Here is a 115,072-nt window from a genome sequence, read left to right as displayed (position 1 = left end):
ACAGGCGTGCACCACCATGCCCGGCTAATTTTTGTATTTTTAGTAGAGACAGAGTTTCGCCCTGATGGCCAGGCTGGTCTCATGATGGTCACTCCTGGCCTCAAGTGATCTGCTGGCCTCAGCCTCCCAACCTGGGATTACAGGCCTGGCAACCGCACCCAGCCTCCATTTGTATATTTCAAAACATCCTTTGAAACAATAGGCAATAGTAAGTAAACTGTTTTCCTGGGTTCTGTGAGCCACTACCGCCAATTATTGAACCCGAGGAGGAAGTCAAAGGAACCTCCAATTTTTAGCCAAGTTGGACAGAAGTTGTGGGCAATCTGGAGACCTCTACTTGTGATTGGCATCTGAAGTGGGGGGCAGTGTTATGAGACTGAGCCCTTAACCTATGGGATCTAACACTGTTTCCAGGTAAGTAGTGTCAGAATTGAATTAAATTGAGTTGAATTCTCTGACACCAGCTGGTGTCAGAGAACTGGCTGGTGTGGGGAAAACCCCACACATTTTGGTCACAGAAGTGTTCTGTAAAAGTGTGAGTACAGACACGAAAAACTGTTTTCATTTTCCCTTACATGTAGTGTCAGAAATAGAGTTTTGAGAGTATAGTAGAAGAAAACAGTTTGTTTTCTCGTATTATATAAGAGGATGTCTGTTTCTGGCGAAACGTTGTGAACTCTGTCAGCCAGAAGTTTCTATCAACTAGCACTTCCTCTCACGCTGCAGATTGTACTGTAATTATAATTGATACTTGTAAAAACAATCCTCAGGCAATGAAAACATTAAAGAAAGATTAAATTATGCTGCATATAGTCTAGTGTAGTATTAATTACATTTTACCCTACAGTTCTCCAATCCCGTGAAAATCGGTAAACTTGCACGGTATATATGGAAATTTTATTACCCGGGTGGTTCCGTCCTCTTTTCTTGCTGTTTGGGTTGTCCCCTTCCCATTCCTATCAGCAACTGTCCTTTCCAACATTTCAAATAGAAACTGGAGGCAGTTGGACAAGAACTCACTTGACTTCCTGCATTCCTCTTGACAAATTTACCTGCATCTGCTCCCATCCTTATCTCTTTCGCTCTAGGAAGAGATGTCTCTCCTGCTGCCAGCAGCTTATCTCTGCTCTCTGCTCTTGTCTCCCTTTCTTCAAGGACCCAGAACTATCATTGATCTCCTCTCTCACCTGTATTATCAAAACTCCACCCTGATTCTTTCCCCTTTAGAGTACAAACAGGCTCAGATGGCTCCCATCTTAAAGAGAGGCTTTCAATTGGACAGTCCCCTCTAGGTGTCATTTTCATTTTCTTTTTCTTTTTTTTTTGGAGACAGTCCCATCCTGCCCTCTAGGCTGGAGTGCAGTGGTGTGATCATGGCTCACTGCAGCCTCGAATTCCTGGGCTAAAGAGATCCTCTCACCTCAGCCTCCTGAATAGCTGGGGCTGGGATTACAGGTATGAGCTACCTCACCCAGTCTCTCTGTCACTTAATACTGCCTTCCCTTCACAACTAAATCTCAAAAGAACAGCCTACACTCATTGTCTCTACTTTTTCACTTCCCAATCACTGCTTAGTCCCATTATCTTCTATTCCCATCATTCCAGGAAACTGCCTTTATCTAGGTTTCATTTTTTCTCCCCCCACCTTTTTTTTTGAGATGGAGTCTTGCTCTGTCACCCAGGCTGGAGTGCAGTGGCATGATCTCAGCTCACTGCAACCTCCACTTCCCAGGTTCAAGTGATCCTCCTGCCTCAGCCTCCCGAGTAGCTGGGACTACAGGCATGTGCCACCACGCCTGGCTTTTTTGTGTTTTTAGTAGAGATGGGGTTTCACCATGTTGGCCAGACTTGTCTTGAACTCCTGACCTTAAGTGATCTCCCTGCCTTGGCCTCCCAAAGTGCTGGGAATACAGGTGTGAGCCACCACGCCTGGCCTAACTAGGTTTTAAATTGCTTAATTCACAACATGCTTTAGAGTTCTTATTTCACTTTTCTGACCTGCAAAATTTGACAATTTCTTCCTCCTTGAAACACCTCCCTTGATTTCTAGGATACCATCCTTGGCTAGTTTTCTATATGCCTCTTGAATTGCTTCTTCTTCATTTTCTCCCTAGGCCTTTGCTACTTAGTATTTCATCATCAGCCTCTTCTCAACCTTTCCCTCTCAACATTTTATTATAAAAAATTCAAGTTAGAGAACAGTTGGAAGACTTACGTAGTGAACATCCATATACTTGCCCCTTTGTCACTTTATCACTCTCATTGTCACTCCTACCCCATGTATCTAGTTTGGAACATTTCTGGGTTCATACCAGAAATGGATATTTCTACCTGGACTCTGGTCCAGCACTAGAGGCCTCTCAAACTCAACATAGTGAAATTGAAGTCATCATTCTAGAGTCACCCTTTATTTTTCCCTTTCCCTTATCAGTCTGTCACTAAATCCTGTCAATTCCATTTCTTTAACACCTCTTCCCTCTGTCCAAGTTCAAGCCCTGATCATTTCTTGTCTCAACTGCTCTTCCTGCAGCCAGGCCTGCTCATCTCTAATTCACTCACCAGCAGCTGCCAGTGTTGTTTGTAGGTGCAAATGTGATCATTTCAATTCCTTGTTTCATCTTTCAGAAATTTCAGGTTAAGCTCCTAACCTTTAGCACAGCCCTTCGTGATCCCTAATGAGCTTCATCTTTCACCATCCTTTCTCTTGGACTTTAGGAACCAGCTATAGAAAGCTACTTAAAATTCTTGGAAAAATCTTCTGTGTTGATATCATGCTAACTCTTCTCACTGGTGTGTTTTCCCTTACTTTTTCACCTAATTTTTGTCCTTCTAACTTCCAACAACTTTTCCAAGCTGCCCTTCAAAATACAGTTTAGACACCACCTTCTCTGGGAAGACTTCTCTGGGAAGACTCTGGGAAGAAATTTTCGTTCCTACCATTCTATCACCCCTAAGTGTGGGTGAGATGTCCCTCATAGGGCACCTTCCCATAGCACTTTGTGCTTATTAGTTAATTGATTCATTTAATACATATTTGAAGGGTTACAATGTGCTCGACACTGTATTAGGTGATGGGACTACAACAGTAAATAAAATAGGGCTGCTGCTCCCAAAGAATTTACACGCTAGTTGGGGAGTTAGACCAGCAAAAGAAATAACTGTAATAAAGTGTGGCTAGCTCATGAAAAAAGTATCCACAAGGCACTCTGGGAACACTTAGAAGAGGCATAAGTAAGTCCAGGCTTGAAGAGCAAGGGATGGCTCCTTGGAGGACGTCATCTAAGATATGAAGGAAGAATAGGAGGAAGCTAGGGGATGGGAATGGGTAAAGGAGGGAGTGGCTGGAAAAGACAAAGAGAGAGGGAGTGTGGCTCAGACTGCTGGTTAGCGAAAGCATGATTCATTCAGGGTAAGGTGTGTCCCCAGTGTTTGGTCCAGTACCTGACACAGTATAAGCATTCAACAAACACTTATTGAATGAAAGAATGAGTCAATGAACAAGAAAATGAGGCTGAAGAAGGGGCGAGATTAGAAGGACCTCATATGAAAAGGAGTTTGGATTTTATTTTGAGGACACTCTACTGGTACTCCACGAAAGAAAGACTTTAAGCAAGAGGTTGACATAATCAGATGTGTACTTTGTAAAGATTACTCTGGGTAAGATGAATTGAAAGAGAGTGAGAGGCAAGTCTAAGAGCAGGAGATCAGTTAGGAGGCTGGTGTGGTAATCGATGTCAGAGGTGACAGTGACCTGAAAGCAGGTCATGTGGTTGGGATGGAGATCAATGGACTGGTCTGAGAGATTAAGGAGACAGAGCTCAAAGGATTGATCATCAGAATGATGATGGTGAGAAAGGCATTGAGGATGTTTCTGACTTGGACAAGTTTCTGACTTGGACAATTGTTAGCAGCACTCATTGGGATAGGAAACAAAGGCAGAGGTTTCTGGAGCTAGGGGTGGGCTGTGAGGGAGATGAAAAGTACAGTTTTAGGCTGGGTGTGGTAGTTCATGCCTGTAATCCCAGCTACTCGGGAGGCTGAGGTAGGAGGATCACCTGAGCCCAAGAGGTCAAGGCTGTAGTAAACCATGATGGCACCACTGCATTCCAGCCTGAGTGACAAGCGAGACCCTGTCTCAGAAAAAAAAATCAAGAGAAGTCCAGTTTTGAACATTTTGGGTGAGTTTGAGGCACATAGTAGTCTGGGACCTGTTTGCCCACAGATGCTTTTTCTTGCTCTTTCCTTCCTCTGTCATGCATGACTGGGAGCTGATTGGCTGGCTAGAACTCCTAGGCTCCCATGTCAGTGGGCTTCTGGTGGTTTGGGCAATGGGAGGCACTGGTCAGGGATTACAGGACAAAAGCAGGGGAAAAGTGAGATATTACTCTTCTTCTCTTTCCACCTCAGACAGGGTCTACATTTATGGATGCATCTTCTCTGCAGCCCCAGCTCCCTCCCGACAGGCTTGCTCCAGCCTTCTCCAGCAATACCTAGCCTTGTGCTCTAGTGACACAGAGGCTTTCCTTTGTCCGTCCAGTCTAGGGGTGATAGTGGCTTCCTGCTGATGCCAGATTCAGGGATCCCTCAGAGTTTTCTGTTTGGCTTCTCAGTGCTCTGTCTTCCCTGTGCAGCATTACACTTTCTCTTTTAAATATTCAGGGTGATTTCTGATTTTCTGAGGAACATGCAAGTGGAGGTATCCAGAAGGCTCCTGAGTATGTGAGACAAAGTTATAGGCTGAGCGTTATCAACACATAGATAGCTGGAGTTTCTACCATGGCACTTTCTTCCCTGGAGGACAACTGCCTCCTTACCCGACTGTGTCCAGTACCAGTCTGAGAAATCTTTAAGTGCAGAAACAGTGTTTTATTTCTTTTTTCTTTTTTTTGAGATGGAGTCCTGCTGTGTTGCCCAGGCTAGAGTGCAGTAGTGTGATCTTGGCTCACCACAACCTCCGCCTCCCGGGTTCAAGCGATTCTCCTGCCTCAGTCTCCCGAGTAACTGGGACTACAGGCGCGTGCCACCATGCCCGGCTAATTTTTGTATTTTCAGTAGAGACGGAGTTTCACTATGTTGGCCAGGCTGTTCTTGACCTCCTGACCTCATGATCCGCCCTCCTTGGCCTCCCAAAATGCTGGGATTACAGGCGTGAGCCACCGTGCCCAACCACAGTGTTTTATTTCTGTCCATTTGTCTAGAGTCCAGTCAGCTCCTGGCACAGAGTAGGTGCTTGATAGTGTTTATTCACTGAAGAAATCAATGTATAAACCCTAAGCATTATTTTTAGGTGACATTAATTGGTGGATGCATTTTTACAATAAAACTGAACTCAATCAACCAGGGGAGTGCCCAATCTGAATTAAAACAAAATCCGAATTACTGGATATTTGCTAACATATGTAGTTTTACTACCTTCAGGATTGTTGTAATACAAATAAATGGACAGCAATAAGTTGCCTTCGTTATTAATTCACTTATTGAGTAGATAAGAGTAATTAGAAATTATTGCAGTTGTGAATATAACTGTGTATATAAAGGGCACTGCTAAATAAACTGAAGATAGCAGGTTTATTTAAATGGGTTAAACATTCCTCTGACTCTCCTGTCTTGGATACACAATGAATTTCCCTAGAAATGATCTGCAGAGGTAACCTGTGGTGAGGGTCTATATTATTAAATCTGAGCTATGGCTAAATAAATCAGGTGGTACACATAGGGCATTAAGAAGTGTAGATGTTGGCCTTGGCCCAGAGGAGAATCATCAGGTCTGTTCCTGAGAGTTACGGATCATGTACTTTGCTTCTGTCAGCAAGGTGAGGGGCCATGCTGGTTTCTAGGGGATCTGTGTATGTTAGATGGTGCTGACTCTATGGGTGGGAGGGAAGAAATGAAGCTAATGATAGCTTCAGCTTGTCTTTTGTCTTCTGGTGGTTGAGAACCCATGAGAAACATTTCCTCCTGTTCCCTACATCAAAAATGGAAATGGCATTGGGAAGGTGGAGAGAGTGAGTCCTTGATACCTTTATTTGAATAGCAGTGACAAATGTTGTGTTTTAGAAACATTTTAACTTTGCAAAGAACAAACAAACAAACAAACATGGATTTGTCACAAAACTAAACAATACAGATAAGAAAAAAGGAAAACAACAAAATGAAATAACTGCAAATTCCACTATGTAGAGGCAATCTCCTTTGACAATTTGGAATAAATCCTTCTAAAACCATTCCCATGCAAATTTGTATACTTAAAAGTATCTTCATATTAGATATATTGCTCTGTAACTCACATTTTTCATGCAAAAAATATGTCATGAGGCTGGGCACAGTGGCTCACACCTGTAATCCCAGCACTTTGGGAGGCAAGGTGGGCGGATCACGAGGTCAAGAGATCGAGACCTTCTTGGCCAACCTGGTGAAACTCCGTTTCTACTAAAAATACAAAAATTAGCTGGGCATGGTGGTGCGCACCTATAGTCCCAGCTACTCAGGATGTTGAGGCAGGAGAATCATTTGAACCCAGAGGGCGGATGTTGCAGTGATCTGAGATCGCGCCACTGCACTCCAGCCTGGTGACAGAGCGAGACTCCGTCTCAAAAAAAAAAAAAAAACAAAAAAGAAAAGTCATGAACAACCTTCCATGTCAATAAATGGTTGCACTGTTAATAGTTGTATGGTATTCCATTTAATAAACCCACCACAATTTATTTAATCAATCTCCCACTGAGAAACATTTGGATCAGCTCAAATTTTTCACTATTGGCATATATCTGATGACCTGATTTTTAAGGTGACTCTTCAAACACTTTGTAAAAGGTATTTTGGGGCAGACTGTGGGAAGAGTAGAGTAGGGATATGAGGGAGCCCAAGGGAGGGAAATGTTTTATGAATTGATATTGTTCTTGGTACATCAATTAACAGGAGTGAGGTGGGGAAGGGATAGTGTGTAGTGGGAGAAAGTCGGAGAGGGTGAAATGACAGGCATGGAGAGAGAAAGAGGAACCCAGAAAGACAAACAGAGGGAGATAGAGAGAATGTGACAAGAACAGATATAAAGAGATTCAGATAATCCTCAAGGATGCTCAAAATAATAAAAAATATTTTGTGATGATTGCCAAAAAGGCCAATAGCATTTATAGCATTAAAGTGATGATACGTCATTGAAAGAAAGAAAAGGGGATTTCTACTGGGAGACAAATTGCCCAAAACCTGAGGGGGAGTTTGGTCATCAGGATAGATAGGGAGTAACCTTTTAAAAACTCTGAAACAAAGAGCGAATAATTTAAACAAATCTCGGCCAAGCAAGGCAGTTCATGCTTGTAATTCTAACGCATTGAAAGTTTGAGGCGGGAGGATTGCTTGAAGCCAGGAGTTCAAGACCAGCCTGGGCAACATAGTAAGACTCCTCTCTAAAAAGCAAAAATAAAAAAATTAACTGGATATGGTGGTGGGCACCAAGAATAAAAAAATTAACTGGATATAGTGGTGGGTGCCTATATTCCCAGCTACTCAGGAGGCTGAGGCACGAGGATCACTGGAGTCCAGAAGTTTGAGGTTGTAGTGAGCCATGATCGTACCACTGCACTCCAGCCTGGGTGACAGGCTGACGGAGTAGGATGCTGTCTCAGAAAAAAAAAAAAAAGAAAAAGAAAATAAAAAATAAAGAAATCTCATTCTACTTTACTTACCACACACATATGTTCATATCATGTGTTAAACATTGTCTTTTAAAAAATAGCTTAGGGCCAGATGTGTTGCCTCAGGCCTGTAATCCCAGTACTTTGGGAGGCCAAGGTGGAAGACTTGCTTGAAGTCGAGAGTTGGAGACCAGCCTGGGCAACATACTGAGACTCTGTCTCTATTTCAAAACAAGCAAACAGCTTAGAAAATCATTTTCTTTAACTCTTACCTCTGATACTTTTAATTATGTGTTTTCTTATGGTGATTGGCTGGGGTTAAAATATTCTGTAGCATTGCTTTGCATCATAGCTCCAGAGAAAATGAAAGGGGAAGGAGTTAGCTTCCCTTTTCCCCGCTATTCTGCCTGCTTCCTATTTTAGAAAAATTAAAATAAGGTGTGAGCAGCCACTTTCTCTTGAACATATTCTTCCATATATACTGGGGTAGGATGAGGTATATATTTGTGGGGGCTGGAGGATGGCCTCTGTTACAAAATTTCCTATGGACATTCCTTATCTACACTAGTGGGGAACAATGAAAATTACTTGTACAATGAACATCACTTATACAGGACGCATATTAAGGTACATTCTAATTTTTAAAAATATCAACTCATGTAATAAAGAGGAGGCCAACCCTGTCTTCTCTCATGGGCAAGCTGTGTGGCACAAATGAAATTACTAATGTGAAAGTGTTCAGTCAACTCTAAAGGTCCTTACAAGTTTGTGGTTTATTTTTTTTTTTTTCAGACGGAGTTTCGCTCTTGTTGCCCAGGCTGGAGTGCAATGGCATGATCTCGGCTCACCGCAACTTCCACCTCCTGGGTTCAAGCGATTCTCCTGCCTTATCCTCTCGTGTAGCTGGGATTACAGATGCCCGCCACCACGCCCAGCTAATTTTGCATTTTTAATGGAGACGGGGTTTCTCCATGTTGGTCAGGCTGGTTTTGAACTGCTGACCTCAGGTGATCTGCTCACCTCAGCCTCCTAAAGTACTGGAATTACAGGCATGAGCCACCATGCCTGGCCACGTTTGAGGTCTTTTTAATGATTAGAAATTTCTTATACTCTGGCATCTGTAGAATCCATTCAAAGCCAGAAATTTCTGCTTCTTTCCCACACCTGGTGGGAGAAATGGGGGAACAGGCCCACAAATCACCTTGGCTTTTGCGGTCTCCCAGTATGCTCTTTTGCATAGACAGAAAAATGAGGGAAATGCTTTTACCTTCATCAAACCTATTGGAAATGGTTAAGTTTCCCTTCTTTTGACTAAAACAAAACTAAAAACCACAAGAAACCTACTCAAGATTGGCTCATATGAATCACATCCTGTGTGGAACCCTGTCCGGTGTCAATGACACTTAGACACAGAGCAAAGAAGGGAGAGGGTGGGTCACTGTTTCTAAATGCAACTAAGGACACTTTCATTAAAGCACTAAGGCTGCATGCTCAACAGGTTTAGCATGACTCAGCAAGGTGGGTCACTGAACACCATCCACCCAGGGGCAAATGAGCTTGTCCAATCGCATGACCTACAAGATCAGGGGATAGTAAACCAGACCTATGGTTTGCTGAACAGCCTGCACAAGTCAGTCCCGTTACATACAGAGGAGGAGGTCACCGCCAGGGCAGTGGAGACCACCGTGGATCCTCTTCTCAACACTGCTCTACCATGTTACCTTGTGTCTAGTTGTGTGTCTGCCAACCACTTCTACGGCGGATGCTGAGGCAAACCTCCTCAAAGGTTCTGATTTGGATCTTCCATTTGGAGAAGACTTTGATTCTGTTCATATTCGTGGCTTTTCTTTCTTGCATTAGGGACTGATGCATTGCACACACAAATTAGCCCAATGTATTTTAAGTGAGAAAAAGTTCCAACCCTCACCACCAATTACACCCTATCTTGTCATTTTTTTTGGTTCTAGTACCTACGTGTAATTTAGTACTTTCCGAGCATTCCATTCTTTCTGAAAGCATAAGCACTAATACGCGTAATTTGCTTGCCTTGTCATTCTGAAATCTTTTAATGCATACAGTTCAGACATCCTGTTTGTTTAATATGAGCAATGCCAACTTTATTTACTGTAATAAATGTACTTCTTTATTCTTCTGGTAAAAAAGGGAAATTCATTGAAAAAGACACATTTAAGCTATTCCAGTGTGTAATACAGAGGCTGCTGCTGAAATATAATACAATGTCAGGGAATTCCACAATCTTGTTTGCTTTTTGGTTTCATTTTCATATTTTTCTTAAATATGGCATTGCTGCAGTACAAAGTAGAAAAACATATTTTAGTGTCTGATTCACAGTCTCTTTACTAACTTTGGAACTTTAAAAGTTGGCCAACTCTGATAGTGAGAGCGTTCAAGAAAATTGATATACGTGGTGAAATGTACTTTTGTGGCCTAGCTTTGTGTTTCAGAGCTGTTATACAGTCAGATTTTTTTAAACGAATATCTGCAACTGTTCCAGCAATTCTGGTATATGAAAATGTTGCTGGTTTGCGTAGGAACTTCATAACCTGCATGATATTACTCATGGGTATTTGTGGGTTTTGCTTTAGATGTGGAAAGGATGCCTCTTCACAAAAATATTTTTTCTTTTGCTTCTCAGAGGTTTTGTGTTCAGCTCAAAAATCCCTAGTATCTGTTTCCTTAGGTTCACGGCCTCCTTTAAACTTTACATTTGTATTTCTATTTTGTTTTTCCAGTCAACTTCATGGACGTTTTGGAATGTCCTTTGTGCAAATTCACTCCCCAATGTTGCAGAGAGATTTTGCTTCCCTTTACCCTCTTCCAGTTGATTTTCTTTTCTTTTCTTTTCTTTTCTTTCTTTCTTTTTTTTTTTTTTGAGACAGAGTCTCACTGTCATCGAGGCTGGAGTGCAGTGGCACGATCTCAACTCAGTGCAACCTCCGCCTCCCGGGTTCAAGCGATTCTCCTGCCTCAGCCTCCCGAGTAGCTGGGATTACAGGCATGTGCCACCACCATGCCCGGCTTATTTTTGGATTTTTAGTAGAGATGGGGTTTTACCATGTTGGCCAGGCTGGTGTCGAATGTCTGACCTTGAGTGATCCGCCTGCCTTGGCCTCTCAAAGTACTAGGATTACAGGCATGAGCCACTGTGCCTGGCCGTTGATTTTCTTTAAACAGTCTAACAACTTTTCCTGTGACATGTTTAGGCCTCTGAGGGTAATCCTTGTGGTAGATGGTACAGTGTCTGAAATTCTACATATGCACTGACTTCTGATCTCTTTGAAAATGTGATCTGTAAGAAGGCCACACAGGCTTTCAAATGCAAGATGGTTTCAGATTCAACATGTTTTCCTTTGAGGTTGTTACTAGGAAATAATTTGAGCAACAAGTGTAGTCGTCACCATATCCTGATATGCCAGCAGGAAGATAAATTACTGCCTGAAAGTTACAACATTTCACCTCCACCCATGGCAGTTTTTATTATATTACCCATTTGTCCTCTCAGTAAATGATGTCTGTAAAAATAGTTGAAATAGTTGAAAGGAATTTAATTTAAAATATACTCACATGTAATCACCTAAGTACAAAGACACACAGCATTCAAAAATAAGTAAACTCAGCCTTTTCTCCCTTGAAGTGTATCAAATACTAAAGCTTTTCATAGCATCTTGATCCTAAAAAGAACCACAGAAAGCCATTTAATCCATTCTCAGACATCTGGACAGACTAGCCAGCATTATGCTAGTCTTCAACAAATGTGAACAAGGCTTCTTGTTACAGTTTTGCTTTATTTGTGGCACAGTTTTTTTTCTCTCTCAGGTGAATATACTCGGTTCAGAATATTGGGTCAACGACAGGTCCCACTTAAAGGAGTAGTAAAAAGAAAGATTTGTCAGGATACGTGGCGGCTCACACCTGTAATCCCAGCACTTTGGGAGGGTAAGGCAGGAAGATCACCTGAGCCTAGGAGTTCAAGACCAGCCTGGGCAACATAATGAGACCTTGTTTCTAAAAATAAAAAAAAAATAAAAAAAAAATAGCTAGTTGTGGCGGCATGTGCCTGTAGTCCGGGTTACTCACAAGGCTGAGGTGGGAGGATCGCTTGAGCCCAGGATATTGAGTCTGCAATGAGCCATGATTGTGCCACCACTGCACTCCATCCTGGGTGACAGATCAAGATCTTGTCTCCAAAAAAAAAAAAAAGAAGATCTGCCAGGATAAACTTAATGGGAACAATTAATTACAATATTTTAATTTGGAAATTGTTCTTAGATCACACAATATGCAAGCAGACAATAACATGTAAGTTATTATGAAATGATATAAGCATGGTCCTATAAATACTTTCTAATGGTTTCATAAACCGGCTGTTGTTCCTTCTCCACCCTTCCAGAAGAAATGCTCAGAGCTGGAGATTTCACAATTCTCTTCTAACAACTATGCATTGATCCCATTTGTGATAACCTGACATTATATTCATATCACAATGATCCAGATAGTTGTGCATATTTTAGGAATGGAAAAGACAAGTTATTTATTATATAGTAAATTTTTTCCTTCTTTGGTCTAACAAGTTGGGCAGGTCTATGGCTACATCTCAACTGTTGTGTGCTTCTTAGTTCATATATTTTATTTTTGTCTGCCTGAATCATTTCACGGCTTTTCAATGTCCAAATGTAATTAAGCACTTTCCTATAATTATGCTTTTTCTAACAAATGTATTTGTTTGTGCTTGCAGTTTTCTATAATTTAATTGCTTGGTAATTCAGAAAATCTTTTACATTTTTAATGCAAATATCCTATTTCTGTAGGGCCAAATTTATTAACTTTGGTAATATTTGTTGTTGATGCTATTTTGTGAAAACACTGCATTTTGGTTTTGTTTTGTTTTGAGACAGAGTCTTGCTCTGTTCCCAAGCTGGAGTGCAGTGGTGTGATCTCGGCTTACTGCAACCTCTACCTCCTAGGTTCAAGTGATTCTCCTGCCTCAGCCTCCCGAGTAGATGGGATTACAGGTGTGCACCACCACGCCCAGCTAATTTTTGTATTTTTAGTGGAGATGGGGTTTTGCCATGTTGGCCAGTCTGGTCTTGAACATCTGGCCTCAAGTGATTCACCTGCCTCAGCCTCGCAAAGTGCTGAGATTACAGCTTCGTGAGCCACCGTGCCAGGCCAAAACACTGCATTTTTATCCTAAAGGGTATCTAATGTATTCTTCTCATTTTAGAGTCAAAAAAAACTGAGCCTAGAGAAACTAAGTGAGCTCTTCAAGGTTAATAGGTACTGGAGTAGTTGACAGAGTTGAGACTAGACCTGGTTCCTCCAGGGCTTTTTCTTTTCTTTCTGCGGGAGAAGAATTTTTCATCACTTTATGTGTTTTGTCTCAGGGCTTACCAAAATCTTGCCAGTAATTTGAATGAGTAACCAACTTCTCTTCTGATTGTTAAGATTATATCAACAGTTTTCTTTTTTTTTTGTGGTTCCATTTTATTTTATTTATTTTATTTATTTTTTATTATACTTTAAGTTCTAGGGTACATGTGCACAACATGCAGGTTTGTTACACATGTATTACATGTGCCATGTTGGTGTGCTGCACCCATTAACTCATCATTTACATTAGGTATATCTCCTAATGCTATCCCACCCCCCTCCCCCCACCCCACGACAGGCCTCGGTGTGTGATGTTCCCCTTCCTGTGTCCATGAGTTCTCATTGTTCAATTCCCACCTATGAGTGAGAACATGCAGTGTTTGGTTTTTTGTCCTTGCGATAGTTTGCTGAGAATGATGGTTTCCAGCTTCATCCATGTCCCTACAAAGGACATGAAGCCATCCTTTTTTATGGCTGCATAGTATTCCATGGTGTATATGTGCCATATTTTCTTAATCTAGTCTATCATTGATGGACATTTGGGTTGGTTCCAAGTCTTTGCTATTGTGAATAGTGCTGCAATAAACATATGTGTCCATGTGTCTTTATAGCAGCATGATTTATAATCCTTTGGGTATATACCCAGTAATGGGATTGCTGGGTCAAATGGTATTTCTAGTTCTAGATCCTTGAGGAATCGCCACACTGTCTTCCACAATGGTTGAACCAGTTTACAGTCCCACCAACAGTGTAAAAGTGTTCCTATTTCTCCACATCCTCTCCAGCACCTGTTGTTTCCTGACTTTTTAATGATGGCCATTCTAACTGGTGTGATACGGTATCTCATTGTGGTTTGGATTTGCATTTTTCTGATGGCCAGTGATGATGAGCATTTTTTCGTGTGTCTTTTGGCTGCATAAATGTCTTCTTTTGAGAAGTGTCTGTTCATATCCTTCACCCACTTTTTGATGGGGTTGCTTGTTTTTTCTTGTAAATTTGTTTGAGTTCTTTGTAGATTCTGGATATTAGCCCTTTGTCAGATGAGTAGATTGCAAAAATTTTCTCTCATTCTGTAGGTTGCCTGTTCACCCTGATGGTAGTTTCTTTTGCTGTATATCAACGGTTTTCTAATGATTGCAAACTTAGTACAAGGGAGGCTTTCTCCCATTTGAAAGTTGGGGCAGTATTTTCCAGACTCACTCTTCTAGAAGCCACTGAAAAGAAGCAAAATATTTACATTTAGATGGATATCGTGTTGGGCCATCCAACTTGCTAGTAATCAGTCTGCACTTGTACTTGCAATAGCTGTGTTCAGATTTGATTTTCTTTTTTCTGAGAACATCAATAATACAAAGCAACTTCCATCCATCTCCTGGCTTAAATCTCATTAGAACTTTGGGAGGCCAAGATGGGAGGATTGCTTGAGTTCAGGAGTTTGAGACCAGCCTGGGTAACATAGTGAGACTTTGTCTCTACAAAAAATAAAAGATTAGCTGGTGGTGGCACTTACCTGTAGGCCCAGCTACTCAGGAGGCTGAGGGAGGAGGCTGAGGTGGGAGGCTGAGGCAGGAGGATCGCTTGAGCCCAGGAATTTGAGGCTGCAGTGAGCCATGATCGTGCCACTGCACTCCAGCGTAGGCAACAGTGAGACACTGTCTCAAAAAAAAAAAAAAATCCACAAAAATCTCATTAGAAAGAATTGCAGAAAAAAGAAATCCAAATAACTCATATTGAAGAATTCGAATTGCATCTGCAAAGCAGGTATTATAGAACACACTCTCATAAGCCATCAGTGCCAAAACTAATGTTTTTGTTTGTGAAAGAAGTTCATTTAAGAAAGACCTCCATTCAATTAGTATCATATCAAAAATAAACTGGCAGGCAAATTAAGAAACAACTGAGGGCCGGGCGTGGTGGCTCAGGCCTGTAGTCCCAGCACTTTGGGAGGCTGAGGCGGGTGGATCACCTGAGGTCAGAAGTTCAAGACCAGCCTGGCCAATGTGGTGAAACCCTGCCTCTGCTAAAAATACAAAAAATTAGCCAGGTGTGGTGGTGGTCACCTGTAATCCCAGCTACTCGGCAGGCTGAGGCAGGAGAATAGCTTGAACCCAGGAGGCGGAGGTTGCAGTGAGCTGAAGTCACACCATTGCACTCCAGCCTGGGCAACAGAGCAATACTGTGTCTAAAAAAAAAAACAAAAACAAAAACAAAAAAAGAGAAACAACTAGGGGAATAACCAGTAAAACTACCTAGATGATATCAATGGGAAATCATTGCCAGAATCTATGTGGTTAACAGGCAGGATATAGCTCTCTGACCAATCCTTGTACTAACCATGATACCTGTTATTTCTTCTAAACAGAATCTGAATTAAAGCTCTCAAAAAGCAGCCATTTTACTTGAGGGTGGGAGTATCACTGACTAGTGATCCAGATTATAGCTAGATTAACTAGGTTGTGATCATCTTAGAAAGCAGGAGTAAGTCCCTAACAGGTTTGGATTCATCTTTAGGGTGTTCAGGTATAGGTGGGATGGATTAGAACTGTGTTTCCCAAACTGCAGTCACTTGCCAATTACTTTTATGATTTTTGCCACTTCTGATCATGTACCACTTTTTGACATTTCTTATGTCATATTTTTCTTTAAGATGATTTAATTTGAAACTTAAATACATTTGTTTTAAAAAAAGACGTTATCACTCCTGTAAACAGGAAACCAGCATCACTTGCTATAAACAGAGAATAATTGTGTGCTGGGTGCGGTGGCTCATGTCTGTAATACCAGCACTTTGGGAAGCCAAGGTGGGAGGATTGCTTGAGCCCAGAAGTATGAGACCAGCCTGGGCAACATAGCAAGACCCCATCTCTACAAAAAATAAAAAATTAGTGCTGTATGCCTACAGTCCCAGCTACTTGAGGGGCTACGGGGGCAGGAGCCCACCTCCTGAGTCCAGGAGTTAGAGGCTGCAGTGAGCTGTGATGGTGCCACTGCACTCAGCCTGGGCAACAGAGTGAGACCCTATATCAAAAAAGAAAAGATAGTAATTGGGAAAATAAAGAAAATAAACACCAATGTTATTATATTTTAGTTAAATACCATCATCTCAGAAGGCTGTGATCCCAAAGTCTGCTATCTTTTTGTTGAAGAACAGAGTAGTGAACACCAGAAGTGTTAAGTATGTGCTAACATCAAACTAAGACTTTTCTCCTGAGGCAATCAAAAGAACTGAAGAAAACTGGAAAAGGAAAAACCTGTCTCCCTCCATGTCCTCTCCTGTTGTTCTCCACTGCCTCATCCCGGGCTAGCTCCTGGGGCCTCCATGCTGTTCTGTTCTACCAATTCACTGAGTTCACTCCTGTCTCATTACCTTCACACTTGTGGTTCCCTCCTACCGGATAGGTAAGTTTTCCTCCAGATCCTTACAGAGTTCCATTGCTCACTGGCCTCTACTCAAAGCTTGTTTTTACTTTTCTTTTCTTTTTTTTTTTTTTTGAGACGGAGTCTGGCTCTGTTGACCAGGCTGGAGTGCAGTGGTGCAATCTCAGCTTACTGCAACCTCTGCCTCCTGGGTTCAAGCGATTCTCCTGCCTCAGCCTCTCGTGTAGCTGGGATTACAGGTGCCTGCCACCATACCCGGCTAATTTTTGTATTTTTAGTAGAGACGGGGTTTCACCATGTTGATCAGGCTGGTCTCGAACTCCTGACCTCAGGTGATCTGCCTGCCTCAGCTTCCCAAAGTGCTGGGATTACAGGCGTGAGCCACTGAGCCCGGCCAAATGCTACTTTTTCTGATAGGTGTTCCTTGACTGACCACAGTCAGTAAAATAGCTCCTCCATTCATTCATTCATTCATTCATTTATTCATTCTGAGTCAACTTCCATTGCAGTCCATCTGTTTGGCTTCCTTCCTTGTCTTACCCTGTTTTTTTCTGAATGGCAGGATGCTCTTTATTATACAGCCAACCAAAAAATATAATTTATTCTTCTCTTGTTAGTTAAATAATATTGTTTGGTTTATAGGTGGGGTTAATTTTTATTTAAAAAACATGTATGTGTAAAAATTACAGAAGAATATACAAAACACTTTAACCATATAATCTTCGGGTAGTAGGAGTTGTGGTGATTTTTATTTCCTTTGTTATACTTCTCTGTATTGACTGATTTTATTCCCAGTAAATTCAGTTTAAGATGACAAAATCTCTGGTTTTTGTAGTCATAAACTTGTATTAGTCATAAACATGTGCTAGCTCCATGTGAAAAAATTAGTGCTGTTCAACATAAATTCGCAGGATATGCTCGAGGGCCAGTAGGAATAAGGGTAAAGAAACAAGCGTTAAGGCAAGTAAATTAGATGATGAGAGAAAACCTAGTCTACAAAGTTACCATTTAAATCTTTAACTCCAGGCAGCTCTTTCATAAATGGTTTTCTTTGGTCATACAAGGTGACCACGGGTCATATAAGGTAATGTTAAAATCACAAGTCAGGGTTTCTGTCTGACTGCTGATGGGTCAGATATCTTCCCCTCCCATGAAAGAAAAATCATTCTATAGTGTTAATAATCTTGTCATGTCTGTAGAAATGAGCACTTCCTCTTCCACCACCAAGCTCTCCACCCCAAATTCTGCTTGAGACATCATACTGCAGGCTAATGATCTAAGCAAAATTAAGATTGGTTAAATTAATAATTCCATTGTTCCTAATTAAGAGTTTATTTTGCACTTAAGATATTGAACCATAGCCCTATGTATATTTTTAATGCAAGCAAATATTAGTGAAGCAAATTTGTCATTTTCATTTGTGTATTTTGGACAAAGATTTGTTTATACTCAGTGAAATGATAATTTTTCTGGTAATTTCTCCTTTTCCCAGCAAAGAATGCTTAATCTCGTTTCTGAAAATGATACGATTTGGGCAGCAAATCCTACATTGAGAATTCTTCCCAGATCTCAAGTTATATAACTGAACAGATGGTATTCGCATGGCTTTGACAGGTCAGGCTGCAATCACAGGACATCCTGAGGAAGCAGCTCGGAAGCCTTCCCGAGGAGAGTGGGAAGATCCCGTGAGCAAGCAGGCACGTGTGGCTGTGGGATTGGGTGAAGAACTGCGCTCTGACTCAGCTTCCCATCTACACGGCCCAGGAGCAAATTCCTCAGGATCCTGAAAGAGGTACAAATAATCCTGCAGAAACTAGTGGTACATTTGATCGAAGCAGAAAAATAAACAAGTCTTTCTTGTGGGAGAAAACAAGGTCTCTCAGGGAATGTGATACAGGAAGAGTGATTTGGTTTGTGGTCATGGTTGAAATGCCACAGGTAGATGGACAGTGAATTGGATGTGTTCTAATTGTACCTTGGGCTTGCAGCATGATGGGGCAAAAATGGGAAAAATATCCCTGTCTTCACAGAGTTTGCAGCTTATTGGGAGAGAAAAAAATCACCCAGTCAATAAATACATGAACAAACACACATGACAGTGATAAGGGTCAAGGAGAAAAAAAATGCTGAGAAGGGTGATACAGAGATGTGTGTATAAAATTTGAGATAGAAATCCTCTTTTAAAAAAGATGTCATTTGAGTAAAGAAAGACCTGAAGGAAATGAGAGAGAAAACCATGTATATAGCAGGGAAAGAGAACTCCAGTGAGTGGAAACAGCCAATGCAAATGCCCTGAGCCAAGGAAATGACTGGAGTGTCCAGGGACCCATAAAAATCCCCGTGCGGCTAACGCAGAGCACACCGGGGAAGCAGTGTGCAAGATGAGGTTTGAAAGCCAATGTGAGGTCAGATCATACAGAGTCTTGAAGTTCACAGCCTGGAATTGCCTTTTCTTCTGAGTGAGATGGAAAACAGGAGGGTCTGGAGCAGACAAATGACATAATTTGGATTATTGTTTACTGGGATCGCTCTTTGTAGGAAATAGCTTGTGGGGCAGCAAGGGCACAGGCAAGGGGCAGGGCAGTGAGGGGCAGGGAAGAAGTGTCTAGAAGACTATTGAGATAATTCAGGCAAGAGAGGAAGGTGGATTGGACCAGGATGGTGGCAGTCTAAGCAGCAAGAAGTGGGTAAATTCTGGATATATTTTGAAGGTAGAATCAATAGGTCTGGTTAATGGATTAGATGCATTGTATGAAAAAAAAAAAGAGGAGTTTAGGGTTATTCCAAGGTTTGGGGGCTACACAACTGGAAGGACGGAGTAGATCTGAGAAGCTTAATAAGAAGGAGGAGAATGTGGGAAGGGCAGGTTTGGAGGATATCAGGACATCTGTTTGGAATATATTATGTTTGAGATGTTGAGTGGGCAATTGAATGCACAAGTCTGATGTGCCAAGGAGAGATTTGGGCTGAAAATATAAATGAGAGAGTCATCAGTACAGACAGGGCATTTAAAGCCATGAGGCTTCATGAGTTCACCTAGTGATGGATACTGCGTACAGAAACCAAGATAATATGCAGAGAGTGATATTCTGTATGGAATGCTGCTGTTAAGTACAATGAGGCAAGCTGACAATTGGGTTTAGCCATATGCAAATCATCATTGATCTTTATAAGAGCAGCTTTTTAGAATCTAGGGCAAAAGGTTTGCTGGACTGGGTTCAAGAGAGAATGCAGACATTGGACACAGCGAGCAAAGACACTCCATTCAAAAACATTTGCTTTACAGGGAAGAGGAGAGATAGTGGTAGTTGGATGGGAAGACGGGATCAAGAGAGGATTTTAAAATTTTTTTTAATTGAAGTACTATATATGGTAAAGATGCTTACTGCTTGTGTATTGCTCTATAATTTTCACAACCAAACACACCCAAGTAACTAGTACTCATTTCAAGAAAAATAATATTGCTAGTCCCCAAGAAGTCTCCTGCCTGCTCCCTCTCATCACTGTCCCCACCCAAGGGCAACAACTATCTTGAACTGACTTCTAAAACCCAATTCATTTTCCTACTTTTGTACTTTGCATAAATGAAATCATACAGTTCATGCTCTTCTGCGTCTGGCTTTTTTGCCTGTATGTTACATTTGTAATATTCGTCTATATTGTTGCCTGTAATTATGGTTTGATCATTCTTATTGCTATATAATAATCTAGTATACCAAGATTTATTGATCCCTTCTACTGTTGCTGGGCAAATGGGTATTTTCCAGTTTTACAAATAGTGCTGCTATGAGCATTCTAGTACATGTCGTTTGGTGAGCATATGTACACATTTTACTGGGTATATTTCTGTGAGTGGAATTGCTGGAGCATAGAGAATGCATATATTCAGGTTTAGTTTTCCAAAATGGCTATATTGATTTATGCTCCCACTAGCACTGTAAGAGAGACTTTATCAGTAATAGAGGTGATATTATAATATCTTCATCTGTTACTCCTTTGTCTTATATCTTAATTTTTTGAGAACTAAGGGGATGAAGAGGGGTAGTGATTACTGGGCCCGCTCAAAATCTTAAGGAAGAGACTGCTGCTCATAGGGTTGGTGTGAGGAGTGACCAACTGTAAAATACCTGGCATCATCCTGGCCCAGGATATGTATCCAGCATATGTTAGTTGTCGCTCTAATTTTGTAGTCACCCTCTCAGCCTTGTCTCCAGGCAGAGGTCAAGGTAAAGCAGTGATAACTGCAGTTTCCTTCTCCTCTAAATCACACTCATCCATCCAATTTGCTTTATAGCATTGGGAAAGGGTGAGCGCTCAGGATGCTTCACTGACCACATTGCAGGACCAAGAATAAATAACACAGAAGCTCACATACCCCTCTTCATAACTTTCTCTGCATCCTCCTGTTAGACCAGGCATTTCATCAGGTTCTTGGAGGGGTTAAAGAAGAGTCGTGTGCTCGATTTCATTGTAAATCATCTAATAAACCATCTATAGAAAAAGCATACGCTAGAGATGGTTTATTCCACCACTGAACTCTAATAGCGGCAATCCTAAGGCGGGCTGGTTAAATTATAGCTGGACGTAATTCCTTGCCGTTTGCTGCTATCTGGCGATGTTCATTGTTTATTTAACGAATAAATTTAATATACTTCTGCATTTAAAAAGTTTCTTTCCTTATAGCTATGTCCATCCAAAAGGAGCATATGTGACTAAAATCATCATGATATCCAAGGAGATGAATTGATTTTTACAGGATTGTGTCTGATTATATCTTTTATTCCCACATCAAAAAATAATTAATGGAGTTGGTGAAAACCAGTATCTTTCAGTGATGTAATCTAGGTAAAACCAAAATCTTCTCTATAGTATATTTATATATACTAAAAAGGACATATATACTTTATTTTTTAGAGCAGTTTGGACTTGCAAAAAATTATAAAGATAGTAAAAAGAGTTCCTATGTACACCATATCCAGTTTCTCCTATTATTAACAACTTATATTTGTATAGTACATTTGTTATCATTAGTGAATCAACACCTGTATATTATTAACAAGTCTATACTTTATTCAGATTTCCTTGGTATTTATCTAATGTCCTTCTATTTCCTTGGTATTTATCTGATGTCCTCTTTTTTGAGACAGTTTTGCTTTTATTTAATGTCCTTCTATTTCCTTGGTGTTTATCTAATGTCCTTTTTTTTTTTTTGAGACAGAGTTTTGCTCTTGTCACCCAGGCTGGGGTACAATGGTGTGATCTCGGCTCCCTGCAACCTCTGCCTCCCAGATTCAAGCGATTCTCCTGCCTCAGCCTCGTGAGTAGCTGGGATTACAGGTGCCCGCCACCATGCCCAGCCAATTTTTTCATTTTTAGTAGAGACAGGGTTTCACCATGTTGGCCAGGCTGGTCTTGAACTTCTGACCTCAGGTGCCTTGGCCTCCCAAGTGGCATGAGCCACTGCGCCTGGACCCTCATGTCCTTCTTCTATTTCAGAATCTCATCCAGGATACCATATTACATTAGTTGTTGTGTCTCCTCAGGCTCCTCTTGGCTGTGATGATTTTTCAGATTTACCTAGTTTTTGAGGAATACTCATCAAATATTTTGTAGACTGCTCCTTAATTGGCATTTATCTGATTTTTTTTTTTGCATGATTAGACTGGATTATGGGTTTTTGGGTAGAAATTCACAAAGATAAAGAGCCTTTTTGTTGCATTGTATCAAGGGTACATTCTATCAACATGACTTCTTACTGTTGATATTGATCTCGATTGCTTGGCTCAGGTAATTTGTCATGTTCTTCACTGTAAAGTTAAACCATGTCTATGCGGCACCCTTTGGAAGGAAGTCACTACATATAGCCCGCATCAAAGGAGTAGGGGGTTATGTTCTACGTCTTTGAGTGTAGAATATCTACAGAAATTATTTGGAATTCTTCTGCATGGGAGATTTGTCTTTTTTTCACGATTTATTTATTCAATTATTCATTTATAATAGTATGAACTCACAGTTATTTTATACTTTTGGTTATAGTCGAATACTGCATTATTTTGTGGTTCACATTGTTCCAGGTTTGGCCATGAGGAGCTCTTGTTGAAGTTGGCTCCTGTATCCCTTTGAGATCCTCTTATCATTGTGTGTGTGTGTGTGGGTGTGTGTGTGTGTGTGTGTGTCTGTGTGTGTTAGGTACTTACTTTCTGGCACTACAAGATGCTCCAGGGCCAACTTGTATATATGCTAACCCAATCTTAGAATCAGCAATTTCTCCAAGGAGCTCTAGTTTCTTTTACTGGAGAACAGTATTTTTTTTTTTTTTGAGACGGAGTTGTTCTCTGTCCCCCAGGCTGGAGTGCAGTGGCGCGATCTCGGCTCACTGCAAGCTCTCCCTCCTGGGTTCACGCCATTCTCCTGCCTCAGCCTCCCGAGTAGCTGGGACTACAGGCACCCGCCACCACGCCAGGCTAATTTTTTGTATTTTTTAGTAGAGACAGGGTTTCATCGTGTTAGCCAGGATGGTCTCGATCTCCTGACCTCGTGATCCGCCTGCCTTGGCTTCCCAAAGTGCTGGGATTACAGGCTTGAGCCACCGCGCCCGGCCGAGAACAGTATTAAAACCAAAATCTGGGCACTAGAAGTTCTCCTTGCTACTGGGGTGTCATTGCTTTCTAGGCTCTCTTAGCTGACACAAGGAAATATGTATACTAAGCTCTGTACATAAATACAAATATCTATAAATATTTCTATATGTAACCATAGGTATCTATGTTAAGCTAAACATGAGTGAATTCAAACTGATAGCCCCAACTCTAATTCATTACCACATGGACCAGTCTAGCCTATTCCCATTGCTTATCTGTGAACTCCATGAGAAATCTGGCTCCCACCATCCACCATGCATTTACTTAATTGCTAATTTTGGTATAAATGTAGAGCAGTATTAGAATTGTTAACTTGAAACCTTATGGGAAACAACTGTATTAAGTACAGTTTTATGTACATTTTCTTTTGCCTTTAGTCTTACAGACTCCTCCCATTTCCAAAATCACTTAGGTCAGCATCGTTTCCTCCCACCTCCTTCAGTGAAGTTGCTTTATAGATTTTTATTACAGTTAGATTGTTTTGTCACTGCAGTCCATTCTAGGACCCTTGACCTTCTAAATGATCTTTAAAATGTGCATACACTAATGTTTACCCTTTGTTCTATAAAGTTCCATGGATTTTGATATATGCATTGTCATGTATCCATAATTACAGTATTATGGGGACAGTTTTACCACTCTAAGAAATTCCTCCTGCTTAACCTATTTAATCCTTCCTCCCCTCTCCCTGAGCCCCCCGGAAATCAATGCATTTTTTTACTGTCTCCATAGTTTTGCCTTTTCCAGAATGTCATATAATTGTAAACATACAATATGTAGCCTTTCAGATTGGGTTGTTTCAGTTGGAACTATGCATTTAAGATTCATTCATGTCTTTTTGTGATTCGACAGTTCATTTATTTTTATCATCAAATAATATTCCAGCAACTGACTGTACCACAGTTTATTTATCCATTCACCTATTGAAGGACATCTTAGTTGCTCCCAGTTTTTGGTCATTATGAATATAGCTGCTATAAATATCTGTTTGCAGGCTTTTATGTGGATATAAATCTCAAATCAGTTGGGTAAACACCTAAAAGTTCAAATGCTGAATCGTATGCTAAGACTGTGTTTAGCTTCTCTGCCCTACTTAGCTAGCATGTGCCACTCCTCAAAATCAGGTGGTGACTACCCCTATGATCATCAACAGCCAACACCATCAGTTATTTCACTATTTCTTCCACCCTCATTCCAATTTGCAGTACATAAATACGTCTATTGAGTGACCCTCCTGTGTAAGAATAATCATTCTTTATACTTTTCAAAGTTCTTTCACATGCATTATCACAATATCTCTAAAATAGCAGTACAGGAGCCAACCTGTTCCAGGCAGAATCCTGGCTCTGATCGTAACCTACGGCCTGACACAGGGAAAGTATCTAAATCTTTTCACCTGTAAAAGGGGATACTGCAGCACCTATCTAAATGTACCTGTTGGTGCTGTGAAGACTTAATGAGTGTTTAGGGCAGCGCCACTTCTTGGACCACGTCAAACTGCTGTTTGGCCGAAGGCTCGGCCAAGATTAGAATGCGAATCTTTTGATTCTTATTCCTATGCTTCTTCCCCTAGAGATGACATTATTCCCCCAACCTCTTTTCCCTGCAACCTCGGCCAATATGGGAGCCTCAGCGACATCAAAGCAATTGACCTAACAACCAATTTAGGAAAAGGCTCTGGTAATTTTTGTGCACATGCATGGTAGGGGAGGGATCTGTTTATAGTCAAGTAGGATGATCCAATAACCATTGACAGAAATGGTCTTTCCTTATCTTTAATGAATAAAAAGAACAACAGACTTCATTTTAATATCTAGGCTCTTAGATCAATCAATGGGCTAAGTACTGAAATAGTTTAAAAATCCATGAATTGAACTGCATGAACATGAATCTGTGCATAATGAATCTGTTCAAAAACAAGTTTGGGCAGTTCACACCTGGTATGTAGTGTTTTCAGAGTAAGGTTTTAAGGTTTAAGAGGTTTTAAAACTCTGTATCCCAGCCAGAGAATGCTTATCTGCTTTATGCTAGTTTTTACCTGCAGAATTTTTGTCTCTGTGACATCATATATTTATTTGCTGCTATATTTTAGAATGCATTGCACAACAGTGGGAACTGATCTAAGAAGGTTAATCATATTCTGGCAGTTGCTGAGCAGGCTGGCAATTAATGAGAAAGTTTGAAGAAGAATGTTATTTCAGAATACACCACAGCCTATTCTATATGGTCAAGTTGACTTTTTATGATCATTTGGTTGCTTATATAAACAGTGAAGTGCAAAAATCGTCAAGGACTGACAAGCAAAGATTAATATTGTGTTTACAAAATAAGCAAACACAAAATATCCACAATGCTTTCACACACACACACATATGCACACACATATACACATACATGCGTGCACAAACACATCTTTGTTGCAACCTGTTCGTCTTGGGCTAGAGGTATGTGTGGGACGTGACTAGAACTATCAGTGAGGATCACCAGGATTTCAAATAACTTGCAATGATTGATATCAGTTATAAAAACACTGAATTATCCAACTGATCATGACTAGAGTATAGTTTGGAAACCATTTATAAATAAAATTACATTCTAGTCACAACAATTTAATAATATAAATATATAGAGAAATTTAAATATACAAACATTTCAAGTAAATGCTAATTGTGACCTAATGCCTTTAGTAGAGAAAAATAATAAGAAAATTCATCTAGTGTTCTGTTTATAACTCTAATGTGAACGATAGCTCTCTATTAGTTGAGTCAAATGTTTGTATCTTGATTATGGGCATCAGAATCTTTACTGACCTACACTCCTATTGAGAGGTGACAGTGTGCTGGCAGTCCTCACAGGCCTCGCTCGCTCTCGGCACCTCCTCTGCCTGGGCTCCCACTTTGGTGGCACTTGAGGAGCCCTTCAGCCCACCGCTGCACTGTGGGAGCCCCTTTCTGGGTTGGCCAAGAAGGGAGCCGGCTCCCTCAGCTTGCAGGGAGGTGTGGAGGGAGAGGCGCGAGCGGGAACCGGGGCTGCGCACGGCGCTTGCGGGCCAGCTGGAGTTCCGGATGGGCGTGGGCTTGGCGGGCCCCTCACTCAGAGCAGCCGGCAGGCCCTGCCGGCCCCAGGCAATGAGGGGCTTAGCACCCAGGCCAGCGGCTGCGGAGGGTGTACTGGGTCCCCCAGCAGTGCCAGCCCACTGGCGCTGTGCTCGATTTCTCACCGTGCCTTAGCTGCCTTCCCACAGGGCAGGGCTCGGGACCTGCAGCCCGCCATGCCTGAGCCTCCCACCCCCTCCATGGGCTCCTGTGCCGCCCGAGCCTCCCCGTCGAGCGCCACCCCCGCCCCAAGGCACCCAGTCCCATTGACCACCCAAGGGCTGAGGAGTGTGAGCGCACGGCGTGGGACTGGCAGGCAGCTCCACCTGTAGCTCCGGTGCAGGATCCACTGGGCGAAGCCAGCGGGGTTCCTGAGTCTGGTGGAGATGTGGAGAACCTTTATGTCTAGCTCAGGGATTGTAAATACACCAATCGGCACTCTGTATCTAGGTCAAGGTTTGCGGACACACCAATCAGCACCCTGTGTCTAGCTCAGGGTTTGTGAGTGCACCAATCGACACTCTGTATCTAGCTGCTCTGGTGGGGCCTTGGAGAACCTTTGTGTCGATACTCTGTATCTAACTGATCTGATGGGGACGTGGAGAACTTTTATGTCTAGCTCAGGGATGGTAAATGAACCAATCAGCGCTCTGTCAGAACAGACCACTGGGCTCTACCAATCAGCAGGACGTGGGTGGGGCCAGATAAGAGAATAAAAGCAGGCTGCCTGAGCCAGCAGCGGCAACCTGCTCGGGTCCCCTTCCACACTGTGGAAGCTTTGTTCTTTTGCTCTTTGCAATAAATCTTGCTACTGCTGACTCTTTGGGTCCACACTGCTTTTATGAGCTGTAACACTCACCGCGAAGGTCTGCAGCTTCACTCCTGAAGCCAGCAAGACCACGAACCCACCAGAAGGAAGAAACTCCGAACACAACCGAACATCAGAAGGAACAAACTCCAGACGCGCCACCTTAAGAGCTGTAACACTCACCGCGAGGGTCCGCGGCTTCATTCTTGAAGTCAGTGAGACCGAGAACCCACCAATTCCGGACACACTATCAAGAAAAAAAAGGAAGAAGTGTGATATTTATTTGTCCATTGGTTCACTTCGTTCATTCATTCTGCAAATATTCAGCATTTACCATGTACGTGGCATTGAACTTGGCCCGAAGAACAGACAACATAATGGTGTTTGGAGAATTGAAATAGTTATACTGCAAGTAATCTAACTGATTAAATGTTCTTATTTAAAGTTGAAGGCTGAGGCAAATTAAAACAGCCAAACAATTTCGGCTAGTTTTACCTATGCACTCTCGTTATGTCCATACCCACGTTCCACTAAACTTCTCTTGTCATTCTTCCCTGTTTTCTAACCACTATTATAACTCCAACAGATATATTTTCATTTGCGTTTATATACAATTAAGTTGGTCAATGATCCTAGTCCATTCACTTCAACTACATAAGTACAATGTAAGTGAAATAAATGTGTTATTTAAAAATGAGGTCTGATCAGTACCATAAGACAGGGCAAAAAGGAAAATAAAGAAAATGAGGTCTGAGGTTAAAATATTTCATTTAAAAACATCAAAACTGAACCCAGAAATGATCACAATAGAAGCAGACAGACATTCCTCAGAACTTCTTTCTACTGTCTATTTCCTGAAATGGCTTTTCTCTATTTTATTTCATTTTGTATCACAGATGACTATTTGGTTTAGTACGTCTAATTCCTCCGCAATTAGATTTGCAGAACATATTATTTCATTTTAATAAAAAAGTTTCCGAATCACAGCCAAATTGCTGTAGGACAAGCAGATTTTGTTTTCTTACAATTTCATTAGTAAAAAAAGCGAGGATACCAATATTGAAATGTCACAAATATGGAATTTTAAGTCAAACATCTGTGTTCCCTTAAAGGAGAATATCTTTTCTGAAGCTTGGGAGCCTCCATTAGTGAACAAATTAGTTAAACAGACATTTGCAATGAAAAAAAAATCCCATCAGTTTTGTGGAATTATTTTTGTTTTATTATGGGTTTATTTCATTATTAAAAGTAGAAAACATGCATAAAATAATAGAAGAATAAAAAATAAAACAATTACTTGAGGCTGTACTAGGCAAAAGATTCTGATGTGCTTCACTGAACACACGATGTAACCTGAGCCCCTGTCCCTGGCTTGACAAGAGCATCTGTTTCTCACAGATGCCTGAAAAACACCCTGCTCCTCTAGATGCTGGGGCGCATTTCTGAGCATTGCATTACCTTCAGCAAAGAGTGCAAACACGTATTCTATTTGTAAGGGATGGAAGAATGTAGATGGTTGTGTTGTGCATACCGTCTACATCCTTCTATGTATATATGCTCTTGTACCCAAAAGAAAAGTTACACTTAATTGATGGTCCATGGCTGTACAAACAACAAGAAATACCACATCTAGAACTGCAAAAAAACAAGTGGAAGAACCAGTATCTCTTATTTAGATATACTGTAGTAGTAAAAGAGCACATACCCAGTACAAAGGAAGGGGCATCTGCTTTTCTTAGTTCTGGGGATTGCTATGTTTAATAATTTTAGAGAAACACTGTAGATGGAAGGCACGTGCATGTCTCTTTTTTCCTCCTATTGCATACAGAGCCCTGGTACATAGCACTCAGTGGATACTCATAAATATTTGTCGAGTGAATGAAAAAAGAACAACTAGAACTGTGATGCATTTCTAAAACAGGACTAAAACAGGCCAAGTGCTTAAAGTAAATGAAGATACTTAGCCAGAGAGGAGGAGACTCAGGGAGCACAATAGTTCTCTTTGTATTTGAAATAAATTTTCACATAGAGGAAGAGCTAGACTCAATCTGAGTGACCTAGGGAACAAAATAAGCAACTGTATAAACAGGAACATGAAATTAGAGCTGCCCCAAATGGAAGAGTAACCACTGGAATAACTCTTGTTAACCATTCTAATTCTTACCTAGTTTCTACATCTTCCTGTCACCAAAGTTGCTCATTCATTCACCCATTCATTCAAAAACACATATTTACATGGGTGAACACTTATCGCCAAATTCATCAAATTGTATACATTAAATATGTACAGCTTTTTGTGTGACAATCATGTCTCAATAAAGTAGTTTTAAAAATAGCCACCACCACCAAAAATCCCCCACAAAAATACATATTGAGAACCTTCATGCTTACAGGTACTCTATCAGGTTCTGGGGAAATAACTGTGAACCCAACAAACATGGCCTCTTTTCTCATTCAGTTTATAAGCTGGTGAAGGAAACAGACAAGGCAGTCAGACAAATCCTTTACAAATGATCATGCAACTTTGGTTTCAGTAAAGTCAGTTGCTTAAATCAAAGTTGCATGATCATTTGTAAAGGATACCAAAAAGGGAAATCCTGAATCATGTGTAAGGGCTAGACAGGATGATCTCACTAGTCTTTCCAACTTTTGAGATTCCTAGGATACTGTGCTTTCTCCCTGCATTCTCATCTCAGTAAGTTGTCCCATGATGACACCCAGAAGTGATTATGTTCACTCTCATCCTCCTCATCTCTACTTTCAAGTCACTACTGACTCCTGATCATTCTAATTGTAGTTCCCATGCTCATCATAAGGTTGTCCTCATGGCTGGCTGACACCTCCTGAGTCCACATCTCTGGTCTAGTAGTGTGCAAATGATCAAGTGCAGCACTCCATGAGATCCTAATGCGGTTTGTTTGCTGACCATAGGTTGAGAAATAAGATTCTTCTGTGTGATGGGTTGAATGGCGGTCCCCACAAAGATATATCCATGCCCAAATCCCTGGAAACTGTGAATGCTACCTTACTTGGAAAAAGTCTTTGCAGATTTAATTAAGGATCTTGAGGTAAGATCTTCCTGGATTCCCTAGTGGGCCTTAACTCCAGTCCCAAGTGTCCTTGTAAGAGAGAGAAGAGGATACAACAAACACACAGAGGAGAAGGTAATATGAAGATGGAGTCAGAGAATGAATGGATGTGGCCACGAGCCAAGGAAGCCAAGGACTGGCAACGGCCACCAGAGGCTTGAAAAGGCAAGGAAGGATTCTCCCCTGAAGCCTCCAGGAGGAGTGTGATGATATCTTGATTTCAGACTTCTGGTCTGTATAATGATGAGAAAATAATTTTTCTTTTGTTTTAAGCCTCTTAGTTTGTGGCAATTTGTTTAGAGGCCCTAAAATACTAACCCATCATGCCTCCCACCATCCAATACAAACAGTTCATCACAGTGCTATCAGGGGGATCTTGCTAAATGTGAATCTGACCAACATATACTCCTGCTTTAAACCTCTTGTCTCTCTGCAACCCGTAGGCAGCACTCTCTTTCCTTGCCATGATGCCATGAAAGACTGTTCACTTGTATGACACACTTCCCTCGGGGGACACAGGTGATGATCAACTCATAGCATGATGGAGTCAATGCCTCTGTCCCTCCCACTCAAGAATTCATATGAGAATGGAACTGATGAAACTTTTACAGGGATAGATACTCTAATTTAATTTAAACAAAATAAAAACAGAAAGGAAACCATCTTCAGTCTGCTCCTGCTGTTAGGTTACTTGGAACACACCTCCACGGATCGTGCTCCGCTGACTGCTGCCTGCCTTCCTCTCCAGCTGCCTCCCGGAGCATGTTTTGCTTCAGCAGTGCTGACTCGCATTCAGTGCCTAGGACACATGGCAGTCATTTGTGTGTCTTTGCCTTTGCACATCCTGTTCCCTTTGCTTGGAATGCCCTTCCCACAAGTAGCCACTTCACAAACTCCTATTCATCTCATAAAGCCAGATTCGTATTCCATTTACTCTAGGAAACCTTTTTGCCCACTTACATTTTGATCATTCCCTTTCCTATGCAATGATCTTACTATTTATAAAATATAAAGTTTTATTTTATTACACCATATTGTAATTCTTTGTTTATGTATCCATTTCTTTGAAAGCCAGGCCATATTAAACTCATTTTATTCAGCCTTAAAGAAAAGAAAAAAGAAGATCCTGCCATTTGCCACAACATGGATGGGTGTGGAGGACATGCTGAGTGAAATATGCCAGACACGGAAAGAAAAATATTGCATGATCTCACGTATATGTGGATTATTTTTAAAAAGAGGTCTTATATACAGAAACAGTGAGTAAAATAGTGGTTACTATGGGCAAGGGGAGGGGAGGAAATGCAGTGATATAGGTCAAAGGATACAAAGCAGCAGATATAAACAAGTCTAGAAATCTAATGTATAACATGAGGACTATAGTTAATAAAACTTGCATTAGGGGTCAGGTGTGGGGCTCACCCAGCACTTTGAGAGGCCGAGGTGGGCGGATACTTGAGGCCAGGAAATTGAGACCAGCCTGGCCAACATGGTGAAACCCAGTCTCCACTAAAAATACAAAAATTAGCTGGGCCATAATCCCACCTACTTGAGAGGCTGAGGCACAAGAATCATTTGAACCCAGGAGGTGAGGTTGCAGTGAGCTGAGATCGCACTATTGCACTCCAGCCTGGGCGATGGAGTGAGACTCTGTCTCAACAAACAAACAAACAAAAAGCTTGTATCAGGGATTTTTGTTAAATAAGTGTATTTTGGCTGCTCTTGTCACACACACACAAAAGTAACTCTGTGAGATGATAGATATGTTAATCTGCTGTATCACAGTAACAACTTTCCTGTCTGTGTGTACCATAACATCATGTTATAAACCTCAAATGCACACAAGAAAATTTATTTTTAAAAAGATGAATCAACTCATCTTGGTATTCTGAGTGCTTAGCATATAGAAGAAACCCACCACCATTCTACTGAATGGTATTGATCCAGAATTTATGCTCTGGAATTGGTGAGCATGTTTGAGGATTGTGATACTTTTTTTTGCAATAAAAATAACATGAATATTAATATTAAATGAAAATTTTCATGATTTTAGGAGAGAGGCTTGTGAGAGGTTTGTAGAGAAGGTGAAAAAAATCATTAATTCCTTAGGGAACTCAATTATTAGGCAGCCACACTGGGTTTCATAGAATTGATTTGAGAACTGGAAACATAATGATCTCCTTCATCCAGTTCTGGTGATAAAATTGAAAGGGGATATTTTTATTCTCCACAAGGAGAAACACAAGTAGTTTTGAGAACAAGACAGCATTTCGTCTTCACTTTCACCTGCAGATGTGTCCTGGACCCTGGTCCTTCTAAGTTGCCACCTGCCAATGCCTCTTCACACAGCTTTCTCAGCCCTGCCAGGATAGTCCCTTTTCTTCAGCAACAAAGAAGGGCATTGTGGCTCAGGGTTCCTTTGGGAATGGATGTTTGGAATAAAAATAATGCCACAATACCATTTCCACAAGTGCTCTACATGGCTTTAAAGAAAGTCTCTTGGTAAAAGTGTTTCCATCCCTGTCCTGAAGCTGGGATTCTGCCTGAGCTATTTTCGGCCTTGTTTCCAGTTGCCACTGGCCAGTGGCAGGATTTCACACTCGGCTGCCACATCTCATTACTACCCATTGCGCCCTTTTTCAGGAAAGCTTCTCCTCCCAGGCTGACACACGTGGGAGGCAGGCAGGCGAGATGCTGCCCCTCCTTGCTCCTGCTGGATGCTATGGCCGTCTGGTGTATTTGCCTTTGGCGAGGCAGGGCCTGCGCCTCATCTTCCTGAAAGACAGTCCCTTCTCTCCCTAGGCTGTGAGCACAGGAGATTTAACCACTTTCTTTGGAAGTTGCAGTCAGAAATGTATCCAGATAAATCCAAATGTGGGAGACTTCTCTACCCTGCTCTCTGCCCTGGGAAGCTGAGCTGCAGGACAACATGGAGAGGTTTCCTTGCACACTAGCTTCTGGAGGGACTCAGCCAATGAGGAGCCCCAGGAGGACACTGAAGGGAGGGGACTGAGGTCAGGTTATATTCCCCTGACTTCCTCCCTGTGATGCTGCCTCGTGAGGCTGCGGTCCTTGACTTCAGTCACTGCGCCTGTCAAGGCAGTATATATATCTCTGCACAAGACCCTTTCCTTCTGAGTTCCAGTGACCACAGTTGAGCCTTGAACAATGCAGGGGTTACAAGCGCTGAGCCCCATGCTGTCAAAAATCCATGTATAACTTTTGACTCCCCCAGAACTTAACCAGGAATAGTCCACTGTTGACCAGAAGCCTTACCAATAACATAAACAGTCGATTAACACATATTTTGTACGGATTACATATCGCAAGTAAGCCAGAGAAAAGAAAATGTTAAGAAAATCATAAGGAAGGGAAAAAACATTTATAGTACTGAACTGTATTCATTGATATGTAAGTTTATGTTGCCTGTTTTCAAGATGGACATCTGTCTGGAATGGTGAGGAACTGCAGCTGCAGACCTTGATGTATGGTGCATATCGAGCAATTAAACTTTTTTTTCTTGTTGTTTTTTTTTTGAGACGGAGTCTCGCTCTGTTGCCCCGGCTGGAGTGCAATGGCGCGATCTCAGCTCACTGCAAGCGATCTCGGCTCACTGCAAGCTCCACCTCCCGGGTTCACGCCATTTTCCTGCCTCAGCCTCCCAAGTATCTGGGACTACAGGCACCCGCCACCACACCCGGCTAATTTTTTGTATTTTTAGTAGAGACGGGGTTTCACCGTGTTAGCCAAGATGGTCTCGAGCTCCTGACCTCGTGATCTGCCTGCCTCAGCCTCCCAAAGTCCTGGGATTACAGGCATGAGCTACTGCGCGCGGCCTAAACTTTTTCTTGCAATGTAATGACTTTTCTCTGCCTCTTGGGAGAACTTCCAGCAACACTAGTGGCACTTCATATGGGTCCCATGGTGTTATTCAAGGTTTACAGTATTGCACTAAACAGGATGAAAGGTACAGGAGAACCGCAAGATCACTTTTTACAACAATAAGAAATTTAGTAGAGAGATAAACTGCTTACTTGGAGACAATTAGCAACACATGCGTTTTAAGTGGATCCCTGCAACAGTTGAGCTCACCACAACGGCAACAGGAAATGGCTATAAAATGATGACAATAGTACAGTATGTACTACAGTTAATTTAATGCAGTTAGCAGTTACGATTAATGCTGCATTTTTATGTTTCTTTACATTTCTCAACTGGGAATGGAGCCACGTGTGGTCTGTAAATGTGTACGTTTTGATAAATTTTAACTTTTTATTATAGACTTGTGTATATTTTATGGTAGTAAATGATGAAATAGGCTAGTATCTGTAGTATCTATGTATATTTTTTGTATTGATGACATACCTCACTTTTTCTTTATTTTTTCCCTATTTCTAGTCTAAGTGGTTTGTGTGTTTTTCAAATTGTTACAAATCTCCGAAATAGTTGCATATAAATGGAACCACTCAGTTCAAACATCTTGTTCAAGGGTCAACTGTATTACTTCCCTTTATCCTTTCAGGCCAAGGTGTGGTAACGTCTCTGCAGTTACTAACTTGGGTTATTGCACTGTTCCCTGTGGCTCTATTGTATGTCACCCACATCTTTATAAACAGTACCATTGTAAATCTTATCCAAAGTTGAGTGTGCCAACTATTTCCTGTTGGAGCTTTTACTTTTAGATTCTAGACTGGAGAGACACTAAAAGTTTAACAGGGATCTTATAGATTTTGATAGATTATTTGGTTTCAAGGAACCAACTCAGACTTTCATTGAAAAGAGGGTCGACTGAAAGGACACAGTGGATTAAAAACACAAATGAAGTCCAATAGGAATACATCAACCTCCTTGAGAACTAGAAAGACTATTTTTTGATTTCAGGCCTTGCAGTTTCTTGTCTGTATCAACTGTTCCATTTCCTCTACAGAGCATGTTCCCCTGTTTCTCTTAATTCTTCCTTCATATCTACACCTTATAACTGCAGCTGGTGTGTGATTTCGGCTTGCCAAGATACAGACTTCCTTCTTCACCTCTGACCTGGTAGTTGCCCTTACTAATTAAGTAGCTGTTATTGGAGCATAAAGCAAATTAATAAGCAAACTAACAAGATTGTAGCTATCAATGAGGAGATAAAAACCAACTCAAATTCTTTTTGGAAGAGGCAGAGTACAAATGAGTGTTTGTAAATGTGGTGCATTGCTTAAGAGATGTACCTACCTATTTCTATAGAATAAAAAATCATGATGTATGTCTATTTATGTTCCCATATTTCTCAGAAGTGAGAATCAAGTCTTCCAGAGAGTTGAAGAGAACACTGTTGTTCTCAAACATGATACTTGGGGACAACCTGGGATGAGAGCCCCGAGTTTTTTGTACACAGCAGTTTAGTGGCTCTGCCTCCCTCAAGCTGGTCTGAGTATCTCTGGATAACCTACAAATAGGGATAAAGAATCCACAGCAGCTTCAGTGGTGAGCTCAGCCACTCACGATGGTTGAGTTTATTAGACTTCAAGAGATGCTTTGAGTAGGCTATGAGAGGATATCTGACCCTTCCTTCTGGTATGCCCAAGCTCTAAATAGAACCTACTGACCAGGACTTTCTTGTCTCAGAGAAGTCTGGTCCATAAGAGTGAACTGGTGAAAAGAGTAGAAGGCTAAACCTGGATTTATGTCAGCCAAAATGATATTTGTTGTTAAAAAGATCATTTACTTTAAAATATTTGTTTCATATGAGGAAACAGAGACCCAGGAAATTTAAGTGGCCTACTCCTGGTCACACAGAGAGTTGATGTATGCGGTAACAACTGCTCTTCTTTAATTGATTGCCTATAATACTGAAAGTATTTTCAAATCTAGGGTGACCAGGATAGAGGAATAGTTCAGTGTTCATAGAAAAGCCTTGGGAGAGTGACTTCCACAGTAGGTTGATAAGAGGTGAGGGTAACCATATAACTTATTGTTCAAACTGAGACCACTGTCAGAGTGAAAAGGAGTGTTGTTAATAATGAGGCTAGAACATCAGGCATAGTGTGGAAATGTCTCCCTAAATAACAGGCCATTGCCAAGAAGTGGTAAAGAGGAACCTCTAGGCTAATCTAAGAACTCAGGGAGGCCGGGGAAATAGGTGTCCATGTGACTAGGTCCTTGTCAGTGATATTTGCCAAGGTTCTGAGCCGCTGCCTACTGAAATATATAGAAGATGGACTCCTCTAAAACATGGAGCCTTAGGCTGAGGTTCTTCATATAATGCGAGGTTTACTGTTCCTTTTGACGGGAAAGGGGAACCATTTATCTCTCAAATTATAGACCACTGGTCTGTTGGACAGCTCTGACTTCTCAAATTACAGGATCAAGTTTTTCAGTCTAGTACCTTGTATGAGGAACAAAGAAGTTGTGGTGTGAATTCCATACTTGCTCTGTTCTCTTTTATTTCATAAAAAAATAGGTAAGAGAAATGAAAGTCCTCCTAGAGTGCATATCAATGTCCTCATCTATCTTACTCCATAAGCAAAGGACCAAACTGTATAATCTGTTTCCAGATCACTGGCCATTAATGCTTCTTCTGTGTTTGTTATGGCACCACTGTCAAAGTTTTGTGTTAATTAAAACTCCAGCCCTAAATTGTAGGAAATAGGGTTGTGTTTAAGTTCTATCTCTCTTCTTTCCAACATATATTTAAATAACTTGTCCCCGTTATGCAAAAAATAGGATCCATGCCTTCCAGTAGAGCAAAAAGGAAGGCAAGTTTTTACTGAGAATTTGTTTTTTTTTTTTTTTTAACAGAAGCAAATGAACCTAGTGACTAATAATTTCCAGGAAGAGCATTATGGATAAAGCATAGCAAAACTAAAACCTCTCAATTGATAGTTACTCTTCCTTAATAAATTGAAACATGAAACAACTCCATCAAGTAGATAATTTACTCATTCACTTGTTATTTCCTTCTATCAATGACCCTTAATTTCCTTGCATCTAGCCCTGAACTTGATATTAGGGGTTAGGTTAATTTATGATGTTCATTTTGGGTTTCTACTTCTTCTCCTTCCTCTTCTTCTCCTTCTCCTTCTTCTTCTTTCTTCTTTCTTCTTCTTCCTTCTTCTTTCTTCTTCTTCCTCTGTCATCCAAGCTGGAGTGCAGTGGTATGAGCTCAGCTCACTGCATCCTCCTCCTCCTGGGCTTAAGCCATCCTCCTACCTCAGCCTCCTGTGTAGCTAGGAGTACAGGCACATGGCACCATGCCCAGCTAACTTTTTCATTTTTTGTAGAGATGGGCTTTCACCATGTTGCCCAGGCTGGTCACGAACTTCTGGGCTCCAGTGATCCTCCTGCCTCGGCCTCCCAAATTGCTGGAATTACAGGCATGAGCCACCATGCTTGGCCTAGAGTTTTCTTCTAATCCATCCTTCCTAATCTAAAAAATAATAGTATTGTGGAAAATTAGATATTTTCTGGAAGACTTAGTGAAGTTCTTTCATAATCAAGACAGTCAATTGTTAACACCTGTTCTTAATATTTCTTCATGTTGAAACCATGTTTTCCATGTTGGCATAGAACTCTACATTGTCAACCAGGTACTGATCTACATGTATGGATAGACTCAAAAGTTGTCTTTTGGAAAACTTTACCCTAACTACTAGGCACCCTCTAATTTATGCCAGCATTGAAGGGTAATGACTTGTTCTCTGGCCAACTCTGAAGAATAATTCTTCTTCCTTCATTCCCACTTTCTCAAGTGCCTGGCTAGATTTCCTTTCAGTCAAAAATGGTGTCTTTCTAATTTTCAGTGTCAGAAAATGCCCTTTGATATTTTCCAAGGCTTTCCTTTAGACATCTGATATGTGAAAGCCACAAACCAAGGGATGTTACCTGGTTATTCTTCTGGGTTCCCTAAGTTTTCTCCCTGTGTTGAGTTGGAGCAGCTTCTTAGCCACAGTGTCAACATATACCTATATGCCCTTTGAGAAACTCTCAGAATTATATAAGCTGGAAGGCATTCCAGGTCTGCATTTTTAATCACCTTATTTAATAATGCATGCTGTATACAGATGAAATTTAATGTTTAAATACAAAATCACATTTACATACAATGTGATATCCTCTATGTAATAAAAGGAGTCATATTTCTGTCATTTGCTTTTCTACTTAAGAAAAAGGCTTTACTCCCTCCTAATCCTCCCAAGTCTGACGTGAAGTCAGGCTGTTTCATATTTGACACCACTCGGAAAATATCAGGAAGGTGGAAATCATGGTGAAGCCATGGATTTAGCATTTTTGGTCTGTGATTTTTGGTAAGTAATTTGTAGTATGTATGAGTCATTCTCTCAAATCCTTCTGAGTTTGGGGGAATGGGGCTATGGTTGGGCCACTGTTTGGGACTTAACCCCTAGAAAATTCAAGTAGAGGATTCTATAAATCTGTCATCTGCTATTAACTCTGCTGTAAATAGAGGATCAGGTACAGTTTAAGAAAATAACGTAATCAAGGTATGGAGTTTCTTGGAGATAACACTTTTCTATTTCCTTTTATGAGAAAACATAAGGGTTGTACTAAGAAATTAAATTAATATATTTTGAACCTTATTAATAGTAAATTATCCCATTTAGTACATGTTCATTACTTAAAAATTAAATATAGACCCTTTAAATAATTCAATATTTGAGTTGTGAGGGATCATAGATATACAGGAAAGGAGAAGGACCATTTTGGCAGAGAGCCCATACTGCAAATAATTTGATATTAATACTAATTAGATGGTTGAATTCTGTCAATGATTTACTTTACTTTGTAAATTAAAGCAGTATTAAGATTATGCACATACTAACGTCCCCTTGATTTGCATTCAGATGTGCTTTCTTGAATGGGGAAGAAAGAAGAGACACAACTGTGGAATTTTAGTGGCAATTTGTTAAACTTTTGAGCATACATGTATCTGTTTTGCTGAAACCACAGAACTGGACCATGAACAAATAAATTTCTTATACAATTTCACATAATGTCACCAATAAAATACTAGGTTTTAATTTTATACTTTCAGGCTTCATATAGGATCAACATAGGAAAAGTTACCTAGACTACCTTCATAATTTTACAGAATTGCAGTTGAAGACATTGTTTTCCATTTTCTAAGGATCCTGTAGTAATTCATCCTTGAAACCAGATTGAAAATTTTTCATTTTAGAAAAATTTAGAAAAATTATAGTTTAGAAAAACTAAAAAATTAGAAAAATTGTATTTGCTTGCTCTAATCAGGCAAGAAGTCTAATATAACTTAATATATAGCCCAATATGTTTCTATTTTTGTCAAAGCCACTAAAAAAACTCAAATTAGATTCATTGCCTCGCTGTACCAATTAATTTAGTTCAAGTACTTGGTGATTTTTCCTTTTCTTTTTTTTTTTTTTTTTTTTTGAGATGGAGTCTCATTCTGTGGCCCAGACTGGAGTGCGGTAGCACAGCCTCGGCTCACTGCAACCTCCACCTCCTGGGTTTAAGCGATTCTCCCACCTCAGCCTCCCTAGTAGCTGGGACTACAGGCACACGCCACCATACCTGGCCAATTTTTGTATTTTTAGTAGAGATGGGGTTTCACCACGTTGGTGAGGCTGGTCTTAAACTCCTGACCTCAAGTGATCCACCTGTTTTGGCCTCCCAAAGTGCTGGGATTACAGGCATGAGCCGCCGTGCCTGGCCTATTTTTCTTATTATAAAAAAATTAATCATTTATTTGTAAATGGCATATAACCATATTAAAATAAAAAAGGTATAAACATGAAATAGATTAAAGTAGGCATTTATATGCATAAATTCTGTGTGGTTGCTTTTTAAACATTCTCATTATCCAGAGTCATCTGTTTTTGTTTTGTTTTTGACAACACAGGCATTATTTATAAGGCTGAAATATAATTTCATTGATTTTGTAAATAGGGATGATTATAAATAGCAAGTTTGTGAGACGTATACATATACTTTTTTGGCACAAGTATTAGAGGTGATCATAAAATTAATTTTTAATCCTTTGCCAAATTGGCCAATGGTCAGGAATAAATATTGGCTGCTTTGTTAATGTGTTTATTTTCAGGTCTTTAACAGTGTGATCTGCCTGGCCATTGGTCTCAAAAATAATTATGGATATAGGTTTTGTTCCACACTTTAGAGTTCACCTTGGTAAATGAATACATTCTTTCCTTACCATGTCTTGTGGGGAAAATGAATATATTTACATGAAGCAAGTAGCATATTGCCTGGGGAGAGATGAGCCTTGGCTGAAAAGATGGAATTAGATTTATGTGACAGCAGCTGTTCTGCAATATGTGTAGCAATATCAACCAATTTTGATTCTTGAAATAAGTATGCTCATATTTCCTCCTAACTTCCAACCAAAGTTATGCTTAGGTAGGAACTATGTATGGTTCATAAGGATATTCACTTCATCAATATTAAATGTAATAATTACAACTAAAATATATATGCTACTTTATGGTTTGTAATATAAATGGATAGGCAGGCAGCCAAAAATGTCAATTTCTGCATCCGTTAGGATTATATTTGGCTATGTAGACAAGAATAAGAAAAGAAAACACACACACATACATACGCACACATACACACAGTGCAAATATAAAAACAAAACTCCCCTGGCTGAAACAGGTGGAAAAGCAGTTCTCTCTTATCTAAAAGAAGATCTGAGACAGGCTGTCTCTGGTCCATGTGGTGGCTCCACAACATCTTGCTGCTCTGTCATCCTTAGTATTATCAATTTATGAGTCCACAGTAGCTACCTGCACTCCAGCCTTCATGTCTATATTCCAGCTAAGAGAAAGGAGGAGCAAGAGAAGGGCCCACCTCCCACCGTTTTAAGGAAACCCCCTAGAAGTACCACCTAACAGTTCCACTTGTACATAATTGGTCAGAATTGAGTCATGTAATCACATCTAACTGCAAGGGAGTTCTGAGAGCTGTAGTCATTTAGCTGGGCACATTGCTACCTCAAATAAATGAGGGGTTCTGTTACTAAGGAGGAGAGAAAGAATGGACGTTGTGCCAGACACTGTTTTGTTCACTGGATGAAGAGTACCATGTAATGGTTAAGGGCATGGGTTTGGAGTCAGACTGCCTGGTTCCCAGTTCTGGCTCCTCACGTATTGGTTTTGTTACCTTGAACAAGTCATCTCGTTTGGTGCCTCAGTTTGTAAAATGAAGATGACAATGGAACCTACCTCACAGGGTTATTGATTCTAAAAACATAAATCCCTCAACACAGTGCCCAACACACAGAGAATTATCAGTGATCTCTACTAATGTGCTTTTTATGTATATTTTCCCATTGAATCCTCATAACAATTCTATGAAGTGCTCATTCTTACCCCCATTTTACAGATGAAGAGTCTGAAAGTCATAGAGGTTAAATATTTTTTCTATGGGAATTCAGTCAGTAAATGGCAGTGAATAGATTGAGCCCAAGTCCTTTGACTGAAAATCCTTACTGTTTTCCCACACAGACGGCTTCATTATTAGATGTCTGTTATATGATATCTTAGCCTGAGCTTCCCAGAAAGCAGAACCCAAGGCAAAATGTAGGCACCTCTAGGTATCAAATGCAATGGATTCCCTAATCCCCAAGACTGTCTTATGAAAAGTCATATAAACTACTGCATCTCAGGACAATCAGTGTTAGGCGAGGAAGAGAAAAACTGCATTCACCAGCTCCTGTCCCCCACAGATGAAAATTTTGCCCCATGTGTGGGGGAGCGAGTGGGCCTCACAGCATCACATTTCAGCAGCAAGAAAAAAGCTCCAGGGTGAATGGTGAGGTGCATGTTTTATGGACACAAGGCAGGGCATTGTCAAGTTGTTTCTGTGTAAAACTGATTGAAGTGCATACAGAGTTGGTTCCATCAAAATAGCTGAAGTAGAAATAGTGTCCATGGGCCCTGAAAAGAGGTGAGGCCAAGAGGATATTAAGAGTGCATAAGAAAAGCTTAACAAATATGGCAACTGATACTCCTTTCATAAATCTTTTATTGCCCTTAGCTTGCAGCAAGGTCAAACAGGATATTGCTTAGAGTAATTATCTAGTTTATGTTTGCCCTTTTGGGTTTAATAGTGATTAAGTATAAACAACTGTAAAAGCACTGTTGACTAAGGCACCATGTAGCTGAAGTTGCCGGGTGAAACAGTGAGCACTCAGTTAAATTTGAACCTCGGAAAAACAATGTATAAGTAAGTCTCAAATATTTCATGGGCATCATGTTAAGTTTGACTTTGGGGTAAACCACCGATAATTCTTTTAGTACAAATATGTCCCAAATATTGCATAGGACACATTTATATTTAAAAAGATGTTCATTATTTATCTGAAATTCAAATTAAACTGGATGTCCTTTATTTTTTTCCCTCAATCTGGCAACCCTAATGTTAGCTCATGTGGTCATTTAGTATTCTGGCTAAGCACCCAGAATTGGCTCTACATGAAAGTAAGCAGACACACACTAAATGTGATTGAAGTGAGTAACAGACATTTTCTACTTAAAAAATATTCCCCAGTGGGTTTGCAGTTATAGGAACTGACATTTTATCACTTGAATCATTTATTTGTATTATGACATTTTATCTTCAGAGGTTTTAATTGAAATGCAAATAAAGTAACTCAGAAAGGCTCCTCACATCTTACCTACTACCAAGTTAGAATGGCTTAGTTACTAACCTGTAGCTGTGCTGTCTGGAGCACGTGGACTTGCGTGCTATGCTAGGGGATGAGGGGCTGGAGAATCATGCCTAGGTTTTACACTGCTTTACATTTCATTAGCTACAAGCCAGGTGGCCCCACAGAGGGAGGCAAAGCAGTACAGTCTTCCTGTGTCCGGGAGAGGAGAACTGGATATTTGTGAACACAATATAATGTCTCTTCATAGAGCCCTAAAGGATTAGGGAAAACCTTGAATTGTTAGATTTTGATTAGAGAAAATACTAGTGATAATAATAATAAGCTTTTATATCATATGGCTCCATATTTTGTAATATTTTATTTGAGCATTGAAAAATCCTAGAAGTTATGCAAATATAAGTAGTCTAACTTTACAGATTAAAAATTTGAGATTAAAATATTAGGGGACTTGCTTGAGGTCATAAAGCTGCCAAGAAACAGAATAGAGACTGAACATATATTTAGTGACTTGAGATTTTCTGCATGTTTTACATCAATGGGGCTCAAATTTATTCAAATGACAGGGCCTCTAAGTGTTGCGGTGTCCCTTGTGAAATATCTAATTAATTCATTAGGCTATAATATATGTATACTATATCAGAATCATGAGCACATATGTTCATGTCAAAAACTCTCTGCTAAAATAAATACGAGCCATTTATAAGTTTTTCCATGAATATAAATATAGGAACAACCTCATGAGACAGACACTAGTATTACCTTCATTTTGCAGACAAGAAAATGGCATAAAGAAGTTAAGTCACTGGCCCAATGTCACAGCAAGAAGTAAAGATTAGCCTCCAACCCAGACTGTCTGACTCCAGAACCCATGTTCTTTAAGCATTATGCCATCATTTTGCCAATGCAGAGGAATAAAACTATAAGAGGGATTCAAGATGAAAAGATTTTAAATGGAGCAAAGATTACACATTAATTCATGTGTGTGTTTGTGCAGGACTCCATTTTATTGGTGCTCATGGAGCTTCAGCAGGTTTTAGAGTTCAGACCGTCCTAGAACATCATCCATTCATTTCTTCATTCATTCAGTAAGCATCTCCTATCAGTAGGCATATTTTTGTGAAATCCTTAGGGATAGAGAGAAGACTAAGATCCAGTTCTTGCCTTGAGAAGAGAGATAGGCAGATAAATAATCACAGTACAGTGTGATCAGAGCTACCCCAGGAAATGCAACAGTGCCACTAGCACACAGAGGGGTGGCAGACACCTCACCAAATTTGGGGTCAGTGAAGAATAACTGAGGGAAGGTGACACCTAGCCAGGAGTTTGAGAGATAAACAGAAATTAGTTCTGTGAGACAGGGGTCACTGGTGGAGAAAAAGGACATTCTAAGCTTGCAGGATGGCATCTATAAGAACAAAGCACGACAATACAAAATGGTCCATCAGAGAGTGCCATTTCACTCAGCCATGTTTAAACCATCATATTAACCTGTAAAACCACTGTCTGCTACCAAACATCCCTGATTCTTACATCCATCCCCAGACCCCTCCCTCCCCTGCCCCCTGCTATCTAACCCCATAACCAAACATCTCCCATCACTGACCCTAACCCCTGGAGTCTGTATCAGAGGTGGGGTAAGTTTATGTGTGTGTGAATTAGGTAAGGTTAACATTATTCAATTTTAGTGGTAAAACATCTTAATCCTCCAGTGGTGCCCAATGTTTAGAGGAAGGCTATTTTGGTCATTTTTGCATTAGGATACGGGAGAAAGGCATCTGATGAGGTCTGAGTGTGGGGAGTGCACTTGGATCTGCAGCAATGGGCTTTTATTGTCAAATATACCCCACAATGTTGTCTAAGGCTCTTCCCAGGCCTTCACAAAGAAGCAGAGCCCTACTGCCCTAATGTGGGATACATATACCAAAAGCCCAGAAGCCAAGTGACACAGATATCATTTTGTTTAGCAAATGATGGGCAGAAATTCGGGGGTTAGGTGAGCTGCATGGGGAAATGATTACAAAAGAGAGTCAATGAGGCCATTTCAAACTTTCTACCCTTTCCTTCAAGAAAAATTTCACTGCAGCTCTGACCCAAGAAAACACATTTAGCCCAAGCATAATCTCCCAAATTAACGCAACCCACTCTCCTTAGAAACCAGTCTATCAAACCACCTACCTGTTATTACCATAGCATGGCTTTTGGAGAGGGAGGGAGTCTCTCATCCTCTTTTTCCTCTCTCCATCCTACTCCAAATGACTCATCGCAATTCTTCTACTAACACATACAGTGTTCCTCCTGCGAAGATTTCTAGGTAATACTGTTTTCTCTGTCTTGTTGCATTTTCTGCCATGTTTGCTCTAGCCCAGTGATGTATCAATGCACTTTATTGATTGGCAGCTGCCCCAAGGGCCCTTTCATCTGGCTTTAACCAGTTCCAAAGCATGTGACTGCCTTCCTCTTAGGCAGTTGAGAACCATTATATTAGAATTACACAGACAGAGAGAGAACCAAAATTCTGCAGATGACCACCCCAAAATATTGTTGTGTTACTATAATTGGGAACTTTTGTGCTCATGGTGGATGAGGTTTGAGCAAACAAAGGTAAAAGTTGTGGGCGATGGAGTAAATAGATTAATGCTTTTCGTCATCTCCCTAAGCATCCTGAGCATGTGTATTTGCCAGCGTCCCAGCAGGAAACAGGTGGCACTCAAAGTGCATGATTAGAGAAAGGTTAATGAAGAGAATATATACAAGTGTAAGGGTAGAGTTGAGGGAAACCAAGAGAGGATAGTGAAACCCTCCTATGCTAGCACCAGCAGAGACTGTTACCACCTCTATGACCTCCAGGCCTAAGAGGCAAGAGGATGGAGAGGTTACAGCAACCGGGAGAAGTTCACCCAGCAGGAGCTGTGGCATTTGGTTGAGGAATGCAGCCACTGTCAAATCTGACCTGGCAAGGAAGAAGCAACCTCTCTCTCTTCCTTTCTTCTAATCTTTTGCTGGTGCTGCTCACAGCTCAATCCCAATCGGAAATCCAGGAGATGGGCAGCCTAACTGATGCAGTCCATAAAGGTCAACCTCTTGGGGCACAGAACAGGGTACAGACTAGATCTGAATTAAGCAAATGCAGAAGAGTGAGTGCAACATCTACCTCAGTCAATGATCACCACGTTTTTAAAATGGCTGGATCTGCTCACATTATGTTAAACACAGTGTGTACGCTGAGCCTAACAATGATGGCTAGCAACTTATAACTGGATATCGGGGGCACAGCATGACTAAAACTCTCTCTCATGTCTATACATATTGCAGATGCATTCCATAAAATTTCTGAATTCATCTCTTAAGAAAAACTATGCTTTTTACACAAGTTCCTTAAAAGAATCATAATTACATGAAAAACATTACAGTATGCTCACTAAAGGCTATAATTAATTTTGAACAACTTATAGACTTTAAAATGCCTTGTTGAAATGCCAAAATTTCTGACATTTTCTGAAAGAAAATTTGCCCAACAGGCAAGACGGTGGATTTTATTGTGGACTAATAGCTGTCCATGCAGCGTGATTCACCACAGCATCTGGAAAGTGCCTCCTCACTGGGCCCTGAGGTGGGACATCAAATAATTAGAAATTCCTTTTTATGGCTTAGTGGTTTTGTTTTATTTTTGTAAAATGTAAATGCCCTGAGGATTAAAACATCATTCATTCATTCACTTAATTCTTTCTTCTTGAAACCTTTACTGCTTCTATCTGTTAGACTTGGAGTAAAAACATGAATGAGACAGTCTTTGTCCTCAAGGTGATCAGAGTCTAATGGAGATTGGACAATGTAGTCAAGGATTCCAGAACTGGTTAACACATGCTATGGTAGAGGTATGCACAAGATCCTATGGGGGGACTATCTAACTCTTCCACAATGGATGGAGAAAGGGAAGGAGGGTGATGAGAATAAAGAAACGCTCTTCACAGCTGACATAATGCCTAAACCAAAGATAAATGGGAGTGCACCAGGTAGATTAACTAGAGACAGTGTAGAAAGGAGACTGCAGGAAAAATTGACCCTTCCTCATTTGGCCCCAGAGTATATGAAGCTAGAAGAAGACTCTAAAGTGGAATGAGGAAGGGACTTGAATGTCATTCTAAGGAATCAATGACAGGTTAGGTAGTGGAGAGTTCCTCTAATATTTGACCTACAGAAAAATCATCCTGAGGCAATGCAAGGGATTGGATGAAGGAGGCAAAACTGGAAAGTGAGTCAGTTAAGAAGGCCTTGCAATGGTTTTAGCAGAAGATGAGAAAGTGTAAACTAATGAGTGAGAGGAGAGAGGATGGAGAGATTCCAAAAAATATTTAGTAGGAAATGAGCATGACTATTTAATCAATTCACTATGATAAAGACTAGGAGAGGGTGTGAATAATTAAAGAAGAAAGATTATTATGATGCCTGTGTTTTTGTCTTGGGTGACTGGGTAGAAAAGTTAGCATCGGATAAGATGAGGCATACAGGCAGAGGGGCATGTTCACAAAGGAAAATGTTGAGTTTTATCTCACATATCTTGAGAAAAAGCATGGGAGAGAAGTCAGAGAGATGTGAATATGAGTGGTAACTAAAGCAGTGGGCCAGGAAGAGCCCTCTCAGAAACTACGGGGAGCAAGCAGAGAAGAGGTTGGAAGGCTAGTCTTTTAGGAAGCACCCCTATTTGAGGGTCATATTAAGGAAGAGTACATAGAGCACATAGAGATGAGAGTCAGAGATTTCAGTGAAGCAGTGGTGTACAATATCACATGCTACACAGACAGATCATACTAATCAGGATACATTTGGCTGCAAGTAACAGAATAGAAGTGGCTGCAGTCATTATGAATGACTTATCAAGTAGTCTGAGGTAGGTGGTCTCTTTCTGGGCTCTGTGACCCAGCAATGTCATGGAGGATCCAGACTTTTTCCATTCTTCTTCTCTGCCCACCTTCAGGGTGTAAAAAATTTCACCTTCAGGGTCATAGGCTGGACATTACAAGCAGAAAGTTTGCATGTGAGAACTTGCCAAACAGAAATCAAGGGGAGAAGAGAAAATAAGTCTTTCTCCTTGTGTGCCTCATTCTTTTTCAAGGAAGAAAATATTTTCCAGGGGATGGCATCAGATTTCCCCTTATGTCTCATTGACCAAGGGTCCTTGCCCTTCCTAGATCGATGACTGACAAAATGAAGGGGGTTGCCATGACTGCCTGAGCTCAATCATGACTCATCCCTGAGGGCTGGGCAACTAAAATGGAGTCCTGTTAGCAATGTCTCTCTCCTACAGGAGCCCAGTTAGTATAGGACTGGGGAGTGTCCACTGGATTTGGCAATTAGGAGCTTATGGGTGGCCTCAGTGAGAGAAGTTTTAATGGGGGCTGAGTTAGGAAGTGGCACTGAAACCAGATTATAGTAGGTTGAAGACTGCATAGTAGCAGGCTGTAGGCTGTTCCTCGACTAAATGGGAGTATGTTTATTAACCCTTTGCTGAAAACAGATTTTTATGAAAGGAGAGATGGCAAAAGTTATCTAAGGGTTCAGGGAAAGAAAAACCAAGAAAGAAGAAGTTGGAAGATAGAAGACAAACTGCTCCCTTTGGCAAGGAGAAGGATTTTCTCCAAAATTTTCCAAATTTGAACTTCTTTTCATTGCTAGTCTCAGCCACAGAATGTAATTTTTAGAAGTCTGAGTCAGCAACAAGAAAGAGAGGCTGTTCTGAACTCTGAATAGAGCCTTACTATTCTACAGCTGTATACAACTAGGGGAGAAATGTGATTAAAAGGTTTCTACAAAGAACCTAAATTAAATTAGCTCAGAAGAGATTCAATTTTGAACTCCTTCCAGGATTTTTGATGGAGAGATTATGGATTTCATTTTTAAAATAAGGATAAGGTGGAAAGTAGGGTGATACATCTAATTGAATAAGAGAATAGATTTTCTATTAAAGGCATGCACTGTATATTTTTCTTTGGAACTTAAGGATAGTCTGTGGGCTGGGTGCAGTGGCTCATGCCTGTAATCCCACACTTTGGGAAGCCAAGGTGGGATTACAGATGAGCAGATCGCTTCACTTCGAGACCTGTCTGGGCAACATGGTAAAACCCATCTCTACCAAAAAAAAAAAAAAAAAAAAAATTTAGCTGGGCTTGGTGGTGCACACCTATAGTCCCATCTACTCACACTCACAAGGTTGAGGTGGGAGGATCACTTGAACCCACGAGGCAGAGGTTCCAGTGAGCTGAGATCATGTCACTGCACTCTAGCCTGGGCGATTTGGTAAGGCCCTGTCTCAAAAAAAAAAAAAGAACAGTTTACGTGTGCCTCTATGAGCCTCAAAATGCATCTTTTCCTCTGTCTGCCCATCACTGAGTAGAGTGGTAGACAGCCTCCTCTTCGTATCAGTAAACTCAAGAACAGACATTATCAGTAAGCTTTTTTTTTTAGTTGATGAGTTGTCTCTTATGCAGCTGTGGTCATCGGAGTCTTAACTTTTGAGGTTAAGAAAATGTAAAGCAGTTGGAGAAAGGTTGTGTCTTGTACATAAATTTACTGATCAGAGTACACAGAGGACAACTGATTATCTCTTTTCCTGGTTGTATGGCACTATCTTTAAACACGCATTTTAGAGAAAGAGTCTTAAGTACAGGGAAGTTAAATACAGGGTAATCCAGTCTGTATCTGGCTGGCGCCTTTTTGAATTGCTTTAACCAATTTGGAACAAAATTCACTCTGGGTTTTACCAACTTAGAAGCACAGAGTATCAGAGATGAAGGATTTAAGCAGTCCTCTGATTAATATGAGAAAACAGGAGTGGTCTGGTAATCTCTGTCAGATGCAGCCCCAAACCAGAATCTGCAGCCTTTGCTCTACTCTACCTGGTGGCTTCACTTTTACAATATCATATTTAATTAAGAGAAAATCCTAGGAAAATCCTAAAATCTAAATCATTGCCAAGCTCTTTTTAATTTTCAGGCATAAAAAGACCTGTAGCTCTTGTTCTAGGCAGTGACCAGCAGCAAGCTCAGAAATGCTTTGTATGTGTGGAATTGATAAAGGAACCTAAACTGCGATTTGCCTATTTATCCAATCCCTTGAATTTCTTTTTTTTTTTTTTAACGGAAAGTTAAAGTGTTTCATCTAGTTCCTATACTTATACTTTCTTTTCTTTTCTTGTTTTTTTTTTTTTTTTTTTTTTTTTGAAAGGAGTTTTGCTGTTGTTGCCCAGGCTGGAGTGCAATGGTGCAATCTTGGCTTAATGCAACCACCGCCTCCTGGGTTCAAGTGATTCTCTTGCCTCAGCCTCCTAAGTAGCTGGGACTACAGGCTCCCACCACCATGCCCAGCTAATTTTTTTGTATTTTTAGTAGAGACGGGGTTTCAGCATGTTGCCCAGGCTGGTCTCAAACTCCTGACCTCAAGTGATCCGCCTGCCTTGGTCTCCAAAAGCCCTGGGATTACTGGCGTGAGCCACTGCACCCGGCCCTACACTTATACTTTCTTTTGATAACAGGACAAAAACTTGTCAGGGTCCTTAGCTGTAAGCAACAGATATCAAACTCTGGCTAATTTAGGCAGGAAATGGAATTTAATGAAAGGATACTGGATAGTTCCTACACTCTCTGGAAGGGATAGGAATCAGGTTTAGAGGATACGCAGCCACACAGTGCTGAAATCATGCCATGGAACTAGTTCTATGAGCACCCACTGCTGCTGCTGCTGCTGCTGCATGATGGCCATTGCAGATGGCATTCCCAGCATGGCCAGTGTTGGCCCCTGGGCGTGGCTGCTCTCCCTATTGACTCGGAAAATTGGACGTCGCTACTCCATTACCAGAAAGGATTTGGTTTAGTCCCCTCTTGGATCTCTAGTTTCCAATTTAAAGTCTGGGGCAAGGGCATCTGATTGGCAGAACCTTGGTCATATGCTAGCAGCAAAGGAGGCAGGAAAAGTGAGTTTCTGGCATATTCAATTTCCCACAGTGGGAGGTTCAACTCTTCCTTATAATGTGAGTGGTTCAGATGCTACACAGCCAGTACAAAAGACAAATGTGGATAATATCCTATCCAATATACTGTGTACTACAGTAGTTTCATCTTATTATTCTTACTATTATTTATTGTTTTGAGTAGGTAATATACTCATACATCGCAAAGTTCAAAAGATAAGAAAAGACAGTAGAAAAAAAAAACAAAACCCAACTTTCCTCTCTCCTGGCTCTCAGACATCCACATAGACTCCCCTGTATAATAAATTGGTCACTGTCACCAGTATTCACTTTCGCTCCCTGGAGAAGCATTATTTTCCTCCACCCTTTCTAGGCAGACTTGATCATGTGATTTGCATAGGCAATGAATTATAAGCATAGGTGATCTCATCACTTCTGGGCAGAAGTTTTAAAAGCCAATTTAGATTTTTGCCTCATTCTCTTTCCTTCTGCCATGTTGGCGGGCAATGTTCCAGATGGTGCCAGACTGAGTTCCAGAGTGCACTACTTGATATTTTGCACACTTTCCATGATGCTTTGTGGCCAGAGGGGCTGCCTTTCATGGACAATGTCAACAAGTTCCCTTGTCCTCTGGCTTCTGTTTGGGTTCAACTAATGAGAGGTACTGGTCAGATATCACAGGGCAGAGGAGAGCGATGTTGAGATATTGATTCTCTTGCTCCCACCCTTTCAGGTCTCCATGGGCTGGTTGCATTCCCATACCAAAGATCTCCATCTCCTGTTAGGTGACATCTACTCTTTTTAGGTTCTGGTCACTGCTGTTGCTGGGCCTGGGTGCTGCGCCATTTTTGTTGACTTCCCTGAACCTTACCCTCACCTTTACAAAGAGTACCTTTACTAAGCTCTCCTTAATTACTTGAGTATGTCATTTGTTTCCTACCAGGATCCTGACTAATACACAGAATGAAGACCAACTATCATGAGAAGACTCTTCCCCCAACCAGCCCCAACCAGCACTGGGCACACATCACGAACACTGAGATTTCAGAGTCATTTGTTACCACCACAAATCCTCACCTCTCCTGACTAACGTGTAACGTTTCTAGTGTCTTATCATACAGTTATATTTTAAATCAAGAATTGGTGTCCCAATCAGCATGAAGCTTTAATAAAAATATACCTGCTCTGGTTCTATTCCTGGAGAGTCTAATTCAGTAAGTCTTAGGTGGAACCCATAGTTTCTATTTTTAATAAGCTCCAAACCATTGGTTTTGAGGATTTCCAATATTTAGAATATTCTTGTATTGGCCTATGTTTTTCAGATATGTTTTATGACTTGCAGGATATGGGGGTATATTAGGGTTCTCCAGAGAAACAGAACCAATAGGGTGACACACACAGATTTTAAAGAATTGGCTCATGTGATTATGGAGTTTGTCCAAAATCTGCAGTTCTAGTTCGAAGGCAGTCTGCTAGCAGAATTTCTTCTTGCCTGGGGGAGGTCAGCCTTTTTCTGTTCAGACCATCAACTGATTAGAAGAGACCCACCCACATTATGGAGGACAGTCAGTTCTGCTCAAAGTCCACTGATGTAAATGTTAGTCTCATCTAAAAACACCCTCACAGAAACATGTTTGATCACATATCTAGGCACCATGACCCAGCCAAGTTGACACATGCAAAAATGAACCATCACAAGGGATTGTGTGGACCATGGGTAGGATTAAATGCAAAGTATTAAAGGGAATGGTAACATTCTTCCATTGACAGAAATGTAAAAAAAAAAAATCATATATATGTCTGTATCTGTCAATGTCAGTCAGATTGACATCAGCTAAAATCTAAGTAAACTTCCTAGGTTCATTAGATATATATAATTTCCTTTATAATCCACATAGAATAATTATAACTGTGTATTAAAATATGGGCTTTGGAATCAGATAGGCCCAGTTTTGAGCCCAGGTTCCACCCCTTACTTGCTGTGTGAATTTAGACAAGCTCCTTGAAACCTTTGCCTTTGGTTTTCCTAACTACAAATGTTTTCTTTGATGTTAAGATTCAATTTTAAAATGTATATGAAGCAGTTAGTACTTATTACATAGCAGATGGTCAATATGTTATTATTAAATATATATCTTCAAAAACACTGTGTGTGCAAAATTGCATTTCAATTCATAATAATATGAAAAGGGACCAACCACTGTGAAATCTTTTAGATATTTTTTTCTTCAAAGAATTGAGAAATGGTGGTAATGTAACTCATCACTTTCAGACTTTTATCTGACATGCATGCACCAGGAGAGGGTTCCTGGAAGCGAGGCAGAACCAGGGGCTTGGCTAAGTGGAAGGGAGAACAGCTCAGATGTCTCAGCACTCATAAACCTTATGTCTGGGAACAGTTTCAGATTCAGAATAGTTGCATGGCTATATTGGCAAAGAACCCTTCTCTTCTTTAACTAATTACAAATGACTCATTTCTAACCTTAATGAGAAAAATGAAAAACGAAGTGTGAGTCCCAGCATTGGCAGGAAAATCTACATACATTGTCTTCCACCCTTCAGCAATCAAACCTGGGATGTATTGTTCATATCTAAGCTTCTCCTTGCAGAGCAGAGAAAAATGCTGCTGTTGAACCAGGGATATATCCTGTCTAACCCGAGAAAGGGGCAGAGAGCTTAGCAGCAATCTTGTAGCTAACCAGAGCTATCCACAGGCCTCCCTGGGTGGCTGTTCTTGACCTTGGCTTCACAATTTTAGTTATTTGCGACATTTCTTCCGGGCAGCTACAAATACTTTGAGATCATTAGTCTGTAATTGCCACAAACTACATCTTTGTTAAATTGATGTAATCCCACACTGCTTAAAAGGTGATGGATCCAGAACGGCAGTGTTGAAACTTTTGGAGTAAAATTCCATAGCTTCCTACAGTGCTCTGCTGCACCCGATAAACGTGCCTCCCATTGTGTGATGCTCTCTTTCTCCACACATCCCATTCTGCTTCATTCTGCTTATATTACCTAAGTCCTGGGTTATGACAACAAAAGTTTCTGGTGAGAACTATTTTAGATCTTTTGAGTGTCTGGTCGTCTTCTAAAAGGATCTACAAAAAGCAAGATTTTTCAGAAAACACTCCCATTTCATGTCGTGCTATCCTTAAAAGTAAATACACGAAACAATGATCACATGAATTTAGTGTAAGAGATGTCAGTTGGTTGTAAAAATTTCACAACCGTATAATATTCTATTGTATTTTCAGAAAGTAACAATATATTTTTGAGAGAACTTCCTTCTAGAAGCCTCAAAACTTCATTTGCTTTTATCGTTCTCTGGGGTCTTTCTTCTGCTCCTTTGTTTTTTCCACTATCCACTCCTTCAGCAAAGATAATATGGTGCAGAAAAAGGAAACATTGGTGGATGAATTATGAGGACAAGGAAATCAGTAGGACTCAGCTGTCATCACTCTCATGGTCTAACATTTGTACTCTGTTAACTATGGCGGACTCCGTGAGACACAATAGACTGGAAGTAGGTCATCTTTAAGTCTCTCAAGCTGTATGACTCTAAGAACTCCATGGAGTATGTAAACAAGGACATTATCCTCTTCAAACGAGGACATGCCAGGATTATATCAAATACTGTTTCATCCAAGGTTTAGGGCTATCCCTTGGTGGAACATAATTTTATCCTTATTTTGGATAACTGGGTATTTATTGACATTTTAAAAACAAAGACTGTTTTAGAATATGTAAAAAATACAACTGGTTAATTTCTTCTAGAGTTATCTTTTCTGCATTGTTTGTTGCAGTAAAAAGCACATAAAATGTACCATCTTAACCATTTTCCATAGTGTTAGGTAAATTCATGTTGTTGTGAACCAAATCTCCAGAACATTTTCTCTTGCAAAACTGAAACTCCATCCTCATCAAATAACAACGCTCCTTTTCCCCTTCCCCCACTCCCTGGCAACCACCATTCTACTTTTTGTTTTAATGGATTTGTCTACTTTTGATACTTCTTATAAGTGGAATTATCCAGTATTTGTCTTTTTCATGACTGGCTTATTTCACTTCACATAATGTCCTCAAGGTTCATCCATGCTGTAGCATGTGACAGGATTTCCTTTCTTTTTAAGGCTGAATAATATTTCATTGTCTGTGTATACTACTTTTTTTTCCATTCATCTGATGATGGACTTTTGGGTTGCTTCCACCTCTTGACTATTGTCATAGCCCCATTTTTAAAATATTGCAATTTAATTTAACTCTTACCTTCTCATTCCCTCTGGTGGATTTAATAAATGCAATATCATCTGTAAGGCACATGTTCCAACAAGGAAGAGAATGTATCATGAGAAGAGAGTTGAAGGCAGAACCCTAGGGAACCCAGTTCCTTTAAGATGCCAGGAAACTAATAAGAAGGAGGATGATAAGGAAGGCTCAGTGGGAAAGAAGAAGCCCCAGAGATGGGAGTGCTTCCAACAGGAAGAAGACAAACGTCAGAAAGTACAAGGAGGCCAAGTAAGGTAAGTACAAAAGGGTGTTCACAATAGCAAGCCTGTTCGGATGGTTTGCAGTTTCAGAAGAGGCTAGAAGGCTGATTAAAGTGAATGAAGGAGTGAGTGGGAGGTGAGAAGGTATAGGACTCTGTCGGAGACCACTCAAGAAGTTTAGATTTGACAAGAGGAAAGAGACTGGGTGGTAACTAGAGAAGGATGTAGTGTTTTTGTTTTGTTATTGTTTCTTAACCTGAGAGAGACTTCAGGATGTTTAAATGCTTGTTTCAGTTTAGCTATTGTTACATAAAAAACTACCCCAGCCAGGTGTGGTGGCTCACGCCTGTAGTCCAAGCACTTTGGGAGGCCGAGGCAGGTGGATCACTTGAGGTCAGGAGTTCAAGACCAGCCTGGCCAACATGGTGAGACCCTGTCTTTACTAAAAATACAAAAATTAGCCGGGCGTGGTGAAATTCTCCTGTAATCCTAGCTACTAGGGAGGCTGAGGCACGAGAATCACTTGAACCTAGGAGGCAGAGGTTGCAGTGAGCCGAGATGCTGCCACTGCACTCCAGCTTGGGTGACAGATTAAGACTCCATCTCAAAAACAAAACAACAAAACAAAAACTATCCCCAAACCGGATGGCTTCAAAGAAAACATTTGATTTTGCCCCACGATTTTGTGGGTCAGGAATTGAAAAAGGGCTTAGCTGGGTGGTTTGGCTTTGATCCATGTGGTGTCAGCAGCAGGGGTTGAGACTGGCGAGTCTGCTTTCCCAATGGCTGCTTCACCCACACATGGGGGGCCTTGGTGCTCCTTGGCATCTCCCTTCCCTCCCAGGCTTCTTACAGAATGGCAGTCTCAGGATAATCACACTCATTCCATGGCAACTCACTTCCAAGAGACCTAGGTAGAAGTGGCAAGGTTTCTTTTGACCTAAACTTGAAAGCCACAGAATATCACTTCTGTGGCTTTCTTTTGGTCATGCAAGTCATTAAGGCCTGCACTGATGGATTCAAAATGAGTGAAGGAATAGATTCTATCGCTTGATGAGGGATGGCATGAAGCCCTAGGGAGGGAGGGACTTGATGGCAGCCATCTTGGAGACAAACAGAGCGAGGGAGATTCAAGTTGCTCAGGTAGCTGAGGTGGCAGGAGTTGATGGGACATTTGAGATTTGAAACCACAGATAGGTAGATTGAAAAATCTGTAGCAAGAGGAGGGAGCTCTTTTTATGATGCTACGACCCTCTATAAATCACATGCTCGAAGGTAACCTGAGAACACTTTACAGGATGCTGCAAAGTCACAGAGCTCTACCTACTTTCTTCATGCACTTGGCACTCTCTAGGAGGAAATTCAGGGAGTTAGGGGACCGTTGCTAAGCCAAAGGGTACTATGGTGTTCACAGATAAATACACTAAAGGGCCTACTACTGTTATATATTGGTCTTCAACTCTCCCATCTCAAGTACAAGCTGAGGGAATCTCTGCAGTCAAAGGTCTCTCTTGTTATCTTTACCCGCCCATCTTTGTAAGTAATCAGTGATTAACACTTCCAATAAAACAATTGTTCTGCCGCTTTGAGAGGAAGTGCAGTGAATAGTCCCTGGACTTAAGCTAACTACTCCAAACTACTCCATCTTCTAGCTCTGTGACCCTGAAGGCCAATTACCTGAGTTGAGCATCAGTTTTCCCATCTGTAAAATAGGCACCAATAACCACGCAATAACCTCAAAGAGTTGTTACAATAATAAAATAATTATTATAAAGTGGCACTTAGTAAGCTCTCAGTAAAGCTAAGGTATTTTTGTTCTTAAAACTGTTATATCTTCAAATGAGCTCCTCAGTTTCATCTTTGGGCAGGAAGCAGTTTAGACCCTTAACATCCATAAGCATTTGCTAGACACGCTGGAAATCATCGTGACTCACTCTCCACAAATGAGGCCCTTTGTGCAGGAGTGGAATTTTACCTTGTGTGCTATCCAAACTTTATCCAAGGGCTAGCTTACAAGGAGAAAGTATCTTGGGCACTTGAATAAGATAATGAAGCTCACTGAATCAGAGGGCTAAGAAAGAGACTTTGAGTATCTTTCTAGTTTGCTCCTACCTATACCATCCACACGTGAGAATCTGCCTTTCTGCAAACAGCCCATGGATCTTACCAATTCCATGTCCAGTTACCTTCTCTCCCAGTCAGTCCTGCCCTCCCTCCACCCAGCCAGGCTCCTGGAGCCCAGGCTGGCCGAAGTCAGAGCCCTGGGCCTCCTTCTTGCCTGGGAGCCGAGTTGGAACAATGGCGTTTATCAGTCTCGTGCTGTATTTTAAAATCACCTATGATAACGGAGCACTTTGACTAGCATTTTTATAAATACCATAAAAAAAAATCTTTCTTGGGCCAGTTTCAAGAATGTGGGGCATTGGGTCAGTGAACAATGATGCAGAACGGACTCGATCTCTTTGTTTGGGCAGCCGGATACCCATGGCTGGTTGTAACCACCTTACTGGTTTCTCAACATTCCCCTTGCTCTTCACAATATTTGGCTTTCTGCAGAGAGGGTCATTTCTACATATGACACTCTGAGCACTCCCATATCCCACCATAATACTCTGGACTCCAGGCTAAATAGAGCCTGACCTTGAAGTTTCACCTGTGGCCTGCTGTCAACTCCTGCCCTTGATGTGAAAGTACAAGTAGATCCTGGATGTCCTCCCTCCAGCCTGTGCAGGAGGTCTCTTCCTTGCCTACATGCTAGGAAGCATTTCCTGACCGATTCTTCATTCTCACACTCTCCACTCCCCACAGTACCTGACCGTCCTTTTTCAGTTAATTCACTCTCATAATAACTGAGTTCCTGTGTACCCTTTACGGATTTTAACAGTGGAGTTCTATGTAGGCTTAGAGTTTTCTGATTTTTTTTTTTCTCGCTGAAAAAAGAAATGAAGGAACCCTGATTCTAGCTCTTAATCCAAAATGATTCTACCCAGGCTATCAGGAAAGGAAAGTGAAATGATGGTGGGGAGTCAGTGGTGAGGTGGGGAGAAGTGTGTAGGTGACTCTGGTAGCGGCGATGAAGTCGTGGGGACTCCACAATCAACACACTGATGACAGGTGTTTGTCTCAGGGCCAAAAGTATCTTAGGGGCGGGGTCCATATCTTTTTTTAAAATTATTATTTTATTATTCTTGTACATACCACATAACCGAGGTAAAAAACTAGAGGTCAAAGTTCCTATTTGATCAGTCATTCTAACAGAAACTGCTTGTATTTGTCTTACTTTGGGTTCCTTCGGGTTCATAGTGTTTTTCAACAGTTTTTTAAAAAAGCATTATTTCCCCTCCTAAGGACCCTTTGTAGATATTTTTTCCTAAATGGACCCCCATGAATTTTTAATCCCTCAGATATACTGTAAATTTATATAATGTATGCATATCAGTGCCTTATACATGAAAAGAGCAATATTGTTTTGTTGCCTATGTAAGTGGTCCCCAATCTTTTTAGCACCAGGGACTGGTTTCATGGAAGACAATTTTTCCGCAGACCATGGGGGGATGGTTTCGGGATGAAACTGTTCTACAACAGATCATCAGGCATCAGTTAGATTCTTATAAGGAGCGTGCAACCTAAATCCCTCTCATGCGCGATTCACAGTAGGTTTCGCCCTCCTATGAGAATCTAATGCTGCTGCGGATCTAACAGGGCGGAGCTCAGGAGGTAATGCTTGCTCGCCTGCCGCTCACCTCCTGCTGTGTGGCCCAGTCCCTAACAGGCCTCGGACTGTACTGCTCCCTGGCCTGGGGGTTGGGAACCCCTGCCCTGTGTAACCAACTTTAGGCCCTTGGCGGCTATATCACCTCTGTGGAGAATATATGGCCCAGAACCAAACCAAGACAAGGCAAATCGTTTATGAAGAAAATGCTGGAAGGAGAGTGGGAAAGTGAGATGGACAGAAAGGAAGCCAAGATAGAGGAATTTGAGCAGGTTGCCACTGCAGGCAGCTGGAGTCCAGTCTCGCTGGGGTTCACTGGGAACCAGGATGAAACACCCACCTCCAGGACATCTTGCCTAAGGGGCCAGGTATATACCCAGAAATTCCCATCAGTCATTGGGCGAGGGTTGCTCCCAGGGGAATAGGCATTCTCCAGCCATTTTATTTTGTCCATGCTTGGGCAGAATGGGCCATAGAGGACAGAGAAAGCCTTCAGGTAGGGTCATGGGGGCTGGCAGCAGCCTGAGCTGTTAACTCAGGGCACAAACAACGATAAGTGCTGGAGATGTGGTGGGGGGCACTGACACTTGCTGCGCTATTTTTAATGTTTCCTTCTATTGCATGGTCCCATGATATGCTGTTTTTACACAGCTATAATCATAATTATTAGAGATAGGATTTTGTACTGTACTTTTTTCACTCGAAGCATTTTTTCAGGTTGATCCAGTTTTCATAATTATAAGTTTTAAAGGCTGCATAATGTCACCTCATATGCATATACCATAATTCCCATAACTATTTCTCCATTGCTAAACGTTTTGTTTATTTCCATTTTTCCTGCTGTTATAAATAAATTGCTAGGGGAAAAAAAACCCCTGGAAGGCACAAATTAAAACACAGCAAATTGTCTTTAAGTGATAGAATTATAGGTATTTTTTTAATTCTGTCTACTTTCCTATAATTGCTTTTAAAACAGGAAAAATAACAGGTTTATGCACTAATTTGGCTAGCCTAAATAGTACCCAGTTGTTCAATCAAACAGTAATCTAGATGTTGCTGTGAAGGTATTTTATAGTTGTGATTAATGCCTACAATCAGTTAACTTTATGTAAAAGAGATTATCCTTGATAATGTGGGTGGGTTTGATCTAATCAGTTGAAAGGCCTTAAGAGCAGAATTGAGGTTTACTTGAAGTAGAAGAAATTCTGCCTTTGACTATAGCCTCAGATCTAACCTGAGCTTCCAGTCTGTCTTTCCTGATGACCTGCTCTATGAATTTTGGGCTTACCTAGCCATCTCCCACAATCACATAAGCCAATTCCTTGCAGTAAATCTTTTTTTAATATATTATCTGGCAGAACACTTAATGATTCAATCAGTTCTCACTGCTCTCCATCAAGATACTGCAAAAAACATCTTAAAGCTTAGAGATGTTTTTTCTTATTTTGCATTTGTTTTCTTTCCAGGATTGAGACTTCTGGAAGTGGCATGAACATATATAATTAACATGTACATTCTTTATTATAAACCCCAAACAGTTGGTATAGGGAACCCAGAGCCAAATTAAAGGGTGAGCCAGATGGGGATGTAATGAGGTATCAATCTAAAATGGGTCTTGAAACATCTCTGAAAATATAAGAAGATACAGAAAACTGAGTTCAACAGGAGCCCTCTCAGAAAGAGTGCTGTTTGTGATTAAAAGGATAATTTAGCAAATTCCTTGGGCTGGGGCAACGAGACTTCCAAAGAGAATACTTAAAAAAAAAAAAAGGTTTCTGACTGGGTATGGTGGCTTACGCCTCTATTCCCAGCACTTTGGGAGGCCAAGACAGGCGGATCACCAGAGGTCAGGAGTTCGAGACCAGTTGACCAACACGGTGAAACCCTGTCTCTACTAAAAATATGAAAATTAGCTGGGCGTGATGGCATACTCCTGTAATCCCAGCTACTTGGGAGGCTGAGGCAGGAGAATTGCTTGAACCTGGGAGGTGGAGGTTGTAGTGAGCCGAGATTGTGCCACTGCACCCCAGCCTGGGCAACAAAGTAAGACTCTTATCTAAAAAAAAAAAAAAAAAAAAAAAAAAAAGAGTTTCTAAACTCTCCTCTAAAAGTGGTGAATCCAATTAACTATAGAAACCTTTTCATCGTTGGAATGTCCCAGTTTGGGACCACAGCTGAACTGCAAGGGACAACCAAGGAGAGGCAAACCTCTACTACAATGGTCAGTTTATCCCCATGAAGCCCTTTGCCTCCCCTCTAAGAAAAACTTTAAAAAATATTTAAACAAATGTCTGTTGAATGAAGCGTCAAAATAGTAATCTAGTTGGGTTGCCCACTTATCTAGGCCATCCCTATGGACCTCAAATTGATATCTGAATTAAATTTATTAACCACATGCAGTGTATGTTTACTGTCTTGAAACAGTAAGGGGCAAATCTTATGACATTTTTAGAGTTTGGAGTAGAGACAGTTTGCATAATGGTGGGAATATGAGATGCCTAAATCCCAGAAGATCCCATAAATGGTGTGGGGTTTCAAGAGCTGTTTTCCAATTATTCAAGGAATGTATTTTGAGTAGCAGGCATTATACTAAGTGCTATGGGTACAGAAGTGAGAGAGACAGTATGGACGGTCCTGATAGAGACTGGGGGAAAGTCAGCAGTAATTGCATAGTGATTACATGTATAATTACCTAATTGTAAGCACAGTAAAGGAAACATATATGCTGCTATGAGGACATACAATAGAATGAATAGACTTAGACATGTCAGAATGGTAGAAGCAGCTTTGCAGAAGCAGGAGGTGTTTTGGTGGGACTGATGATGAAGCTGCCTTTCTTAAGCTGTATGTGAGTCCCTGAATTAGGTTGGGCATGTGTTTGTGAGCATGTGAGTAAGTGTGTGTGTGTGTGTGTGTGTGTGTGTGTGTAGGGGGTGGGAGGGAAGAGCAGATAGGAGATACGCTGAAGAAGTTAGTGCCTGTGGCTATTCATCTTGGTATTTAGAAAGACCATCTAATCATCTCTTAGCAAAATAGCAGAAGGAAGACACAGCAAATACACTAAAAATATGAATAGTTTTCCAGTGCCCCAAATGGTCCTGGGTCCTGAGTAGGTGCTCACTGAAGACTAAGTGAGGGAAAAATTGCCCAGGTGCTGCATTATGTGCCAGGCACTATAATACAGTGCTCTACACAAACTTGACCTTCCCATGATAAAGTCATTATCCCAATAGAAATATGGGGAAGCCCCAGTCTAGAGATTTTGAAAAGCTAGCTCCAAGTTATAGAACCCAACATAAAAGCTAGATGTTTGCTAGAGCTACAGTGGAAATAAGAATGAAATCAGGCTGGGTGCAGTGGCTCACGCCTGTAATCCTGGCACTTTGGGAGGCTCAGGCGGGGTGGATCACTTGAGGCCAGGAGTTCGAGACCAGCACGGATCACTTGAAGCCAGGTGTTTGAGACCAGCCTGGCCAACACAGTGAAACCCTGTCTCTACCAAAAAAATACAAAAATTAGCTGGGCGTGGTGGTGCACCCCTGCAGTCCCAGCTACTTGGGAGGCTGAGGCAGGAGAATGAATCACTTGAACCTGGGAGGTGGAGGCTGCAGTGAGCCGAGATCATACCACTACACCCCAGCCTGGGCAACAGAGTGAGACTCTGTCTCAAAACAAAAACAAAAACAAAACACAGAGATCCTCTGGTTTTTGTCTTGCTGGATCTACTAAGATCTGGCCAGGGTGGTCATGACAGGTTAGTATGAGATATGCTTTGACAAGTTAGAAGATACGCTTGACATTTCCAGTAAGGCTGCTGTGCTATGTGTTTAGTGCTTTTGTTTGCCTGTGGTACACCATTATCTTGGGTTTCAGAATTCATCCTCAAAGTATTCCTCTGAATTAGGAATTCCAGTAAGAGTTACTGGCCGCAAATGACAGACACTGACTCTGGTTAACTTCAGCAGAGAAATTCACTAGAAGGATATCTGGGAGCCCAGATAATCAATGTCAAGCCCAGAGAATCAGGCTTGACAAACAGAAACCAGGGTGGCTTGATTACAAATTTACAGCCAAAATCACAGTACAGGAAGGGTCTGGTTAAACATCGCTGCTGCTGAACACCATACAGCACTCCTGGCACCATTGCCAGTCGCATGAGAATGGATTCCAAGATATCCTTGCACCTTCGAATCACCTACTCCAGATTCAAAATTCCAGGTGGAATTCTGTCAATAGGAGCCCTCTCTGAGAGAATGAATCACTTGAACCTGGGAGGTGGAGGCTGCAGTGAGCCGAGATCGTACCACGACACTCCAGCCTGGGCAACAGAGTGAGACTCTGTCTCAAAACAAAAATGGAAACAAAACAAAGAGATCCATTAAACATTGGATCCTTTAAACATCATGTGGCCTGGTGGGCCACACTTAGGTCACCTGCAGGTGCTCTAGCTGTTCCTGCTTCCGAAGTAGTAGGCACAGCTGGGAGTAGGGTAAGGCATAAAATGGAAAGGGGCACTCACTCTCACGGACTTCTGTTTTTAAACAATGAACAATTTTTAGAAAGAATACATTTCAATTTTAAAGATATTCAAATTCAGTAAATATTTCATATATGAGCTTAAAATTTATACACAACCAACAAAAATGTGACACCATGCAGTTTGCAATCTGTTTCATTGTTTTAAATTTTAGATACAAATTAAAAACTCCTTATGGTCAAATAGGATGGAAATAACTCACACATTTTGTTTCTTCGTCTGGAAGAAGCAACAGTCCAGCTGTTAAAGCCTGGGCCATAGCATTGCTATGTTATTATTGCTTATTTCGAAACTGTTTACGTGCAGGAATGTGTAGCATCCCACAGGCTGGAAATAAAAAATGTGCTGAAGGGAGCTTGGATGAATCCCACCTGTCTCAAACTTACTTTGCAAAGGAATGCCTGTGCCTGGGTCCACCTATGTCAGCGGCGACAGCAACTTCAGCAGTTGTTTAGAGCTTGCAAGGAAGAGTGTTTTATCAGTGACACTGTTTAAAAATTGTCAGCACTTGATGATAATAAGCAGCAGACTGACTTGGAGTTAGTTTTATTATTGTCTTTAAATTCTCACCCCATTACTGCCTGCACTTGCTCTCTCTCATCTCCCTGCCCATTATACACCACTGTGGGTGGACCATTACAGGGGAAGCTGGTGATACACATTGATTCCAGGGACACTGTACTGGAGACACAGCAGAGGGAAGGACACGTGGTATTATCTATCCAAAAGATCGATAAAGATGAAAAAAGACAGCTTACTACTAGGGAAGTCTTAGTGTGGCTCATTGTTATGCCAAAGCCCTGTGTTCAGGATCCAACAGGAAGGTTGTGAGCCCAGGGCCCTGGGGCCCAGTTAATTGTCCCTGGCTCAGCCCTGGCCAGCTGCCTCGGAAATGAACGCCTTTGGCCATACTGGCAAGACAGACAGGAGAGTCATCAGTTCAGATCACATTCATTGCTCTTGTGAGAAAGACAAGAAAAAATACACAGTCTGTCCATGATGTGTCCTCATCTCGTGAAAGACGGGACACTACTGACTAAAATCAGATTCCCATCCGAAAAGCACATCTTCCGCTAATTAGGCACATTAGCTTTGTGCAAGGTCGGGTGTAAAATAACTTTCATTTCACTCATTTCAGAAGACAGGGCAGATGAGGGCAAGAGGATATGCCCCACATAGCAAGAGCTATTGTTCGCTTTTTCAGGAAGCCATGGCCTGAACAAGGCACTGGGGTTTTCACAGCTGGACTCACCCCAAAAAGACGATTTTATAAATAGTGTTTTTGTTTTTTACCTTTTCAACTTCATTAGAAAATACAAGGTTTACCTAACCCTAACCCCCAGACGAATAGACGTAACGAATTCCCAGACGTATAGACTTGGCAGTGACTGCTTCACCCCTGAACGGTTGCTTTGCACTAAGTGCTTCTGACACTAATGTTCACGCTTAAGCAAACACATTACTAGGAGAGAAGAATAGCTCTGTCAGCCTGCCCAGGCCACTCAACACAATGGGAGCTGCAGCTGCCCTGGATCTCATTAAAACAGGGGCAGGGAGACACGGTCCTGTAGACGCACATGGGGATTCTCAGATTCACAGACCTTTGCCTACATATCACACACCATTAGCATCAAACAGCTGACTTCAAGAAGTTCCTAAGAAAGAAAACTTTACTGGTTATTAATAAGCCTGAAATATTTGTGTCTCTGGATTCTCTGCCATTCTTCTTTTTCTCTTTGGTTCTTTTCTCTTTACGTGAAAATATTCACATTTGCAAAATGAGGTGTGTTAGAGAATCAGATGATTTCTAGAGAGAGCTATGTTTGGGACCATTTCTTAATCTTTTCTACCATTGGAGTGTCTGTGTTCACATTAGCATTTCTGTCTGGAGCTATGAATTATGCTGTCAAAAGGAGTTTCAAACTGGGTTTGTTACCTGGATACCCACAAATATGCACGGTTTGTTTGTATAAATCTGAAAAACCTTCCTTGTCCTTAGGAAACCAGGCCATTCTGCATATTAGGAAGGGGACAGTGAATCCAGGCTTCCGTTAGTTCTCTGGGCCAGTTGGGGAACAGTGCCTGGATAAATAACAGTAGAAGGAGCCCAGAGTCCATTCTTGACTGGGGTGGCTGTAATCCATTCACAGGGAGGGAGACGTCTCTGGCTGGAGATGCAGGGCTGAGCATGCCATCAGACACCCCTAAAGGCAAGCTTAAGACCACATCCCATCTGCCTACAATCATAGCAGTCACTATCCCCTCCACATGGTGCACAATATGCCTCAGAACAGTCCAGCTGTTAAAGCACAGGCCAGAGGCAGGGACCAAAGGAGGCGCAAGAGCAATGCAGACACTGGAGGGATGACGGGGTTCTGTGGCTCGAGTCCTGGACCATCTGCACCAGATCTGCTAAGAGAAGGCTCAGCCATGCTTCTCCCATCGGAACGGACTCAAGCATTGGCATCTGACAATGTCCCCCATATGTCATTCTCACTCTTTTCATAGCCCACCTCCCCTCAACCCACAGCCCAACCTGGAGAAGCCCACTATGAGTCAGGATGGTCACATCAAGCTTAGGACCCCTGGTGGCACTACGCACAGCAGCATCCTCATGAAGAAAAAGCCCCCCAGTGGCTTCCTGTCTCCAGACAGGCTACCCAGACGGCAGTTGTCAGTTTCCATCACCCAAACCCCTTCAGGCCAAGCCCACTGAGATTGGCTCACAAGAAAAGGGAGGGGAGAGAGGCAGCTGACGCTGACAGGGCCAGCTGCTTCAGCGTCATTTCCTTGCTGCTGGTGCTGGGCAGATGTTCTACTGCCATTTCCCTTGCTACTCACTTCTGATCACTCTCCTCGTAGCTTGATTTTACCTAGTTGGAGGTGCCTCCAAGTGCAGCCTGTGGTCCACTTATAGGAGAATCACCTGGGATGCATGTTTAAAGTGCAGGTTCAGAATCTCTGTGTGTAGGACCCTCAAATTTGTTCTTTTAACAGATACCTCAGATGACTCTTATGCACATAAAAATTTCAGAGCCACTGAAGTTCTGTGACCACTGGCTCTATGTATTTATATTTTATTTAATTTGGACCTCAGGAGAATAAATTACTCAGTTCACGCACCACGGCCATCATCAATATGCTTTGGTGACCCGTCCATGCTGCTGTATGTAAATCTCCTTTCCCGCTTCTGGCTTGAATAGTGGCCCATCTTGTGTTTGTTTATATTTAACTAAACCATTGCTTTATTAACAAACATCAGTCCTTGTTTACACACACACACACACACACACACACACACACACACACGTGCACCATGATGGACAGCTTTACATGTATTCTTATGATCTGCACATCAGTGTTTTCTTGGGCACATACTCAGGGCCAAGACTGCATCCTTGACTTCTCTAGGGACTCCTAGATTGCTCTGCAGGGTGGCTTCATTTATTTCCACCCCTCTAGCAGTGTCTTTGCTATACTTGATTTGTCCAACTTTCTGTAAAGTGATCTCTCATTGATGTTTTAATTTGTATTTCTCTGATTGCTAGTAATGTTTAGCATCTTTGCGTACACTTATTGGCCATTAAGAGGTTTCCTCTTGTATATTTTGCCTGTTTTCCCTTTTTATTACTGTTTTGCAGGATTTCCTAGATCTACATTCTTTAGTTTGGGATGTCAATAATATCTTCTTCCAGTTTACCTGTTGACTTTGTCTGTAGTATTTGTTGGAATAAATCTTTAATTTTGTTTTGTAGACAAATCCTTATTTTTTTCTCCTCCTTATGGTTTGTACTTTTGGGTTTTCCTTAAGAAATGTCTCCGCTCAAAAGTCACAGAGATATTCACGCATATTGTTTCCTATCACTATAAACTTTTATATTAAACGTTTGGGACTTTAATCCATTGGGGTTTCTTTTTAAATTGTCTGAGGTGGGGCTGAATGGAGTCAATTTTCCCAACACCATGTACTACTTAATCTATTGCTTCTGTAGTGATTTGTGATGCCCCCTCTATCATATAACATGTTCTCCTCTATAGCTGGGTCTAATTCTGGGTTCTCTATTCTGTTCTCTAGGTCAACTTGACTTTTTCCCCCTTTTCTTAATCATGGCTTTGTGATGTGCCTTAATAACTAGCAAAGCAAATTTCCTTTTTGCCTACATTTTTAAAATTAGCTGTCTGTGGATATTTATTCTTCTTATGAATTTTAAAATTGTTTTTCAAAGTCCCAAAAACTTGGAGTGGGCATTTTACTTGAATTGCATTGGATCTACAGCTTCAGTTTGGGAAGAACTGATATTCTTAACATGTTAAATTGTCCCACACAATCAGCATATCACTCCACTTATTCAAGTCTTTGCTTATATCTATTATTGGAATTAAAATTTTCTCCAAAAAGTCTTGTGCATTATTGTCAGATTATTTCCTAGATTTAAATTTTTCCTTTCCCATTTTTTTCTGGATCTCTCTATTGACGACTATTTGCTTGGATCTTTCCTCCACCCCAGTCTTGTTTTCCCTTGAGTTCTGATACCCTCTCGGGTTCTCTTTGCTTTCCTGGCTTCAGCCCTCACTACTCTGTCTCTACAGTTCTGCCTCCTCATCCCATTCCCTTGATCTGCAACTACCTGGTCACTAGGTGTGACCATTTAGATCTTCATTGTAAGGAATGCTTCAGAGATGTCACCTAAAGCCATATCTGACATGTAGCCTAGGATGTTAATGAGGCTTATGTCTGAGCATAGACTATAACTTATATGGAAGTAAAAACAGAACTAATGATCTGTGGCCCAGCTTCAGATCATAAAATGCATGCAAAATTGGATTTGTTCCAAAGGGTATCAGAAAAAAAAAGGCTCCTGGCAATATAAAGCTCAAATAATAGTAGAATAGATGATAAAGGCATGCATGATCTCACATAACAAGAAAGCTGGGGTATAGTTCCAGGGTTGGTACAAGAGCTCAATGAGATCATTTTGGCATTTCTTCAGGTCTTTCCCTTAAGGTTGCAAGATGGCTACTGTAGCTCCAAACATAACATCCTCATTCCGCCACATTTTTAAAGTGAGGGGTTGAGGGCAGAGAAGACTAAAGAGAGCTCTACTTATATTCTTGATGGAAATCAAGGACAAAATCATCCCCCTCGACTTTTCTTTCTAGCTCATTAGATGGAACAACATGGCATAACTACTCTGATCTATTGTTGGTGTAGGGAACAGGATTGCTTGTTCATGGCAAATTCATGATTTATAAAGTCCCTGGGCTGGACATTTTGTCAACCAAACAAAATCAATCTTCTGATAGGAAAGAACACAGGCAGAATGGTGTTGGGAAGAAAACTAAGGCTCCTGGTATGGATGGGAAAATATTTAAGGCAAGATCATCTGTGTTCCGAAATATCAGGGCCCTGAAGTTAAGAGTTTCTCATTGATTTATTTAGCAGTCTTGATTGATCTAGGCACTGGGAACACAATAATGAACAAAACTGGACAGGATTCCTAGCACCACCAAGATTGCAATGCTGTATGGGAGAAAATATCAAATTAATGTTCTCATACAAAAAAAATAAAGTTACTAATTTAGTAAAGTGTTATAAAGGACAACAGGATATTAGGGAAGTATATGATGAGGGTAACTGTCCTGAGGCAGTGTGAGTTCTTTCACATCCCTGGAAGGTGCTGAGAAGGTTGATGGTCCAGCAGAAGCCTGAAGCTGCCATGAAAAAGGAGAGCGTTTATGGGACTAGGGGCAAGTGGCCGGGGCTCTGGAATCTAGTGGCATCTGTCCATTGAGCTCAGACAGACCAACGGGACCAAGTACACATCCCTGCCTCCCAGGCCAAGGAGCAGAATTGTCCAGCTATTCCACAGCAGAGATGAGAAAGGCTCCAGAGGACACTGGATGGGTTTAAGGATCCCATCTCTCCTCTGCTGCCACAGGGTCACTGACCCATAGACCTTCCCTCAAACTCCCAGATACCATCTTGGAGGAAAGAAGCAAAGGCCATCTTGAAGACTTAACATTTTCCCCCAGAGATTTTATATCCCTATAGAAATATTAAAAGTGTTACATCAGTATGAAGTGAGTGGATTGGATAAAAATTAAGGTTGTTTCTGTACTACTCAGCAGATGGAGTTCATGAGGAAAACTAGAGGAAAAAAATGCATTTTGATCGCAACTGAATGTTGTATGAACATATTTGAATTCTTCACAACAACCTTATGAGGAAAGTACTATATTGACTCTGTAAAAAGATAAACTTAGGCACATTAAAATATTAAAGGGTTAATTTGATCAGACAGGGCTCACAAATTGAGCAGCTGCAAGCCACAGGTTATCTGGGGCTCCACTGAAGAGCATAAAGGGAAAGCCTGTTTAAAGGGTGAATGCAGAAGCAAGGCAAAGAAAATATTTGGTTAAAATGAAGCAATAGCCTTATTTAGATCATTCCAGTGAAAAGTCTCTAGTGAGAGGTTAGTTGGTGGTTTTTGATTGGCTAATCTTAGGTTTCATTTTACGTTTTACACTGAGCTGGATTTCAGTCTGCTTACCTGGGAACCCAAGGCACTGAATTATTTTAACAACTCCATTTTTTTTTGTTTTGTTTTTGCATCAGAGTCTCGCTCTTTCACCCAGGCTGGAGTGCGATGGCATAATCTCAGCTCACTGCAACCTCCGCCTCCCAGGTTCAAGTGATTCTCCTGCCTCAGCCTCCTGAGTAGCTGGGATTACAGGCTCGTGCCACCACACCCAGCTAATTTTTGTATTTTTAGTAGAGATGGGATTTCACCATGTTGGCCAGGCTGGTCTCAAACTCCTGACCCTGTGATCCACCCACCTCAGCATCCCAAACTGCTGGGATTACAGGTGTGAGCCATCACGCCCAGCCAACAACTCCATTTTACAGACAAGGAAATTGAGGCTCAGAGAAGATAAGTAACGTATCTAAGGTCACAAAGGTGGCTGGTCTTGAATTTTAACCCAATATGACTTTAAAACCTCTATGCTTTTGGCCACTGCAAGATACTACTTTCTGCAGTGGTACATGCAATAAGAAGTATAGATACATTTTCAGGATAATATGGAGAAGGAAAAGATGATTTCTAGAAAGGGAGAACCAAATAAAGCTCCTTAAGAAGAGGTAACAATTGATTTTATCTTTCAGCCAAGATTGTTCATCTTTTCCTCTTTAACATACAGTGGTAGGCAATTGTAGGTCCTTGTCAACTAACTTGAACATCTGGATCACCTGTTTGTTTCTACTGTCTTCTTTCTCTTGGCTTTTCAGTTATGTGAGCCTGTCTTTTGTTGTACCTTATACATTTTAATGGCAGGCCAGACATTATCTACACAAAGTTGTAGAGACTTCAGATGGTAGCTTCTTTCAGACAGGGAATACCCTCCCCCTGCTGTACAGACAGAATGGTGGCTGATCATGTTAATCCAATTAGTGATTTGCTGAGTCAAGGTTGAATTATAGCTCTCGTAAGTCTCAGCCCTCCACAGGTTCATCTCTGACCTCCTAGATTTTCAACAAAGGCCCTATTGTATTCTGCAAGAACCCTCCCCCAGCCAGTAGTCAACCCTAATCTTAGTCTTACAAGAATGCTGAAAAACTGCACTCTGCTTTTTAGAGGCAGGTTTTCCACTTGCATTTTAGAATCCCTGCCCTGAAGAAATTCAGTATGCAGCAAAAGTCCTCAGGTGCAAACAGGCTGTCTTGTTTGAGGCCCTTTCAAATCTTCCACTAAAACCCTTATTTTCTCTATCCTGAGCAGTCTTTTGCCAGCCTTTGAACTGCATTTTGCACTGGGTTCTCAGCCTCCTGCAAAATGCCCCGCTGGTAAAAGCGGCTGCAGAAGCCAGCTCATTCTCCTCAAGTTTCTCTCTCCGGTGCATTAGCCCTTCCAGTGTTCCTTGCCTCAGCAGCTCTCACCTTCCCTCAGATAGGTAATTTCTGCATTGTATTTGGCTTTTCTAATTATTCCAGTTGAGGGTGCTGGTCTGCTGACAGCAACTCCATTTACCCAGAAGAGGAAGTAATTATAACCGGAAGGGTAGAGGGGTAAGAATATGTCAAGTGACCTGCTCTAAGAAGCACCAGTGATCTCCCTGTCACCAAAGCCAGTGGTGTTTTTCTTATCCGTAACCTCCCTGATCTTTCTGTATTATCTGGTTTCTCTTCAGAGGCTCTGCATTCTTCATCTTTCTTTCTTCCAGTACTTTGCCTCTAGTTTCTCCTCTAGCTCCTCTTTCATGCGATCGTTATTGGTGTAACTTGAGACTCAGTGTCCATCACTCTTCTACACATCCTTCCTTGTAAATCTCCAGTCGCTGGGCTTTGGCAGCCTCCCCGCGTGGATAATCCTGGCTCCCCTGCTAAGAGCCTGGAAACCCTAATCTCACACTGATACCCATTTATATTTGCCCCTCTGGACAGGAGCAATTTGTAATCTCTTCCTAAACAGAAAGAAGAGGCACAGGTGATTCTACAAGTAGGGGTAATCTCTGAAAACACAGAAATGCTGACGCTAAGAATGGGAGAGAGGTTTAGAGGCACTGGCCTGCAGGGGATAACATTTTACAAGCAAAGGAGAGGGAAGAAAATTGTGAAAACGTGATTTTCCAGGGAATGTAAGAGATTTATGTGTAATCATTATAAGATGTGTAAAGAGGCTAGGTGCGGTGGCTTAGCCTGCAATCCCAGTACTTTGGGAGGCCGAGGTGGGTGGATCACGAGGTCAAGACTTCAAGCCCAGCCTGGCCAAGATGGTGAAACGCTGTCTCTACTAAAAATACAAAAATCAGCCAGGCATGGTGGCGGGCGCCTGTAATCCCAGCTACTTGGGAGGCTGAGGCAGAGAACTGCTTGAACTCGGGAGGCAGAGGTTGCAGTGAGCTGAGATTGTACCATTGCACTCCAGCCTGGGCAACAGAGCGAGATTCCGTCTCAAAAAAAAAAAAAAAAAAAAAAAAAAAAGAAAGATGTGTAAAGATTCTTGGAAATAGATGCTAGAAGGGAAAAATTTTCATTATAAATTATAATACGTGAATACCTTAATATGTAGACATTATACAGATAGTATTTCAAATTAGTAGGGAAAATAAAGATTATTTAATAAGTGTTAGAAATAACTGGTAAGCCATCTGGAAAAAAATAAAATTGCATCCAAGCCTAAAACTTTAAATCAGGATAAATTTCAGACAGATTAAATATATAAAAGTAAAAAATAAATCTGGCTGGGCACAGTGGCTCATGCCTGTAATCCCAGCACTTTGGGAGGCCAAGGCAGGTGGATCACTTGAGGTCAGGAGATTGAGACCAGCCTGGCCAACATGGCGAAACCCCATCTCTACTAAAAACACAAAAATTAGTTGGGCATGGTGGTGCCTGCCTGTAGTCCCGGCTACTCAGGAGGCTGAGGGACGAGAATTGCTTGACCAGGGAGGCAGAAGCTGCAGTGAGCCAAGATTGCACCATTACACTCCAGCCTGGATGACAGAGTGAGACTGTTTCAAAACAAAACAAAACCCTAAATGAGTACAAAGGAAGCCATAGGATACACATTTTTTATAATCTTAGACTGAGAAAGTCCTGACTGAAAACACAGAAGCCATAATAATAAATTTATTTATTTTTAAGACAGGTTCTGGTTCGGTCACCCAGGCGGGAGTGCAATGGTGTGATCATAGCTCACTGTAACCTCGAGAACTCCTGGGCTTGAGTAATCCTCTTACCTCATCCTCCTGAGTAGCTAGGGCTACAGGTGCATGCCACCACACCTGGCTTTTTTTTTTTTTTTTTTTTTTTGTAGAGATGAAATCTAACTATGTTGCCCAGCCTGGCCTTAAACTCCTGGGCTCAAGAGATCCTCCTGCCTTGGCCTCTCAAAGTGCTAGGATTACAGGCAAAAATAAATAAATAAATAAATAAAAGAGAATTTTAAAAATGCTAATAGTAAGGTTAAAAGATAAAAAACGAATTTGGGGAAATATGTGCAACTAAAGTCACAGATAAATCACTAATTTTCCTCTTGTATATGGAGTCCTTATGAAGCAATAAGAAAAAGACCAATAACATGCTAAATAAAAAAGACTAAGAGTAAAAACCCTTTACAGAAATACAAATTACCTTTAAATATATGAATAGATTCTGAATCTCACTTGTAATACAAGAAATACAAATTAAAACTATACTGAGATACTGTTATTTACCTAACACATTAAGGTAACAAAGGTTTAAAAAAAAAAAAGGTTGGCAACACACCGTATCAGCAAAGGTATGAGGAAATAGGTACTTTCCACATTACTGAGAGGGCTTTAAATTGGTACAATCGCTAAGAGGGGAAATATAGCAATTTCTGACAAAACTGCAAATGTTCATATCCTTGTAGCCAGCATCTCCCATTCTAGGACTTTATTCTTGATGCAAATTTGCTGATATATAAAATAATACATTAATTGTAGCATAATTTGTAATAGCAAAATTTGGAACAACATGAATGTCCATCTACAGGGGAACTGGATAAATAAGGTATGCTTTATTCATGCAATAGAGTGTAGTGTAGTCATAACAAAGAATAAAGTAGTTCTTTATGTACGGATACAGAACATTCTTCAGATATTAAGTAAAAATATCAAGGTGCAGAACAGTGTGTGTAGTACGCTACCCCTTCTGTAAAAATTTTCACAAAAGAATATCTGTATGTACTTATATATTTTCATATGTCTAAATAACTCTGGATGGGTTAATAAGAATCTAGAACTTGGTTTTCCCCAGGATGGGAAACTTGGTCTCTGAGGGCTATGGATGGAAGTTTCCTTATCATATATCCTTTTGTACATCTGAATTTTAACCCATGTGACGATATTTTCTAATAAAAATGAATTAAACTATAAAATATCTTTAGGAAACTAAACATATTTTTAAAACTTCAGTGCCCTCGGATGGAAGGTTGTTTGCTAGTGAATGACTTTCCACGAGGTGGGAAAGATAAGAGAGAGCCCGGTTAGTTTTTAAAGTTGGAGAGTTTTCCCAATAGAGAAAAGAAAACACACAACCCTTCTCTGACTATCAGTGCTTCCTCCCATGCCTTGGCTATAAAAAGCTTTTCTCCTTTGCTTTGCTCACAGAGCCACACATTTCCTGCCTCTCAGCTGTCTGTGCTTGCTGATGTCTGACCTAAATGACCTTAACAGAGCCAACCAGGGCGACAATGACACTACTGAGAAATGCCTGAAACTTCTCTTTGAAAGCCCAATGCTGGGTAAGCTACTACTACTGAAGCACATGTGCACTTGTGTGCTATTTAGTGTGCCTGTGCTCTTTTCTTTTTATGAGTTTTCTGAGGACTCAGTCAGTTAACATCAAAGGGCTCCTGTATATTTAACTTCTCTCTTAATCTGGTGCTCCAGAAACTGCTCATTTTCCCTTAAAGAAGTCAGATGCTGGAGATCTAGAACAGAGAGGACCAACCTTTTATTAATCCTGTGTTTGCCATCTTTGACAAACTCTCACTGTGACCTCCAGCATGGTTTTAGGAGTATACACCTTTGTTCTAGTCTCAGTTCTCTATTAAATAGTTTTGGGTCTAGTCTTGGCTTAGTCTCAGCTCTGCTAGCTATGTTAACATTGAACAAGTCAATTTATACTTTTGGAACTCATCTGTGAAATTAGGAGATTAAAATAGAAAATGTTTAGGTCTATCTACATCTGAAACTCTAGGATGTGGTGGGTGGGGGGGGGGGTGGGGGAATTCCCTCCTCTAGCACATCTCCAAAGTAAATTAATTGACATTGCTCTTTCTATAAAAAGTGGCAGTCATTATTCTAAAAGCTTGAGGAGGCTTTGGAATGAGAACTTTCAATCTGCATAGTCAAAATAATACATAGTTCTAAAAGACTAACATACACGGCTACAGGGCTTCAGGCAAGTAAAAAGACAAATGACAGAAGAACTCAAGGATCTGCAAAAATTTAGAGTATGGCAAAGAAGGCATTTCAAACCATTAGAAAGACTATGTGGACTATTCAGTCCAAAGGTTATTGGGACAACTTGTTGACAAGTTAAGAAAAAAATCTAGATTCCCTACCTCACTCCACACATCAAATGAATTCCAAATAGCTTAAAAATATAAATGTAGAAAACAAAAGATGATAAAAAAGTATAGGTAAAAAATCATTTTGGAATTAGGAATTCCTTTCTAAGCATTATTTAATAATAAGAAACATTAAAGAAATCATTGAATACTGGCCACTTAAAACTTCTGCGTATCTAAACTACATACCATAAGTTATGAAAAACTGAAAAAAGAATTCACAACATATATGACGGCAAAAGGTTAATATTTTTGAATTATGAAGAACTCTTGGAAATCAATGAAAAGGTAAAATACAGTTAAAACATGGTCAGACGAGTTACAGAAAAAAGGAGAAAATGCAAATGGCCAACATGAAAGCTATTTCACCTCACTAGTATAAAGAAAATGCCAATAAAAATAAAAATGAAAATGCCTTTTAACTTATAAAACTGAAAAACCTTTAAAAGAATGATAATAACTAGTGCTGATGAAGGCATGAGATAATAGGTACTTTCACACACTTTAAAGGAAATGTAAATTGAGTCACGCTTTCTGGAGGGCAATTTAGCAAATTTAAATAGTATTTTTAAATGTATATACTCACATTTAAATGTTCACATCTAAGAATTTATCCCAAGGAAATAGCAGGGTAAATGCATAAAAATGCCTGTACAAGAATGTTCTTTAACACATCATTTATTACAACAAAACACTGGCAAACCTAAAGGTTTGTCAAATGAGAACACAAAGCTATGAAATAATTTTAAAAGATGGACAGAGATGTCTTCAATATATTAAGTGAAACAAGAGATTATGTAATGGAATATACAGTATGATCATATTTACATATATTTTATGAAAACCAAATGTTAATAACTATCATCTCTGGATGTTTTGAATACTAGGCATTATTACTTTACTTTCTGCTTATGCTTACTTTTATTTTCTCATTATTCAATAATAATGAGCATGTATTATTTTTATCGTTAGGAGAAACAATAAAGCCATAACCCTCCTTCCAAAAGTCATGAATGAGGCTTAGAGATGAAAAGAAAACAATCGCAAATGAGCGATGCAAATATTTCCATGACAAAGTTCTTGTTACCATAGCAAAGTGACCATAGGAATAATGTTTAAGACTAAACATCTGTGTCTGTCAAATGTCTCGGTTAGATTTGCTTCCTCTACTGCAGATGGAAAGCTGAATTTTCCAGTGACTGTCCCATGAAGTTGCCACTCACAAGGTGGGTTCCAGCAATAATATTTTGAACAAGATCCGACATGGTCTTTGGCCTCCATTTTCCACAGAGAAAAGACATCCAAGTCAGAAGCAGCCTACAGTTGTCTTTATGTCTATCTCACTCTCTTTATCCACCCACCTCCAATCTCATTCCCTCCTTTTCTTCCTTTACCTTTTTCTCTTTTTCTTCTCTCTTCCCCCCCTTCTCTGCCTCTCTTTCTTTTCACGCATTCTTTCATCAGACATTTCCTGAGAGCTTTTCAGGATAGGAAGCACTGTTCTGGGCACAGAAAGCAACTTCAGGATCATCATGGGAGCGTGGGAAATAGTACTTTTCAAGGCCAAATAGTACCAGGATTTGGGGATTAACTTTACTTAATACTGAAATGCTTGGAATGATACTGTTATTATAGTTTTAAATATTCAGAATTCATAAACTTTAAAGCTTCAGTAAAATGATACGTACAGTACTTTACAAGAGCACACATTTATAGCACACATAAAACCTGTTTCAAAACATGAAGCAAATGTGTATGTTTATAAAGGTATAAGCATAAACATACAGTCTTACGCTATTACAAATCAGCAGACAAATGAAAAAGATAATATGAAAAATAGTACTCATAAAATGAAAATTTGATTAATTTGAAAAAAGCTATCATTGAAATACTAGAGTAGCAATATACATTTGACTGTTTTTAACAGCACAATTTTTAAAGCAAAGTGCTTCAATGCATTGCCAGCGTAGTTTTATGCAAATTTTTCCAACTGTTGAAAATCCTCTTTCCAACTCTGTGCTAGTGAGTGAACAGTGAGGAGATAGTATGCATTAACTGTAAATTATTTCCCTCTGGCTGGGTGTGGTGGCTTATGCCTGTAATCCCAGCACTTCGGGAGGCTGAGGTGAGTGGATCACCTGAGGTCAGGAGTTTGAGACCAGCCTGGCCAACATGGTGAAACCCTGTCTCTACTAAAAATACAAAAACTAGCTGGGCATGCTGGAGGGGTGCCTGTAATCCCAGCTACTCGGGAGGCTGAGGCAGGAGAATCACTTGAACCTGGGAGGTGGAGGTTGCAGTGAGCCAAGATCACACCACTGCACTCCAGCCTGGGTGACAGAGTGAGACTCTGTCTCAAAAAAAAAAAAAAAAATTATTATTTCCCTCTGACTCATTCATATTCAAATTATATGATTTCTTGCTTTATACCAAAGGAGTTGTGGGGATTCTCAGGAGTTGTGTATGCGTGTGTGTTGTGGTATGTGTGTAGTGTATGGTGAGTGTGTGTGTACATGTATATAAATGTGTGTGTGGGTAAAGTATCTGTGTGTATGTATGTATGTACACACGGTATGGGTGAGTGTGGGTATTTACGTGTGGATAACTGTGTGGTATGTGTGAATGTTGAGGGAGCTGTGTATGTGTTTGTATGTGGCATGTGTGGTGAGTAGGCGTGGATTACCACGTGTGGTCTATGTGCCTATGTGTGTGGTCTGGGTGTATATGATATCTGGGCGTCTTGGGTGGGATTCTTGCAGAGAATGGCCAAGCTCTTAAACTCTGCAGTTGGATTCTGAATGTGGATCTTTCTCCACCTAATTTTGGCTAATTGTGATCAGAAGGCTGAGTTGAGTGTTTTGTTTACACTTGCAGGGGCAAATTGCCCTAAGACCAACAGCACTAGTTGGTGAGGCCCAAGGACTGATAAAGAGTGTCTCCAAGTCACTCTTGCAGCTGCAGAAGGGGACCTGACTTGCTGGAAAGAGGCCTCCAGGAGACTCTGGGCAGCCCCAGTGGATGTCAGAGAACCAGGACCGGAGGGTGCCTCAGAGAGTATCCAGACTAGCACTTGTCAACCTGAGGACTTCACATTTTAGTGGATAGTAAAATCCACTGACTGGATATCTAAGAGCTATTTGGAAGAATAGAATGAAATGGAATAGAACAGACTAGAATGAAAATAGTGTACATTGTACTAGTAAGAATAAGTACAGATTCTTGGAACTTTTGTTTCAATACTCTCTTTCTCACTTGTGTGTGTGTGTGTGTGTGTGCTGGGTTATGATGTAAGATGAATTTGTCATCACTGGTTGTAGTTATTTTACATTTTTATTTTACAGTGAGAAAACAGAGGGTACCTGAGGTAAAGTGACCCGCCTTCTAAGGTCACAGTGAATTATAGGAAGAGTCTTTCCATGACAGCACATGTTCCAACAGCCAAAAATGAGCCACTAGAAAGGACCAGAATAATGACTTCTCTCTTTCTTTAGTGGAAAGAGAGAAGTCACTTTTAGTCTTTTTTGGGGAAACACTATTGCTTCTCAAAATATTTAAACTTGTTACAATTTGCAAAGGAGGGAATTAAATAAGTTGAGTGGTGTTTAAAGTTCCCTTTGAGTTTGATCATTCTAAATTCTATTATTTTAAGGAGGTCAGAGAGAGAGAGAGAGAAATAAAGAATGCAGGTGACTCAGTTGTGGTCTGTGGGGAAAACCGTTTTTATCTAGAAACAGTGAATATGAGTTCAAGGTTTCCCTTTGTCACTGTGGGTGCTGGGGCAAGTCATTGGCCATCTCCCCACAACTACTACATTCTTCCCATTTCACAGATGTCTTGCAGGAGTCCAGTTGCTCATGCATGTAAAATCCTTGGAAAAGCACAACAGTGAAGCAAGAGCTGCTGTCAGTGATTCCCCTTCTGGTCTTTGCATCCCATCTTGGAGCCAGTTGCTGCAGTGCCGGGTATGGACACCTAAGACCCACCTGGGCATCCTTCATTGACCTACACAGGGTGACTTAATGTGCTTCTTACCCAGGTGAGAATTTGAGTTAATTATTACATATGTAAGGGTTTTTTCCAGTTAGAAACATGCAATGATAAGATTCTTCTAGGAGCATTAAAATCAAAACAAAACCTTGCAGTGAGTGAAACCTTATGTCCTGACTTTGTCGCCACTGTATCTGCCCACATAATGACCCTTGTAGCCAGAACTCCCCTGCCGACCTCTCCAGTCTATATCTTGACCACTGTCCCCATCACTCTGAGTCCAGTTCCAGACACACTGGGCTTCTCTGAGGTCTTCCAATATTCCATGCTTCCTCTTTGCCTTTGCACATGCTGTTCCCTCAGCCTGGAAAGCTCTTCCCTCCTCCTCTTCCCTCTTAATACATGTGCTCAGCCATCAGATCTCAGCTGAATTGTTACCCTTCAGAGGCCAAATTCTAAGCCCTGTGATAAGCTTCATAGCACGGTGAACCTTGCCTTTGAAGAGTTATAAATATAATTTTACATTCATCTGTGGATCATTTGATTTATGTTCATCTCCTCAACTAGCTCTATGAGGGCAGGCAGGTTTTCTGTGTTTACCTCCTGCTGTATCCCCAGAAGCAGGAGAGTGTCTATCACATTGTTAGGTGCTCAAAAACGGTATGCTGAATAAATTAATGTCTGTGGGTCTATAGCTCACACTCAGAAGGCACATATCTCCTGCCCGTTTCTGCTCAAGTTACATGATAGGTGCTGAATAAACCAGGCTGCTCTTGAGCAATTTATTTGTATGTCTGAAATATGACTACAGATGCTTCTTCTGGAGAAAGTCTGCCTCAATCTAAACCTCTTTATTGCAAGAAGGTTCTGTATTCTCAGTAGCTATATGCTGCATTTTTCTGACTAACCAACCATTTTAGATGCTGCAGGCTCTTCCTGCTGCTCTGTAATCCCTCAGTAGCTGAGCGGGGGAGGGAATGGGAGTGACCCCCGGTTTACTATCTTCTTTTCGTTTCTCACTCACTGTATACAGTGGAGATTCCAAACCGGTTGGCATTGGTCTGATAGGTACCACCCTGTTACTTGGATTCATTAAGCATCTATCTAGGAAGAAGTATTTGGGCACCTGTCTATGAAATATTTAATAAAGAACATTTGTGTAGCATTTCACACAGCACCCCAGCCTATATTACTTGATTTTAACTTCACAATACTATTGTGAGAAGATAGCGTTTTCCAAATTTTACACACAAAACCCAAATACTTTTTAAGTTACTTGTCCAAGGTCACACAGCAAGTATTTTTAAGAGCAGGACTCAAACCTGGTTCTTTCAATTTCAGCATTTTATGTTAATATATAACATGCCCTTGGTACCTATGTTTGGCAGGCTCCATAACACATCATATTTATTCCTTATATTTTACGGCATTTCTTTTTTTCCAAATGTGCTATGTTAATTCATGTGATACAATAACTTCCTGAGGTAGGTGGGGCAAGTACTCATCTCATTTTTACAGATAAGTGAGTAGGTTTCCAGTGGCTAAATGACACATCACATTAGTAGAATGGCTCAAGATAAATTTCGGTTCTCTGCTGTCCAGGTGACTACCTGTGGTAGACAGAATGGCTCCCCAAAGATGTTCAAATCCTAACCCCCAAAACCTGTGAATATGTTACCTTACATGGCAAAAGGGACTTTGAAGATGTGGCTAATTTAAGAGCCTTGAGATAGGGAGATTATCCTGAATTATCTGGGTGGGGTCGATGTAATCACAAAGGTTCTTATAAGAGGGAGGCAGGTGGGTCAGAGTCGGGGAATGAGCTATGATGATGGAAGCAGGGGTCATAGTCAGAGAGAGACTGGGCGAACTTTGAAGATGCTATGCCACCAGCTTTGAAGGTGGAGGAAGGAGCCACAAGCCAAGGGATGGAGGTGGCCTCTAGAAGCTAGGAAAGTCAAGGAAACAGGTACTTCCCTTCAGCCTCTAGAAGGCAAAGGCCCCGCAGATATCTTGATGCTAGGATTTCTGAGTTCCAGAACTGTAAGATAGTACATTTGTGTTGCTTTAAGCTACTAAGTTGTGGTAATTTGTTACAGCAGAAATAGGGAACTAATACACCACTCTGAACAATGACTGACCTCAGCAGGGTAGGAGAGAGCCAGACTACTTCCGGTACACCCAAAACCCCAGGCCTGGAGGGAGGGGCCGGGGCAGGTCAGGAACAGTCCTTGGGATGCTGAGAGGCCAGTATGCTGCAAGCCTCTGCTGTCTCACAGGGAGATGTGGGGCCTGCTGTTCTTCTCGCTAATGTCTTCCAGTGGCCTCCCAGGGCATGGGGAATAAACCCCAAACCCCCTAACGCAGCCCACCTCTCTAGCCTCATCTCAGCCCATCTCTCCCTCAGTCACCACACTGCAGATGTTCCTGCCTTCTTCCTGTTGCTAGTCTCGCCTTAGAATCTCACAGGGAAGCTTCTGATCACCTCCTCAGAGAGCATTTACCTGACCACCTCTCCAAAGTGTCCCCCAGTCATTCTCTGACAACTACTTTTATTTTCTTTACAATGCCCGGTAATACTCGTGACTTTATTTTTTAATATATTTTTAAATTTTTAGTTCTGGGGTGCATGTGCTGGATGTGCAGGTTTGTTACATAGGTAAACGTGCGCCATGGTGGTTTACTGCACCTATCAACCCATCACCTAGGTATTAAGCCCAGCATGCATTAGCCATCTTTTCTAATACTCTCCCTCCCCCCACCCCATCCCCCAACAGGCCCCAGTGTTGTTCATTCATACTGTCTGTGTCCCTCACTAAAATGTATACCCATGAGAACTATCCATGTCACAGCTCTGTCCCAAGTGCATGAGTATGTTTCCCATTCAAAAAGTATTTGTTGAATGGATGAATAGACCTGAGGCAGCCTTCCAACAGGATCACCTGCTTTCTTCCAGCATCATCTCTAGCCCTGCAAGAGGAGTTTCTGCTTAGATATGAATGCTGAGAACCATCAGAATCTTTTCTCTGCAGGATTCCTGGCTGCCTTTAGACATAAGCCTGGTGCTCATATCTGGGCCATGGTATGCTCCTGTTGAACATAATTTCCATAGAACACCAACATCAGATACAGCCACTCTGTGACTGAAATGGAGCAAAAGAAAACAAGATGACCCCGTAGTCATGTCTAGACCTAGACAAAAATAAGAACATTGTCTGAACCACAAGAATGACCAAAGATGCTCCTTTCCTGGCTAATATGAGCAACTTCTGCTTCTTTATTAATTACACCTTTAGCCTCATCTCACTCCTTCTGCCTTCTAGGTAAGAATTATTAAGATACCCAGTCCTAGAATTACCTCTGCTTCCTGATAACATCCAAAATCCAGAGCAATCTCCCACTTCCCTGAATCCTCCCCAGTATCACCTAGGCCCAAATCCTATAAGAAGTCCTTTATCACATCCTCTTACTGAGCTGCCCCATGGCTCCCCATGTTATCTGTGTGTTATTCTTCATTGCAACTAGTCCATAAACCCAACATTGTCTGACTTCAGTTCTCTAGCAGGAGGACATTGGCAAAATGGACTGGAAGGCAGGCCCAACTTTTTTGCTATCTGTGAGGGAGAAATTCTAATTGGGCCGACTGGTCAGCTAGAATATCCTGAACTGCTTTGCCAATGAAACAATAATACTGGATGCATCTGGGTGCACATTACCCAACTGGCACAAGACAGAGGCTGGTGGGGTTCCTGGTGGAGCTGCTTCCTTATAGGTGCATGGCAGGAAGGGGCCCAGCAGGTGCAGCTGTGGCCTGCCTGGCTGGCCTCAGAGGTGCCTCTGCCCAAGCCACAGCTGCTCCCCACTGCTAATCTATCCAAGTCAATCTCCTCAACACAGTTCGAAAGCCCCTCCTGCTTGCACTCTTTTCCCTGCCCCATTTCCTGTGCTTCTTACATTCCCCCTCAGACTCTTCTCCCCGCCTGAGCTAATCTTGTTGATCCCCCCACCACCTCCCGCCTCCACGCCACCCCACAGCCTGCACCTCTGTCACAGGTCTGTGCATCTGCACCAGCCGGGGTCTGGCCTCTGGCCTCCATCTGCTTTTAAAGCCCTGCTTGATGATTAACTCACATCTTCCCCAAAGGCTTCTTGGCTGAGCCCAGTTGGCTGCCCAAGCTGATAGCAGCTGCTCTCAACATTTACAAAGGGAGCTCCAGTGATGGTAGCTGGCGGGGGTGATTTATGGGTTTGGCTGTGGTAAGAGCGGGGTTCACATAATTCATCTCCACACCTAGAGCCTCAACTTCCCCAGGGCAGAGGATTTTTTCTTTTCCCCCTGGGTTTTTCACCACTTCCTCCCCAGTACCCAGAAGCTGAATAGCCAGTGCTCAGCACTCCAGAGGCTCAGTGCCCTATGAGAAGGCCAGTCAAGAGACTGTCTCCTACAGGACTGGGGAATGATACCTGCTTCTCAGGTGATCGATGCCTGCCACTGGCAGGAATTGTCAGGGATTCTAGAAGCATGTCCGTTATCTTGATGGGCCCAAGTTTTTTGTTCCTAACTCTGAGCTTCATGGCTTTCTATCCATAAAATCTTGATCCTGGGATATTTTCATTTCTCACTCTAGACATCTGCCAGCCTGTCTGACTACTGCAGGGCCCAGCTCACTTTAGTTAGGGGTGAGAGTTAATCTCTGATGTCTTTCTCATCAACCTCCTCAGGTAAACATGATGACTCTTTAGAGAGCAAGGTCAAAATTACATCCAAACAAATTTTTATTAAAGGAGGGTATTGGGATAAAGGATGCTCTACTACCTTACAGAGAACCAGGTTAATCTAAATGCACAGACGTGGGGAAATGCCCAAGATAGGATGTTAAGTGAAAAAAGCAAAGGTTGCAAAATAATATACACATCATGAGCTCATATTTATACTCATCTATTTACAGGATTTTTATGTACAGAAAGAGTTAAAAGGATATTTATCAAACTGTTCCATAGCAGTAGTTATGAAAGGGCTTTCAATATTTAACCTTTCTAAATAATTTCAATGCTTTTACAAAGTTATATTTGTTATTTTGCAATCACTCAAAAATAATTTTTTAAAAACAGGGATTTGGGATAGCAGCTCTTACTTTCATCCCATTTAATTATATTTTTAAAATCTACAAAAAATACACAATTTTGCTTCACCTTTTAAAACATACTACTTAAATGAGGCTTTATGTATATCTTCGTTGTTTAAATTTTTATCATTTCCGATTTATTCTTTACTTTTTAAATATCTCAAAGCACTTTGGATTTCCCACAAGCTTCGTACTGATGCTGTCCTGTGGAAATCTGAGAAGGGGTGATTCTAAACCCCTCAGGAAAACAGCTCCTTGGGGAAATGGTTGACCAGCAGTTATTCATTGTATTCTTTCAACATACGTTGAGTGCTACTGAGTACCAGGCTGTGGGCTTGATGCCAGGGCCTAAATAGTTGACAAAAAAGGAATTGCAATTTAAAGGAAACACTCTAGGCTCTTCGGGTGCCCTGGAGCCACAGGCTTGCCCCAACAGTGCAGGGTAGTGAGAACCCAGCACCTCTGCCTAATGGCCTCAGGGGCTTATGCCAGTTAGGGATTGGGTCAGATGCTAATAACAATTGCCAAAAATAACACAGGCTTAAGTAAGATAGTTTATTTTTCTTTCATTTAAACAAGCAAGTCTGGAGCTCGGCAGTCCAAGGTTGCTACAGCAAGTCACGGTCACCAGGGACCAGACTCCCTTTGCCTTTCTCAAGGTCACAAGTTGGTGCTAGAGCCTTAGCCATCTTGTCTTCATTTCAGGCAAGAACCAGGAAGAAGAGGAAAGAGCTAGAAACTCCAAGTGAACAGCCTATACCCCTTTTAAGAAGCTTTTTTGGAAGTCTGATCCAATGATCTCTGTTTCCATCCTATGGGCCATAGATGCCTGCCAGGCAGACTGGAAAATAGAGACTTTTAGCCAGCCACACTGCCTCGCCATGTAAAGTTAAAAAATGCCTTTTAAATACTGGGTGGGCAACCAGCAGTTCCTGCCCCAGGGTGATAGGTGAAAAGGTGACTTTTCAAAGATGAAGGCCTCAGACCTGGAGGGTATTTAGATTTGGAAGTAAAATGGTTCAAGAAGTGACATAAAAAAAGGAGGAGGGAGAAATTTATTCAGCGAAGACTGATTGAGAGTCTAGGGTCTGCAGGTACTCCGGGTAACAAAGGGAAAGAAGGCCCCACTCTTGGCCTCAAAGTCCAGTGGGGGTGGACATCTCACCAAATACTAAGGAATTAAATAAGATAATACTTGTAAAGCTTTCAAATGTCACCTCTCTTTTGAAGTCTTCCTCAAAGTTAGTCATTTTTTTGCTTAAGAATTCAATAGCACAGTTTTCATACCTAAATCCTAACAACTGGCTGGGATTTCTTGTAATTTTGTATGACTGTCACCCCCATTTCCCTTTGCTACCTGGAGTACCTGCACACTCTAGACTCTCCATCAGTCTTTGTTGAATAAATGTCTCTCTCCTCCTTTCTTTATGTCACCTCCTGCACAATTTTACTTCCAAATCTAAATACCCTCTAGGTCTGAGGCCTTCATCTTTGAAAAGTCACCTTTAGGCTCGGGTCTTCTCAGGCTTGAGACAGAGTGAAAAGAGCACACAGGACTGGCCTCAAGTAATCTGCTTTGTGCCTTATCTGCTGTGTGGCATTAGAATAATTGCTTACCCCCTCTGAACTGCAGTTTTCTTCTCTGGGAAGTGGGGATACTATTAGTGACCGTGTGTGTGATGTGAGGATTGAATGAATGAGTTCAGCATGTATCTGGCATGGAGCAGCACTCAGTAGACAGTAGCATCTTTGGTTTCTTTCTTGTTACAGTTTCCTTCCTACTCTAATAGAGCATGTCCAGGCAAGTTAAAAGTAGCTAGCAGTCTTTTGAGCTCTTCCTATGTGCCAGGTCCTCTTCTTCATTTAGTCCTAGCAATAGGACCTGAGGTAGTAGTACCTGAGGTAGGTACTACTGTAATCATTGCCATTCTACAGAGGAGGATACTGAGGCTCAGAGAATCGCCCAGCTAGAGAACAGACACAGGGCCGTAGTCTTCTGGCCACAGAGGTCATGCTTCTAACTGCTACACCACACTGCTTTTCATGTTGCACTTGGCAACTGTTAGCTTCAGCTTGTCTGCCATCGCTTCTTCCACTGTCCAGTCATCGACAATTTCCCTGGGTGCTCCAGAGCCCACATCACTCCGGGGATACGCCAGGAGGATTCTGGGTCAGTGTAAGAGCTTAAAAGTCCCCGCAGAACCCTGGCAGCTACACACTCCCCAGAGAACGTTATAAAAAGTTCAGCTTCAGAGTAGGAGAACAGCTGTGACCTCAGACCAGTTGTCATCATAAGAGGCGCCCTTACCTTATGAGAATCCAGCCTCTGAAAAATTCAAAATTATATATATATAAAAATCAATGTGTGTGGGGGAGGATGACGTACGTTACATAAAGATAATTCACTTTATAAAGTGAGTCACCCCAGGCTTCCTTTATTTAGCCATCTGTCCTTGTGCACTTACAGTGATTTAATTTTTTAAACATTCCATTTATATGAAACTTTACAGGGGCATGTCTATTAAGCTAAGTGAGATACACCCATATAATTTCACGAGCTTCATATTGCAAGGAAATTGCTACAAACCCTGTCTGAGAGAACCCTTTCGCTTGTATTTTTCTCTTCCAAATTTTCCCCTGAGGAAAACTTTTTGAATCCTATTATAGGAAGAACATCATTGAAAATCATTCAATTATCACAAAAGAAAGAAGTTAATTTTAGCTGTGCTGGGAGCTTCCACCAACCATTCCCATCCTTTTTTAGCACTGGAAAAGTACAGTTTCTTTTCCTAGAATTTTAAAACGTGAAGAGATCTGGGAGTCAGTAGTTAAGGATCTGGCCGCCAGCCAGGGGCAGAATGCTGGTGACATCACGGAACTTAGAGGCCAGTAAAGGAAGGGACTGTTCAGAGAGTCGGCCTTCCAAGCAAGGCTGGCCTTGGCTGTTCTGGGCACACTGTACCAGTGGGTGGATTAATGAGGTACCTTCCTGACTAGGCTGCCAGTGATGGGGCAGAAAATCGCCAGCAAGAAAAGGGCAGAGGGCAGAGAGGGAGGAAGGAGAGTAGGGGTGAGAGTCTTTAAAACCTTGGAGAGAAGAGTGAAACCTATACTTTCATTACATCTTGTAGTAATTTAAAACCATGCTTGAATGTGAAACAGAATCTATAGGATGCCAATGACTAGAAGCTACTCAATCACCAGCCTGAACTGAAAAAGAACAAGGAACCCAAAGCTTTTTAGGAGTGGTCTTCTAGAGGAAACCAGAGCCTACTGTTAAGTTTACATTTCAGAAAAACCTGGCCTGGTGAAGCCTGCCCTGACTCATGCTTATGAGCTGGAGCTGATGTTCGTTGCTGGGAAAGGTCGATTTTCCTTCTAAAGCAATGAAACAGAGCTGGGACCCAGGACTGCTCAGAAATCCCCTGCAGGCTCTTCTGCACAACCCTGTACCTACCTACATCTTTTTCTTTAACTTATTTTTTTTTTCTTTTAAAGATGGGTCTCCTTATGTTGTCTAGGCTGGATTCAGATTCCTGGACTCAAGCAATCCCATCCTCCTCATAGTAGGGACAACAGGTGTGCTGGCTTACCTAGGTCTTTAAATAGGGCCTGACTAGGATGAGGCCAGCAGGTGTATAGGGCACAAGATTTAAGGAGGTTCTCACTCTCAGGGCTGTGCAAGTGCAGGGTTGGCTCCTGAGAGTGGCCACCTCCTTAAATTTGCATGCTATACACTTGCCTCGCCTCACTCTCCCTGCCCTGCCTTTCTAACTCCCCATTCAGTAACTCCCAAATTCTAATTGGTTAGGGATGGGGTATGGACATTTTTAAATGCTCCTCAGATAATTCTAATGGGTAGCCAGGATGGGGAGCCACTGCTTTAAGTGAACAAGGATGGGTGGTAAATTGAAAGAATTCAACTGAAAGCCAAGAATCAATCTTGACTTTATCTTTTTCTGTTGTTTTAACTGGGGGAAACAATTCTTATCAAATTCATTTTGGTTCAGCGTGTTCACTAGAAGTCACAAAGGGTCCTGTACAGGGTTGCCAGATAAAAAACAGGACACCCAGTTGAACTGAATTTCAGATAAACAACAAATAATTTTTTAGACTTATCTGAAATTCAAATTTAACTGGGGATCCTGTATTCTTGTTTGCTAAATCTGGTGACCCTCATTTCCCATGACAAGTCAAACATGTGGATTTAACTGCATAGGGCAGCATTTCCTAGTTTGTACTACAAAACACACGCTGCAGTAGATATAATGTGTATTATACCAAGAAAAAAAATTTGAGTTTGGCAAACATTGGGTGAAACAAAGTTAACTGGGTTTTTTGACTGTAAAACTTCTCAGAGTCTTTGATATGCAAATGTTCAGTGACCCCTCAAGTTGGAGACTTGTGGAGTTCCCAAACTTACATAACGGGGGACATCTTACATAACTAATGTTCCAGTAAACTTACTGCGGAAAACACTACTGGGAGAGGAGGGGGTGCTATTGAAGGGTTTTAAACGGGCAAGTGACAAGGTCAGACTAATGACTGAGGTAGATAATTCCACTTTCAGAAGTACCAACTTGAGAGGAACAAGCACAGAGCCCGGGCAGAAGGCTGTGTTATTTTAAGAGGGCTGCCATGACTAAGTGCCACAGACTGGAGCTTGAACAACAGAAATGGATTGTCTCACAATCCTGGAGTCTGGACTTCAGAGATTAACGTTTGTCACAAGGGTTGGTTTCATTCTGAGGACTCCTTCCTAGGTTTGCAGATGGCCGGTGTCTCCCTGTCTTCACATAGTCTTCCCTCTGTGTGCATCTGTGTCCTACTTTCTTCTTATAAGGACATCATGGTGGCTCACGCCTGTAATCCTAGCACTTTGGGTGGCTGAGATGGGCGGATCACGAGGTCAAGAGATTGAGACCATCTTGACCAACATGGTGAAACTCTGTATCTACTAAAAATACAAAAATTAGCTGGGTGTGGTGGCGCATGCCTGTAGTCTCAGCTACTCGGGAGGCTGAGGCAAGAGAATTGCTTGAATCCAGGAGTTGGAGGTTGCAGTGAGCCAAGATCGTGCCACTGCACTCCAGCCTGGCAACAGAGCAAGGCTCCGTCTCAAAAAAAAAGGACATGAGTCATATCGGATTAGGGCCCAGCCATATGACCTCATTTTGCCTTAATTACCCATTTAAAGGCCCTGTCTCCCAAAACAGTCATATTCTGAGGTGTGGAGAGGTTGTTGAGGGGATATAATTCAGCCCATAACAGACAGCTTTATAATAAATCTACTGACAGATGATGGAGGTTGTGAATCAAGGCAGTGGGGATGGGGAGAAAGATTGAATCCCAGAAATATTAAAGAACCAGAAATGAAAGGACAGGGGAATTGATGAGACATGGTGAATGAGCAAAAGTAAAGCAGAGTTTCGAGCAAAGAGTAGCACTCAAACATTTTTGTTTCCATCTCTTTGCTGTTTCCCAAGTCTAGAACAGAATCAGGTAACACAAATTCATGCTCATAATGCAGTGTTTGATTGAATTCATTTCTGATATAGATGCATGAACAACACAATTATTAAATATTTCTTGGCTGGGTGTGGTGACTCATGCCTCTAATCCCAGAACTTTGGAAGGCGGAGGTGGGAGGATCACTTGAACCTAGGAGTTCGAGACCAGCCTGAGGAACATAGTGAGACCTGTCTCTATTAAAAATACAAAAAATTAACTGGGTGTGGTGGCACGCACCTGCAGTCCCAGCTACTTGGGAAACTGAGGTGGGAGGATCACCTGAGCCCAGGAGGTTGAGGCTGCAGTGAGCCATGATCACGCCACTGCACTCCACCCTAGATGACCGAGTGAGACAGTGTCTCAAAAAAACAAAAAAAAACAAAAAAAAAAACCACGTTTCCTATTTGCCAATATGTCCACTAATTTTTATATTGGGATGACTGACTAATCTCTGCATCATCTCTCTCCACTCTTGGAAAGAGATGTTGAGCATTATGGGAGTGCTTATCTGTGCCAGATTAACGCTGCTCCATTGGTCTCCAAGGAGAAAAAAGGCTTGGTGAAGAGTCTCTGACTTGGAAGCAATGCCTTGAACAGACCTGGCTCCCTTGGGGGCTGTGGTTTTCAGGTCCTAGTCCCTGTCTTCAATCTAAGAATTAGCCAAAATGCAGCCAATAACTTTTGGAAGTGGAAATCCTAGGCAAGTTTTGATAGTATTAAAAAATCACTGGGTGGGTTAGACAAATGGAAATGTAGCCATAGGACATTTTGAGCAGCAGCCTTCAGTTTTACATATTCTACAAAACGAAAAGAAACTTTTGGTATTGCCAGAGTCAGGACCAAAGACCCACAGGTCAACATACCCTCCAAGCCCCAGCCTTTGGGCTCTCTTTCTGGCCTCCTTTGGCCTGGACACCAAGAACATCAACAGCTGGACGGCCATGGTATGAAGGGGGTATATTGGTAACACTCTAAAAATCTGCCAGAACTACCACAAGCTAGGACCTATCTTTGCTGAAGTGTGCAGAATTCTTGTTGATACAAGTGTTCTTTCAGTTAAAAGCCATAAATTCCTTCTGGTTTAACTAAAGAAGAAAAAATCAGTTGGGAGAACTTGGTTCTTTTCCTTTTTTGTCTCCTGAGGATTGATGTATTGCTCAGCCTTTTGGCCTCTCCAACAAGTAAGGAAGGATGCTGGCCAAAGTGCAACCATTATCTGTCATCTTTGACTCTTTGGAGTCTGTAATCTTCCATGGTTTCTTCCTCTCAGCCTACACTTGAAGTCTACTTCCTTCCAAAGATTTTCCCTTAACCAGTCATCTCATAGCACTTAATATTTTGCCTCATTGTAGAGCTGGAGGCTTGCCCTGAACTCCCTGTTCAAGTACTATCTCCTTGAAAGGCAGAAAGGAATTCCTCTGTGATCTCCCATGGCTCCTAGCACATACCTTCATAATGGCAGACAGCACTGAACTGGTCCTGAATCGGATGCAGCATCTCTGCTCCAGCTGGGCCTGGTCTTAAAAACTACCCCCGGTACATGCAATGCTCAAAAATTACAAACGTGCTCTAGAGTTGACATCTTTTCTCCTTCAATCTAATTTAAATTTATCCCATAACAATTTAAGTCCATATCATACATTGTTTGCAAAAATGTCCAAAAATCATTCTCTTCCTTGCATCCATGCCCCTTTGCAATGTGGTTTTCTAGCTCATCTCATCAAAGATAATTCTCCACCCCTTGAATGTGGGCTGACCATGATATCAGTTTTGATCAACACATTGAAGCAGGGGTGATGTGCCGTTCCAAAGCCTAGGCCGTAAGAGGCCTTGTGATTTTTCTGTTCTCTCTCTCAGAAATCTGCCCACTACCTACCATGTAAACAAGCTTAAGCTAGACTGCTAGATAGTGAGGGACCACACAGCCAAGTCAACCCTGTAACCCCTGTGGCCTCAGCCAACAGCCAGTTAATCCTCAGAAGCAGGGGTCCTTAGCTGTCCTGTAGCTGGCCATGGATGCATGAAAGCACCCAGGAGACCAGAAGAATGTGCAGCTGATCCACCCAAGATTGCTGATTTGCAGAATCATGAGCTAAATAAATAGCTGCTGTTTTAAGCCACTAAGTTATAGGGTTGTTTGTTCTGCAGCAATAGTTAACTAACACACCATCCGAAATGTTCAGATATTTGAAGAATGTAAGAAACTTCCAGTCAATTCCCAAGGCTTCTCAAATTTATGCTTTGGTGCTCTAAACTCATAGCAATAAGAGAAAATAGAAAACAAAAAATAGTATTGCTAGCTCATGGATAAACATCTCTACAAACCAGAAATCTCCGGTGTTCCAAGATAAAAACAGGAGGGAGTCAGTGGGAGTTTAGTCTCTGCAAAGTAAAGGGAATTAAAGAGTTCCACCTGAGGCAGAGTATAAACGCCAATTACCACTTGAAGCCAAAGGTTTTGGGAGTGGATAACATCCCCACTTCGCCAGCTCGTGAAAAGAAGACTTAAAAATCATTGTCAAGTATTATCACTCCAGGCATTCTCCCCCACCTGACTGCTAAAACCGAAGATCAGTTCTCAGTCCTCATTTTACTAAGCAGAATTTGATAGTCGATCCTCTCAGATTTTCTGCTTTTCTGCAGGGGATACATAACGCTTTCCTGGTTTCCCTGCTACCTCACAAGCCCTTTTTCTCAGTTTCCTTTTTAATGGTTCTTCCTTTTCATTCCAAACTCTTAATGTTGGAGGACACATGGATTCAGTTCTCAGTTCTTTATCCATATGCACTCCTTTGGTGATCTTATCTATGCTCATGGCTTTAAATATTATCCACTTCCTACTTCCAATTTAAATCTTCAACTCAGACCTCTCTCCAAGCTCCAGGCCTCCTTTTTTTTTTTTTTTTTTTTTAAAAAAAAGAGGAATATATGAAACACAAACAGGCTTAAATGAAATAATACTGTATAAATATGAAAATATACAATTTGAAATCTTTGAAATCAAAATTACAGTTATTTAGAAGTTCAATAGAACAAACTCTAGACTCACAGCAATTACACAGGGAATTAATGAATTGGAAAAGAGTACGGAGGAATTATCCTTACATAGCCAAAGATACAGGGAGATTTAAAAATATGAAACAACATAAGGAACATAATCTGAATAGTTACAATAAATGTTGAATAGGATTTCTGAAGAAGAAGATAAGGAAGAACAGTATTTGAAGAAACAAGTAGTAGAGACTTCCATGATTGAAAAATGAGAGAAGTCCTTGGACTAAAGGAGCACTCTGGGGACTTAAGTTGAATAAATAAAGAAAACCCACACCTACCAGACACACTGAAGTAAGACTGCAAGGCATCAACATGAAAGTGCTGAGAAATCTCCAGAGAGAATGACATTGTTTATAAGGAAGTCATAATTGCACTGACAACAGATTTCTGATCAAAAGTAAGAGTTGAAAACGCTACTAAGAGAAATATTATAGCATGTTATTTACTAGGAAGAACAGTGAGTCTAAGGCATGAAATATAAGAAATAATGATGCATGTAGAAAGTGGTAACATTTAATTTGTTAATTAATTATTAAATTAATCAAATCAGTTTAATTAATTATTGACCATAAGGACATACATATTGACCACATGTTTAATAACTTTTTTTGTATTTAAAAGATGGTAAAATTAAAGCTCTCCATAGCAATAAGATTGGGGGAAAGGAACGTCATGTTCAATCTCTGAGGCATATGTGATATCAAAGAGGACAGAAACTGAATAACTCTAGCCTTTGTTAGAAAAGTTTATGATTAAGTGTACATGTTTTAAAAATTAGGGGGAATTGGCCGGGTGCAGTGGCTCACGCCTGTAATCCCAGCACTCTGGGAGGCCGAGGTAAGCGGCTCATCTGAGGTCAGGAGTTCGAGACCAGCCTGACCAACATGGAGAAACCCTGTCTCCACTAAAAAATACAAAAATTAGTGGTGCATGATGGTGGGCACCTGTAATCCCAGCTACTTGGGAGGCTGAGGCAGGAGAATCACTTGAACCCAAGAGGCGGAGGTTGCAGTGAGCTGAGATTGCGCCATTGCACTCCAGCCTGGGCAACAGAGCAAGACTGCATCTCATTAAAAAAAAAAAAAAAAAAGGTGGGGGAGAAATTTATATTTATTAAAATACTATATATGGAAACTTCATTAATTCAGTGTAAGACAGAAAAAGAAATTTAAAAAGCAAGCAAAAATTATGGTAAGGAGAAAACCCAAAATAAGAAGGCATAAGTTCAAATAAAATAAATATAAGGAGATTATATTGATCTTCTAAAAATAGTATCAATTTGTTTTTTAAAAAAGTCCAGGTATATGTGCTTCTTATAAGACATCCAACGAAAAAACCAAAGAGACAGACTGAATGTAAAAAAATTAAAAAAAGGGGTCCCATGCAAATAACAATAAAGAAGAACCTGGTATATCAATATTTATATCAGGCTAAATATAATTTAAGTCAAAAGCCTCTATATAATAATAGAAGCAACAATCCACCAAGATGTAATATTCATGAACTTGTGTGCAGCTAATAGCATAACTCTGAAAACCACAAAGCCAAAGCTGAGAGAATTAGGAGAAATCGCCAAACCTCCAATCGTGTAGGTTACTGAGATAAAGTAAAATGAAAGTTTAGCAAGAACTGAAAAGGTTTAAACAACAACAAATCTACTAGATATATAGAAAAAAGTCCTTATGCCCAACAGTAGATTCAAATACATTTTTACATAATCTTACCTCCTATTAAAATCACAAAAGAAGTCCCCACAAGAGCGAAAGGACTGTCAGAGAGACCATTGTTTTTTTGACTACAGTGCAATGAAATTTGAAATCAACAATGAAAGGAAGTTAAAAATAATAATTACAACATGTTTGGAAACTAGTAAAAAAAAAAACCTTCTAAAACATGGATTAAAGAGGAATTTACAATAGAAATGATAAAATATTTAGAAGTAAATGACAATGAACGTTTCTCCTATCACAACCTGCGAGAGCTGGTCCAGAAAACAAAACAAAACAAAACGCTGTTAAGAATATTTTTGAGGTAACTAACAAAATTTGAACAAGATCTGTAGATTAGATAATAGTATTATATTACATTTCCTGATTTTGGTAATTATACTTTGTAGTAACAGAATGTCTTCGTTCTTAGAAAATATACACAAAATATTTAGGGATAAATATTTTGAAACTTATTCTGAAATGGATCAGATGACGATGATGATTTGAAACTTATTTCTGAAACTTATTCTGAAATGTATCAGATGATGATGATGATGATGATGATGGTGATCATATCCAGAGAGAAGCAAAGTGAATGTGGTGAGTTATCCCAAAAATGGTGAATCTGGGTGAAGGGTATACAGGAGTTTTTCTTATACTATTTTTGTAATTTTTTATAAGTTTGAAATTACTTCAAAATTAAAAGTTTAAAAACCTGCAAGATGCATTTAGCATTAAAAGATTTTATTTTAAAATCTAAATAGTTCTGCCCTTTAAAAAGATAGTGATTTACCAGTCATAATTTCCCTTCTGAAGGTTCTCTGTCTCACTGATTAGATAAAACAAAATCTGTTGTGTGAGAAAACTGTATGTTCTGCAAATTAGCAGAGTTGACCACAATACCTGTTGTATATAAAACAGCATCTTACAGTTGCCAGCACCATTCATTAGCAATTGCCTTGGGGATAAACAGGCCAGGGACTAAAGAGTGATGTCACACAATTGTTTTAAATAAATGAACCAAAAAGACAACTTGTGCCACATTCCAAGTAGGTCATAAAACATATTTAAGGAGCTTCAGTCCTGGGATTTCTCTAAGTCTATTATAATACTCTGTTTTGACTTTTCTCTCCATGTGCCATAATTCAAAGCAGAGACACTCAATCTCCTTTTAAATGTTTCCTGAGAAATCTGCCTCTTGACTTCGTAAGAGTGCTAAAGTGACAACACATTACTGAGAGATGGTTTCCAGGCGCTCAGCATTATGTAGAAAGACTCTGACGGAGGATGACAGCAGACATAGGGACAAACATTTTGGCATCACCAAAGAGGAAGAGTGAGGGTGGAGGGAGAAACAGAGAGATGAGAAAATAGACAGAGGATCAACATGTGGTTTCGAGAAGAGCTTTAAGGATAAGTTCAGAAAAATCTACTAGTCCCAATGTGTTCACAAGATCTCTCCATTGCCAGAAAAACCGTTTTGAGTTTGGAGAGAGTTTTAGACTGGGGCCCTTGGGAGGGTTGCATGGTAGGGAATAATTGCTGGAGATGGAAGAAGAGAACATGGATTCTAGTTGTGTGATATCCCCGCTTTCCCAGCAGACAATGGTGGGCACAGTGGGGTAGGCCAGGTGGATTGTTTGAGGACTTTACTCATTTTGCAGCAGATTCCCTTTGGGGGCCTCCTCTGGGATGCCACTCTCCCTGGCCCACCAAATTTAGTCTTGGTCCTTTGTTACCTGGCAAAGACACAGCAACATTTGGGGGTCAATGGGACTCACAGCTTATTGACAGTCAGAAGACTAAGCAAATTATGCCACTTTTAGAAGATAGCACAGTTTAGGTTTTTAATGAATTGTCCATCTCTTCATTTATGTTGGTCTATTTTAATTAAGATTACTTCGGAAGACAGAACATAGGACCCATCCTAGAAGTACATATTTCATTACTGGCTAGTATAGAGGCTCAGGAGTTACCTGCAATTTTCTGTCTTCTGCCTGTACTCTTTGGCGAGATGGCCATGCTATGAGGGTTCCAGTCCTGGTTCCTATTTAACCTGACCAAACCCCTCTTCTCACCACTTCCTACAGAAAATCTTTCCAGACTGGATGGATCAAGTCGAGAATCCCTGATCTACCAGACATCAGGGCCATAACCTCTCTCTCTCTCTCTTTTTCTTTCTTTCCTTCTTTCTTGAGACAGAGCCTCACTCTGTCGCCCAGGCTGGAGTGCAGTGGCACAATCTTGGCTCACTGCAAGCTCCGCCTCCTGGGTTCACGCCATTCTCCTGCGTCATCCTCCTGAGGAGCTGGGACTACAGGCGCCCGCCACCATGCCCGGCTAATTTTTTGTGTGTTTTTAGTAGAGATGGGGTTTCACTGTGTTAGCCAGAATGATCTCGATCTCCTGACCTTGTGATCTGCCTGCCCCCGCCTCCCAAAGTGCTGGGATTACAGGCGTTAGCCACCGTGCCTGGCTGCCATAACCTCTTTCTAACCACTATTCCCCCACATTTATTAGCTTTGAAGGAAAAAGAAGAAAAATTTGGACTGGATGAAAATAAATATCTCATAAAGCAATCAGTGGAGGTTCTGGTAGAATTTTTGGAGCATTAGAGGATTAGTGCTGAAAGCAGCAGTGTTTAAACTTTTTCTATTAGCTCAAACTTTATACAGATGCCCAAAATGCAAAATAATAATAATAATAATACCAAGGGTTTCAATGAATGGTATTTGAATACCTCCAACTTAGAAAAATGAGGTCCAGAGAAATGGAGAACCACACCCCAGGCGTGCCAGCTAGTTGGTGACAGCTGTGGAACCACAGCCCTTTGCCCTTAGAAGCATTTACTCACTGTCTGGAAATCACTGCATCATTAAAAAAGAATGGCAGGGACTGGTTTCTGTCCCCAGTAATTTTCACTGTAAGAAAGACACTGTGAGAGTCAGTGCACACACAAAACTGTTTTTCAAGCCCTCCAAAAATTGGCAGCCAGGCCAAAATGTTTGGTGGAATTTATGTGAATATTCAACAGACTATGCCTCCAGGAATTGGTACTGACTTCTCCCCTAACCCCAACCTGAGGTACAGGCCATGGAGACAGTGCAAGGAAGCAAACACAAGGCAGAGATGCAGAGTGTGTGTATTCTGAGGGACCCGTGGATGGATCTCACAATAGTGCCAGCTTTCTCCACTCTGGACAAGACGTAAATTAGGCCTGCCATCACAAATGCTTAGTTTGGCACGACTTTTGTTTGTCCTCCAGGGAGAATAGAGAGAATGGGTTGGAGAACACTATTTCACATAATAACATGATTATACTTCTATACTATTTTTAAACTGCAAAGTTCACCCACGTACTGCACATTAAAAATGTTTCACCAGAACTCTGTGAGTTCCCATAAGAGTATTATTATCCTTTTCCTGCAAACAAAGAAAGTGAGGACAGAGCAGTCAGGTGGTTTGTTCAGAGCCACCACATCAGTTGGTGACCGACGGGACGATCAGTCAGTAACTGAGGGAGGAGCACATCACTTTATTCCCATCAGACTCTAGACTGGATTCAGATTCTGCTTTTTGGCCAACATGGCCTTAGACCCAAACAGAGGGACTGGTCCAATTTGGAGGAATAAAACAGAAAAGATATTCCAATGTTGCATGGGCCAGAAAGGAAATTGTACAGCAAGGTGACTATAATTAATAATAATGTATACTTCAAAATTGCTAAAAGAATGGATTCGAATGTTTTCACCGCAAAGAACTGATAAGTATGTGAGGTGATGGAAATGTTAAGAGCCTGATATGATCATTTCATAATATATACATGTATCCAAACATCACATTGTATGCTATAAATATATACAATGATTATTTGTCATTTTAAGATAAAAAAATTTGAAAAATTACAGAAAGACGGTAACAGGCATCATGGAATTGCTTCTGACGTGTGTGTTCTTCAGAACTGTTTATAGAACATTTATATCCAAATACAGATTTGAATTTGGTGGGTAAGTTCTAGCACCATAATTTACATATTCTTTGGAACCTATTTGCTGGTTGAAACTGCGCTTTTCTATGAGAAATTTTAAGGCCGTTTATTTCACCCCCGAAGTAAGGCTGAGCAACGTTTTAAATGAAGAGCGGACGTTGAAAGAAACATTCGTGAGAGTGCCAAAGCGAGCTCCAGGAATGAGAGGACTAATTTGGCAGCTGTCAGGACAGATCAGCTCATAGAATGAGAAGTGGGTTGAAGGAGGAGCTCTGCCTGCAAGGACAAAACTGGGGCATGTAGGTCCGATTTTTCCAGCTGCCTCTCTTCTGGGGAGCCACCTCAAAAACCCCGCGTGCCTTGCCACCTCCCTTGATGGAAGTAGAATGCTACCTCTGGCACAAGGGCCATTTCTGTTTTCGTGGCATTACCGGCCATTTCTGTTTTCATGGCATTACCGGGGCCTGAAACATCCATGCTCAGAAGTTGTCAAATAACACCAGTTTTTTTTCAGCAGCTTGTCTGAGCACTCCTGGAATTCCTTTAAAATACAGAAGGATGAGTAATCCTGGTTCTCATTTCTGCAGAGAGGGCTGGGAAAGGCCCAGGCACGACCTGCCAATGTTGCAAAATTCGTAAAGCAAATCAAGTGAACAAACCACTCCTTTTCAGATCAAAACCTGTTAAGGATTGAGGTGTCTTTTTGGCAACCCAGGGGTTATTCATATGCCTATTTCAACTGTTCCAGTAGCTTCAGGAAATAGCAAGGTGGGGCAGCCCACGAGAAAGCCAGCATCATCCTCAAAGGATGCTCACCGCTATGAAAGAACCAACTTGGCTAAAAATACTTTTCAAGTAAGGAATCATTTCCCCCTCAAAGAGAGTTTCTGAGCACCCCAGAAAATGATCGTGGGAACTTCTGAGTCATAGAATAAACATGAATATCAAAGAATAAGTTTACATGTTTTGGGAACACGGAACACTTTCTTTTTCTAAGCCTCTGACAGCATTCCTGAGAAGTGCATCTGCCTTGAGTTCAGGGAACTGAAAATCTGTCCTTGGTTTGGCAGCTGACTAGCTCATTGACCTTGGGTTAATCATTTAATTTGGGATCGGAAATTCATAGTCAAAACCATGATTATTGTGATCCAAGAGAAGTGAGCCTGCCTGGGCATGGGGACCCAAAGGTTATAATTTTAAGGATTTATTCCTTGGCAGTGGAGGCAAAATGCTGATAGTAATAAAGTGGCCCAGATTCAAATGCCTGAACAGTGAGTTTTACCAGGGCCCCCACGCCATTCAGTAAGCTCTCTGGGATTTTCAGTGGGCCTGGGGACGTATAACTCACTTTGGCTCAGAGCTATGAAAGCAGAACTTGGGTGGTTTATTAGAATATACAATGGAAGAGTTGGACGAGACCTGAGTAATGATGTTTTTGTTTATCGCTTGTCTCATCAGAGCAATCTTCTGGACACATAAATTTAATGTTCTCATCCTCTGCTTAAAACGGACTTCCACTGTTCCAAAATAAAGGCCAAAGTCGTCAACACTGTGTGTACATGTGATCCAGCCCCTGCCTACCTCTTTATATCTTTGTTTTGCTCATCCCCTTTAATCCAGCCACAAGGACTTTACTCCAGTTCCTTCAATGAACTAACTCTTTGTATCTTGAGCACTCTCTAACCCCTCTTCACTTTTTTTTTTTTTTTTTGAGATGGAGTCTCACTCTGTCGCCCAGGCTGGAGTGCAGTGGTACGATCTTGGTTCACTGAAACCTCCGCCTCCCAGGTTCAAACAGTTCTCCTGCCTCAGCCTCCCAAGTGGGTGGGATTACAGGCACCTGCCACCACACCCAGGTAATTTTTCTGTATTTTTAGTAGAGAAGGTGTTTCACTATGTTGGCCAGGATGGTTTCGAACTCCTGACCTCAAGTGATCCATCTGCCTCGGCCTCCCAAAGTGCTAGGATTACAGGTGTGAGCCACTGCACCTGGCCCCCACTTTATTTTTAAATTTTTATTCTTCTTTCAATGCTCAGCTCAAATGTCACTTCCCCTGAGAAGCGTTCCCTGAGGCTTCCCCTCCCCATACCCATTAGATCAGATAAAGCTCTTGTAATATTCTTGCAGAACATCCTATTCTTTTGCTTCAGGGCCTTTATCACAATTGATAATTATATACTTACTTTTACTTATTGAATTAATTCCCAGTCTCTCTCAGTAGATTATATGCAGTGTCTGTTTCACTTGCCATTGTATCTCTAATGCCTACTACAAGTGCCTGGCATGTAGCAGACACAACTGCTTGTGAATGAATGAATGGTCTCAGTGATTCAGTAAGGATGAAGGTGATGTAGAGTAGTAGATGGCAGCTCTACTCTGGAAGTCCAGAATACTGCTCTGATTCACACCTGCAAGCCTTATTGGTCAATGACTACTGATATTCCAGCCACCCAAACAACTGCTTTCGGAGAAGCATTGATACCTGCAAATAAAACAAATCTATTCGTTTCATACATTTTTTTCAGAACACTAGGAGAATTTGAGAAGAGATGAGCCAGCCCCCAAGCTGTCCTGGTTTCTTTTATTAAGAATAGGCCATGATTTGAGCACATTCTGCTACTTGCCTCACTTCGGCCTGTTGCTGGGGGAAAAGTGAGAGTCTGTGTGTGGGGACTCTGGCTTGGCAGTGAGATCTAACACAGAAAGATCCTGAAGAAATATGCTGACAATGGGGTTTTATCTCTTCAATGCACTGGAGACAAAACCCCTGCTTTTAAAAACAACAACCATACAGAGCCAAGGATGTCCCAGAGTCAACAGTCCTAACCCTTTCTCAGCCTGCCTAAGAGGTCGTTGGTTTCAGATGGATGAGCAAAGGACTGCTACTTAGAGACTACTGTCTAGGTCAACCCAACTGGCATAAGTAAAGCACCTACTGTTTATAGTAGAAGGCTGCAAGATAACAGGAGATGCAGACTATTGAAGGCTACTGATCTATCTGTGTAGACAGGCAAGAATAAAACAACTGGAGAATTCCAGGATTACACAAAAAGAAGAGTGTGATGGTATGGTGGACTATTCCAGAACAGTGAATTTCCCCTGCATTAAGGATGAGATCCCTATGAACTGGGATCATTCAGGAAGTCTTCTTGGAGAAGAAAAGTTTGAGCGTATTGGGAAAAAAAGTTGGATTGGCAAAGAAAGCTGAGCTGTCAGTAGCTGGGCCCATAGTAAGTAGGCTGCATGGAGCTGGGAGTTATGTTAAAGGAGTTGTAATTTGGGATGCCTCTAATTAACCATTTTGGGAAAAATATAATAAATCCCTTTGTAGCATCTATAATAAACTGCCCAACATCTATGTGGTGGGGAAAAAGTTTTATTCTGCATTTCACATGGATGGCGATAACACTAGGTAATCTCAGCGTCTTTCTGATTCTCTTACTAATCCAGGATTCTAAGTAATAATCACTTTGTTCTACAACCTGAATCTAGCCCTTGTACTGTGCAGTTTTTTTACACTTATTTTTCCTGTTGTCTGAATCAATCTCCATGGAAACATAAGTTTTACTGAGTTTCAACCAGCTGTGTCCACCGAGGTAAAGATGCAATAAAAGGCACAGGGCATATATACCACAGCAGCAGTTACTTCCCACAAGAAACCAGAGATTGGAAGTGAAGCTAACACATTTTCAGCTACAATAGCATCTCTTTCAAGGTGAGCCATTTGCCCAGGGAGAGTTTCCAGCTCTTAGCAAAGGCAGAAGAATAAAACATCAAGGATGTCTTTCTAAGGCTGCAAACAGAGTAACCAACACCTTGAAGCTGATCTGCTTCTGAGTCCTTTAAAAGCCAGGACAGCAACAAAGTGCCCACATTACATTTTCTATAAGCTTGCTAAGCATCTCTTTTCCTAAACCACAAAACCCGAGGCATTTCTACAGAACAGGCAGAAAGGGAAGTCCTGGGAGGTCAGGGCCCTGTCTCAGCAGGCATCACTCCAGCCTGTCTTTTCCTGAGTGTTTTTCTGCACTTCTCTTCCATCTTTCCCCCTCTGTCCCACACTGGAAGTCACTAGTCTGTGCCCTCCTTACCTCCCAGGGTTTCTGCACCTTCATTTCCAAGGGCAAGTGAAAACAGTGCCAGGCTGTGCACATGGGTTACTCCAGGGACTTCTCCTCCTCCCATTTCCCCTAAAGCATTTGACAGTTAGATCTTGGAACTGAGTCCAGCAGCACTGAGGTCAGAGAGATGGCTAAAGCTAAAGGCAAACTGGATTCTGTTCAGGAGGTTCTCCTTTGTCATTTTTATCTCCAAATAGAAGACCTCTGTCTTCCCAGAAGATTAAATAATAGAAAAGAACTGGCCCAAGGTGGGTGGCTCTGCAAACAGGTGGGTGAGGTCTCTAGTTGAGTGAGGGGGTGTCTGTGGGTTGTGGGTTCTTCTTATGAGCAGAGCTTGGAGGGATTTGGTCTATTTGTTGTGGTTTTCCCAGGGGGAAGTGGGGGGTGGCTGGGACTCTAATGATCATTAACAGAAGACTTTGGATTAGGCTTCTGAAACGTTAAGATGTGGATCCTCTCGCAATCATGTTAAAATGCAGATCTCCTTTCAATAGGTCGGGGACAGAGCCTGGCCTTTCTATCAAGCTTCTGGTGATGGGATGTCGCTGGCTCTCATCCACAATTTGAGTAGCAAGAGGTTAGCTTGTCTACTTACTGCCTTCATATCCCCAGCTGGGCTATGTCATTTTATCAAAACAATGTGGTAAGAGTGAGCGCCAATTACTAGCCTGTTGAATCATCCATTGTTAGAGCTGTTTCTTTCAGGTACATTTAACAGGCCCCTCCCTGTGGTTCCCCATTGCACAAGAAGCCCATTTGCCAGGCAATACCTTGCGCAAGCAAGCCACTGTGCAAAATTGCACTGGCTCTTCATGCTGCCAGCCAGGCGGCTGCTGGTTGATGTTGGAGTTGTATAGTTTATGTGATAGTGATGACAGCGCTGACTCTGAAGGGTACTGAAGATTTTGAAGGAGTACTTCACTGCAGCAGCTTCACCTCTCACTTTTTTTTACCCACCCCCGAGGCTTATGGGAGAGAAGGATCAGGCAGATCTCTGCACGTGCCATGCCAGGGGTGGGGGAATTATATTTTTATTTTTTGCTTTCTCTGCTACAGGACATATCATGCCTTTTACAGATATTTATAGGACAATTTCCCTCCTGAGCGTGCCCAAGCATGGGGGATGGTGAGGAAGATGATTGAAGGGAGAAAACAGGAAAAGGGGGTGTCTGCATGTATGAGGATTGGAAGGTGGGGAAAACCCTTCGTGCTTGGTTCAGCCTTCAAGAAAGAGGAGGGGTTGACTAGATTACAGATGTTAAACCGGGGTCTGTGGTTCAAACCAGCAACTCTCTGCCCTTGTAAGCTATATCTGGCTGGTGTGTTAATTTGTCTAGGGTAAGAGCCCCTAGGTTTCAACAGATTCTCATAGAGTCAATGATACACAAAAGGTTAATCAGCCTCATTTCCAATCAGGATCATCTGCAAGTCCCTCCCAGAGCAGATATTTGGAGCACTAGGCTTCTAGAAGCAGCAGACATCAAGTTCGGGCCATGGGATTAGGGTGGACAGGGCAGCCACTTGGAATCATTTTCTACCAGAGGCAGAAGAGGCTCAGCTAGCAACAGGCCCATTTTACAGAGCAGAAGCCGAGCTGCAGTCAACTCAGTGATTCCTCCTAAAGTAGGGAGTCAGAAGCTGAGCCTGGACTGGAACCTAGGCCTCCTAGCACACAGAGCACAGGTCTACACTGGGGAAAAGCCCCTTCAATCTGGCAGTTGCCTGGAAAGGGCAAGACATTTGCGGCCAGAGCGCCAGGACCCCAGCTGGTTATTTCTAGCTTCCTGAATGTCAAAAATCCAGGCCGCTTCTCAAAGCAGCCTCCACTTGTCAGACCAAATCAAGGCATCAGCGCGTCAGGCAGGCGAATCCTCTGCCCCAGGCACCAGCCTGGGGGCGCACGCCCTGCCTCCGCCCCGCCCCGCACGGCGCACCTGACCGGTTCCCGCGGTGAGCCTGACCGCGGGCGGGCGAGCGCTGCGCCCACGCACCCGGGCGCCGCTCCCACCTGCACCCCGGCGTCACGCCTGAGCGCAAACTGCAACCTTCACCCACCTGGGCGGCTGCCTGGCTTTGCTTAGGGTTGGAGCCAGCCCCGCAGCCTGCCTTGGCCGAGTGTGACCAGGCAGCTGGTCTTTGACCCTAGCGGCAGATTGGGCATGACACACTGCCTTCTCTCTGGTCTCTTCTGGAATCTCCCACTTTCACCTGCTTTTCTTCTTAGCAAAACTGCCACCCCTGCCCCTACCCCAATTCCTCGATAGATCTAAATCAACGGGCTTCTTTGTGCCTCTGCAGAATCAATCCAGTCTTACAGGAACAAAAACAAACCCGTCCTGAGCGTCTGTTGGTTTCCCGTCCCAACTTCTGTTCATTCAACAAACATGGGAGCATCTACTGGCTAGGCTTTGGACACAACAGACTGACCTCTACCCCAGGGAACTGGCAGCCCCCCGGGGAAAAGAGAAGCGGATGTTTTTAGGCTGTAATTTAATGGTCGCATGGGAGTTTGCTAGGGGACACGGGGGCAGGGAATGAGCATTGCAGGCAGAGAGGACAGGCTGGTGAAAGAACACCGCAGGCGATAGGATCTGCAGGAAGGCAGGGTGGCCGGTGGGCATAGAGAGATGAGGGCGAGTAGCAGTGACGGGCTGAGGAGGAGCCAGGACTCAGCCAGAGAAAGGAGCATTGACTTCATCCTGAGAACAATGCAGGGCCTTGGAAGGCTTAAACAGGGAAGTGACCGATCCAATTTGCTTTCTTAGGTGGGACTGGAGAGCGGAAGGCCTGTAAGTCCCAGCACAGGGGCAGCAAGCAGCAGCATCACTGAAAGTAGTGGCATTTTCAAGGACAGGGGTCATGTTCTCCCACTTGGGGATCAAATTACCTAAGTTTTCTTCTATTTCCACCCCCACGCTGCTGCCTGATTCCTATCCCTGGCCCCACTGTGACTGGTTTGGCCTTCTGCCTCCATTGGCCCTTGCCTAGCCTTTAGGTAAGATGCTAGGTTGACCAGGTGTCCAGAAGAAAAAAAGAATGGATAAAGGAAACGTGTGTGTGTGTGTGTGTGTGTGTGTGTGTGTGTATATTTAACAATGGAATACAACTCAGCCATAAAAAAGAATACAATCCTATCATGTGCAGCAACATGGGTAGAATGGAGAGACATTATGTTGAATGAAATAACCAGGAAGGCAAAGTTAAACACTGTATGTTCTTACATGTGAAAGCTAAAAAAACCCAGTTGATCTCATAGAAGTAAACAGTAGAACAGAGGACACTGGAGGCTGAGGAGTGATGAATAGGGAGAGATTTGTTAAAGTAAACACAATTACAGCTAGATAGGAAGAATAAACTGTACTGTTCTATACCACCGTGGGATGATTATAGTTAACAATATATAATTTCAAATAGCTAGAAGGAGGATATTCAATGTTTCCAACACAAAGAAATGATAAATATTTGAGAGAATGGATATGCCAATTACCCTGATCAATTACCCTGTTTTGATATGTACATGATACATATCAAAACATCACTATGTACCCCATGAGTGTGTACAATTATTATTTGTCAATTTAAAAATTATTTTAAAAGATGCTAAGTTGACTGTACTCCCAATCCATCACCCTATTTTCAACCATCCATTTGTTCATTGACTCAATAACAATTTCTAAAGTGTTGCTGTGTGCCAGGTGCTGAGTTAGTCATTGTGGGGTACAGAATGGGAGATTCATATGTTTCCTGATCTCAAAGAGCTTAGAATTTATCCAATGTCCAAACTTGCCAGTGCATCAGAATCATCTATAAAGATTTAGAAAAATATAGCCAATTGAGCTTCACCCCAGACTGACTGAATCAGAATGTTTCAGGGAAAGTTCCAGGAAGCCATATTATTAAAATTCTCCTCCAGGTAAGTTTGTTGAGCAGTCAGAATCTCTGATCCCTAGAGGAATACTGAAGTGGAACTTCTCTAGTCACCTTTCCTCTACATAGTTGAACAGACCCAGAGTCTGGCTCCTGACCACAAGACAGAGAAATCACCAGAGAAGATGGGGCAACCTCAGTCCAACTGAGCTGTAAACCTGGGACCTGCTCACTCACCTTCAAAAAAGCAGGAGGGGCAGGAGGGATGGGTAAATGTAAGGAAAGACAAGAATGTACTGGGGTGGCGGGGTGGGTTGTACATGCCTAGAGTGGAAGATGCCTCTCTATCTAAATTATATAAATTGTCCATTTAGGAAGCAGAAGACAGGCTCTCTGGCTTGTTGAAACAAACACTCCTTCTTTCTCAGCCACATCTTGATTACTATGGTCAAGTAGGGATGATTGTGCTGGCCAATTTCAAATGGTGGCCCTGATGAATTATAACAAATAATCTCCAAGCGCTTTATAACATACCCATATCCCCACCAATTAAGTCTGAGTACTAGGGCAAATTGAAGCAAAGGGTGGTAGGGGCTGATCCTGTTAGCTTGCTGTCCTCAGAAATAGCCTCTCCAAGGGACTCTAAAAAGCAGCGGTTCTGTTGGATCATGCCTGGAAAACAGGTCTTCTTGGAGTTTGAGAGGATTAAAATTTTAGTTCCAGTTAACTTTCTGTCTCTTGGTGAAGACTGTTCCCAGAAATCTAATTGTGAAGTATTTATTTGTTGACAGCTAATGATGAGTCAGCTAATGTGATGCCTTAAACATGAATATATTTCCAATCTTCCTGGGAAGATGAGATACAGTTATATGTAAAAGTAAATAAACACAAGACTTATTTCCAGACAACACTAGAAGACATGGTTTTGTGGGTATCTGAGGTCCTATATCCTGAAAGCTTATCTGAGCAGTATGTATTTGACAGCAAAATACTCTGGGTGCCATATAGACACGTAAGACATCATCTTTGTCCTCAGGAAGCTTACAATTAACAATCTGATAGAAAAGACAGGACATATAAGTATATAATATAAAGAAAATAGTATAGGCTAGGCCAGGCACAGTGGCTCCTGCCTGTAATCCAGCACTTAGGGAGGTTGAGGTGGTGGATCACTTGAGGTTAGTAGTTCAAGACCAGCCTGGCCAACATGGCGAAACCCTATCTCTACCAAAATACAAAAATTAGCTGGATGTGGTGGCGTGTGCCTGTAGTCCTACCTACTCAGAAGGCTAAGGTGGGAGAATCTCTTGAACCCAGGAGGCAGAGGTTGCAGTGAGCCAAGATCATGCCACTCCAACCACCCTGAGTGACAGGGTAAGACCCTGTCAAAAAAAAAAAATAAAAAAGCATAGGCTGGGATAAGTGAGTGATTCAGTGTTAGCTTTAGTGTCAATAGAACTTGCACTGAAATATTCAACTTTTTTCCCACAGCCCTGGACAACTTTCAGGAAGACAGTTCTGATCTGTAGCAATTAACACATGGTCATCCTCAGAAAAAGGGTAAGGAGGGTGCCACTTGACCTAACAGAATCTTATACATGCCAATAATGTGAAGGCTTGATGGGTGTTTGTACTTAGTCCTCTCAATTATTTCCCAGAGATACCCATAACTTAAAATGCAGGAACCAAGAGATTTGAGCCTAGACATTTGGATGAAAAGTGATTTCCACCTGGAGAAAGTCACTGCCCTTCTGTTCAGAGGTAGGTGCCCTGATACTTGCCTGACAGCTGGAAAGGGTGGCTCAGAAGAGGTAGGCGGGAGAAGAGGCCACATAGTATCTCCCTGGGCCTCCTGGTGAAAAATTTGTGTGTGATTTTTCAGGCCTGACCACAAACTCAGGGAAAGCTGACCCTTACCCCAGACTTGGGGCACAGCCTATGCGTGGCAGTCTCTGGAGGGAGCTCTCAAGGTCTCAGGTCTCTCTGACTGGTCATAGTCATCACATATTTGCATTCCTAGCCCCTGAGCCTTCATTCTTGGGTTTATCAGAAGCCTTGGGGAGAGGTGTTCTTTAGGCGCCTCTGCTGAGGCCTCCTTTGGGTGGGGCAGGGAAGGGAGAGAAACCTTGAAGCCACTTTTCCCCACAATGACTCAGAACCTAGTACTTCCACTCCTAGTCTTCCCCCTCCCTTGCTCTCGGCCCCAGAGTCCATAAAACTTCCAGAGCCTTTTGTTCAGGGCTCTGTTAGCAGTGAGACCATCCCAACCCCACATTCCTGCGGATCTACTTGACCCTGGGCCCCTGTGTGTTCCATGGGGGAAATGGAACAGGGAGAGTCCATGCTTTCTCTGGTTTCAGATACTTGCTCATACCATTGCAGGACATGATTGAAAGCTTGACTCTTTTGTTTTGGGCTTGTTGCCTTCATTGACTATTGTGACACCTGGTAGCTCAGCGCTCCCTCTCCCAGTTCAATTGAGCTCCTGACAGAGGGACTCCACCTTCAACTTGCCGGGGGCAAACACTCAAAGGACGGGCTTCATTTCTGTTGCAGGCTCTGGCTTCTCCTAATATGTTTCTAATTCATTTCTAGATTCAGATCTCTCTCTCCCTCTCCATATCGCACATTCACAAACAATAACTGCCTGAGGACCAGGAGAAGCACAGGGCCTGCCTCGTTATTCCTCCCCCACATGCTGACTCTTCCACTGGGGCTGGGCAGAGCCAGCACACGCAGGAGAGGAATCACGAGCCAGGCCCTGGCCAGATCCAGATTTCTAGACATGAGAACTACCCAAACCCCAGAGACCCAGTTCTTCCATCTACTTTACTGAGGAGGAACCAGAGAGTCTGAGAAGTAAGTGACTTGGCCAAGGTCACCCAACTGGAACCCAGGTCCTAACCCTTGGGTTCAAACTCTGATCATGACCAGACTGCCTCCTTGAATCTTCTTTCTACTTTCCTGGTACAGTTCCTGCACAGAGCTGAGTCCTTGGGTGCCCAGGACTACACTAAGCCCTCTCAAGTCAGTACTTTCCAGGAGGCTGTAGCCTAACTGGGGAGAGAGGTGAGACCAGGGGTCCTCAGACTTGAGCAGATGTTAGAATCAGCTGGCGGGCTAGTTAAAACACAGATCTGCTGGCCCCACCCCAGGGTTGCTGATTCAGTAGGCCTGGGATGGGGTCTGAGAATTTATACTTCTAACAAGTTTCCAAGTATGGCTGATGAGAACCACTGGACTTAACCATAAACAACCAAAAGTAACAGAGGCAGTGAATGGAAACTGAGCAAAGGCAGGTAGAGAAAGGAGAGAAATGAGGGTGACATTGTTTCTAAGGGCAGGAAATGAACTCCAGGCGCTGGTCCTTGGGAGGTCCTTCTCTCCCCTCTACCTTCATCTACCCTGACTTCGGGTTTATCTAGAAGTTTCACAGTAGTATATAAATTCCCCCTCTCTGCTGGAGGGCTCTGGCCAACAGTTGAAGCCAAAACCATCACCTGTAGGAGGTTGCTTAGAGCTGGCTCCTGTCCCAACACCTTCCTCTCGGCTTCCCCGTTCACATCGCTGCAGCCTACACAGCTGCCTGCCTCCCCTGGAGCCTGGGGGCACCTGTCCTAAAGGCCTCGAGGATGAAGAGTCACGGAGGGTGGTTGTGGCCGTCTCACCCACCTCTCCCTTGATTCCTCCACGTACTCACACAAGCCCTGGAAGGCCAAGGACACTGACGCTCAGCGAAAGCTAAGGGAGTGGGTACATTACAAAAGGATCGGGAGAGGGGGAGTGGTAAAAACTCCACAGCTCACATTCATTGACTCAGCTCATCTTTCAAGGCCCCAGTTCTCCTGAGTCATCAGTGAGCAAGGACTTGCTTTCATAGTCACTAAGGCTGAATGTGGGTCATTGAGATCTAAACTGGTGTTTAAATGTAACCACACAGAGGTGAGTCAGACACATATAAGGAGAAAAAGAGCAAAAGAGAGAGCAAGAAAGAAGGAGATTTAGCTCTCTCTCAAGTGGGGGTGAAAATCCAGGAGCAAATCTGAAATGATCCACCTCTCCAAATCCGTCCACTGTTTAATTAGCTCCATGTAGCTATAGGGAAATTGAGGCATAACTGTGTGTCAACTAGCCCAAAGCTGTTCCAGGGACAGCAGCAACCTCAGGAGGAGGCCAGAGATTGGCCACTGGAAAGGCAGAAAGCAGGGACTCTCCACCCAGGCGGAGGCACCAAAGGGCCCTTGAAGGGAATGGACAGCTGGCATTATGGTCCCCCTACCTTTTCCCAAGACTCTTCCAGCTGCCTAATGACCTACTGAGGCTGCCCCTTGACCTTGAGTACAAATGGCCCTCATGCCCAAACAGCCGCTTGACCACAGCCAACCGACAACCTCCTGTGAGTTTCTCAGCCCCAGGCTGGCTCTGCAGGTAAGAGACAGACATTATGTTGAGGCAAACGTAACCCATGCCAAGCAGCGTGTAGAGATTTCTACCTAGTTTTATTGTTGTGAACTCCAGACAAGAGACTTAGAAACGATGTATGATTTTCTACATCAAAAGCCTGAGTCTGAGGCTTAGGGGTCTCTCATCCCTTTTCCAACTCCCTGTGTGTGTTGCGGGGTGGAGGGTGGGGCAGAATAGAGTATCTGCCATGGAGTCCCCACCTCTTTCCCTTCCAGAAGAGCCTGTACATGGCTAGTGGGCATTTCCCTCCCTGGAGAGGAGGCGGGGGAGGCCCTTCATGTGCTTCCTGGAGCCACAAGGAAAGAGGAGGCTGCTGATTCACCAGCAACTGCTTCCTGGAATGGCAGTTCCGGGCTAGCAGGCGAACAGTATTTTTCCAAGGTGATCTAGGGCTGTTACAACATTCCCGCTCTGCCCCCATCAGACCTTCCTGTAAGTCAAACCAGAAATTTACCCAAACCACGCATTCCTGAGCAGTCAAGCACAAGATTCCAGACACAGTGTTTCCAACATGTCTCGCTATCTCTCCTGGGACCTGGGATCCAGTCATCCCCTCAGCCCCTGTGCTTCCTCAGCCAAGACCATGCATTTGTCGCGCTGGCCATGGAGTCACGTGGAAGCCGCTGTGTGGCTCCAAGTCAGCTGGGAGGGGAAGGCCTGCCGTGATTCCCCTAACGGTCAGCTGAGAAAGAGCAGAGCCCTCAGCTAGCTTTGTCCCTGCATTTCACAAAGCCACTTTCTCTGGTCCTGCCCAGCTTTCTGAGACAGAAAGCTACCATGTCCCAGACTCAATCAGTCTCACTTTTTTTTCTCCCCAGAAATAAGGCACAGGTTTGGAAGTGCCTCTGTTTGACCCTGGTGTTTGGTTCTCTCCCTCACATACAGGGAACATGAAGGAGAACCCATCTCTGCTGCTTTTGAAGTGCAGTGGCTTTCACTTGGAATGGACATCTTTATGGGTGGCACCGGGGGCTGTGCAGAGAGGACCAGGGTGAAATTCCAGACTTCTCACGTTCTGCCTCTGAGACAGACCGTGGTGGGAAACACAAACAATAAAAATCCTTGGTTCTACTTTCCTCATCCCTTCCTGGCAAATGGAATCAAATGAGGGTGAGGGTGACTGGGGAATAAAGCCAGGGCAGTGAAGAGATGGGGGCCTGCTCTTAGAAGCAGTGTCTGAACTCCACCCCCTCCGGGATGAAGTGGAAGGTGCTTCTTCTCCTCCCTTCCTTGACTGATGGCTATGGGAACTTTAGATGGGGAAATACAGATATACTGATCTCTCAACCAAATGTAATTTGTATTAAGAATTAAGAGTTCACAAGTTATTCTCTGTCTCTCTCTCTCTCTTTTTTTTTTTTTTAAGAAACAGCCTTGCCATGTCACCTAGGCTGGAGTGCAGTGGTGCTATCATAGCTCACTGCAGCCTCAAAATCCTGGGCTTAAGTGATCCTCCCACCTCAGCCTCCTGAGCAGCTAGTACTACAGGTGCACACCACCATACCTGACCAATTTTTCTATTTTCTGAAGAGATGAGGTTTCGCTCTGTTGACTAGACTGATGTCAAATTCTTGGCCTAATGCGATTTTCTCCCTGGGCCTCCCAAAGTGCTGGGATTAGGAGTGTGAGCCAATGCACCCAGTCAATTTATCCTTTTTTATCTTTGTCACAATCTTACGAGGTGGGTATCGTTATTAGTATTGTCATTTAATAGAGGAAGAGAACAAGGATTGGGAGTGTTTAATAGCCAGCCCAGGATGAATGCGTCAAGTTTCAAATCCATGTCTCCTGATTCCAAGTCCATATTTCTTACAGTCCACGTTATATACTCAGCAGATGCTGTTGACAGGCTCTCTGAATCCAGGAGGCAGCTCTGAGCCTCAGGAAGTAAGTTGCTAGAATCCCAGTTAGGGTCCTAATATTCTAAGAGATACAGACCTAACAGAGAAGTGTGCTGTGCTTGTGGCTTTGTGGCAGGGTTTGTCTACAATAAACACATATTATGTTCACAGGGCTTAACTCAGTGCTGTAACAGGAGCTTCAGAACTGACAGGGCAAACAGTCCTCCTCAGTAAGTATCGCTGGCCATGTCTTACTCTCTCAGATAAGTTGCAAAAGCTTTTTTAACTCTCTCCCTCCCACCTATTATTATAGAACCATTTCTCAAAGCTTAATTCAAGACTTTATTTCTGTTTTCCAACAGTTACACACCTTATCTCTAAGAATAACCATTTTTAATGCCTTTGATTTTTCCCACTGAGCTCTTTGCCCCACGATTGTCCAGTAGCTGGGAATGGAGACTGCGTCTGCACTTTTGATTACCTGATAAACAGCGATCCTTCCTCCTCCCCGACCCCACACTCCCGGAACCCTGACTTGGTTCTCTATCCTTGTCCTTCAGGAGAGAATGAACCTCTCTCCAGCCCCCGGGGGCTAAGGTTTTGTCCGAGACTTAGACTCTCAGCCGTTGGTTCGGTATTCTGACTGCGCATTGGAACCATCTAGGGGGCGTTAAAAATCCCACTAATGCCAACAGGGGCTCCAGAGCTCCCTCAGGAGCTGTGGCTTGGCTCTCATTTTTCCCTTGCCAAGTGATTGGCGTTAGGGATGGTCATGTGACGCTAAACTGGCCAGGAGGATGCGAGGCTGCGAAGCTTCTGGGAATGTTTTCCACAGCTAAAAGTAAAAAAGCTGCAATTCAGGGGTGTTTTGTTTTTCTCCCTGGAAGTTGTTCTCTAAGTGCCCCAAGGGAGGGAGCTTAATTTAGTTAGCAACCTGTGGCCATTATCTCATTTGATCCTCACACTACCCTTTGAGCAAAGTAGTTAATATTTTGGTTTTAGTTATTAATTTACAGACAAGGAAACTAAGGTTTCTTAATTTTACAGACAAGGAAACTAAGGTTCGCAGAAGTTTCAGTATCTCCACATCCCCTTCAATGACAACAGCTGAGCAGAGTCAGGGTGAACCTGGTCCTGCCTGGTTCCAAAGACCATGATTTTCTCACTATTTCCCTGTTTGCAAGGTTGTGCTGGTAAGCTGACTAAATAATAAAACTGATGAAAGTCCTGGCTGGATGCAGTGGCTCATGCCTGTAATCCCAGCACTTTGGGAGGCCCAGGTAAGAAGGATCGCTTGAGGCTAAGAGAGTTCAAGACCAGCCTGAGTTGATAGCAATAGCTTATCTCTACAAAAGCAAAAAAAAAAAAAAAAAAAAAAAAAAATTAGCTGGGCATGGAGCCTGTAGTCCCAGCTACTCAGGAGGCTGAGGTGGGAGGATCACTTGAGTCCAGGAAATCCAGGACTTTGAGGCTACATTGAGCTAGGCTCACACCACTGCACTCCAGCCTGGGCAACAGACTGAGATCAAGTCTCAAAAAAAAAAAAAAGTCCTGACTTTTAGCACTTACCAATTTCCATGGTGTAAATATTTCCACACTGACCAATTTTAAGCTACCATTGTGAGCTCTCCGAGCACTAACTTGAAAGAGATGTGCACAATCAGCTCTCATGAGCGAGTGTGATCCAGCTCCAGCCAACCACTCGAAAATGGGGCATGTGCTCAAACCTGGTCTTTGATGCTAAAAACATGTTTTCCTTCATCCCCCTACCAGGGCTTTCTCTGAACACACATCTCCCCAGAGCAGATCTTTACATTGGCATTCAGCATTGTTAGGAAAGGTGCTCAGCTCTAGTTCCTAGAGGGCAGAATAAGGATAATGAGGGACAAATCAGTAGGGGTGA

At 41.9% G+C, this 115,072-nt stretch overlaps 1 long non-coding RNA gene across 5 annotated transcripts; it reads left to right on the top strand.

Annotated features, from left to right (window-relative positions):
• The first annotated feature begins 18,060 nt into the window (after positions 1 to 18,060).
• LOC105739262 lies at positions 18,061 to 112,656 on the top strand. 5 transcript variants are annotated; one of them, XR_004029754.1, is made up of 9 exons: positions 18,061 to 18,195; positions 74,536 to 74,669; positions 76,676 to 76,726; positions 79,330 to 79,462; positions 103,492 to 103,574; positions 108,356 to 108,424; positions 108,523 to 108,625; positions 111,155 to 111,292; positions 112,214 to 112,656. It is a non-coding gene; the product is annotated as an uncharacterized LOC105739262 (long non-coding RNA). The 5 variants fall into 5 exon arrangements; XR_004029752.1 differs by having other exon boundaries at positions 108,503 to 108,625; XR_004029748.1 differs by having other exon boundaries at positions 108,503 to 112,656.
• The last annotated feature ends 2,416 nt before the right edge of the window (positions 112,657 to 115,072 follow it).

This window comes from Nomascus leucogenys, chromosome 1a (assembly GCF_006542625.1).
Source record: "Nomascus leucogenys isolate Asia chromosome 1a, Asia_NLE_v1, whole genome shotgun sequence".
NCBI classification, from domain to species: domain Eukaryota; kingdom Metazoa; phylum Chordata; class Mammalia; order Primates; family Hylobatidae; genus Nomascus; species Nomascus leucogenys.
Note: the sequence above shows the minus strand (reverse complement) of the source record. Positions and strands in the feature narration are given on the sequence as shown.